The 143628-nt window shown below is 44.9% G+C and overlaps 3 protein-coding genes and 1 pseudogene across 14 annotated transcripts; all 4 read left to right on the top strand.

The window, feature by feature from the left end:
- The first annotated feature begins 45859 nt into the window (after positions 1 to 45859).
- IFNAR2 (interferon alpha and beta receptor subunit 2) lies at positions 45860 to 88798 on the top strand. Of its 12 annotated transcripts, XM_066259492.1 has the most exons (12): positions 45860 to 46108; positions 52221 to 52497; positions 52714 to 52806; positions 54373 to 54463; positions 56518 to 56559; positions 58773 to 58887; positions 61623 to 61795; positions 72790 to 72950; positions 79632 to 79800; positions 82062 to 82145; positions 84229 to 84359; positions 86515 to 88798. In XM_066259492.1, exons 4-12 carry the CDS (start codon positions 54409 to 54411, stop codon positions 87250 to 87252), a joined length of 1668 nt encoding a protein of 555 aa, XP_066115589.1. In that variant the 5' UTR covers positions 45860 to 46108; positions 52221 to 52497; positions 52714 to 52806; positions 54373 to 54408; the 3' UTR covers positions 87253 to 88798. The 12 variants fall into 12 exon arrangements, with proteins under 12 accessions (XP_066115589.1, XP_066115591.1, XP_066115594.1 ...); XM_066259494.1 differs by lacking the exon at positions 52221 to 52497; XM_066259497.1 differs by lacking the exons at positions 52221 to 52497; positions 52714 to 52806 and adding an exon at positions 50839 to 50918 and having other exon boundaries at positions 45860 to 46109; positions 61626 to 61795.
- On the top strand, positions 73494 to 75282 carry LOC136323773 (eukaryotic peptide chain release factor GTP-binding subunit ERF3A pseudogene; annotated as a pseudogene).
- Positions 88799 to 89538: 740 nt separating the features above from the next.
- On the top strand, positions 89539 to 113555 carry IL10RB (interleukin 10 receptor subunit beta). Its single transcript, XM_066259504.1, has 7 exons — positions 89539 to 89692; positions 91591 to 91714; positions 94927 to 95084; positions 98881 to 99047; positions 105367 to 105514; positions 111210 to 111367; positions 112894 to 113555. The coding sequence occupies exons 1-7, from the start codon at positions 89644 to 89646 to the stop codon at positions 113062 to 113064; spliced, it is 975 nt and encodes a 324-aa protein (XP_066115601.1). The 5' UTR covers positions 89539 to 89643; the 3' UTR covers positions 113065 to 113555.
- A 6157-nt stretch (positions 113556 to 119712) lies between these two features.
- LOC136325313 (regulator of nonsense transcripts 2-like) lies at positions 119713 to 124839 on the top strand. Its single transcript, XM_066259489.1, is given in 6 exon segments — positions 119713 to 120699; positions 120702 to 122131; positions 122556 to 124390; positions 124393 to 124624; positions 124626 to 124684; positions 124687 to 124839. Coding segments are annotated over 6 exon segments (3789 nt in total). The 5' UTR covers positions 119713 to 120504; the 3' UTR covers positions 124725 to 124839.
- Positions 124840 to 143628: the final 18789 nt, after the last annotated feature.

Here is a 143628-nt window from a genome sequence, read left to right as displayed (position 1 = left end):
GGTGGTCTTGTTCTCAGCTGGCTGTGTAGTCTCACTGAGCTTCAGAGGCCATGTATGTAAAATCAGGGTGACAGTTCTCCTACCTGGCAGGGTTGAGGGGTGATGATATATGGTTCTGTGAGCAGCACACCTAACCCAGCCCCTGGCACATACAAAGTGTTCAGTGAAGTGAAGTTATTGTGTGTTGAACTGTGTCCCCCCCAGAAAAAGATATGTTGAAATCCTAACCCTGGCCTGATTTGGAAATAGGGTCATCACAGATGTCATGAAATTGTGACTAGGTCCTAAATCTGATCACAGGTGTCCTCATGAGGTAAAAGGAACTTTGGAGACACACAGACGAAAGAAGATGGCCACGTGATGGAGACAAAAATTAGAATGATGAGCTTGACCGGTGGCGGCACAGTAGATAGAGCAACAGCCTGGGATGCTGAGGTCCCAGGTTCAAGCCTTGAGGTTGCCAGTTTGGGTGCAGACTCATCAGCTTGAGTGTAGGGTCACTGGCTTGAGTGTGAGATCATAGACATGACCCCATGGTTGCTGGCTTGATTGAGCCCAAAGGTTGCTTACTTGAGCAAGGGGTCACTGGTACAGCAGGAGCCTCCCCCCTCCAGTCCAGGCACATTTGAGAAAGCAATGAACAACTAAGGCACAAATATGAGTTGATGCTTCTCACCTCTCTCCCTGTCTTTCTCTCCCTGTATCTCTCTGTCTTTTTAAATCTCTGTCTCTTTCTCTCTCTAGCTAAAAAAAAAAAAAAAAGAAGACATTAGAATGATGAAACTGCACACCAGGGAACACTAGGATTACTGGCAACTGTCAGAAGCTATGAAGGAACACCTGACCTGTGGTAGCGCAGTGGATAAAGCGTCAGCCTGGAACACTGAGGTCACCGGTTGAAAACCCTGGGCTTGCTCAGTCAAGGCACATATGGGAGTTGATGCTTCCTGCCCACCTCCTCTCTAAAATGAATAAACAAAGGTTTTTTTTAAAATTAAGAAGCTAGGAAGGATCAAGCAAGGAATCCTCCCTAGAGCCTCCGGACGCTGGCCCTCCTGACACCCGATTTCGGACTTCTAGTCTTCTGGATAAGACAATAAATTTCTTTGTTTTAAACCACCACTTTGTGGTCCTCTGCTGTGGGTACCACAGGCAACCTCTGGAGACTGATACAAACTTTGGTACTGGGAAACAGGATGTATGTTTTTTAAGAGAAAGAAGGGGGCCAGCTAGACAAGGGCCCAGGTGACAAGGGCCCTTGTCTAGCTTCTCCTGTGGAGAGAGGCCCAGAGGATGAGAAGCCATTGGGGATGGTTCCCACGCTCCCCAAATAAATGTGCTTCACCCCACTTCTCTGTGAACTCATCCTCATACCAGCCGCTACTCAGACAGACTTGTGCCTCTCTTCAAAGGCCAGTCCTTTTGTTCACTTGACATTTTCCAAAGCACTTTCTCATTATCTTATCTTGCAAGATAGCAACTACCTGGTCATCTCCACTTGTCGGAGAAAATGGGCTCAAGGTCATAGAGCATATGTGGAAGCCAGCTGGGCCTGCAAAAATCAACTCACTGCATGATCTGGGGCTGAGTGACCAACAACTTGCTGAATGACCATGCAGTTATTTGCTGAATTTATGGTGATGGACGGAAGCCCTGTTTCCCTGTGGACTTACTGCAGTTTCACTCTGCCTTTCCAATGCAGGTGATCTGCTCCACATTTGTGGGAGCAAAATGTTGGCCCTCCAGGGACTCACATTTCTGGGGTCAAGCCCTGCCCATCACACCATGTTTTATAGATGACTGCATAAGCTGGGCCCTGCCTGAATTACTTCCCTCTCTTTCTGAGAACTGATGTCCAGTTTCTGCTTCCACTTCTGGCTTCAGCATCAAAACCAAAGTCTGCTCCGACCCAGACTGAGGACTCTATTTCATGGTTTCAGATAATGGGTGGTCCTGGGAATTAATTTTCTGCCAAGTGACCTTGAGCCTCAGTAACTGGCAGAACCAGGAGGACCTGAACGCAAAATGGTTCTCCCACACCAAGTTGTCTTCATGGAGTCTTACACGAGGCCCCGTACTGTGTGTTCTGCGCTCGTTCACACTTCTGGTTGGGGCCTGCACAGCCCCTGTGTGAGTTTAGTTCCTTTCGACCCAGCCCCTGGCATCTCTGGGCTGTGCCTTCCTCAACTTGTCCTTCCACATGCAGGTAGGTGCCTGATATAGGCTCCATGCTGCTCCTGAGGGTAATGAGAGCAACGGCTGTCTCCTGATGCTAAAAGGTACAGAATTGTTGCTCCTCCCCAGGGTGTTGGAGGAACTCCTCTCTGGAGACAGCACATCTCTCTCCATCAATATCAGGGCATTCATGGCCTGCAACACAAAGCAAAGGAAAGGGTTTCCAAAGAGTGTTTCCAGACCCAGGGGTGCACGAAAAGGGTGGCTCTATGCCTTCATCACCCCTTTCATTTATCTGCTTCTAATGTTGATCCATCGGATATCCATAGAAATGAGTATCATGGTGTAATGTGTTCACAATGGTCATCCACTCTCCCTGCTCCTCAGCCTCTGACTAGCCCACCCACCTGCCTGTCCTTGGTTGTCTGAACAGAAAGTCGCTAGCTATGTGGACCTTGATCAGTGAGGCTCTAGAGCTTTAGCTTCACGTGTAACTTATTTTTTTAAACTCTTGGTCTGGAATCAAGGGACCTATCTATACAAATCAGAATCCAACCATTCCTCCCTACAGTTCCCTACAGGCGGTAACTTACAGATACTCCCAAAACAGCTGAGTGAGCTAAAAACTGACAGACAGGATGAGGGGTTGTCTGACTGAAAGTCTTCGCCCACCTTCTCCATTTCTCATGTGCCTTTTGTCAAAGAGAGAGTTCCATCAATCCAAAAAGGCAACAGGAATATGGAAACAACCTGTGTCCATGGTGAAAGGATAAAGAAAATATGGCGTGTATACCCAATGGAATATTATTCATCCATTAAAAGGAATGAAGTCTTTCCATTTCCAACAACATGGATAGGCCTTGAGGGCATTATGCTAAGTGAAGACAGTCAGTCAGAGCAAGATAAACACCCTATGATCTCACTTATATGTGGAATCGGAAAAACAAAAATCCCACTCACAGACACAAAGAACAGATTAGTGGTTGCCAGAGGAGGGGGGTGGTGGGTGGATGAAATGGGCAAAAGAAGTCAAAAGGCATAAACTTCTGGTTGTAAGATAACTCCCGGAGATGTAACATGCAGCACGGTGACTATAGTTAATGATACTCTAGTGTATATTGGAAAGTTGCTGAGAGTAGATCCTAAAAGTTCTTGTCACAAGAAAAAGAGAGTCCTGTAACCACGTGTGGCGACAGATGTTGACTGGATGTGCCATGGTCATTTCCCAATGTACATGAATATCAAATCATTATATTGTACACCTGAAACTAATATAATGCTATGTGTCAATTATAGCTCAATTTTTTAAAAAAGCCACAGGAAGCATGCACATTGTCACTTTTCAGTCCAAAAAAATGCCATTGGTTTTGGGGCTTCCGCAACAGGAAAGTAGCCATATGATTTTGCCCTATTGCAGCCAAGACTGGAACACCTGAGCTGCACGGTGGCACCACATCTGTGACACTGGCCAGTTAACATTTGTCACTGCATTGCCAACACTCATCTGGCCCTTCCTCCTGACCTGTAATACAGGAGTGTCCATTAAGAAGAAAGCAATGTTCCCCTGACAGGTCACAGAAAAACAAACACTGCCCCACACTGGCTATCCAACCGTAACACAGTGTACTAGACTCTCAGGTAAATATTTGTGGAGTGGATGAATGAGTATCAACGCAGGCAGTTGTTGAGAGATATTTCTATATAATTATTTGAATGATCAGAAGTTAAATGTGGGCCCCTGACTTTATCAAATAATCCTATTTTCTTAAGTACCTCTGTTGTCCAGCACTGTGGTTGTCCTTAAGTGTCCAGGCTACTGAAGGGTCTACATGACCTGCCCTGAACTCACATCTTCAGCTTCATATCCCTGTTATCAACATCCTCCACCAGAAGCAGATTTAACAGTGGGCACATCTGGCACACGCCCTGGGTTCTAACTTCTGAAGGGCCCCACAAAACCCCAACTTTACATTTTTTTCTAATGTAATGGGCCCAATATTTTCTTCTGCGCCTGGGGCCTCAACCGACCTTAATCTACCTCTGTCCTCCACCCAAATACAATTCCCTTCACTTTTATAAAGGGCCAGGCCTCTGCTTGCCCTTGGACCTTTGCACATCCTGCTCTCTCTACTGGAGAATTCTTCCACAACCAGTGCCACCCCTAACCTATTCCATTCATACTCACTCTTCAAATCCCAATTTGGGGTCATTGCCCTAGGACGCCTTCCACAACCCCCTAATTCCTCTGGGTCAGACACACTTCCTGCCTCCCTACAATTTCCCTGTTTCAGCGCTCATCACACTGTGTTGTAACAGCTCACCACCTGTTGTACCTCTTTTCGGGCTGTACACGTAGTGCAGGGAAGTGTGTTTCCTGTTGTATCTTCAGGGCCTAACAAATGGGAGGTGCCCACGTCACGTGTGATTTTGGTTGGTTGGCTGAATGAATCAATAAATTGGCCATCAGGGCTCTGTTCTTGTGTGTTCCAGGAGGTTGACAATGCAGGGTTCAGAGAACAGATTTTGCAATCAGACAGTCTTGGGCATGCAGGCCTGACCTATCCATACCCGTTATCTAAATAAGATAATAGAAACCACTTCAGATAGTTTAAACCTAAAAGGAATATATTTTTAAATATTAGCTCATAGAGAATGGAAAGGTAGGGAACTGGGCATAAAGCTATGCTGTTTTTTAAAACCTGTCTGCCCAGTCAGGGCTCCACAGTGTCTTTTTATAAACAGAATATTCTGATTTTAAGTAGTCCTATTTATCAGTCTTTTCCTCAGTGAGTAGTGCTTTTTATTTCCTGTTTAAAACATATTTGTCTATCTGAGGTCATGATGATATCATCCTGTTATTGTCTAGAAGCTGTATTATTTTACCTTTCACATTTAGATCTACAGATGACCTGGACTGATTTTTTTTTTGAGCACGGTGTAGGAGGATTCATGATTCAGCGTTTTTCCATATGAATATTTATTTGACCTGTACCATTTATCAAGATGTCCTTTTTACAGCACTCTATAGTACCACCTTTGTCTTAAATCAAATATCCATACTATTTGTGTGGGTCTATTTCTCAGCTCATTCTGTTTCATTGTGCTAATATCACACCATCTTAATTATTGTACCATTATAACAAGTCTTAATATCTGGCAGCTAGCAGAGGCATTTCATATCAGTGATGACTCTGATCCTTTCAATGTACATTCTTCAGCATCAAAATTCAGTGACAGTTTGAAAGAAGATGCCAGGAAGGACTTAAAGTTTGTCAGTGACATTGAGAAGGAAATGGAAGCCCTTGTGGAAGCCGTGAATAAGGTTGAAGGCAAAGCATCCAATTGGACATGTCTCTAAGGCCAGCTTGATAAAAAATCAAGTCCCAGAAACACTGTTGATATAGAATAGTTGATATAGAAAGTAATTAAAAAATTCACAACTTCCTTTTGAGGATCCTTATCTTTCCCAAAAGCCCAGCCAAAATACTATCCACAGAACCCCTATCCTGGTTCAGAAAAGATATCTGCAAATTACATGTAAATAAAAATCCTAGGTCAGAGCCTCAGAATGGGTGGAGAAACCTAGGCAAAGGGTTTCAATAGTGATGGCTGAATAACTGAAATGCTTAGGGAGACATGCTGGGCCCTCAGATCTCTGAAGGGCTATTGTAAAATAGGACATCCTCATTCTTGTTACCCCAGAGGTAGGAAAGAAAGCCTTGGGTAAAGAGAAAAAGGTGAATGACTAGAGCTGAAGAGTAATGGCATAGACTCCCTCAAGAGTCTCAAGAGAGTGAGGCCTCCCTCTTCACTGAGCAGGACTCTGAGGATGAGATGCTGCTTTAACTTCATGTCTAATAAAGGGTTTCCTTTCCGCCATCTGTCTTACCCCTTCCCCTCCTCCCTCTTCCCACCTCCCAGCAGGATACTAACACAGAGGAGGGAATGGAATCATTCTTCCTCTCCAAATTAGGAAACCTCTGCCTGTGTGTATCTGCACACTCATGGTTTGAGTGCAGAATGTACTGAAGTGAGAGTTTCTTGTTTTATAAGTTTTACATTTATTTAGTCATTTTTTGGATCTATAGCTCACGTCCCACTTATGGTTCCCCTGGGCCCGTGATGGCGAACCTTTTTATAAGGACGCCCGCTTTTGCAGTGCTGGTCGGCCTGGTCCCTCCCGCCTACTGGTGGGAGGTCCAGCTTTCATGGTGGGTGGTAGCAGAGCAACCAAACGGTGCCGCGATTGGCCCACCATGGGGGCTGGAGCGCCCACTGGTGGTGGTGAGGGGAGACCAGGTTGACCAGCACTGCAAAAGTGGACGGTTTTTATGGGGAGGTTGGCTATCACGGCCCTAGGAGAAACTGTTCACTATCTGTAAGTCTTATTCACTTACCCTTTGTCCCTAACCCTGGCCCGCTGCTACCATGTGGCTCACAAGTAGATTAAGTGCATCAGCTCTAGTCCCTCCCAAAGCACTCGGCTTGCTTGGCAGTCGCTTAAATGCTATACACTATAGCCTCTAAAACTCAGACACCTCGTTATTGACCCAGGCTGTTCTGGTGTGCAGGGAAGGACCTTTAGACCAACGCCGGATCATCCACGAGCTAGCCCAAGTGTACGGCCTGGAGAGCATGAGCTATGACAGTGAACCAAAGCGCAATGTCGTGGTCACTGCCATTAGAGGGAAGTCCATTTGTCCTCCTATCACGCTGACAGGTATACTAGAAAAGGAAATGCAGTCACGGCCTCCACCACCAATTCCACATCACAGACATCAGCCAGACAAGAATCCTGGGAGCAATAATTTACAGAAAATAGCCAAGGAGCCGGTAATTGACTACTTTGATGTCCAGGACTGAGAAGCTCAAGATGTATTTTAATGATTAGGTGGGGTGGAGATTCATTTGCCATAAGATAGATCATGCTTGTTCCCAACTTCCTGGTGGACTCACAGCCTCACATACTTTGTTGTATTGCTGCATCCAAAACATGAGTGTGTCAGAAAAAAAAAATTTAAAAAAAACCTGTCTGTAAATTCTTAGACACTTGTCCTAGTAAAGGTGGGCCAGCTTTAGCAGCAGGACTCTGAAGGTAGGTGACACAGCTTCTGCCTGGCTCTGTCTCTCTTACTCTCTCTCTCTCTCTCTCTCTCTCTCTCTCTCTCTCTCTGTTCCCTCTTGAAACCATGTCACCTTATTGTGAGGAAGCCAAGTGCCACATGGGAAGACAACATGTAGTATTCTGGCCACAGATCCAGCCAGGGGCACAGCCTTGTCCATGGTGATGGTCCCAGCCCACCCACCCACTGATCACTCTAACCAAAGCTGAGTGGGATAGAGGTGATTGCCCTGCCAAGTGCAGCCCCAATTGCTGGTTCACAAGCAAAATGATGAATATTGCTACGGTTTGACGCTGCCTGCCTCGGCTCTGGAGCAGTAATAGAAGACCTGAACAGCAGCTCTGAGGCCAAGAGCATTGTCCCAAGGATGCTGTAGGAGTGCTGTAAAGTGGGTTTCTAATTCTGAATTTTAAACAGGAATACACCCCATTTTCAGAGTATGGAGACTCCACCCCCAACGTTATTCTTCCCTGGGACAGACCAGTGCATGTCCAAGAACACCCAGGGGTGCCGTGTATCCAAAGGGAGATTCCAGTTCCCTTCTCATCAAAAGAAACTGCCTGTTCAAAAGGGGCACCCAGTGGGAACCACAAGCACATGCATTTTCTCCTGTGTCTGAGGGAACACACCAAACCCATGAGTCCCAGAATGGACTCACACAGTCAGTTTAGAAGGTAGTACCAGCTGCCTTGGCCACAAGCTGGTGTCTGGTGGTTACAAGGGGAGAAAGGAGGTATCTTCCATCAGTGTGTTTAGTACCCAATAAGCAGTGAAAGTTAAAATAATTACCTGCGAACAACTATGTAAACTTCTGTCACCTAATTAGGTAATCTGCCCAGGTGTTTAGTACCAAGGGGATGAAAAGCCCAATTTGGGACCAGATTGAAGACAAAAGCAGCCCAGACTCCAAAGATTAGGAAACCCAAGGACACACCAATCAGAATACGTTGTCATGAACGCCATTCTTCTGTCCCCGCTTCTCTCCCTTGGTGACCTGGATTTTGTTAGGTTCTCCAGCCAAGTTAGTGCTGAAGAACTTCAACTTGGGCCCCACAAGGAAAAGTAACTTGAACCATCATTATGAGGCCCACTTCTTTGATTTCTCCCAAAACAGACAAAAACTTAAGAAAGAAAGGGAAAAAAAACCTTTCTAGGGATTTGCATTAATTCAGTATCTGCTGTTTGGAAAATTTTTTTAAAAAATACAGAAAATGGGCTTTTACCACCTTTCCCTCTAGAATGTAAACTGACTCTGAAAACACCCCTGTGTCCCAAGCACTGGTCCTCTAGAGGTTGTGGCTTAGAAACTGGGATGTAAATAAAACCTGTGTGTACACGGTGATGTGCCCTCCCGGCACCTGCTTTGGGAGGTGCTTCTGGTGTGTTTATTTATTTATTGTTTCCCTTCTCCCTTTGTTTGACACATGCTAGGTTTTCTGAGCTTGCAACCAAACACAGCTCACACGGAAGGTTAAAATAATGGGGCCATTATTGGGCTATTCCTGAGAAACGGGCAGGAGGAACCCACGACTGTAGTGGTGCAGCTGTTAGGCAGTGCAATTCCATCCACAGGGGAATGGGCTTATTTCTACATCACAATCTCCCACCTTGATAAAAAAAAAAAAGAAGAAGAAGAAGAAAAAGAAAAAAACCACACCCATTTTATTTGGACTGTGTGCTAAGAATAATTGCCAACAATATTGATTGGCCCTTGGGGACCCAGCTGAATTTAAAAATTACAGACTGTGAAATCCCAGTTGATGTAGCCTCGCAGAGACCACTGCTTATTTGTGACATGGTTCCTATGTTTAAACTTATCTACAAAAACCGTGAAATTAATAGCCCCATGTTGAGTGCAATATGGAGGGACGCCAGTCTGAAATGCAGGGCTATTTTTGTTCTTATTATTTTAACACCGGATTCTGTCTGCACGCTGTTGCAAATCTTTCTAATGATGATGAAGACATTTGCTTCCTTGATTGACCATTGTCTAACTGTTTATTTTCAGGGATGGGGTGAGTGTGAGATTTCTTTTCTTTCTTTCTTTCTTTCTTTCTTTCTTTCTTTCTTTCTTTCTTTCTCTCTCTCTCTCTCTCTCTCTCTCTCTCTCTCTCTTTCTTTCTTTTTTTTTTTTTGCCTGTACAGTTTCTTGCGCTAGGTTTTTAAACAAGCAGCCCCTCTTGAGGCCTCTGGCTTGCATGTAAATTTACCACAGGTGTGTTCTCAGTTTCTCCTTCATCCTGCATGGCCCAAGCACAGGAAGGCAAAAACTGGACAGTTCCTGACAAGTGCCCTCGTCTGTAGAAAGCAGCGAGGAAAATGCGCTAAGGATCTTAACCACTCAATCCACGTCCTTAAGCTGCAAGGTTCAGCTATGTCAAGGCTGGGCATGTCCAATGTTTCCAAAACGAATCAGCTAAAAAGGAAGAGTTCATCCTACTTGCTCATTCTTAAATCATACAGAGACATGTGCTTTTTGCCTGCACAAATGTATATATAATTCGGACACTGGGAGTGGTAAGGCATCGTGCACCGTGGCCAGCAGGTGAAACACAGGCAGCAAAGAATTGGCCATCACTTTCCATTTATCCAGCCATTCTATGTTCCACTCACGATTATCAGAGAGTCCTTGCAGAATTGTGTCCCTCCTCTTCTCCATTCCAATATCCTCCCTTCTCCATATTATCATATATACAAACAAAGTGACAGTTTTAAAAGAACCTAGGCAATACCACTTTTAAAAACTAAATGCATGCAGAAAGAAGGATTGGAAAGATGAACATTAGAATCACAGACATTCTCTCTGCCCGGTACGGTTCCCTGTGACTTTTATTTTCTTTTTGTGCTTATCACTATCCCCCAAATCTCCTATAATGTAGATGTAGCACTAGTGTAATAAGAAAACAACTGCATTTAAAATACACAATGGCTACAAGTACCGTGACTTCTATCGTTCATGTGCAAATCAAATATAACTTCACTGCTGTGTTAACGGGAAAAACTATAAACAAAAAAAGTTAATATTGCCACCAATTTTCCTGCTTAAATTTTAAGTATAGAGAATTCACTTTTGTAAAGTTAATTTTTTTTTCAAATTTATTCCGACATACCCCAGTGAGTAATTAAAATGCAGCTGTTCTTTCTTTTGTATTTTTTTGTGTAGTTTTTGTTTGTTTGTTTGGTTGGTTTTTGTTTGTTTGTTTGGGGGGTTGGTGATTAGTTGGTTGGTGATTAGTTGGTTGGTTGGTTGATTGGTTGGTTGGTTTTGTTTGAACTTTGGTGGTAGGTTTGTTTGTTTTTCACTTTTATTGAGCCTTTTGCCTTATTGTCATCCTGAGGTTTCTAACAAATTTTGCAAATCCAAGTCATAACTTATGAATAGGAAAGCCCATAGAATGTGAAGGGTACGAATGCAACACACACACACACACACACACACACACAACTGACTTCACTACCCCAAATTTTGAGAATAGTTTTTTTTTTTTATAATTTTATTTTTTTAATGGGGTGACATCAATAAATCAGGATACATATATTCAAAGATAACAAGTCCAGGTTATCTTGTCGTTCAATTATGTTGCATACCCAACACCCAAAGTCAGATTGTCCTTTGTCACCTTCTATCTTGTTTTCTTTGTGCCCCTCCCCACCCCCTGTCCCTCTCCCATTCCCCCCTCCCCCCCGTAACCACCACACTCTTATCAATGTCTCTTAGTTTCACTATTATGTCCCACCTACGTATGGAATAATACAGTTCCTGTTTTTTTCTGATTTACTTATTTTGCTTCGTATCATGTTATCAAGATCCCACCATTTTGCTGTAAATGTTCCGATGTCATCATTTCTTATGGCTGAGTAGTATTCCATAATGTATATGTGCCACATCTTCTTTATCCAGTCATCTATTGATGGGCTTTTTGGTTGTTTTCATGTCCTGGCCACTGTGAACAATGCTGCAATAAACATGGGGCTGCATGTGTCTTTACGTATCAATGTTTCTGAGTTTTGGGGATATATACCCAGTAGAGGGATTGCTGGGTCATAAGGTAGTTCTATTTGCAGTTTTTTGAGGAACCACCATACTTTCTTCCATAATGGTTGTACTACTTTACATTCCCACCAACAGTGTATGAGGGTTCCTTTTTCTCCACAGCCTCTCCAACATTTGCTATTACCTGACTTGCTAATAACAGCTAATCAAACAGGTGTGAGGTGGTATCTCATTGCCGTTTTGATTTGCATTTCTCTAATAGCTAAAGAAGATGAGCATCTTTTCATATATCTGTTGGCCATTTGTATTTCTTCCTGGGAGAAGTGTCTATTCATATCTTCTTCCCATTTTTTTTTATTGGATTGTTTGTTTGTTTGTTGTTGAGTTTTATGAGTTCTTTGTATATTTTGGATATTAGGTCCTTATCTGAGCTGTTGTTTGAAAATATCATTTCCCATTTAGTTGGCTTTCTGTTTATTTTGTTATCAGTTTCTCTTGCTGAGCAAAAACTTCTTAGTCTGATGTAGTCCCATTCATTAATTTTTGCCTTCACTTCTCTTGCCATTGGAGTCAAATTCATAAAATGCTCTTTAAAACCCAGGTCCATGAGTTGAGTACCTATGTCTTCTTCTATGTACTTAATTGTTTCAGGTCTTATGTTTAGATCTTTGATCCATTTTGAGTTAATTTTAGTACAGGGGGAGAGACTGTAGTCCAGTTTCATTCTTTTGCATGTGGCTTTCCAGTTTTCCCAGCACCATTTATTGAAGAGGCTTTCTTTTCTCCATTGTGTGTTGTTGGCCCCTTTATCAAAAATTATTTGACTATATATATGTGGTTTTATTTCTGGACTTTCTATTCTGTTCCATTGGTCTGAGTGTCTATTTTTCTGCCAATACCATGCTGTTTTGATTGTCGTGGCCCTATAATAGAGTTTGAAGTCAGGTATTGTTATGCCTCCAGCTTCATTCTTTTTCTTTAGGATTGCTTTGGCTATTTGGGGTTTTTTATAGTTCCATATAAATCTGATGATTTTTCGCTCTATTTCTTTAAAAAATGTCATTGGAAGTTTGATGGGAATTGCATTAAATTTGTATATTGCTTTGGGTAATATAGCCATCTTGATTATATTTATTCTTCCTAGCCAAGAACAAGGTATATTCTTCCATCTCATTATATCTTTTTCGATTTCCCTTAACAATGGTTTATAGTTTGCATTATATAAGTCCTTTACATTCTTTGTTATGTTTATTCCTAAGTATTTTATTTTTTTTGTTGCAATCGTGAAGGGGATTACTCTTTTGAGTTCCTTCTCAGTTGTTTCATTGTTGGCATATAGAAAGGCTATTGACTTCTGTATGTTAATTTTGTATCCTGCGACCTTACTGTATTGGCTTATTGTTTCTAGTAGTCTTTTTGTGGATTCTTTGGGGTTTTCGATGTATAGGATCATATCATCTGCAAAAAGTGATACCTTTACTTCTTCTTTTCCGATATGGATGCCTTTTATTTCTTTGTCTTGTCTGATTGCTCTGGCTAGAACCTTTAGTACCACATTAAATAAGAGTGGAGAGAGTGGACAACCCTGTCTTGTTCCTGATTTAAGGGGGAAAGCCTTCAGTTTAGTGCCATTTAATATGATGTTAGCTGATGGTTTATCATATATGGCCTTTATCATGTTGAGATATTTTCCTTCTATACCCATTTTGTTGAGAGTCTTAAACATAAAATTGTGTTGTATTTTATCGAAAGCCTTTTCTGCATCTATTGATAAGATCATGTGGTTTTTGTTCTTTGTTTTGTTGATATGGTGTATTACATTAACCGTTTTACGTATGTTGAACCATCCTTGAGATTCTGGGATGAATCCCACTTGATCATGATGTATTATTTTTTTAATATGTTGTTGTATTCGATTTGCTAGTATTTTGTTTAGTATTTTAGCATCTGTATTCATTAGAGATATTGGTCTGTAGTTTTCTTTTTTTGTGCCATCCTTGCCTGGTTTTGGTATGAGGGTTATGTTGGCCTCATAAAATGTGTTCGGAAGTATTGCTTCTTCTTCAATTTTTTGGAAGACTTTGAGTAGAATAGGAACCAAGTCTTCTTTGAATGTTTGATAAAATTCGCTGGTATAGCCGTCAGGGCCTGGACTTTTATTTTTGGGGAGGTTTTTAATGGTTTTTTCTATTTCTTCTCTACCGATTGGTCTGTTTAGGCTTTCTCCTTCTTCTTGACTCAGTCTAGGAAGGTTGTATTGTTCTAGGAATTTATCCATTTCTTCTAGGTTGTTGAATTTAGTGGCATAAAGTTTTTCATAGTATTCTACAATAATTCTTTGTATATCTACGGTGTCCGTGGTGATTTCTCCTCTTTCATTTTGGATTTTGTTTATATGAGTTCTTTCTCTTTTTTCCTTGGTAAGTCTTGCCAAGGGTTTGTCAATTTTGTTGATCTTTTCAAAGAACCAGCTCCTTGTTCTATTAATTTTTTCTATAGTTTTTCTGTTCTCTAATTCATTTATTTCTGCTCTGATTTTTATTATCTCCTTTCTTCGGCTGGTTTTGGGTTGTCTTTGTTCTTCTTTTTCTAGTTCCTTAAGGTGGGAAGTTAAGTGGTTCACTTGGGCTCTCTCTTGTTTGTTCATATATGCCTGAAGCGATATGAATTTCCCTCTTATCACTGCTTTTGCTGCATCCCATAGATTCTGCTATGTTGTATTGTCATTTTCATTAGTCTGTATATATCTTTTGATCTCTGCACTTATTTCTTCTTTGACCCATTCATTTTTTAAAAGTATGTTGTTTAGTTTCCACATTTTTGTGGGATTTTTTTCCTCTTTTTTGCAGTTGAATTCTAGTTTCAAGGCTTTATGATCAGAAAATATGCTTGGTACAACTTCAGTTTTTCTGAATTTGCTGATGTTGTTTTTGTGGCCCAACACATGGTCAATTCTTGAGAATGATCCATGTACACTGGAGAAAAATGTATACTCAGTCACTTTGGGATGAAATGTCCTGTAGATGTCTATCATATCCAGGTGCTCTAGTGTTTTGTTTAAGGCCACTATGTCTTTGTTGATTCTCTGTTTGGATGACCGATCTAGAGCCGTCAGCGGTGTATTGAGGTCTCCAAGTATGATTGTATTTTTGTCAGTTTTTGTTTTAAGATCAATAAGTAGCTGTCTTATATATTTTGGTGCTCCTTGGTTTGGTGCATATATATTAAGAATTGTTATGTCTTCTTGATTCAGTGTCCCCTTAGCCATTATGAAATGGCCATTTTTGTCTCTGAGTACTTTTCCTGTCTTGTAGTCAGCATTATCCTATATGAGTATTGCTACACCTGCTTTTTTTTGGATGTTATTTGCTTGGAGTATTGTTTTCCAGCCTTTCACTTTGAATTTGTTTTTATCCTTGTTACTTAGATGAGTTTCCTGTAGGCAGCATACAGTTGGATTTTCTTTTTTAATCCATTCTGCTACTCTGTGCCTTTTTATTGGTGAGTTTAATCCATTTACATTTAGTGTAATTATTGATACTTGTGAGTTCCCTATTGCCATTTTATATCTTGCTTTCTGTTAGTTTTGTGTCTTGTTTGATCCTTCTCTTTCGTTTTTCTATCTTTTGTTTTTATTTGGTTGTATTCCATACATCTTTCCTCTGTTGCTATCTTTTTTATCTCATGTGCTTCTGTGGTGGTTTTTTCAATGGTGGTTACCTTTGAGTAATGAAAAGGGTCCCTACCCTGTTCATTGTAGCGAACTATTTTGTGAGTACTTTTGCACTCCATCGTCCTTTGCTACTGTTAATCTCCATCTTCTCCCCCTCTTTCTTTTTGTTGTTGTCACAGTTTAAATTTGGTTTTATTGTGTTCTTCTTGGAGCTTTTACTTGTGGCTCTGTTTTTTTTTGTTCTTTGTATCTGATTGGAAAACCCCCTTTAGTAATTCCTGGAGTGGGGGTTTTCTGATGATAAATTCCCTCATCTTTTCTGTATCTGTGAATGTTTTTATTTCTCCTTTGTATTTGAAGGATAGCTTTGATGGGTATAGTATTCGTGGCTGAAAGTTCCTCTCTTTCAGGACTTTAAATATTGGAGTCCACTCTCTTCTAGCTTGCAGAGTTTCTGCTGAGAAATCTGATGATAATCTAATGGGCCTTCCTTTATAGGTTGTATTCTTCTTTTCCCTGGCTGCCTTGAGAATTTTTTCTTTGCTGTTGGTTTGTGTCAATTTCATTATGATATGCCTTGGAGTAGGTTTGTTGGGGTTAAGAAAACTTGGAGTTCTGTTTGCTTCTTGAACTTGAGGCTTTAGTTCTTTCCACAGGCTTGGGAAGTTCTCATCTATTATTTGTTTGAGTATGTTCTCCATTCCATTTTCTCTCTCTTCTCCCTCTGATATACCTATTATTCTTATGTTATTCTTTTTGATGGAGTCAGATAATTCTTGTAGGGCTATCTCATTTTTTTAATTTTTGAGTCTCTTTCTTCTTCTCTCTGTTGTGCCTCAAGTTGCTTGTCTTCTATTTCACTAATCCTCTCTTCTATCTGACCTGTTCTATTAGCTAAGCTTGTTACTTCGTTTTTCAGCTCGTGAATTGAGTTTTTCATCTCTGTTTGATTTGTTTTTATAGTTTCAATTTCCTTGGACATATATTCTTTGTGTTCATTGAGTTGTTTTCTGAGCTCCCTAAATTGCCTTTCTGTGTTTTCTTGTATATCTCGGAGGATTTTTAGGATTTCTATCTTGAATTCTCTGTCATTTAGCTCCAAGGTTTCCAATATATTAAATTTTTTCTCCATAGATTTTTCCTCATCTAGCTGTGTTACCTCTCTTTCTTTTGTATCCATGATATTCGATTTTCTCTTCCTTAATGGCATCTGAGGGTGGTTTTGTTGATAGTATTAATGAGATTTAATAAAGAATAAAAAGTTAAAAAAAAATAAAAAATCAAAAAGAGTTGTTTTTTTTAAAAAAAAATTAATAATGAAATAAAGAAAAATAAAATAAAATAAAAATTAGAAAAAAGGGAATTATTCCCCCCCTCCTTTTTTCCTCTCCTGTCCTCTCCCCTCTTTCTTGAGAAAATCTTGTGGTGGACTGTGAATTATAACAAACAATGCCTGTGATGAAGGGCCTGAATTGGGGAAAAGTAATAAAAGGGCAAAAAAAAAAAAAGAAAAAAAAAGGAAGAAAAAAGAAAAAAAAAGAGCGTATGGACCCACAAAAAGCAAATAAGGAAAAAATTTGGGTCAAGAATAAAATGATTTGCTTTTAGGTGTTGGTTGTCTAAGAGTTATGATGAGAGGAATAAGAGGAAAACGGAAAAATGGGGGGACAAATTAAAAAATTACTATTGTATTTAGTGGAACAAGAACTAGATAATATGGAGAGCCAGGGATGGGAGCACTGCTAGTGAGTTAAAAAGGTGAAATAAAAACCCCCCAAAATGCCACAAACATAGGTTTGAGTCCCAGATAAGATAATTTGTTTGTTATTGAGGTTTGAATGAGAGGAGATGTAAAGGAGAAAAGAAGAAACTAATATAGAGGGAGAAAAGAAAGAGAGAGAGAGAAAAAAAGAAGGAACCACTAAAAGAAGAAAAAAGAAAGGAGAGAGAGAGAGAGAGAGTTAAGGGTTTTGGAGTGCAACCCTCATAGAGAGAAAGGAAGAGAAGAGAAAAGATAATGGGAGATGTAACACTTATGGGTAGTGTAGTTCAAGGAGAGGAGAGAGTAAGACCGGTAGAGAGTTAATCGGCCAAATTGGAGGAGGAAAAAAAAGTATCAAGAATGAAGATAAGAGAAACAAACGAACAAATATAATAAAATGAGATAGGTTATAAAGTCTGCAGATTATTCTTGATTTTGAGAGGTTATCTTCTTGCTTTTTCTTTTCTCTCCCTCTTCCTGGTCGGTGACTCTGTACCCCGGGTTCTGCCCCTTTGGCACGCTCAGGTAGAGGTTTGCAGTTGATAAGTCTCTATGGCAATGTCATGTATTGTGCTTTAGTCTCGTTGGCAGTCGAAGCTCACTAGCATTTATAGGCTCCGACAGTGAGAGAGTCCGTGTTCCTGGAGCCTTTCTCCTAGTCTTTCCTTCCTCAATTAGTAGCCTGATAATCCAGCTATGGGGTTGCTGCTGCCTCTGCCTGGATAGTAAGAGGCTCAAAGAGCTGGCAACTCCCCACTCTATTTCCACTCAGCACAGGGCTCTGGGTAGGGCTCAGTCAGTCAGAGCTGCTAGCATAATCAGGCGGGCTTTCCACCCACTCAAAGACCTCTGGCTCTGCCACTCTGTCCGGTAACACAAGCGGGCGCCCACTTCCGGGGCGCTTGGAGGAAACTCTCACTCACTGTCTGCAACCAGGATATCTGGCCAGCAGTCTCACGCTCTGAGTGAAACCCCCAACCGCAGGGAAAAGTTGCAGCGTTGGAATTGAGTCTCGCTCCGTCCCCGTGCACGGCTTTTGCAAGGCGCTGGGGTGGCTCAAGATTCCGCTTTGGCCCACACAAAGGCCCCTGACTCTGCCCCTCTGTGCGATAACACAGGCGCGCACTGCCGAGGCACTCGGAGGAATTGCTCACTCCTTATCTGCTCTCGCAAACCAGGATATGAGGCCGGCCGCGTTTCCCTCTGAGTGAAACACCCTCCAGCACGGAAAATCTCCACCGTTGGAATTAGTTCTCACTCCCTCCCGTGCGTGGCTTTCCCAGGGCGCTGGGGCTACCCAGAGACTCTGCCCTCGGCCCACAGAAAGGCCTCTGACCCTGCCTCTCCGTGGGGTAACATGGGCACCCACTCTCGGGGCCTAGGAAGAAATTCTCGCCCACTAACTGCGCACCGACCAGGAGACCGGGTAAAATGGCCACTCCGCTTGTCTTTCTTTGTTTGGGTTTGGCGCGAGTGTTAGCTTGTATTGCCCGGGTTGCCACAGGATCAGATTTTCCTCGGCTTGGATCTCCGTGCCACAGCCTGGTTCGGCCATTTGTGCCGCGGCGGCCTGGATCTATTCACCCCCTTTGCCCGCCTCAGTTTCTATATTCACAGTTACCAAAGAAAGACGCCCTGTTTAGGTTAGTGAGGAAGGCGGAGCAGTTCTTACTCCCTATTTCCTTCGGGGTTTGGTTATATATTTAGCCAATTTTTCACTCAATCATACCTTTGGGTGTATTGCGATGCATGTGGAAGCTCCAAGTATAGGTTTTTCTGTTTCTGGTTGAAGATCTTGTTGAGTTTTGGGGGAGATTTATCGGTATCGCTTCCTACCCCGCCATTACTCTGACGTCATCCCCCGAGAATAGTTTTTTAAATTGCAAATCAGCTATTTCAACAAATATGCTTGTGTGCACTGGAGAAGAGCAGAAAACAATTCTAAATTCACTTACCCCCACCCCCAACAGAGGCACCGAGTAATTTAAACAGCAACTTGATTTATTTCCATATAGACCTTCTCCCTTTCCACTAGCAATAGAGCAAGAAAAACAAAGTATACTCCTAATCACTTGGAGAACATTGTTAGCTTCAGGTTGTTTTAAACCAACATATTGAAAATTGGTCAGAAGCAACAGGCCAGTAGGGTCCCCACTGCCACCCACTGCCACCAGGGGAGGCCCCAAGTCAGGAGGCGAAGGGGAAGTTCTCTTCCAAAATTCAACTGTCATCTCCCACTGGAGGGGTTTGTTATTATGACAGGCAACTACAGTTGGGTTTGTTGGGTGTCCTGAGTATTTTAACTTGTGATGACAGGTGTTCAAAAGTATCAGAGAGAAGACCTCAGAGTGGCCCCTCAGGCTATCATAGCTAAGTTTGGTGACTTGTACACAGTCATCATTCCCCTAATTAAAAATAAAAAAGCTTCTAGTTCTAGAACCTTCCCTCTGGTCTTGGGCTCTATAAGAAGTGATTACCAAAAAGTAACATAATGCTGTTGTTATTTTAGCAGCCACATTTTGGAGAGCATTTGGTGTGAAATTTTACAAAAGAATAAAAAATAAAATAAAGGAGAGGAGGAAGAAGGGGGGAGAGTTTCCCCTCATTTGAATGTGGAGGGTGGGCCGAGAACAAACCCAGAGGTGTTGCAGCATAGCGTCTTCTGGGAAAAGACAGGAGAGGCCATGCATCCCATCAAAATTCGAACTTGGGAAACTTCAAATGCCGTATGGTGCAGAGGTCCTCAGAAAATAAATCAGAAGTTTCTCCCAAACACACTGCATAAACGAACAGACGGTTAGCGCTTTCTCTCCACCGGGTGATGTACGAAGAACTCACAGGATAATGTGTGAGTACAACAGGTGTTCTAACATGTGGGGTTTTTTACTAGAAAAGACACTTTAGGGGTATTTCATGCAGAAAATTTTATCTCCTTACTGAAGTCTAAGGAACCACATTCAGGGGTCACCTGTGGGGATGATGCAACGAGGTCCCAGACAGCCACTGCCTCCCAGTGCCCCTGGCCAGGGCCCGGAGAGCCAGGTGCAGGCTGACAGAGGAAGCAAGTGGCTATTCTGCGGTGAAGGCCACCTCCTCTATCCACTGCAGCCCCTATACCATTGGTCATACAGGAACTCACCAGGTAAAATACAGGACACCCAGTTAAATCTGAATTCCAGCAAAATCATGACATTCTTTTAGTATAAATATGTCTCAAATACTGCATGGGACATACTAAAAAAATTGTACTATAATTTAGTATGAGTAGTAGTTTATGTACTACATTATATGTACATATGATATTAAAAGTTTGTATATTATACTAAAAATTTATTTATTTTGATCTTAAATTCTATTTCAAATTAAAAAATACAGGGTACCCTGTGTTTTTATTTGCCAACTCTGGTAACCCTGGCACACATGACCTGAGTGGTGACTTCAGGAGAGGGTGTCACATGACTTCCCCAAGCCCCCCACCTGAACCCTCCTCCTCTTCCTTCCATATCTGCACAGAGATCCCCCTGACCATCCATCCACATTGCACTCTCCCCACATTCCCGTCCCCCTAGCCTGCCTTATTTTCCTCCAGACCTCTCACTACATGGCATACTATCTATTTTAAATAAGTGAAATTTATTTTCCATCTCTCCCCATAAGCTCCATGAGGTCAAGATTCTCAGCTTTATTCTCAGCCCTTGCAATGGGCCCGCTGTGTAGCGGCCCTCAACAAACATTTGGAATTGCATGAACCAGAATGACTTGGTGGGGAAACCTGAGGACCCCACCTGAGTGCGGAAGTAGAGACTGCACTGGGGCCAGTGCGTGTGGTGATTCAGCTCTCCTGGTGGATCTGTGTGTTCTAGCAAACATGACTCACCTGGGGAAACCTGACACTCAGGTGCAAGTTCCTTAGGTCCAGGTGGGCTGGAGACTCTGTGTCCCTAACCAACTCCTCTGTGAGGCTGAGGTAGCCCAGCTGGGTCATTTCCGAGGGCATGGATAAATGGAAAACAAGGAGCAGGTCACAGCCTGGAGATTCCACAATCCTGTGATATCATAGGATGGTGCAAGTGGGGGGAAAAACCTAGGTGACAGAAGAGACTATATTTTTCAGAAAATATAAATCATCTTCCCAGATCCAGTAGATGCTTATTTCAGAAACCTTCTAAATTAGTCTCCCTTAGTGCTTAAGGAAAAGACAAATACAAGAATGATGAAAGCCACCCCTTCAAGATGAATGGGGGAATGGTGCTCCTCTCAAGGAGAGACCACCTCTCTGCTTTAATTATTATTGTTGTTGTTATTAGGTGAGAGGTAAGGAGGCAGAGAGACAGACTCCTGCATGTGCCCGACTAGAATCCACCCAGCATGCTCACCAGAGGGCGATGCTCTACCCATCTGGGGCCACTGCTTCGTTGCTCAGCAACCAAGCTATTTTAGTGCCTGAGGCAAGGCCATGGAGCCATCCTCAGTGTCTAGGGCCATCTTGCTCGAATGAGCCATGGCTGCGGGCAGGAGAGTGAAAGAAATAGAGATAGAAGGGGGGGTTGGAGAAGCAGATGGTCACTTCTCTGGTGTGTCCTGACTGGGGATCAAACCCGGGATTTCCACACACCGAGCCAACACTCTACCACTGAGCCAACTAACTAGTCAGGGCCAGAAGACCTCTCCGCTTGTTCAGGGTCTCAAGAAAAGTTGTACCTGGCTCCAAGAGCAGAGTACAGGCCCTGTCTTTTTTTTTTTTTTTTTTTTTTTTTTAGCAACTTTTAATTCTGTACCACAGGCTTCCAGCACCCAGACGGCCCTCACTGACCACACCTTGACACTCCCCTGCCCATGAGAACACGGCACAGACTCTCTGACTCTCCTCAGTTCTCACTCTCCCCAGAAAGTAAACAAACAAACAAAATACATATATATATATTAGTTAGTTTCAAAGCAGAAAATTTTTAGAAGATTGAATTCAGCCTTTGAACGTGACTGTGGCGTGTCCCTGCCATGTGCACTCCCTGATATGCTCTACCTTCTATGAATCATGAAGAACTAAAAATAACTCCCTTGGGATTATTTTTACTATCAGGCCACTCGCTACCAGTGCACACCCTTTAAAGACCCACATGTCCCCATGGTGATCATTTAAACAGAACCAAAACAGCTTGAACCTGACCTGTGGACTAATAGACATTTAAAATTCAATGTCAATTGAGTTATTCGGAAACATCACCAGTTTAGATATCAGCGGCTCATTCATTTTTGTGTTAAGCATTGCTAATTGCTTGACACTGGTTAAGATCGGGAAACCCTTGGGGTAGTGAAAATTGTAAAAGTTTGTGATCCAGCAGACCCGCAGTCTAGGCTTGCCTGAATGGTGTGAGCTCAGACAAGAGTTTTATGTTGCTGAGTCTCGATGTTCTTGCCTGGAAAGTGAGGGAACCACATCAAATTACATTGCAGATTCTGTTCAACACTGTCAGTGCTTAAAATGATGTCCTCTCTGTCACATGCCCTTGGAAACAAGGTATGAGCACCCCATGCCTTTCTTCCTGGAGAAACGGCGCCACCTTCAGGCCACAATGACTACAACAGCGTTCCATTTCTAGCAGGTAGTTGCCAGATCCCTGGGTGTCCTCTGGGACACCGTCACACATTTGTGAGTCAGCCAGCTGGGTTAAAATCAGTGTGTATGGACATGGAGCCAAGCTGAGCTAACGGTCCCGCAGGGAACAGATGCGTGACCTTGGTCTAATTATCACAGCCCCCAGCTAAGGAAGCTCACCCACAGAGCAATTCCTGGTGGGAGCAGAGGAAGTCCAGAGCACCCTGGATTAACCAAAACCCATGAAACCATGGCAATGGACACACTTCTTCTTCAAGCCATTCCACCTGTTCTTACATTAGCATGATATCTACTTGAAGATACCGCTTGTACACATTCATTAAGAAAAATTACAGGTCCTGGCTGAGTAGCTCAATTGATTAGTGCATCATTCAGACACGGGTTCCACCCCCAGTCAGGACACATACAAGAATCAACCAATGAGTACATAAGTAAGTGGAACAACAAATCAATCTCTTTCTCTCTCTCTCAAAATCAATAAATTTTTAAGAAGAAAAATTACAGAGTAGACTCTTAAGCAAATATTTATTCCACCCAACAAATATTTATCCAGCACCCACTTAAAGCCAGCACAGTGCTGAGGGATCTCACCCAAAAAAAATTTTTTTTGCTTTGTTTTGGGTTTGTTTGTTTTTTTGTTTTGTTTTTTTGGGTTTTTTTTTTTTTTTTTTTTTTTTTTTTTTGCATTTCCACAATAGCCCTTGCAAGGTAGGAATTAAGATCTCCATGTTTCAATACAAGGACATTGAGAATCAGAGAGGCCCAGAAGTGACCATCTGGCCTCCAAGCTTGATGGTGCAAACACACAGTCACACAGTCCTGAGTAAGAAAAGACCACAGTCCACCGAGGTCGGGACAGCCACTGCCCATTTCAGGGGCTTCTCTCTCAGCATAGTGCTGCTCTGCTAATTACAACCAGCAGTTAAGGCAGTTCAAGAATTCAGTTTATGTCTTTGAAATGTGAACCATATGCAAAAAAAAATTACCCTATCTTTACCAGCCATCCTTGGCTACAGCTCCTTAAGCTGCATGGATGGGGTTCAGTCTGCGGTGAGATACACTGGCACCATTTCTGAATGATGACATTTCTGAGACATAGAGCAGAGACTATTTCAGATTGTCCTTTTGATACTATCCCATCACTCCCTAAATTCTATAGGTTTTCTTGGTCAGGAAAGGGGAGGAGCCATGGCTAGCCCCTGGGAGTGCCTCATTTCTGGGTATATATTTCCTGCACATCACTGGGGGGGAGCATGGCTCAGTGCCAGGTGGGCTGGGCTGTGTCTCTCACACATTCCTATATTCATATTTGCCTCGTGATTCTGGCTGATGAGATGAGGCTTTGCAGTCTTTGTATCCCCATTGCACTTCACAGAATACTGGACAATTAAATATGACATCAATAAATAGTTACACGAAAAATATGGTCCACATGCAGAAAGTAGGAATTATACAAGCTAGGGTAAGTGGACACTTTTGTGACAACAGCTGAGTTACTTTAGGACAGAGCCTACAGAAGAAACCAGGCTGAGACAGGGATAAGAGCAGTGCCTGTGAACTTGGGGTCACCGGTGGCTGTAGAACAAGGCCTAGGGAGAACAGGACACCAACATTGGGTTGACCCTGTGGGTAGGAGAAATTAAGAGATGACATCTAACCCACGAGGCAGATGCCAGAGAAAGAAAAAGAGAGAGTAATATGCTGTGTAAGCGAGGAATTGCTCAATTTTAAACATCTTACATACAGAGGAAATTATGTTATTCAAGGTTGAGGGGTCCCCAAGTTGCAACTAATTAGAAGCTGAGAAGAAATACTTACTTGATGGTTGGTGTCTGGTTTTTGCAAGTAATCAGAATGGCGCATCGGTTCCATGTGTGAGTGTCTCAGAAGCTAAGGCTGAGAAGGAGGAAACGAACGGAGCCAGCTCAGCTCAGGGCTGACAGCACAGAGCCAACCACCAAAGGTGACCTGCAGCAGAAAAGCAGAACTGTCCACACAGCATGTGTCCCTGCAAGCTTGCTGGACAGCGGGCCGCCACACCAGCAGCACTGGCTACACTGATCCTGATTGGAACCTGGTAAAACCCTTCTCAAGCCCCAGTAATAATGATGGTAGATTAGCGATTTGTTGTTGTTTGTCAGTGTTGTCCATGTTGCTACACTGCTAGCCCCTCTTTTCCTTCTTCCCACCCTACCCTCAATGACCCATGCCTCCTTTCTATGATACCTCATCTCCAGGTGAGGACAGCAGAGGTCAGGTATAGTTATCCCTGCACACAGACAGGCACACTGTTCTCTGAGGCTCCTTCCTTTTGTGCTTGGTGGTGTCTGGAGGGCTGCCAAAGCTCCAGGGAGTGAATGCCAGAGATTTAAGAGTAGTCATCAGTTTTGATAGTAGCAGATAGTGTGCCTCCAAATGAGTGCTAAGTGGGTGCGGAGAGAGGACCAGATTCAGGTGTTTACTCCCATGGTGGTGGTGGGAAGTCCCATGTTTTTGAAAACAGATTCATTCAACTACACATTTTTTTAAATGCTTCATTTTTTTAAAATTCTTATTTATTTATTCATTTTTTTTAGACAGGAGAGAGAGAGAGAGAGAGAGAGAGAGAAAGGGGGGAGGAGCAGGAAGCATCAACTCCCATATATGCCTTGACCGGGCAAGTGCAGGGTTTTAAACCAGTGACCTCAGTGTTCCAGGTCAACGCTTTATCTACTGCACCACCACAGATCAGGCCAAGTACACATTTAATTGCATACCTACTATGTGCCATGCACTGAGCATAGAGCATCGACTGCAGCAAACTAATGTCTGGGCAATTTGAATGGAATGTAAGCAAGTGGGGCATTTGGTTAGATCCAGAGGAAGCAGGAGTTCCTGCAGGGGGATGAGCGGGGTCCCCCTGAGAGGCAGAGTGGAACAATGCAGAGTGGCTTTACCTGAATGGAAGGAACAGAACGTGTGTAGACCAACAGATAAAGACAAGTTACCTAACAGGAGCACCTTGCATGGAGGTTTCATTCAGCTCCTGGTGACCTGGCAAACTTTCAGTCCCTTGAATGAGCCAGGTCTCAGACCCACCACCCCACAGCACTGCTCTGGGCAAGTTTGGGACAGGCATCACCTCTGGGCTGGTGCAGCCCAGGGGTGGGCTTGGCAAGCAGAGGACACCTGCATGAAAACCAGGTAAAACCCACAGCCCCCCAGCTAAACGTGAGCCCCCATGCGCCACCCCCAGCCCTGGTCTGACAGTGCACTCTGCCATGGGTTGTTCTGTTTTCCTGAACTGCTTCCCTACAACAACCTCTGCTCTTCACCATTCAGGTCTCACCGTGGGGCTGTCTCAGGTGCCTTCCCAGCCCCTCCCTGGCACCCTGTAACTCTCCCAATTAGCTTCATGACAATGACAAGCACTTGTGTCTTCCTCCCCATGAGTGCTTAAGCTCCCAGAAAGGAAAGCCTGTCCCTTCGTTCACTGCCATATTCCCTGCACATGCCGGACACACGGACCACACACAGGAACTGCTTCCTGAACACGCGAATGATGGGGTAATGAGAGGGTGAAGCAAGGAGTCACTGGAGCTACCACCCTCTGGAGTCGCTTGGTTTGACCACTCTCTCCCCTCTGTGCAGCCTGGACATGCCAGGACAGTCCCAGTTTCAAATGCCAGATCCTCTTAGCAGATGGGGTCATGGACCTGAGGCTGGATAGGCTAGACTCTTTTGCACATTCACCTTGACATTTCTCTTTGGTGTCCAGCAGAAGTGTGCTTTGTGTGTGTTACAAAAATGTGCCGTGGTCATCCCCAGACCACACAACAGAAGAAAAGTCCTCTCTGCACTGGGCAGGTTTGGAACACAGGCTGCCGGTGTTTTCATTTCATGGTGTCCAATCACCACTCATTTATTCTAAAATGATTTATTGGGCACCTACTCTGCCAAGCACTAACTCTCCTAGGGGCTGACTTTTCCACTCATGATAGCTTTCTTGGAGTACACATCACCTGGCTTGCCCTCTGTATTGTAGGAATAGCACAGGCTGAAAGCTTCACATTCTAACCATGATGCACCAGGCTTGGTCTCTGGGCTTGCTGTCTTGTAAGGAGCCTTGGCGATACTACTTCACCACCAGGAGGAGAGTACGGCTAATAGCGTTGAGCCAACATACTGCAGCAGAACACTGATTTCCTGCTCAGAAAAGAGTACTTGCTTACACGCTGTCTCTAGGAGGGCCAGACTGTTAAAGATTTGCATTTCATCAGGTGTTGTTAGGAGGCCATGTTGATATGATTATGAACTGATCCTCAACCAGAGGCCCAGCACAGCTGCATCTTCCATACAGGCCTTCCCCCGGTCCTCCCACACTGCCCTAGCACTCAGCCTCACCTCACAACCCTTCCCGCCATCCCTCATAGTTCCACCTCCTGCTTGGCACGGTAGGGAGCCACATCAGTGGCTAAATATTTTAGTATTAACCTTTATTCTATAAATAATTCTATAGATTCTATGTTCTTTAGTCTACAAAGAGTCTACATTCTTTGTTCTATGTAGATCCTATAAAAGGATTCTTATAAAGAAGCATCTAAGCATTTGTCTGTTTGCTTATTTATCCATTTATTTATTGGCTTATAGACAACATTTATTTCTCACTCTTCTGCAGACAGGGAAGTCCAAAATCAAGGTGCCAGCAGCTTCTGTGTCTGGTTCATAGGTGGCCCTCTTCCCTGTGTTTTCACATGGCGGGAGGGTAAGCACTTTGTTCCTAATCCTGTGCTGTCCCATCAGGAAACTGGGTATTTTCAGGGCATCGTTGGGCTTTTAACACAAAGGCCCAGCAGAGGGAGCCATCCCACAGCGTTAAAGTTGGCTACAGACACTAACAAGCCGCCATTGTGCTATTAGTCCACTAGGACAGTGGCAAAAAAGCACTGCAGACCTGGCCACTTACACAACAGAAATGCATTCCTCCCTGGTCTGGATGCTGGACGTCTGAGGTCAAGATGTGAGCAGGGTTGATTCCTTCTGGGGCTGGCAAACTCTCTCCTTGGCTGGCAAACAGGTGTGTGCTATCTGTATCCAGCATGGCCTTCCCTCTGAGTCTGTGTCCCAGTCCGTCTTGATGACGACCCCAGCATGTTGGGTTAGGGCCCACCCTGATGATGCTATGTCACCTTCATCACCTCTTTGAGGCCCTCCTCCAAATACACTCACATTCTGAGCACTGGAGGTTAGGCCTTCAACCTGGGGATTTGGGGGACACAATTCAGTCCATAACAGCCACCGTGTTTTCAATTTTGTTAACTTTTTAAAACTTCATATGTATATTTTAAATGTCTCTCCATTGTTCTCTAAAAATTAGATCACCTATGTGATGATAAGCCAATGGTCCCAAGGTATTTGTCCCAGCGCCGTATTGGCACGCATTAGTGGTGTGCTCAAAATGCCAGGAAGCCCAGACCCAGCCACCTCTTGGGAGAGTCATGTAAGTTCACAATCTAAAGATGCAGAAGAAAGTTGGTGAGGTGAAGACACAAGCAGGTGGTTGGCAGCCGTCTGCAGAGGCAAAGTCGGGTTCCTGAAGCACCATGGCGGATGATGAAGCCAGGAGAGTGAGGGCCACCTCAACCAGCCTCCAGCCCCTTCTCATGGACTTATCCCTCCATCCCTCCCCCGCCCCTCCCCCAGATTCATGCATGCAAGGCCTGGCTGTTGTGCTGATTGCTTAGCCTGGAGTGGCTCAGGGAAATCTCACTGGACCTGCGTTAGACAGAAGCAATCTGACTGCGATGGAGCAAGCCCAGACAAACAGAACCTCATGCAGTCAATATTCTCCTGACTTAGAGCCTCAGAGTGGGGACAAGGGCAGTAATGGTGTCTTGGGAGGTCGGACTACCTGCATATCTCACTGCACATTAAAATGGGGCCCACCAATCTAAAGAGTTGTCTTCAGGATGAGCAAATGCATCTGAATAGTAACCATTCAGCCATAAAGTTACTTCATTGCAGATAAACAGGATCAGAAAAAGATGCTATTTTTTTCTTTGTGTATTTACATGTCACAGATTTTCTGTAAAATACACCATTATCACCTCTAGTACAACCAATGTGACCAGGAAGAACAATTCTTTGCTTAAAGAGCACCTGCTTCACCATAAGATTGTTTGTATTCACCCGGTATGTCAGAACACTTGAGTATATAGTTCAAGTGTTGGAAAGCCAGAGTCTGGGTCCAGAGGCAGGCAAGGCTGTGGGACAGAAGCAGCTCTAAGGAGTTAAGGGGGTAGTTCTGAATCAACCCTGAACTCTCTCTGCCATTCATTCCAGTTCCCAGATCTCAGCTGGGACCCCTTTTGCTTTGGATATCAAACTGTGATAGGCCATCAGTGCCATGACCCAAGATGTCTGCTTACTGGACCTGCATTCTTAGAACTTCCTTCTCTTTACTGCAGCATGGTTTCAGAACATCTTTGAGGCAAAAGAACCCACTTACACACAAAAAAAGCATTGTGAACAGTCAGAAAAATGTTGTATTCAGGTCAGGATGAGGACTTGTAGTGCACAATGGTTACATCACATAAACCACAGCAAACAACATCACAATATGTACTTTGATGCTTTGGTTCTTCCTGTGCCCTGCCTGCAAGGGATGGGACAGGGGATAGGGCTGTCACAGCTCTTCCATGCCCATGCCCATGCCCATGCCCATGCCTGTGCCCATGCCTGAGCACTCTTTCCCCTTCTCACACACTATGCCCCCTCACCAGAGTCCCCACCTCAGTCCTGGACCTTCCCCACCCACTGTGACCTGTTGCCAGCTGCTGCTCTCAAAGCAGAGTGGGCTGCAGGGTGCAGTCTAAGCACAGATGCCTGCCTTGCAGCCTGCGGGGCCCTGGGTAAGAAAGGCCCTTTTGTTGCAGTTGTGTGGCTGATTTGAACCCCAGAAGCAACCTCACCAGTTTTGTTTTTCATCACCCCTTCACTTACAGTGGCCTGTGGCTTTCCTCCACCTTCTTCTACATCGTTGTTTTTCCAAACTACAGCTCGGGACTTGCCGGCAGGGCATGAAATTGCTTTAGTGAGTCTCAGACATCATGAAGAAGAAGGCACGGAATGGAGTAGAGTACAGTAGGGTGGGATAGGAGAGAGTAGGGGAGGGTAGAGGAGGGGAGGGTAGAGTAGACCACAGTAACTGACACATTCTAAGGCTAAGTCCTAGCGCGCACGCGTGAGTACTATGTTGTAACTGTTCTTCACACCAGCTATTGAATCCAGGACAGAGAGCGTCTGTCATGCCCAGTGACTCAGACACAGAAGTACGGAATGGAGCAACTCAAGAAACTATGGACTGAAGCAGGGGTCCCCAAACTACGGCCCGCGGGCCGCATGCGGCCCCCTGAGGCCATTTATCCGGCCCCCGCCGCACTTCCAGAAGGGGCACCTCTTTCATTGGTGGTCAGTGAGAGGAGCATAGTTCCCATTGAAATACTGGTCAGTTTGTTGATTTAAACTTACTTGTTCTTTATTTTAAATATTGTATTTGTTCCCATTTTGTTTTTTTACTTTAAAATAAGATATGTGCAGTGTGCGTAGGGCTTTGTTCATAGTTGTTTTTTTTTATAGTCTGGCCCTCCAACGGTCTGAAGGACAGTGGACTGGCCCCCTGTGTAAAAAGTTTGGGGACCTCTGGACTGAAGAGTCCAGGAAATCCCCGTGCCTGTAGCCGGAGGCCACGTGATGACTCAGAGACAGCTGAACCGTTTATTCTCTTGGCCAGTTTTTTCTTCCTGGTTAATGTTCAATCTAGCTAATTACTTCTCGTTTTGAACAAGCCTGAGTAAGACAGGCCGACAGCCAGGACTGACTCACTCCGCTAAGAGCCACTGTAGACCTCAGACCAACATCATGTTTTGCTTCTTCGGGGGGGGGGGTGAGGCGGGCATTACATGCTGAGAACATGTGGAATCTCCACTCCTGGGGTTTCCCTCAAAGCTGTGATTCAGTTCTTAGAGCACCGCTTCTCTGAGTAACGGCAGCATATTCAAGGTTACTTGGGTTTCTTTCTCAAAAACAAGAGATTAAAAAAATATTTTTTTGCAACTAAGGACTATGATAGGGAGTTTTGATTTGATCATTTATCTAATTTAACAAAATTATACAGTTAAATTGATTTTTAATGAATTGTCTTTGTGGAAAAGAATTACATTTTTTGATGGTACTGTCCTAGAAAATCCAAGACGAGCAGCCTCCATGTGTGAATATGTCTGCACGCGCAGACAGGTGTACAAAAAACCCTTGGCCATCTTCATCCTCCATTCCTCACCCCGGCGGACACCCGCACTCTGCTGACCCAGTATTGCTGACCTTCATAAGTCTACAGGCTCAATAAAGCAAAGGACACATTTTGGTTCTCTGCTTGACTTCTCAGCACCATTCAACACAACCAACCTCCCTCTTGTAAACACTGTTGTTTCTTTCGGCTTCCGTCTGTCTGACAACACGTCCCCCATATCTCTCCTGCCTCTCTGGCCATTGCTTCTACTCCCGATGACACCTCAATGTCCGAATCCTGTCCTCGGCACTTGCCACACCATGTTCTCTCTCCAAGCTTCAAGCTCTCAAGGGGAGTTGGCATTGGAAATGGTGAGGACAGTTTGGGGTTGTCACGGCAACGATGGGGTGGAGGCTGCACTTCCAGCATTTAGTGCCTGGGGACAGAGAGGCAAACAGAGGGCAGTATCACCAAAGAACTGCCTACCTAAGTCCAGTACTCGTCCCCACTGAGAAACATGGTGGCCCCTTCCGCTCCGTGGATGCAGTTACCCTCTGAAGGCCTCTCTTCCCGGCTCTGACATTCCACAGGCACGTCAGAGTCTGGAGCGCCAAGTCTACCTCCTACCTTCCTTCAAACCTCCTTCTCCTCCAGGATGGCCTCCCTCTGTGCTCAGCACCACCATGTGGCCTTCTGTCCAATCACCAAAGCCTGCCAAGCCCAGCTCCTAAACATCTGCAAAACCCACCCGCTTTTCCCCATACCTGCTGCCAGCATCAGTCTCAGCCACCATCCCCACCTGGACCCCTGCAGCAGCCTCCTCCCTGCCTCCAGTCCCTGTCCTCACTGCTGCTAGCCTCATCTTCTACCTGGCAATGCTGACGCTGTCCCTGTCCTGCTTGAAGGCACTGATGCCCTCACACTGCCTGCATATCAGCCCAGCTCCTTATCGCTGCTTGTGCAGAAGACCTTGCCTGCCCCTCCAGCATTACTCACCCTTTGTTCAGACACCAGAGCCATGGTGGCCTCCTGCCAGCTCCTCAGTGGCACACACATTCCAGCCACTATTATCATTGCTTTTACTACCCAAAAGGGCAATTCAGGTCACCTCACAAGAAACTTCTTTGAGACTGATCAGCAAAAATATATTTGTACTGTTTCTGATCATTTAACTAATAATATATAAACTAACTAGTCACTATTTGTTAAATAGTAAGAACATTGTATTATGTTAACCAAAACTCTACTCTGTAATTAACTCTAATTACACAAGCAATTCTTTATAAACCACAGCACCTAGCAAATGCCCCTCTTTCTTGTCCCCCCACCCAGACCCTCCCAGTGGCTAATGCTGACCTTTCTCCAGTATTACTTCAAATGCTACCTCTTGGCCCTCGCTGGGTAGCTCAGTCAGTTAGAGCATTGTCTCCATACACCAAGGTTGCTGGTTTCATCCCAGGTCAAGGCACACACAGGAAGCAACAAATGAATGCATAAATAAGTGAAACAAATCTTATCTCTCTCTTTCTCTCTCCCCCACTTTCCTTTCTTTATCTAAAAATCAATTAGAAATTTAAAAATAAAAAATAAATGCCACCTCTTCTAGGAAGACTTCCCTAACCCCCCTAGTATAAGTCTCACAACACATAAGGCTCCTAGTCTGTCTCCTTTCTGGAACTGATCACAATTGCACGAATTACCTGGTTGTGTGGCTGTTTATGTGATGTCTTTTTTTTTCACTGTTCTGCAAGTAGCCCTGTGGGATGAGGAGAGTGGAACCCAGCATAGGGCCCAGCAGCATAGACAATGAGTAGATATCTAACAAATGAATTCCAGTTTTAGTTTCCACTAAGATGCTGATCAGCAAAAATTCTGATTCACCCAGGATAAACCCAGGAGGAACTACAGGGAGCAAGCTGATTAAACTATGAGAAACTCCTGGGGAATGTGGGCATGAGGCTGTTGTGAAGGGATGGGGGCTTTGGTCAGAAGCAGGACTTGGTCAGCTGTGGAAGGGAGGGTGGGCTCTGCACTTGGTCCTCCCCACCAGTGCCAGGGGCAAACAGTGCCTGCCCACCACCCATGCTTACTCAGACAGGTCCCCGGGAGAAAAACCCAGGCTTTTCTGAAGTCTTGTGCTTGTGAAGAGCTGAGAAAAACAAGTGGTAAAAAAAATGAACTCCAAGCAGTCGGTTCCCCTCTCTGATACCCCCTTTTCCAAGTCTCCAGGTCACAGACCAACGAGCACCTCTTCCTAAGTTCTTTCTCCTTCAAGCAAAGGATGGAGAGCAGACCTGGGGAGTTTGTTTTGCTGAGTGTGGAGTGACTGAAGGTGGCACAGGTGTCAGGCTGATCTGTCCCTGCTCACCTCCCCAGGGCCAGCCCTCTTCCATAGCAGTTGCCTGACAGAGGTGCCAACCCCACCAGCCCCACCATGGAAAACGAGCTCACAGGTCAAACTAGCAAAAGACTTTGAGAAGCACAACTGCTTCCAAAACAAACAAAAAACAAATAAACAAAAACAAATATTGAACTGCAGATTCCATCTGCAGAAGAAATGTCGTTGAAGTTTAAAAAGTTAAAAATTAGCCTAATAAAGTATTAAGCAATAAGGGGAAATGAAACAATAATAAACATTAAAAAGGAACCAAGCATAATGAAAAATAATAATAAGTAGTCGACTGAGGAACACACTGACAGGAACCAGTAGCAGAACTCAAAAACAAAAGGGTGAGCTGGAAATCCAGGCTCGAAATTATTTAAAAGAAGGACAAAAATTAGAAAGTATTAAAGAATAACAAAGGAAGGTGGGTGGTTTATGTACACATGCTAACATCCAGATAATGAGACTCAGAGGAATTAAAAAAAAAAAAAAGGAAATCACAACAGAAATAATGGAGCTAAATTTCCTAGAACTAAAAAAAGAAAGGAAGGGCCCTGGCCAGTTGGCTCAGTGATAGAGCATCACCTCAGTATGCAGAAGTCCTGGGTTCCATTCCTGGTCAGGACACACAGGAGAAACAACCATCTGCTTTTCCACCCCTCCTCCTCTCCCTTTCTCTCTCTCTCTCTCTCTCTCTCTCTCTCTTTCTCTCTCTCTCCCTCCTGCAGCCATGGCTCAATTGGAGCGAGTAGACCCTGGATGCTGAGGATGGATGGCTCCATGGCCTAAGAAGAGCTAAGAAGAGCTCCATCTCAGGCGCTAAGAAGAGCTCAGTTGCTGAGGCGATGGAGTAACGCCCCAGATGGGCAGGGCATCGTCCCCTAGTGGGCTTGTTGGGGAGATCCCGGTAGGGGCACATACAGGAGTCTATCTCTCTGCCTTCCCTTGTCTCTCTGAATAAAAAGGAAGGAAGGAAGGAAGAGAGAGAGAGAGAGAGAGAGAGAAAGAGAGAAAGAGAAAGAGAAAGAGAAAGAAAGAGGGAGGGAGGGAGGGAAGAAGGAAGGGAAGGAGGGAAGGAGGGAGGGAAGGAAGGAAAAGAAAAAAAGAAAGAAAGAAAGAAAGAAAGAAAGAAAGAAAGAAAGAAAGAAAGAAAGAAAGAAAGAAAGACCTCAAAATGAAAGGACCCATAGAATGAGAAAGAGGAAGAATAAAGCGGTAGGGAATCACACCTGGAGTATAATATGGGACTGTCAAAGAAAAAGAAAATTCTGAAAGCTTTCAGAGCAGTGTTTTTCAACCTGTGCACCATGGCAGGTATGCTGGGGTATCACAAAAAAATTTTAAAACATGCAATACCTGATGTTTTAGTCAGGGGCATTGACCTCTTTTCCCTTAGATTGTCAAATAAAAAAATGACATCAGCCAACACCATATCCCTCTACTGTGAATGAATCAAAAATATACATTTGTTTGTTTGTCTGTTTGTTTGTTTGGCTGATTGACATAATCTATACTATCTCTTGGTGTGCTGCAGATTTTAGGAATTAGTTTATGTGTGCCCTGAGACGGAAAAGTTGAGCATTGCTACTCAGGATGAGAGGAGAATTTCATGCGGAGGGACGCAGCCTGACACCCGATTCCCCAGCAGCGCTGGGGACGCAGGATAGAGCACACTTTCCGTGTGCTTGAAGGTGTTGAGGAAATTACCTTAGAACCTAGACATAAAGCTATACATCTGGCCAAACTGCTGTTGAAATATTGAGGCGTAAAACAAATAACCTCAGTTACATAAGAGAAGCAAATCAGAGTTACTTGCAAAAAACAGAAAGGGGGACATTTCAAAGGTGTTTCTGTTAACCTAGTTGCATAGAAACAATAGATGGGACAGGGCTGGCGTAAGGCTAAGAGAAGTCTTTGCACTAAAGTAGTTACAGGCTTGGGGTGTGACTGCCCACCATGTCCTACCCAGTTAGGAATTTATGATCAGATCATCCTGTGAGGCTACTTTCCATAGAACTCCTTTTTCTTCCATGGGGCCATCAATAGGTTCTAGGAGGGAATGCTGGTTCGAATCCCTCCCCTTCTTTTTTCTTTCCCTTAATTTCCTGGTTGCACCCATCTCTCAAGTAAGCTTGGGGTATGGTCTGGGTTCTGCAGGACTGCGGTTAGCCCTGGGCCCCAACACCTGCCCCATAAGAAGTCTAGTAGTGTGAAGGTATGCGTGATGCTTGCTTAAAGAGCAGCTGAAAGAGGAAGGAAATGAGTGTTTTTGAGAATCAGGTGAGGAAAGAGGATCACATGCACGTGACCCTGAGTTGAGGCTGGGTGTGAAGGAGGCAGCAAGGCTGCTGTGCCCTGAACTGTTAGCACAGAACATTGCAGCTGACCTGGAAGAAGCAGCTCCTCCCTGCCCACTTCCTCTTTCTGCAGCTGCTAAGTGCGGTCAGACTATGGTGTAGGGTTTCTCAGTCAGAGATTCAGAAAGGGAACTGGCCCCCACTGTCTTCACATGCACAAGTTGGTGGAAGAGGTCATGGCTTATCATGAGCATAGCCATCTAGAACCTCAGCCAGGACCCATCGAGAGGAAGCTAGAGCTGAGCATTGGGACTCAGAAATAAACTTGATTAAGGAGCTATGCATGCCAGAGTTGAGACCAGATCCAGTTCTCCAAACTCCTAAAAGCGTCCTCTCTCCTGACCCTTCAGAAGAGTGGTGTGTGGGGGTGTGGGTGTTAGGAGGTCATTGGAGTCCCTCTAGGCCAGAGAAGGCCAGCACTGGGTCATCTCCCTGACGAAGTCTGAGACACAAGAGTATTCCCTAGGTGGCTCCCACGTCTGCGTCCGAGCTGGACCCTGTGGCCGGGCATCTGCTCTGCAGCCACCTTCTCCTGAGGTGCACACAGGCACTTTGACAAAGCCAACCTTGGCATTTGCTCCTGCCCAAATCTGTTCCTCTCTTCTTCCCTTCTCCTACCAGTGTTATCACCATGGTCTCAGGGAATGAAAAAAGGAAGACTGCTGCTGGTTTGGGGTGAAATGCTCTGAAGATACCAATTAAATACATCCGATTCAGTGTGTCATTTATGGCTACTGTTTCCTTGTTGATTTTCTGTCTCGAAAGATCAATCCATTGATGTCTGTGGGGTCTTCAAGTCACCTAATGTGACTGTACTAATGTTAATCTCTCTTTTTATGTCCATCAAGATTTGCTCTATATATTTAGGTGCTACCGTGTTGGGTGCATAAGTGTTTACAAGGGTTGTATCCTATTGTTGGATTGCTCCTTTTATCGTTATGTAGTGTCCTTCTTTTTCCCTTACTATATATAGCCTTTTTAAAAGTCTGTTTTGTCAGATGTAAGTATGGCTACCCTAACCTTTTTTTTTTTCCATTTCCATTTGCATGAAATACCTTTCTCCCTCCCTTCACTTTTAGCCTACGTGTATCTTTTGTTCTGAGGTGTGTCTCTGGTAGACAGCAAATATACAGTTTATCAAGTCTTGTTTTCTTATTCACTAAGCTACCCTATGTTTTTCGAATGGAGCATTTAAGAACACATTTCAAATGTTGTATTCTTCATTTCTGACTGGTTCTTTTTCATAGTTTCTATGTCCTTTCTCATGCTGTTGTATTTCTCACTAAGTTCCTTGAGCAGGCTTATAACCGTTTTTGAACTCTGTATCTGATAAATTGCTTGCCTCCATTTCACTTAGCTCTTTTTCTGGGGAGTTCCCCTGTTCTTCTATTTGGGGTGTTTTCTTTGTCTCTCCATTTGCGCTGCCTCTTTGTGTTTGTTTTCTATGTATTAGGTAGATCTGCTACGACTCCCAGTCTAGGAGGGGTGGCCTTATGTAATAAGTGTCTTGTGGGACCCAGTGGCATAGTCTCCTTGCTCACCTGTACTGGGTGTTCCCAGAACGTTCCTTGTGTATGTCATGTTGGCTCTCTTGTTATAATTGAGTTTTGATTGCTATAAGCCCATTCATGCATGGGGTGGACCCTCAGGCTGGCTGACCATGAGGATCGACCCTGACCACAGTGTACAAGCGACTGTGCAGGTGCTCACACATGTAGTGAAATTCGCCTCAGAAGTGTCTGGTGCCCATATCTCCCTCTGGATCTGCTTTTTGTAAAGCTTAATTGATCTGCTCTGATGTTGTCTGAAACTGGCCACTGGGTATGTTGGTTCTAAAGCCTCTTGAGATGGACTCCGTTGCAGGCCAGTGTCAGATGTTGCCTGTGACTGGCCCTGGCAACCTGTTTAGAGCTACAAAGGGATCCACAGACTGTGGCTTCCTCTGCTGGGCCTGGGTGTGCATGGAAAGGACAAAGCTGTATACCAAGACTGTTTTTTTACTAGCACCAGGTGTGGGAGCAGGTCAGCAAAAGGCCAGGGTCACCCAGAGGTCAGCCTCAACCTCCCTCCACCTGCCTCAGTTATTAAAAGAGCCTCTGGTGGTACTTGAGTTGCATGACATAGGTTTTCAGTGAGTCACGAGGTAGGGGCAAGTGGTGTTCACCAGACTGACATAGATTCTGAGGCCACTCAGCAAATGTCCCAGGGTATACCAAATCTAGATGGCACCCGCCAAATGCCCACAGACTTTTATGAAGGGGCGAAGTCTCAGGGAGCCCTCAGGGTGAAGCAGCAGTTTATCAGGCCCAAACAAACCAAAATTTGGCTGCGTGAAGGGAGGGCTCTCTGCACCTGTTGAGCATGTGAGGAAAAAAAGGAAAAAATGGCCCTTGTCGTATAGCCACACAACTAGCCTGTCCCAGATCCTGCCCGGGGCCCAGTTGGAGCAGAGTGGGGCTGCCGGGAGTCGGGAGGATGGGGCTTGTGGATCTCCCATGATATGGAGGTGCCAGTCAGGCTTGGGAGAACACAGAGAGAGTGACTTCTGCCCCAGAACCACAAAGCTGAGTCTGCCCCAGATCCTGCCCAACCTCAGCAGGGCAGAGCCATGAGGAGTCAGAAGGGTGAGGTGCCTGGGAGCCTGGAGGGTGGGGCTAGAGCAGTAGTCAGCAAACTCATTAGTCAGTAGAGCCAAATATCAACAGTACAACGATTGAAATTTCTTTTGAGAGACAAATTTTTAAAATTTAAACTCTATAGGTAGGTACATTCCTTATCAAGGTAGTATCTGCACATGGTATTTTGTGAAAGAGCCACACTCAAGGGGCCAAAGAGCCGCATGTGGCTTATGAGCCACAGTTTGCTGACCACTGGGCTAGAGAATCTCCCATTAAGGGGGAGGTGCCACTCAGGTTTGTGATAAAATCGAGGGAATGGCCCTTGCCCCAAAGCCTCACAACTCAGTCACTGACACCCCCTGAGTCTGCCTTGACCTCTATACCCTGGCCGAGACAGCTCATTCCTCAGCTTCATGCAACCTCGGCAGGGTGGGGGGAGAAGGAGTCCAGAGGGTGGGGCTATTGCATCCCCCCAGGCTGATGCCATATGGAGAGGAGTGCTCCATGCCAAGAAAGATGGCATCTCTGGTGTGGGAGAGGGACTCAGCACAGGGGGACTGGCAGCTGTTCCTTCAGTTCTCTCCCTAGAGCCACAAACTCTAGTCTCTCACACAACTCTAGTCCACTCCACCCTCCATTCACCAGAGCCCAGTGTGATTGACTGTGAACAAAATTTTGTATGTTGGCCATTTAAGAGGGTGCTGTGTCCCTAGCAGACTCCCATCTCTCCCTGGTGGACAGAATTCCCATCGATTTTCACCAGATGTTATGTGTATGCCTCTTCCCATCTCTGGTGCTCTGGGCTGGGGAGCCTGGCTAAGGGTTGAGACCTTCCACACTTCTCAGGAGAAACCTTTTCATCTGAGATATCCTACCAGGATCTCAGCTGCACTCGTGGGAGCAGGGGCATCCCTTTTCACACCTCCACCCTTCCTACCAGTCTCGATGTGGCTTCTTCTGTAAATCTTTGGTTATAAGACTTCTCTTCAGCTAGTCTTCAGTTGGTTGTTCAGATGACTGATCTATGTTTTAGTTGTAATTCCAGTTTGGTCCTGGGAGGAGGTGAGTGTAGCTTCTACCTACTCTGCCGCTATCTTGGGTCTCCATCAAAACTAAAATGCTTTCAACAATATGACCCAAAATTGCACTCCTTGATATTTATCCAGATGATTTGCAAACACATTCATGCAAAACCCTGCACACAAATGTCTATATCACCTTTATTCAGACGTATTTCTATTGGTGCAAATAACATAGTGGTTCAATTCTAAACAATGTTTTTAATTTTCAGTCTGGTAGTTATCAGTCCAGTAGTCATAATAACTGCTCTCTTATTATCTCTGCAAATAGTTCTCTGGGACATAAGTTTGCTTAGTCCCAGTGCGAAGGTGTTTGTGCCTCGTTTTAACATAAGACACTCACAGCACTTCCTCTGGGACAGCAACTCCCTTCCGGTTCCATTTTACTTTTTTTCCGGTTCCACTTACTTTTTTTGTTAGTTGGTTTTTTGTCTTTTACATTTTCAATATACATTTGCAACTAATCTAAATCTACTTTCAAAGAATACCATGCCACTTCGTGAATAGGGTAGGGACCTTGCGACAGAGTATTTCAATTCCTGGCTCCCAGAGGCGGATTAAGGTTGGTTGAGGCCTCAAGCACAGAAGAAAATATTGGACCCCTTAAGAAAGAAGAGAGAGACAGGGAAAATAAAATACATGTTAACTATACTTTTAAACAGACAAAAAATATTATGTACCATTAAACTTAAAATTGCACATAAGAAAAGCTAACTTGGTATCATTAGAAAAAGTGTAAAGTTGGGGTTTTGCAGGAAGGGGTTTGCAGAAGTCGGAGCCCAGGGCGCGCACCTGGTGCACCCGCCATTAAATCTGCCTCTGCTTGCTCTCATCTCTTATAACATTACTATTATACATTTCACGTATTTATAAGCTATAGTTACTTGAAACCATGCTGCTATTATTTTTTGAACAGTAACCTATTAGATCAATTTAGAATAAGAAAATTAAAAGCTTTTATTTTACCTTCATTTTTCTTTTCCTTCTCTGACACCTTTTCTTTAGATAGATGAACATTTCTGATCTATATTGTTATTTTCTCTCTGAAGAACCTCTTTTTAATGTTCCCTGCATGACAAGTCTACTGGTGACAAATTCCTTCAGTTTTTGTTTGCTTGAAAAAGTTTTTATTTCTACTTTACTTTTAAAAGATAATTTTGCTGGATACTAATTCTAGAGTTATGATTTTTATATTTCACTTTATTCCTTCTTGCCTGCATAGTTTCTGAAGAGAAGTCAGATTAATTCTTACCCTTGTTCCTCCACAAGTAAACTGTTTCTTTCTTCTGGATTCATTTTTTCATTCTTGTTTTAATTTTTCAATTACAGTTGACCTTTAATATTGTATTAGTTTCAGGTGTACAGCACAGCGTTAGACATTTATGTAACACTGGGGAACAAAATTTTTGTTGCATCCACAAAAACACTTGTTCTTACCTAATTCGAGTTGCTGATCTCAAATCTGACATTAGTTTTTCTCTGTAAGCTACAGGATTTTTTGCAGTTCAAGGTTTTAGGTTTTCATCTTATTGTAAAATTGTCAACATTTAGTTTAACGTAATGAAGTAGAATGTCTTCTTGGGCATCATCTTTGTGAAAATATAATAATTTATATAATGCAGTAAATACACTAATACACTAAAAATATGATTGCATCAGAATTTGTCTGCAATTTCGAAATAGAACATATTAAAACACTTATTTTCATCATAAAATTTGCGCAAAACTTATTTAAATTCTATTCAGGCAAAAATTTGAGTTTGTAGCTCTTGCATTTGTGTACTTGTTGAGGACAATCTCGTTTGATGCTCCAGCAGTAGTCTGCTCATCACTAACAGCTCCAAGATTTTCAGGAAATTTATCAAGGTGAGTGTTCAGGAAGTGAATCTTAATGCTTATGTTACATCCAATGTCACAGAAAGCCAACAGCATCCTTTGAACCAAAAGATCATAGTTTTTTGCTGCTGCTGTGTGTGTGTGTGTGTGTGTGTGTGTGTGTGTGTGTGTGTGTGTATTTTTCCAAAGCCAGAAATGGGGAGGCAGTCAGACAGACTCCCGCATGCACCTGACCGGGATCCACCCTGCATGCCCACCAGGGGGCGATGCTCTGCCCATCTGGGGCGTTGCTCTGTTGCAACCAGAGCCACTCTAGCGCCTGAGGCAGAGGCCACAGAGCCATCCTCAGCGCCTGGGCCAACTTTGCTCCAATGGAGCCTTGTCTGCGGGAGGGGAAGAGAGAGACAGAGAGGAAGGAGAGGGGGAGGGGCGGAGAAGCAGATGGGCGCTTCTCCTGTGTGCCCTGGCCGGGAATCGAACCCAGAACTCCTGCACACCAGGCCGACACTCTACCACTGAGCCAACAGACCAGGGCAGTTTTTTGCTTCTTTGTTGCCAAGGAAGTTCTTGGCATGCTGCTTTCTCCTCCTTATTCATCTTCCTGGCAAATTCTTCATCACATATGAGGGTTTGAATTTGAGGTCCATCGAATAAATCTGCTTTTATCTTCTCAAAAGACAGGAAAAGAAGAAGGCAGGAAAAGCAGAAATAATATGTTGAAAGCATTCACTTTCCCTATTCAAAGCCTGAACAGTTTCATTAAGCCAAGTTTGATGTGAAGTGGGGGAAAAATGATCCTGTCTTGATTAACTACAGGCTCATTCACAATATTTTGCATCCCTACTTTCAGAGCTTCATGTTTCAGCCACTCCTTCTGTGTCCAGTGTTTCTCCCAAGCTCGGCTGTCCCACAAACACAGAAAGCAAGGATACTTTGTGAAACCTCTCTGTTGTCCTAGCAGGAAATTTACCATTTTAAGATCCACACAAATGATCCAGTTATGCTCCTCATACTTCCGAAAGTCGAGGACAATTTTTATGTCATTCTTAACTAAGTCATTCAATTCGGGTTGGCTAAACTGCTGAGGGGATAATGACTGCTTGGCATCAGAAGAAGATCCTTCAGATTCTACAACCATTTCCTCATGCATCTTATCAAAATACATTTGATCACCATGTTCACTTTCTTCATCCTTAGAAGAAATAAAACCATTGAAAACTGGAACCGGGAGTGTCTCAGAGTGTGGGATAGGTCGTATTGCTGAAGGAATATTAGGATATGCGATCACATGCCTTTTTTTCTTGCCGATGCCCTTTGTATGGATCAGACAGAAATAACAGTCACTGCTGTGGTCCTTAGGTTCACACCAAACCATGAGAATACCAAAAGGCATTCCTTTGCGTTTTTCTTTTGTCCAATCACAAAGTATTTCCTCACAATTATGACACACAATATGAGGAGCCCAATTCTTGTCTTGATCACCAAGGGGAACTTGAAAATAGGCAATATATGCACGTGCCACAAATGATGAAATATTGCACCTTTGACATTGAAGTGTGTAACAGCCACATATATAACAGAAGGTGTCAGAACTATTCTTATATTTATGCCTACTCGAAGAAGCCATGCTTCAATCTTAAAACAAAATAAGAGGGTGTTTTTTTAGATAATAATTTTTTACTAAAAACAACTACAATTATGTAAAAGTAATGTTTGTAAAACATTAGTTGCCTTGTGATTGTTCAATCCAAGAGTGGTTGCCCTTTAACTCTAATTTAAAAACCAATGCATACCATTAACTGTAACAAAAAAATTAAAATTGCATAAAAAATAGAGCATGCACCAAAAAATGGATTTCAGATTTGGAATCAGCGATGCAGAAATATATAGAAACAGTTCTAAAACCTCATGCAACAAAAAATGAAAAAAAATTGTTCCCCAGTGTAATTTATGAGGTGAACCCCCTGATAATTCTAGCACCAACCAGGCACCATACATAATTATTACAATATTATTGACTATATTCTCTATGCTGTTCTTTACATCCTCATGACTGTTTTATAACTACTAATTTGTACTTCTTAATCCCTTCACCATATTTACCCAGAGCCTCAACCCCTCTCATCTGGCAACCATCACAGTGTTCTCTGGTATCGATGAGTTTGTTTCTGTTTTGTTTGTTCCCTTATTTTGTTCTTTAGATCCCACATATAAGTGAAATAATATGGTACTTGTCTTTCTCTGTCTGACTTTTTTCACTCAGCATAATGCTCTCCAGGTCCATCTATGTGGTCACAAATGGCAAGATTTCACTCTTTTTCATGACTGAGTAATACTACATTGCATATACATACATATCTTTTTAATCTGTTTGATATGGGCGCTAAGGTCACTTCCATAGCTTGGCTAATGTTAATAATGTTGTGTCTGATGGTGGAGCAAAGGTGTAATAGCCTCAGTAATAAGAAGGTATTTCCAGCCCCCCTCCCCAAAATGAAGCAGAGAACTCCATAGAATATAATAGAATTTATTATAGGGCAATTTACTTACAGAAAACTGGGTCAGAGTGGAAGAGACAATGCAGCCATCTGAGCAAAATGTTCTCCCCTGACAGACCCCCTGTGACAGTGTCTTTCTATAGTATAATTCAGGTATTAATGATTGACAAGATACAGGGACAAAGAATCCATTTGCACCGGGACCAGACCTCCCGGTGATCTTGTAATAGATGATTGCTTATAATCAATACTATCATATTTTTGCTATGTTGTCATGCCATTCCAGCTGCAACTAACAAAAATATTTATGGCTACACTTTAAGGAACATCAACTAAGCTTTGACATGCTTGCTAATGACAGTGAGGTTGGTCAAAGGTCACAGCACAAAACTTAAAAATGAGGATGAAATCCAGGGCACAGAGGTGGAGATGTTTTTCTTCCATATCGACATCTGTATATGCTGCAATGACCATAGAGTTGTGTATATTCTTTCAAATTAGTATTTTGGATTTCTTCATATAAATACCCAGAAGTGGAATCTCTGGGTCATAAGGCAGTCCCATCTTACGTTTTTTGGAAGAACCTCTATATTGTTTTCCACAGTGGCTGCAGTGATGTGCATTCCCACCAGCAGTGCACGGGGATTCCCTTTTCTCCACATCCTTGCCAGCACTTGTTGTTTGTTGACTTACTGGTGACAGCCATTTTGACAGGTGTGAGTTAATATTGTGGTTTTAAATTGAATTTCTCTGATGATTAGTGACATTGAGCATTTTTTCCATATGTCTATTGCAACCTATATGTCCTCTTTGGAGAAGTGTCTATTCAGATTCTCTGTTCATTTTTTAATTGGCTTGTGTGGATTATTTTTTCTTTTTGGTGTTAAGTTGTGTGAGTGCTTTATGTATATATTTTGGATATTAACTCCTTATCTGATGTATCTTGATGAATATCTTGATGAATATCTTCTTCTGTTCAGTAGGTTGTTTTATTATTTTGTTGATGGTTTCTTTTGCTGTGAAAAAAACTTTTTCGTTTGATGTAGTCCCATTTGTTTATTTTTTCTTTTGTTTCCTTTGCCCTAGAAGACCTATCCAAAAAGAAATATTACAATATTACTAAGAGTGATGTCAAAGAGTTTACTGCCTACGTTTTTTGTTTGTTTGTTTGTTTTTTCATGAATTTTATGGTTTCAGATCTTACATTTAAGTCTTTAATTCATTTTGAGTTTGTTCTTGCATATGGTGCAAGAACGTAGTCTAGTTTCTTACTTTCTTTCTTTTTTTTTTGTATATATCTGTTCAATTTTCCCAACACCATTTACTGAAGGGACTGTCTCCTTTTTCATAGATTAATTGACCATATAGGCATCGGTTTATTTCTGGGCTCTCTGTTCTGTTCTGATTATCTACGTGTTGTTTTTATGCCAGTACCATGCTGTTGTGTTTTTTTAATGTTTTATCTTTTTAATTTTTTTTAATTTTTACAGAGACAGAGTGAGTCAGAGAGAGGGATAGACAGGGACAGAGAGATGAGAATCATTAGTTTTTCATTGCTCGTTGCAACACCTTAGCTGTTCATTGATTGCTTTCTCACATGTGCCCTGACCGTGGGCCTCCAGCAGACCCAGCAACCCCCTGCTGGAGCCAGGGGCATTGGGTTCAAGCTGGTGGGCTCTTGCTCAAACCAGATGTGCCAGTGCCCAAGCTGGCGACCTCAGGTCTTGAACATCCCAGCCTGATGCTCCATCCACTGCGCCACCGCTTGGTCAGGCAGTACCATGCTGTTTTGATTGCTATAGCCTTGAGGTATAGTTGGATATCAGGTGGCATGATACTTCCAAGTTTGTTCTTTTTTTTTTTTTTTTAATACTTTATTTATTGATTTTACAGAGACAGGAGAGAGAGGGGAGCGCGGAATGGGAAGTATCAACTCATAGTTGCTTCATGTTAAATTGATCATTGCTTGCTCGTTGTATGTGCCTTGACCATGGAAGCCCAGGGTTTCAAACCAGCAACCTTGGCATTCCAGGCTGAAGGTTTATCCGCTGCACCAGCACAGGCCAGGCCAGGCCAAGTTTGTTCTTTCTGAAGATTACTGTGGCTATTTGGAGTCTCTTGTAGTTCCATATAAATTTTAGAATTATTTGTCCTAGTTCTGTGGAAAATGTCACTGATATTTTGATAGGGATTGCATCAAATGCACAGATTGCTTTAGGTAGTATGGCCATTTTAACGATGTTAATTCCTCCTATCCATTCATTGGATACATTTTTATTGAATGAATAAAATGTACCAGACAGACATTGTCCTCAGAGCCAGGTAAGGTTCTGGCCCCGGAGGATACTGCAGAAAACAAAACAGCCAGAGTCCCTTTACCCATCGCAAGATGTGGGGCGTAGCGGCGCGGAGAGGTGGCTAGGGGCCGGTTCAGGAAATGTCAGTAAACACCGTGTTCCGTGTCCCGCCCCCGGCCCGCCCCTCTCGGCGCGCGCACCCGCGCTGGGGACTTTCCCTGGGCTCCGGGAGGACAGTCTGAGGGTCCATCCCGGACGCCCACGGCTTGTTCTCCCCACTTCTGCCCGCCCGCGCGGGAAGGTCGCCGCCGCAGCGCCACACAGGCCACACGGGTGCGCACCCGACCGGGAGCGCGGGGCGAAGGGAAGGAGGGCGGCGTGGGGCCGCAACCAGACCCCCGAACAGGAGCGGACATGCCAAATTGTGAAGGTAACACGGGAACCGGTGGACTGCGGGGCCGAGGGAAAGGACGCCATTGCAGCGATCGCGCGGCAGACGCGCGTCCCTGCAGCCGTTTCCCGGAATCCTCCCGGGGAAGCCTGGGCTTCCCGCAGTCCCCGCCCCCACGGCCCTGCGGGGTATGTTTGGGCGTCTGTGTGTCCCTCGCGCTGCGCGGCGCTGCGTTCAGCCTTGCCCGCGGTTCCTGTCCCAGTGGGACCTGCGCCCCTCGCCCTGTCTCTTTCCCTTTCCCTTTCCCTCTCCCTTTCCTCTCCCTCTCCCCCACCCTTCCCCCTCCCCCAGCCAAGACGCTGGCCTCTGGGGGAGGTGAGCGGTGCGGGACCGGAGCACAGAGGAGCAACCGCGACTCGAGTGTCCCACGTCCTGCCGAGTACGCCGCTTGGAAGCTGGGGATGGGGGCTGCGGGCAGAGTAGTGGACCCCACTCCATGGTGGGGAGGAGATGAGGGACTGGGTGCAAGCCGTCGTCTGCGTTTCAGCCCCGGGAAAATCAACCAGTTAAACCCAGTTATAAGTTCTGTCCGTCAAACAACTCATGTGTCTAGCGATGGCTTTACTGGAAAAAGCTAGATACCTCACCATCTTGCTTTTTATATATTATTTCTTTGTTTTTGTTTTTTGCAAGAGGTCTTAGAAATTAATATGATGATTCACACTTAGGTGGGATATAAAACAGACTCATGGACATAGGTAAAAGCGTAGTGGGGGTGTGGGGGAGGGGCGGGGGGCAAGGGAGTCAAGAGGGATGAATAGAGGGTGTCGAAAAATTATTTGACTTCGTGTGATGTGTTCACAACATAATCAACAGTTCGAATGCTATAGAAATGTTTATCTGAAACCTATGTACTCGTACTAATCAATGTCACTGTTAAATTTAATTTTCTAAATCAAATTTTTTTAAAAAAATGTGATGACATGACCTACCATCAGCTCTGAGTGAGGAAGTGGGAGGGGCAGAGACAGGCGCCAGGAGTCTTGGGGTCGCCACCCCCCCCTTCCTCCACCCCCTCCCCTCCATCCCGGATTTCACGGATTTCACGCTACACAGCTACACTTAACTGCTTCACACCGTGGCAAGGTTTCTAAGTACCCTCCCCAACACACACTCACCTGCTGTTCAGATGTAGGGAGGAAAGGGACAGGAAGAAAGCCTGACCAAAATCTAAAAGAAACATCAGATAGACTTCTCTAACAATATGGGTATGCTTGGTAAGGTTTGACAAATTTGTCCCAGGAAATGACTTGAAGTTTTAAGTGCTGTAGTTCACAAGTTGTTTTTTGATTTTAAATCATCAAATCTGCATGGCTCTTTTATTCCTAACTGTATTTATTTGAACGTTAAAAAAAATCTGCCCAAAAATTTGGTTCCTATGATTTGATAAATGGTAATTTGTATTTAAAATTTTTTTAGAAGAACCATGCCTGACCAGTGGTGTGCAGGGAATAGTGTCAACCTAGGATACTGAGGTCCCAAGTTCAAAACCCCAAGGTCTTGAGCTTGAGTGGGAGCTCATCCAGCTTGAGCACAGGCTAGCCAGCTTGAGCACAGGATCATCAACATGATCCCAAGGTCACTGGCTTGAGCAAGAGGTCACTGGTTCAGATTGAGCACTGTCCCCTCCCCATCAAGGCACGGATGAGAAGCAGTCAATGAACAACTCAAGTGCTGCAACTAAGAGTTGATACTTTTCACCTCTCTCCCTTCCTTTCTTTCAAGAAAAAAAAAAATACAAGAATCATGGACCCAGATATACTGTCTTAGAAGTGAAACTTTTGTTAAAATATATATTGCATTCCATCCACTTGCACATACACAGCTTTATTAGACTCATTTTATCATTACATTTATAAGCCTTCAAACTGTTGAAGAGTCAATGGTACATATATTCTTTGATCTTCAGTCATTATATTTTACCAAATCTAAAATGCTGTTGAGTGTAAGATATACTTAACATCTTACACTTTTATTTGATGTAACCCAATAAGAAGAAAACCTTGTCAGTCATGCTACAGCACTGAGGAAGTGGTCTAATTTCTCAGACAGTCAGATATCAGGAGGAAATGTCCATTTACAATTCAGGAAACAATCTGAGCCTGAGTAGAGCTTGACCATACTTTTTCCCCAGGGTCTTTCCGTTGCTCTGAAGAATGAAACGGGTTGTGTGCAATTCGGGAAGAATAAAACAGTTATATGGGAGAGTAGCTTGGCTGAAGTAAGGTTACTGAGCACTGGAGAGAAGAGACAAAGAGAAACAGAGAGAGAGAGAGAGAGAGAGAGATGGATGGATGCAGAGTGGGGAGTAGTTCAGAGCCACTAAAAATTGTCTCCAGAGCCAGAAAGAAAATATATACACTTAGTCCTCCCACGAGCCAGGGTTTTACAAAGTGATACAGGGGGAAAGATTTTTATTTTGTTTTGTTTAAGATTTTATTTATTGACTTTAGAGAGAGGAGAGAGAGAGAGGTGGGGGCGGGGAGAGGAGGAAACACTGTAATAGTTAGTTCTCATATGTGCCTTGAACAGACAAGCCTGGGGATTTAAACCAGCGACCTCAGTATTCCAGGTTGGTGCTCTATCCACTGTACCACCACAGGTCAGATAGGAAAGGTATTCTTAAGCATTGCCATTGTTGTTTTAATTCTGAGGTTTACTAAAAATAAATAAAATTTGCATGTGCCTAACAACCCGAAACTATACTGGTGAGTCAACAAAAATCTTGAAAACTCTCCATGAATAAGTAGGAAAGAAGAAAATGAGCCTTAACACATTTAGCCTTTTTCCTTTTCTGACAAAGGAGCAGTGGGCTCTTCATGCTGGTTAGAGGCCAGGGAGATGGGGAGCAGGCTGACTGAGTGGGAGAAGCCAGCAGCAGAATCAGGAGGACCACCCACAGACAAGGGGTGGACCCTACTTCATCCTTCCTTCCACCAGGGCCTGAGCAGCCCACAGAGCACCCACCTACAGGAAACCTTTAGGAGGGAGCAGGGCCTAGGTGTCCTCGCAGATGAGCACCCCCATGTTCCCCCATCCCAGCACTAATTCTTTGAGCTAAAGTCTTTACAGAACAAACTGAAATCAGGCATAGTTATAAGAAGAGGTCACAATTTCACTCCACTGTGTCACAGTAACTGGTGGTGACAAAGCCGTCCAGGTACGAGCACGGTGAACAGAAATGGTGTGAGCAGAAAGAGGAAATGGGAGAACGACGTGCTTGCAAGGAGTCTCACTAGAAAGAAAAGATTACTCTTGGAACAGAAGGAAATTTCTTACCAATAGCCTTAGGTCCTACACCAACTTGATAAAAATAATAATTCAATAAAAGGAGCTCAAAGATGAGAAAATTTGAAAATGGAGATGGAAAGGAAAATTGCAGACTCAAAGGAATGAATTAAAGACCATGGAAACATAATAACAAGAAATAAGAGGAGCCTGACCTGTGGTGGCGCAGTGGATAAAGCATCGACCTGGAAATGCTGAGGTCGCCGGTTCAAAACCCTGGGCTTGCCTGGTCAAGGCACATATGGGAGTTGATGCTTCCAGCTCCTCCCCCCTTCTCTCTCTCTGTCTCTCTCTCTCTCTCTCTCTGTCTCTCCCTCTCCTCTGTAAAATAAATAAATAATTTTAAAAAAAGAAATAAGAGGAAAGAGCAGAATAGGTACTGCTGATGGCAAATATATTTTAATGGAGGGAAGGCTGGATTTAAACTGAATGAGCGCAGATGAAAAAAGACAAAGGTTAAGTGCATGAGAAGGGATCTGATGTGGAAGACAAACAGCACAATGAAGCATTAGGATAATGGGGGTCCCTGGTGGAGAGGAACCAACAAATGGGACAGAAAATTCCAGTAAAATAGGATAAAAGAAATTTTATTCAAAGAAACAAAAATGGTCTTGGTCAAAAGAAAGTGCCATTTCCCAGGAAAAGTGCCATTGAGGTACAAAAATAGCAAGCTTTTTCTTTTGTTTCAGTTTCTGTGTGTCAACTTGCTATTTTAAAATTTTGTTATTTAATGTCATTCCAAGTTAAAAAAAATATATAGTGTTTAATTATTAGCATGGTTTTTTACCAATTGACTTTATACTGTGCAAAACCAGATCTAACTGCAAATATAAGAGCATTTAATTTGTAAGGGGAATCACCAAATTCCATAGTGACATTTTGTAGCACAACTCACCAGAAGCAAACTAAAGCCAGACTCAGGAAGAAAGGGTTCCCTGGACACACTGAGAGGGGAGAAACCAGAAAAATGCAGGAAAAGAGGCCTACAATGTCTGATCCTGCACTCAAGCCAGTGACCTCAGGGTTTCAAACTGAGGGAGGAAGGGCTCAAAGGACTGACTGAGAAAGTTTGAAAAGTATTAAACCACAGCTGTAGCCCCTTTATCAGCTCCCTGAAATAAACTTGCATCACCAGCAAGGATAATAGGATATATGAATAGTCAAGGACAGGCAGTCCAAACCTCCCCTCTTACCCTCTCCCCTCCCAGAGACTCAAAAGTCATATATAGGTCTGCAGACAAAGAAATCAGGCACTTGTCATGTGCCCCTTGCATGGACACTATAAAAGATATATAATATGTAAAAAACCTAACTTTGGGAAGCTCGTGCTCTGGTGCTACTAGCATCACATGCTCCACCGGCTACTAATAAATTCTTCCTCCATCAAGTTGTCTAAACTTCTATTATTCTTCGTTTGCGGGCCATTTCCTGTTACAACACAGCCTGCCCCAGGAGCACTCACTAGTCCACGGGTCACCCAGGCGCAGTGCAGCCCCCACAGGTACGCGGGGTTCTTGCCCTGGCTACTGAGTGCCCATGCACTTAGGCATGAAGCATGCCAGATAGATCCCCCTCCTGTGAGCCTCCCCACACCCCAACCTGGGGTGAGCTCTGGAGAAGTCCAGTCTCCCCTCCCCAAAAACCTGCCATCACAGGCCACAGCATGCTGACAATGTCCTCTGCTCCTGGGCATGCTGGGGTCAAGGCTGACCTAGCTGCTCACCCCCACCAAACCAAACACCCCTGGAGGAAGCAAGACAGGGACAGCTTCCATCCACCCTGCACACACACCAGGAAGGCATCATGGGACTCTCCAACAGCAGCCAAGCCGCCGTAGTCATGGCTATAGAGAAAGGCCAGGCAGGTCCTGGGACCCTCACCCTGCAGGGGACGGGGGAGCGAGACCAAGTGAGCTGAAGCTCCAAAAGACCAGTTCAAAGATAAAAGTTACTCAGAATTTTGACCACAGGACAGCAGCGAACCAAGAATGGGACCCTTCTGCGTGTAAGGGCCCTGGGGGCTAGAGCCGGCCCTGGCTACAGGGTGATAGTAACGAGAGCCGAGCCAGGCCTGTAGGAGGCAGATCTACTGTATCTTTAGTCGGGGGTCAGAGGTGGGATGAGTTCTGAGGAGCTTCACTAACAATTTCAGGCAGGAAGCAAGGACAAGAAATTAGATTTTTCCAAGCCAGCAAGCATCTAGTTATCAGACATCTGGTTGAAAGTAAAGTGTGAGTCACCAGGAACAAAGAGGAGAAGGCACATCCCCTGGGTCTCCTTACCCAGAGCTGGAGAGCAGACCTCTGTGTGTAGGTGTGTGTGTGGGTGTGTGGTGTATGTGTGGGTGTGTGTTCTCGGCTGCTGAAGGCGCCAAGTTCTGCAGATACAGAATGAAGGCAGAGATGTATTGCTGTCAGAAAAACAATAAAACAGAGGTAGAAAGGAGTCACTCTTAATGTGGCATTCAAAATCAAGGTGCGCCCAGCATCCAAGAAATGTCCATAACCATGCAAGCCATCTGCTGAGGAGTAATATGGACGGTGACTTGATATGTAACAAAGACATCTCTATAGACGTTCTAAGCAGGTGCATATTACAGGATGAGCTGTGGACAGAGATGCCGGGATATCTCCTGGAGGGTGGAGTCTGCAGCATGGATAGCAGTTTTGACCTGGGACCTCGGATTTCTCTAGGAGAGTCCCTGGGTGGTGTTCCATCACTGTTACCGTGATAGTCAAGAGAACTTATACATTTGCTGAACTCAAGCCTGCTATTTTGCAATCATTTTTTATTTTGATTTGCAGCTTGATGCTGCCCCAGTGTTAGGGACAGAAGAGCACTCAGTGTCTGTAGAGCTGCGTCATTGTCATTGTTTGGATGGAGACAGAAGCTCTGAGGAAGAGAATTTCATTCCCACCTTGGAGTGAGGAAGGCTTTCAGATTCAAAATGCAGACGCTAAGAGAGAATGAAAATCCTTTAAATATGAAAACAGAACTCAGACACTTCTGCATGGTTTGAAAAAACAAAAGAAATAAGCACAAGAAAATCAAAGGGCAGATGACAAGGAAAGAGGAAAACAGGTGAATCATCACAAAGGGCCAGGTTCCCTCTGGCAAACCAGTAAATAAACTTAAAAAAAAAAAGCTCCTGCAAACCAATAAGAACAAAACCAGCAACTCACTAGAAAAATGCATTAAGAAACAAACAGTTCACAAGAAAGAAAGTACAAATAGTTCTTATAGATATGAAAACACTCAAGCCCACAGAGACTAAGAGAACAATTTTTTTTCATTTAGGAATTTAATTCTTAGAAACTCCAGAGTTTGATGACCAGCTCTGTGAGGAGGCCCTGGGGAAGCACAGGATTCTCACACATTGCAGGCCGTTGTGTAAGTCAATACAGCCACCACGGTGACATGGTGGCCTTTTCCATCAGAATTACAAATGCATAGCTGGTCTGTGCCTGATCTCTTCTGTCTGCCCTTCCAGACCCTCCTCCACCTTCCCACCCTTGACTTTGCTCTAGGATCCTGTCCACTGTGGGTACAGCCACCAGCATCCTTGTTCTCTGACTTCTGGTTGGAGTCAACCAAGATGAAGCCCCAAGAGAAGGGAAGACAGCAGTGGATTACTCATTCATCCCTCAGCCCCATCCCTGCACAGTCACCTTCGGTTAGCTGAGTCTAGCTGAGGTCACAGCTTATCACATAGGACTCTCTTCTCCCAAAGTCTTGTGTTGGCACCTTTCCTTTGTCCCTCAAGCCCAGGGTGGGGACAGCCCACACGATTAGTAACATCAGGTGCATGCTACACTCTTATAGTTTGCCTATATCCTGTTCACACATTTGATTAAAGAACTATCTCAAAATTTCCTAACGTAATGGTGCTGTTTGCTGCTGGTTCACTCACTGGCTAATACTCCCTTTAGCCTAGCAATCCTACTTTCGGAAGGTGTCCCTTCACTTTGACATGCCTATGTGCAGAGTGACATTTGTCCAAGATAAATCATTGCAGAAAAGATTAGAAGCAATTCAAAAAGTCATCACAAAGACTGACGATATAAATGGTGCATGCCTATATATAAATGGTGCAGGGCAACTACTTCAAAACAACAACAACAAGAAAATTCTCTGGTGCTAATGCAAAAAGATCTCCCAGGTATGTTTTTAACTGGAAAAAAGCAGGGGCAGGACAGGAAATGTATATGCTACCTCTTGTGTAAAAACATGGGAGAAGTAATAAGTTTGTTTTTGCTTATGCATGAAGATATTCTGAAGGACTCATCAGATAACAATAATAATAAAAGTAGTTTTCTGAAGGAAACAAGTCTCTTCACCATTTCCTTTTTTTGGATGTTTAAAAGTTTGGAACCAGATGACTGTTACCTGTTGAAGAGTTAATGTTTTTTAAGTTAAAGGAGGGGAGATAGTGAGACAGATTCCTGCATGCATCTCAACCAAAATCCACCTGGCAACCCCTGTCTAGGGCCGATGCTCAAATCAACTGAGCTATTTTTAGCACCTGAAGCTGACTCGGACTAACCAAGCTATCCTCAGCGTCCAGGGCTGATGCTCAAACCAATTGAGCCACTGGCTGTAGCAGGGGAAGAGAGAGAGAAGGGGGAAGAAAGGGGGGAAAGCAGATGGTTGCTTCTCCTCTGTGCTCAGACTGGGAATCGAACCCAGGATGTCCATACGCCAAGGTGATATTCTATCTACTGAGCCAACCGTCCAGGGCCTCAAAAGTTAAATTTAAAATATCTTCCAGATTAGGTGAGGAATTGGTCCCGGAAGCTGAACCCACTTTGCTCATATACACAGGAGTAAATGGTTCAGCTCCCAGGAGGGGTTAGGAAGCCTGGAACCAGGAATCACCCACTGGTCTCCCCTTGTCTTGTCTTCACTCATTTTAGACACTTCAGAATTTTGATCACCCAATATTGGTTTCCTTTTCAGGTGTGAAAGTAAGGAAGGACTTATGAGCTAACAAAGATGTTCTTGGACCACAGTGCCTGTGTGATTAGTCTACTTAATTTGTATCTCATGGGTAAGTGTTACTATTTATCATAGTTCTTGCAGGAGCAAGCCTGTGAAGTCACCATCACCAGGAGCCCTTTGGGGAGCAGCAAGCTTGAGCCCAAGGCCAAGAGCCAGGCCTGCGTTTGGTTTCTGCCCTATTGTTAATTTTAGGGAAACAAACAAATAAACAAAAATGATTTAAAGTTCAGTTATGTTGAGGAATATCCTCCTATGTGATTTGAAGAGTAATTTCTTTTAATACCCTCATTCTAATCCAGGATGGAGTTGACTATCACTCATATCTGGAAAGAGACCAAACCTCTGATCTCCTACCAGTGTCACCAGACTGAAAAGTCATCTCTGAAATTTGGTTTAATGCTTCATTTATTACTGATTTTTCCCATGGTGGTATCTCTGCCCTTTCTCTACCTTTCTCTTGATTCTGTTTTGGTATCACTATGTCATATGTTCCATAACCCTAACCCCTGAATAAGCCATCTCCCACCACAGGACTGCCCATGCCCTGCATTGTGTAAATAACATCCATGGCCTCCACCGAGGAAGAAGGCTAGTAACCCTTCCCCTCAACTCACTGTGACATCCAGAAAGTAGATGAGAAGCCCCATGCCCATCACCAACACCTTTCTTTCTCTGCTAACCTTGGTGACTAGCTTAACTTTAAAGCTTATACATGAGCCACATTTGTTATTCATATTCAGAGACTTTTTCCAGACAGGTAATTGCTTCTCGGGACACCCCTCAACCAGCCAACCCTTGTTATTAGTATCAGCTCCCAAATGGATCTCATCTGGGGGCCTCACAGGATAAAATCCTTGGATCAGATGCTGCTGATACCAGTGTCAACTCCCTAAAAACCATTGTGCTCTGGCTGGTTGGCTCAGTGATAGAGCATCTGCCCCACATGTGGATGTCTCAGGTTCAATTCCCAGTCAGGGAACACAGGAGAAGTGACCATCTGCTTCTCCACCCCCTCTCTCCCTCTATCTTTCTCTTTCTTCCCCTCCTGCAGCCATGGCTCAATTGATTCAAGCAAGTTGGCTCATATGCCAGGATGGCTCTGTAGGCCTCCACCTCAGGTGCTAAAAATAGCTCGGTTGCCAAGCAAGAGAGCAATGGCCCCAGATGGGCAGCGCATTGCCCTTTAGGGAGCTTGCCTGGTAGATTCCAGTTAGGGCGCATGTGGGAGTCTGTCTCTCTGCCTTTCTTCCTCTCAATAAATAAATAAAAATAAATAAATGTACAGTGTGTCCATAAAGTCATGGTGCACTTTTGACCAGTCACAGGAAAGCAACAAAAGACGATAGAAATGTGAAATCTGCACCAAATAAAAGGAAAACTCTCCCAGTTTCATACCTATTCAGTGCAGTTTGATGTGGGCTCACGCACAGATTTTTTAGGGCTCCTTAGGTAGCTATCCCGTATAGCCTCTACCAACTCATCACTGACTGATGATGGCCTACCAGAACAGGGTTTCTCCACCAAACTGCCAGTTTCCTTCAACTGCTTATCCCACCAAGTAATGTTATTCCTATGTGGTGGTGCTTCGTTATAAACGCACTGATATTCACGTTGCACTTTGGTCACGGATTCGAATTTAGCAAGCCACAGAACACACTGAACTCTCCTCTGTACTATCCACATCTCGACTGGCATGGCCATGGGCTGCTCCGCTGTATACACGGTGTTATGTCATCATCTGCGCATGCGCACATGCTGCCACATCATCCTACAGAAACTGGGAGGGTTTTCCTTTAATTTGGTACAGATTTCACATTTCTATCGTCTTTTGTTGCTTTCCTGTGACCGGTCAAAAGTGCACCATGACTTTACGGACACACTGTATATATAAATAAAAATTTAAAGAATAAATAAAAACCACTGCCTTGAGCATTGGTATTTTGGGGGTTTTTGTTTGTTTGGGGGGAGGATTTATTGTTTTTTACTTTTTTTGCATGAGAATGTCTTAATTCAGTATTAACATATGTGCATAACAGAATGCCAGACTGGTGAATTGAGCCCAGAGACAGCGCAGTTTGTCTAATGTCTCCTTCTTCTTCTCAGCCTACATCAGCCCCATGTTTGGCAGTTTACAAGCTTTGCCTGGTAAGAGATTTTCCTTGTGCCTTGACTGAATTTTGCATATGGGTCAGAGTCCTGGGGTGACCATGCAGAAGTCTAAAAATGTGGGTGATTGGATATCCGATCCCAGATCTGTTGCCCACTTTGTCTGAACCCTTTTTCTCAAACACTTCCTCTGTACAAGGAGCCAGTCAGCCAGTTCTGGTTTTCACACATGTCTCACAAAACTGTTGTAAGAAATTAACACCAGGCCCTGGCCGGTTGGCTCAGTGGTAGAGTGTCGGCCTGGCATGCAGAAGTCCCAGGTTCGATTCCCGGCCAGGGCACACAGGAGAAGCGCCCGTCTGCTTCTCCACCCCTCCCCCTCTCCTTCCTCTCTGTCTCTCTCTTCCCCTCCCGCAGCAGAGGCTCCATTGGAGCAAAGATGGCCCGGGCGCTGGGGATGGCTCCTTGGCCTCTGCCCCAGGCGCTAGAGTGGCTCTGGTTGCAACAGAGCAACGCCCCGGAGGGGCAGAGCATCGCCCCCTGGTGGGCGTGCCGGGTGGATCCCGGTCGGGTGCATGCGGGAGTCTGTCTGACTGTCTCTCCCCGTTTCCAGCTTCGGAAAAATACAAAAAAAAAAAAAAAAAAGAAAAAGAAATTAACACCAGAGGTCCTTTTAAAATCCCTTAAAAGAATATTCCATTTAAAATCCCTTAGTAGAAGGATAAGGAGACACAGAATAAGCCAAACAAAAAAATGACCCAGAAGTAATTTCCCTTTAATTTGGATCCTTCTATTATTCAATAGCTAGTACCAGATAAAGGAAAATAAATTTAAAAAAATTTTTTCCATTGATTTGAGGGGCAGTGGAGGGAGAGGGAGAGAGAAGCACCAACTCGTTCCACTTAGTTGTTCCATTTAGTTGTGCACTGATTGGTTGCTTCTTCTATGTGCCCTGACCAAGCATTGAAGCAGTAAGCTCAGTGCTCTGGAATGATGCTTTATCTATGGAGCCACCCAGCCAGGGCCAGGAAAATAATTTGTTTAAACTAAACTTTTTGCCTACATAGAGGAATCTGTCCACAAAACTTTACTCTGTGTGAGATACATGTCCTGTCTATGATGAGCACTGGGGATGAAGGGGTGGCAACCGAGAAGCAGAGGCCCCAGCTCTAACCACAGGAAACATAAACAGTGTTAAGAACTATAGCCATGAGGCAGATTTGACAGGCACAGTTTCAGAGGCTCATCGGCTGCTTCCACTTCCCAGATGCTTAACATTGGGGAACTCAACTTTCTAATGTCAGTCTGTAGAATGGGTCTATAACAGCTACTTCTGCATTGTTGTGGGATTAACTACCTGAACCAGGCCAATTGGGGCACACTGATCCTCTCCCGCCCCTCTGGATGGGAAATGAGTCCAGGGAGAGACACTTGTAGTGGGCAGAGCTACTTAGGGAGAGATGCCAGAGGAATTGGGGATAAGCTGAGAGAATGCAGTGGCCCAGGATGACTTGGTATTGTGATCCGGTGAGCCACTGAAAGTCAGTGTCAACCAGATAAGCCCCATGCCTGTTTACACATTGCTGAATTCCTGTTTCCTAAGCTGCCTGCCCTGACGTTGTGCTGCTCATTAATTAATTGCATTAGTTCATTTCTCATGTGCAGTAGAACCACTTCCTTCCCGTGTTGCCAGGACCCCTGGGCCCTGGGGAGGGCTTTTTGCTCACAGTGTGGGCTCCAGATCCCAAGAGACTGTCTGGAAGGTGGCTGAGATACAGTGCTGAGTTCCAGGCCCTGGCTGGTTGGCTCAGTGATAGAGTGTCGGCCTGGCATGCAGGAGTCCTGGGTTCAATTCCCGGCCAGGCCATACAGGAGAAGCGCCCATCTGCTTCTCCACCCCTCCCCCTCTCCTTCCTCTCTGTCTCTCTCTTCCCCTCCCGCAGCCAAGGCTCCATTGGAGCAAAGTTGGCCCGGCGCTGGGGATGGCTCTGTGGCTTCTGCCTCAGGCACTAGAATGGCTCTGATTGCGGCAGAGCGACGCCCCAAGATGGGCAGAGCATCGCCCTCTTGTGGGCGTGCCGGGTGGATCCTGGTCGGGCGCATGCGGGAGTCTGTCTGACTGCTTCCCCATTTCTAGCTTCGGAAAAATACAAAAAATTAAAAATGAAATAAAAGTTAAAAAAATAATAACAATGCTGAGTTCCAGATTTTAATCTTTTTTTTTTTCCTCCTGTTCCCTTTAAAATTTTTAGATGACGCTTGCATTTTCAGCATAACGTTAAGAAATTTCCGGCCAGTGTTATCATGGGAGTTTAAAAACCATTCCATTGTGCCAACTCACTACACATTGTGGCACACATACATGAGGTTAGTGTGGCATTTTGTTTTACTCTGGCTGAGTACATTATCTTTCTATGATGTGGGAGTGGGAAGGGGGTGATCTTTTTTTTTTTTTTTTTTTTTTTTTGCATTTTTCTGAAGCTGGAAACAGGGAGAGACAGTCAGACAGACTCCCGCATGCGCCCGACCGGGATCCACCCGGCACGCCCACCAGGGGCGACGCTCTGCCCACCAGGGGGTGATGCTCTGCCCATCCTGGGCGTCGCCATGTTGCGACCCTCCTGGGTGTCGCCATGTTGCGACCAGAGCCACTCTAGCGCCTGGGGCAGAGGCCACAGAGCCATCCCCAGCACCCGGGCCATCTTTGCTCCAATGGAGCCTTGGCTGCGGGAGGGGAAGAGAGAGACAGAGAGGAAGGCGCGGCGGAGGGGTGGAGAAGCAAATGGGCGCTTCTCCTATGTGCCCTGGCCGGGAATCGAACCCGGGTCCTCTGCACACTAGGCCGACGCTCTACCGCTGAGCCAACCGGCCAGGGCCGGGGGGTGATCTTTTAACAGAGCTTTTCTCTCCCTTCTTTTTCCCCCTTGCCCTGTGTGTGTGTGTTTTATTCAGAGCTTTAAAGGTCAAAGACAAAATACAAATCCTTTTTTAATTAAATTGAATACTTTAACAACTCAAGACTATTTTTGACAAACATTTTTAACCAAATCCCATTTCTACCACTCAAATCCTCAGAAGCAAAATAATACAGCCCTGGCCAGTTGGCTTAGTGGTAGAGTGTCGGCCTGGTGTGCAGGAGTCCTGGGTTCGATTTCTGGTCAGGGCACATAGGAGAAGCGCCCATCTGCTTCTCCACCCCTCCTCCTCTCCTTCCTCTCTGTCTCTCTCTTCCCCTCATGCAGCCAAGGCTCCATTAGAGCAAGGTTGGCCTGGGCACTAAGGACGGCTCTATGGCCTCTGCTTCAGGCGCTAGAATGGCTCTGGTTGCAACAGAGCGATGCCCCAGATGGGCAGAGCATCGCCCCCTGGTGGGCATGCCGGGTGGATCCTGGTCGGGCTCATGCGGGTGTCTGTCTGACTGCCTCCCCGTTTCCAACTTCAGAAAAATACAAAAATAAAAAATAAAACGCAAAAAAAATAATTATTATTATTGTATTGTATGGTTTTCACAATTATTTCTCTAATTCAGTGATCTGAATGTTTAGAAGTGCTCCATTTTCTGATGACAGGAGTCCAAAGGTCCAGTGACCGGATCGATAGTTTGTATTCACTTTTATTTGCTCAGGGAGACAGATGGCATGTGAGGTTTCTGGCCAAGACTAAGAAATGCAGGTCCAATGTCTAGCTCTGTCACAGCTGTGACCCTGGGCCCAGAGCTAAGTCTTGCTGAGCTCACCCTTCCACGTAGGGTTGATGCAGGATTCCTGGCTCATGGACAGCTCCGCCTTTGGCACTCTTCTTCCCAGGTGGGCTCACTGACCCGGAGGACCTTCTGATTTTCTCCCTGGTGCCCACTAAAGTCTTAAGTTTCTCTCTGCACCAAGTGGTCACATGTATCACCGACCTGCCTCTCTGAAGCTGAAAAGATCAGATGTCTGTGTTGTCCTATGTAGTACAGGCTGACTTAAGACTGGGTGTGGGATCCCCAGCCAGAGTGAGACAGGGTCTCAGGGTGGGGGAGGCACTCATGATTGTCCTGGAGGGGCAAGCCAGATCCCGGGCCTCCACCGTGAAAGCCCAGGGTTCGCTCACTCGTTCATCCAGTAGATATTTACTGAGCACCTACTACATTCCAGGGGACAACCCTGAGCCAAAGTTGCTGCCCCTGCTGGTGAAGACATTCTGAAAGTAGGTGCAGATATCAATAAACAAAGATAAAATGTGACAGGTGGTGGGAAATGGTACAAATAAAAATATACAGGTAAGGCCTGACCTGTGGTGGCGCAGTGGATAAAGCGTCCACCTAGAAACACTGAGGTTGCCGGTTCAAAACCCTGGCTTGCCTGGTCAAGGCACATATGGGAGTTGATGCTTCCTGCCCCTCCCCTTTCTCTCTCTCTCTCTCTCTCTTTCTATCTCTATCTCTATCTCCCCCCATCCTCTCTAAAATGAATAAATAAATAAAATTAAAAATATATATATACAGGTAAGAGGGATGGGGAGAGAGTTAGGCGAGGCAGGGTGAGGTATTTCATTTTATTTTTTTATATTTTTAAAGCTTTTGTTTATTAATATTTAGAAAGAGGAAAGAGAGAGATAAAGGGGGTAAGGAAAGAGCCAGAAGCATCAACTCATAGTAGTAGTTGCTTCTCGTATGTGCTTTGCCTGGGGAAGCCCAGGGATTTGAACCAGTGATCTCTGCGTTCCAGCTTGATGCTTTATCCACTGCACCACCACAGGTCAGATGAGGTGTTCCGTTTTATTTTTGTTTGTTTGTTGTTGTTTTTTTTAATTAATTTTTATTTTAATGGGGTGACATCAATAAATCAGGGTACATATATTCAAAGAAAACATGTCCAGGTTATCTTGTCATTTAGTTCTGTTGCATACCCATCACCCAAAGTCAGATTGTCCTCCGTCACCTTCTATCTAGCCCTCCCCGTGCCCCTCCCCCTCCCCCCCTTTTTTTTTTAAATAAATTTTTATTTTAGGTGTTCCGTTTTAAACGAGATGATTGGGCCATAGAGGAACAAGGAGGCAGGCCATGTGCACTGAATGGATTCTCTGCCCATGAATGCTAAAGTTTTCCTTTCCTATTAAAGTAGGTCAGAAGATATGAAGATTGCTGAGGACTGTGCCAACATCACGAGATCCTTTTGTGACCTCACATCCATATGGGAAACCATGTCTGATACGTACATCTTCAATGTTGTTGGCGTCCAAGGGAACACAACACAGGTCAACTGTACGGTCTCTGTCTTCCCGGACACACAAAGTGAGTTGGTCCCTGTTTATCACCTTCATAGGTCATCAAGATCACCATTATTTTTCCCGCTGTGAAAGGGGCAGGTCTGCAAAAGGTGCTTTTTAACTTGGGGCTCAGTTCACCTCCTGGCTCTGCCACATCCTAGCTCTGTAACTGTGGAATGATTGCACTGCTTCTCTGAACCTCAGTTTTCCTATCCAAAAAGTGAGGTGATCATCTGCACTTGCCAATGGCTGCCCAGGGCCTGTAGAAGGCAGACATTCAGGCAGTGGCTGCCACTTTGCTGTTTATTTACAACCTGATGGGTTGTAGGGAACAGGCTTACACAGCCTGTTATCTGAGCTGTCACAACTCTTTGGGCCAGCACTTTTCTGAATACTGCAACCCCTGCCCCAGAGCATTCCCTAGGTGCTTTCTGACCTGTGGTCACTGAGGTGTACATGCACCTGAAGCCCCAACTCAGAGAAGGCTGTAGCCCAGGAGTGGGTCCTCCCTCTTTTCTTTCTTTCCCAGTGATGGTAGCCAGCTTCCTGTGGCACTTGTGTTAACAGCTCCAGGATAGGTGTCAGTAGCCCTCAGCCACACTCTATCACTTTCTCAATGTCCTAATTTGCAACCTGTTTCCAAGAGCAAGATTCGGTTTAGCTCCCTATTAAAGGCTGTGCGGGTGTGCATAGCGAAGATAGTAACAGCTGAGTCCCACTGTGCCAAACCCGGATGCCTATGGGGGTCACTGGGGTTGTGGGCCTGTCTCTGCCCATGTGTGAATAGGCATAGCTATGTATCTCCACACAGAAGAGAAAGAGAAGTACAATGTCTAGGTCATGGTATTCAGATCATTAAAAAAAGTATATTAAAGGGTTTTTTGTTTGTTTGTTTTAGTGAAGGGGAGAGAGAGGGGGACAGATAGGGACAGACAGGAAGGGAGAGAGATAAGCATCAACTCATAGTTGTATCACTTCAGTTGTTCATTGATTGTTTTCTGATACGTGCCTTGACCAGGGGGCTCCAGCTGAGCCAGTGACCCCTTGCTCAAGCCAGCGACCTTGGGCTCAAGCCAGCCAACATGGGGTCACGTCTATGATCCCACACTCAAACTGGCAACCCCACACTAAAGCAAATGAGCCCATGCTCAAGCCAGTGATCTCAGGGTTTTAAACCTGTGTCCTCAGTCTCCCAGGCCAGCACTCTATCCACTGTACCACTGCCTAGTCAGGAGAAAGTATATTAAAATATTAGTGAAATATCATTTTTCAAGACTCAAAATGGCAAATATTAAGACTACCTAGACACCTGTGTTTAGAGGAAACATGGGGAGTATATACTCTGGCAGTTTCTCTGAAGGTATTTGCAGTCTGTATTAAAAATCTTAACACCTACCTGCCCTCATCCAGAATTCTTCTTTAGTAATTTGTCCTGAAGATATTACGGACAAAAGCAAAGATTTAGCTCCAAGAATACTTATTGATGCACAAGTTCTATTCAGAAAACTGGAGTCAATCTAAATGTTCGAAATAGTGAATCAATTCAGTCATGGTCCAGCCACTTCGTAGAATAGAATTAACCACAAAAAATTATAACAGAGGTTAGGGGCCAACTGACTTTCTGTGACGGGCCAGAGAAAAAAACCCTGTAAGATTTTGTGGGCCACATCTGGTCTCTGACATACTCTTCATGGGTTTACAACCCTCTCAAAAAAAAACCCCATTCTCAGCTTGCAGGCTATGCAGAAATTCAACCCATCAGCCATAGTTTGCCAGTCCTTGAAATAGATAAATATGCATTGGTATGTTTATGAAATAAGTGAACAGTGTGGATAAAGAATGGTTTCATTTTAGGCTGACATTGCTTGACCTGTGGTGGCGCAGTGGATAAAGTGTCGACCTAGAACACTGACATCGCTGGTTCAAAACCCTGGGCTTAGCCCTGGCCGGTTGGCTCAGCGGTAGAGCGTCAGCCTGGCGTGCGGGGGACCCGGGTTCGATTCTCAGCCAGGGCACATAGGAGAAGCGCCCATTTGCTTCTCCACCCCCCCCCCTCCTTCCTCTCTGTCTCTCTCTTCCCCTCCCGCAGCAGAGGCTCCATTGGAGCAAAGATGGCCCGGGCGCTAGAGTGGCTCTGGTCGCGGCAGAGTGATGCCCCGGAGGGGCAGAGCATCACCCCCTGGTGGGCAGAGCTTCGCCCCTTGGTGGACGTGCCGGTCGGGTGCATGCGGGAGTCTGTCTGACTGTCCCTCCCCATTTCCAGCTTCAGAAAAATACAAAAAAGAAAAAAAAACAAAAAACCCTGGGCTTGCCTGATGAGGGCACATATGGGAGTTGATGCTTCCTGCTCCTCCCCCTTTTCTCTCTCTCTCTCCTCTCTAAAATAAATAAATAAAATTCTTTTTTTTTTTAATAAATTTTTATTAATGGTAATGGGATGACATTAATAAATCAGGGTACATATATTCAAAGAAAACATGTCTAGGTTATTTTGTCATTAAATTATGTTGCATACCCATCGCCCAAAGTCAGATTGTCCTCTGCCACCCTCTATCTAGTTCTCTGTGCCCCTCCCCCTCCCCCTAACTCTCTCCCTCCCTCCCTCCCATATCCTCCCTCCCCCCACCCCTGGTAACCAACACACTCTTGTCCATGTCTCTTAGTCTCGTTTTTATGTTCCACCAATGTATGGAATCATGTAGTTCTTGTTTTTTTCTGATTTACTTATTTCACTCCGTATAATGTTATCAAGATCCCACCATTTTGCTGTAAATGATCTGATATCATCATTTCTTATGGCTGAGTAGTATTCCATAGTGTATATGTGCCACATCTTCTTTATCCAGTCTTCTATTGAAGGGCTTTTTGGTGGTTTCCATGTCTTGGCCACTGTGAACAGTGCTGCAATGAACATGGGGCTACATGTATCTTTACGTATCAATGTTTCTGAGGTTTTGGGGTATATACCCAGTAGAGGGATTGCTGGGTCATAAGGTAGTTCTATTTGCAGTTTTTTGAGGAACTACCATACTTTCCTCCATAATGGTTGTACTACTTTACAGTCCCACCAACAGTGGATGAGAGTTCCCTTTTCTCCGCAGCCTCTCCAACATTTGCTATTACCCGTCTTGTTGATAATAGCTAATCTAACAGGGGTGAGGTGGTATCTCATTGTAGTTTTGATTTGCATTTCTCTAATAACTAATGAAGCTGAGCATCTTTTCATATATCTGTTGGCCATTTGTATCTCTTCCTGGGAGAAGTGTCTGTTCATGTCCTCTTCCCATTTTTTTATTGGATTGTTTGTTTGTTTGTTGTTGAGTTTTATGAGTTCTTTGTAAATTTTGGATATTAGGCCCTTATCTGAGCTGTTGTTTGAAAATATCATTTCCCATTTAGTTGGCTGTCTGTTTATTTTGATATCAGTTTCTCTTGCTGAGCAAAAACTTTTTATTCTGATGTAGTCCCATTCATTTATCTTTGCCTTCACTTCTCTTGCCATTGGAGTCAAGTTCATAAAATGTTCTTTAAAACCTAGGTCCATGATTTTAGTACCTATGTCTTCTTCTATGTACTTTATTGTTTCAGGTCTTATATTTAGGTCTTTGATCCATTTTGAATTAATTTTACTACACGGGGACAGGCTGTAGTCGAGTTTCATTCTTTTGCATGTGGCTTTCCAGTTTTCCCAACACCATTTGTTGAAGAGGCTTTCTTTTCTCCATTGTGTGTTGTTGGCCCCTTTATCAAAGATTATTTGACCATATATATGTGGTTTTATTTCTGGGCTTTCTATTCTGTTCCATTGGTCTGAGTGTCTATGTCTATTTTTCTGCCAATACCATGCTGTTTTGATTATCATGGCCCTATAATATAGTTTAAAGTCAGGTATTGTAATGCCCCCAGCTTCATTCTTTTTCCTTAGGATTGTTTTGGCTATTCGGGGTTTTTTATAGTTCCATATAAATCTGATGATTTTTTGTTCCATTTCTTTAAAAAATCTCATAGGAATTTTGATGGGAATTGCATTAAATTTATATATTGCTTTGGGTAATATGGCCATTTTAATTATATTTATTCTTCCTATCCAAGAACAAGGAATATTTTTCCATCTCATTGTGTCTTTTTCTATTTCTCTTAATAATGCCTTGTAGTTTTCGTTATATAGGTCCTTTACATTCTTTGTTATGTTTATTCCTAGGTATTTTATTTTTTTTTGTTGCAATCGTGAAGGGGATTATTTTTTTGAGTTCGTTTTCTAATATTTCATTGTTGGCATATAGAAAGGCTATGGACTTTTGTATGTTAATTTTGTATCCTGCGACCTTAGTGTATTGGTTTATTGTTTCTAATAATCTTTTTGTGGAGTCCTTCAGGTTTTCAATGTATAGGATCATATCATCAGCAAAAAGTGATACCTTTACTTCTTCTTTTCCGATATGGATGCCTTTTATTTCTTTGTCTTGTCTGATTGCTCTGGCCAGAACTTCTAGCACCACGTTAAATAAGAGTGGAGAGAGTGGACAACCCTGTCTTGTTCCTGATTTAAGGTAGAAAGTCCTCAGTTTTATGCCGTTTAATAGGATGTTGGCTGATGGTTTATCATATATGGCCTTTATCATGTTGAGATATTTTCCTTCTATACCCATTTTGTTGAGAGTCTTAAACATAAAATTGTGTTGTATTTTATCAAAAGCCTTTTCTGCATCTATTAATAAGATCATGTGGTTTTTGTTCTTTGTTTTGTTGATATGGTGTATTACGTTAACCGTTTTACATATGTTGAACCATCCTTGAGATTCTGGGATGAATCCCACTTGATCATGATGTATTATTTTTTTAATATGTTGTTGTATTCGGTTTGCCAGTATTTTGTTTAGTAGTTTAGCATCTGTATTCATTAGAGATATTGGTCTGTAGTTTTCTTTCTTTGTGCCATCCTTGCCAGGTTTTGGTATGAGGGTTATGTTGGCCTCATAAAATGTGTTTGGAAGTATTGCTTCTTCTTCAAGTTTTTGGAAGACTTTGAGTAGAATAGGAACCAAGTCTTCTTTGAACGTTTGATAGAATTCACTAGTATAACCGTCTGGGCCTGGACTCTTATTTTTGGGGAGGTTTTTAATAGTTTTTTCTATTTCCTCCCTGCTGATTGGTCTGTTTAGGCTTTCTGCTTCTTCATGAGTCAGTCTAGGAAGGTTGTATTGTTCTAGGAATTTATCCATTTCTTCTAGATTGTTGTATTTTTTATAGTATTCTACAATAATTCTTTGTATATCTATGATGTCTGTGGTGATCTCTCCTCTTTCATTTTGGATTTTATTTATTTGAGTCCTGTGCCTTTTTTCCTTGGTGAGTCTTGCCAAGGGTTTGTCAATTTTGTTGATCTTTTCAAAGAACCAGCTCCTTGTTTTATTGATTTTTTTCTATACTTTTTCTGTTCTCTATTTCATTTATTTCTGCTCTGATTTTTATTATCTCCTTTCTTCGGCTGGTTTTGGGTTGTCTTTGTTCTTCTTTTTCTAGTTCCTTAAGGTGTGAAGTTAAGTGGTTTACTTCGGCTCTCTCTTGTTTGTTCATATAGGCCTGAAGTGATATGAACTTTCCTCTTACTACTGCTTTTGCTGCATCCCATAGATTCTGATATGTCGTATTTTCATTTTCATTTGTCTGTATATATCTTTTGATCTCTGCGCTTATTTCTTCTTTGACCCATTCATTTTTTAGAAGTATGTTGTTTAGTTTCCACATTTTTGTGGGTTTTTCCCCCTCTTTTTTGCAGTTGAATTCTAGTTTCAAGGCTTTATGATCAGAAAATATGCTTGGTACAATTTCAGTTTTTCTAAATTTGCTGATATTGTCTTTGTGGCCCAACGTATGGTCAATTCTTGAGAATGTTCCATGTACACTAGAGAAAAATGTCACTTTGGGATGAAGTGTCCTGTAGATGTCTATCATATCCAGGTGTTCTAGTATTTCGTTTAAAGCCACTATATCTTTATTGATTCTCTGTTTGGATGACCGATCTAGAGCCGTCAGCGGTGTATTGAGGTCTCTAAGTATGATTGTATTTTTGTTAGTTTTTGTTTTAAGGTCAATAAGTAGCTGTCTTATATATTTTGGTGCTCCTTGGTTTGGTGCATATATATTAAGGATTGTTATGTCTTCTTGATTCAACTTCCCCTTAATCATTATGAAATGACCATTTTTGACTCTGAGTACTTTTTCTGTCTTGTAGTCAGCATTATTAGATATGAGTATTGCTACACCTGCTTTTTTTTTGGGTGTTGTTTGCTTGGAATATTGTTTTCCAGCCTTTCACTTTGAATTTGTTTTTATCCTTGTTGCTTAGATGTGTTTCTTGTAGGCAGCATATAGTTCGATTTTCTTTTTTAATCCATTCTGCTACTCTGTGTCTTTTTATTAGTAAGTTTAATCCATTTACATTTAGTGTAATTATTGACACTTGTGGGTTCCCTCCTGCCATTTTATAAATTGCTTTCTGTTAGTTTTGTATCTTGTTTGATTCTTCTCTTTTGTTTTCTTTTGTTTTTCTATCATTTGTTTTTGTTTGTTTGTGTTCCATGCTACCTTTTTTAAGTCAAGTGTTTTTGTGGTGGTTTTTTCAAGGTTGGTTACCATTAAGTAATGAAAAGGGTACCTACCATATTCATTGTAGTACCCTATCTTATGAGTATTTCTGCACTTCATCGTCCTTTGCTACTGTTAATCTCCATCCTCTCCCCCCTTTTTTTCCTTTGTTGTCACAGTTTAAGTTTGGTTTTATTGTGTTCTTGGTGGAGCTGTTACTTGTGGTGTTGTTTTCTTTTGTTCTTTGAATCTGGTTGGAAAACCCCCTTTAGTATTTCCTGGAGTGGGGGCTTTCTGCTGATAAATTCTCTCATCTTTTCTGTATTTGTGAATGTTTTTATATCTCCTTCGTACTTGAAGGATAGCTTTGATGGGTATAGTATTCTTGGCTGAAAGTTCCTCTCTTTCAGAGCTTTAAATATTGGGGTCCACTCTCTTCTAGCTTGAAGAGTTTCTGCTGAGAAATCTGATGATAATCTAATGGGCCTTCCTTTATATGTTGTACTCTTCTTTTCCCTGGCTGCCTTGAGAATTTTTTCTTTGTCATTGGTTTGTGTTATCTTTATTATGATGTTCCTTGGAGTGGGTTTGTTGGGGTTAAGAAAACTCGGTGTTCTGTTTGCATCTTGAATTTGAGGCTTTAGTTCTTTCCACAGGCTTGGGAAGTTCTCGTCTATTATTTGTTTGAGTATATTCTCCATTCCATTTTCTTTCTCTTCTTCCTCTGATATACCTATTATTCTTATGTTATTCTTTCTGATGGAGTCAGACAATTCCTGTAGGGCTTTCTCGTTTTTTATTATTTTTGAGTCTCTTTCTTCTTCTCTCTGTTGTGCCTCAAGTTGTTTGTCTTCTATTTCACTAATCCTATCTTCTATCTGGGCTGTTCTGTTAACTAAGCTTGTTACCTCGTTTTTCAGCTCGTGAATTGAGTTTTTCATTTCTGTTTTGATTTGTTTTTATAGTTTCAATTTCCTTGGTAATATATTCTTTGTGTTCACTGAGTTGTTTTCTGATCTCCCTATATTGCCTTTCTGTGTTTTCTTGTATATCTCTGAGTATTTTTAAGATTTCTATTTTAAATTCTCTTTCATTTAGCTCCAAGGCTTCCAATATGTTAAGTCTTTTCTCCATAGATTTTTCCACATCTATTTGTGTTACCTCTCTTTCTTTTGTATCCATAATATTCGATTTCCTCTTTCTTATTGGCATCTGAGGGTGGTCTTGTTGATAGCACTAATTAGAATTAATAAATAGTAAAAAGTAAAAAAAAAAAAAAAAAGTAAAACACCCCACAAAAAAAAAAACAGTAATAATTTATTATTTCCCCCTTTTTTCTTTCTTCTCTTTCCCTCCTCTCCCCTCCTCAGGGAAATATCGTGATGACCTGTGAATTATATTATGCTAAATGGAACAAAAACTGCCTATAATGGAGGGCCTGATTTGGGGTGAAGAGTTCAAAGGGCAAAAAAAGGGAGTAGGGACCTACTAAATGAAAAAAAAAAAAAAAGGGAAGAAAATCTTAGACAAGCATAAGATGATTTGCTTGTAAGTGATGGTCGACTAAGAGATATAATGAGAGGGATAAGAGGGAACCAGAAAAAAGGAGAAAAAAAATAATAAAGAAGAAAAAAATAAAAATAATAAGTAAAAATCTGTTGTATTAAGTGGAGCGAAGACTAAATACAATGGAGACCTTGGGTTGGGAGGAATGCTAGTGAGTTAAAAAGCAACATAAAAAGTACCCAAAATGCCACAAAAATAAACAAACAAACAAAAAAAAAAACAAAAGCGAAAAAGAAAAAAACCAAAAAAAAACTTTGAGTCCCAAATTAACTAATTTGTTCGTGATTGAGGATTAAATGGGAGGAAAAGTAAAACGAGAAAAGAAAAAACGAATGGAAAGGAAAAATAAGAAAAAGAGAAAAACGAAGGAAGAAAAAAAAAAGGAAGAGAAAAAAACAAAATAAAGCAAAACAAAAAAAAACAAAAGAGGAGAGAGTGAGAGTTAAGTGTTTTGGAGTATAACCTTAAAGGAGGGTGAGGATGAAGAAAAGAAATAAAATGTAACACTCATGGGTAGTGTAGTTCAAGAAAAGGGAAGCATAAGATGGGCAGAAAATAAAAGGACCGAGGTGGAGGAAATAGAAATAATAATAATAAAGGCAATAAGATAGAAGAAACAAACAGCAACAAAAAAAAATTAGTGGAACAAGTTGTAAAGTCTGTGGATTTTTCTTGATTTTGAGAGGTTAACTTCTTCCTTTTTCTTTTCTCTCCCTCTTCCTGGTCGGTGACTCTGTACCCCAGGCTCTGCCCCTGTGTCACACTTAGGTAGGGATTTGCAGTTGATGGGATTCTATGGCAATGTCATATAATTGGCTTTAGTCTTGCTGGTAGTCAAGGCTTGTTGGCGTTTGCAGGGTCCAACGATGAGAGAGTTTGCTTTCCTGGATTCTCTCTCCTAGTCCCCCCTTCCTGAATTAGCAGCCTGGTGATCCAGCTATAAGGTTGCTACTGATTCTGCCTGGGGAGTAAGAGGCTCAAAGAGCTAGGAAATCCCCACTCTATCCCCACTCAGCGCAAGGCTTTGGGAAAGGCTCTGGCAGTCAGAGCCTCCAGTGTAATCAGGCGGGGGTGGGAGTCAATTGTTGTCAAGGTGACTGTTCAGCGCCTAGCATTCAGTTGGACCACTCAACCCAGGCTTTCCACACTTTGTAGCCTGTTTTTGCTGGGAAGAAGAGGCACTAGTCTCTGCTTGCAACTAGTGTAGTATAGATCTTATTATCTGCCATGTCCCTCTTGTTAGCGTTTATCCCTGAATATGGAGGCTCTATCAATCAGAAGTTGCCCCCGCCCCTTTAGCGAGAGGCACTAAAAAATATCACACCTCTTGTCTTGGATTGCTGAACTGAGAGAGATCTTATCAATTAGAGCCCCGTGGGTGCGCAGATTTCATGGGTTAAGCTAATTTCAGTGATTGGGTCCGCAGCTGTGCTCCCGAAGGTATTTCAGGCTGCCTGTGCGCCCCTCCCCCAACGCTTGATTGTTAGCTTGAATGGCTGGGTGAGGTGCCCCGCCCACGGAGAGAATCTCCCAAGTAGGGAAGACCGCCCTGGCGCCTCTCCCGCTCGCCCCGCCGCTGGTGGCTGGGGCGCACCGGGCGCAGGATAATGGGGCACCCTGGGTGTGCGGGCCAGTAGGGCGCTCTGGGCGCATGGGATGCCCAGGGCACGCACGCGAATGGGGTGCTCCGGGCACCGGTGGCTGGGGACTCTCACTCGCAGTGCACGGGCCGCTGGGAACGTTAGCGGTGCTCGCTCTGCAACCTGACCGGGCGCGCCAGCGGCTGCTCGCCGCTCCCGAGTGTGGGCCGACTCACCACAGGCGCACTCCCTCCACGGCTTGAATGAACGTCCCTGCGGTAGTTAGCTTCCTCCACACCCTCATCTCTCAGATTCAAGTGATAACAGTCCTTTCGCTTTCAGTTTGTGTGGAACTCCGGAATGCTCCGAGGATAAATTTTTCTGTTTCTAGTTGATAAATTTGTTGTGATTTTGGGGAGATCTGTCGGATGCGCTGCTCACGGCGCCATTTCTGTGACGTCACTAATAAATAAAATTCTTTAAAAAAAATTTTAGCCTGACCTGTGGTGGCGCAGTGGATAATGTTTCGACCTAGAAATGCTGAGGTTGCCGGTTCAAAACCCTGGGCTTGCCTAGTCAAGGCACATATGGGAGTTGATGCTTCCAGCTCCTCCCCCCCTTCTCTCTCTCAGTCTCTCCTCTGTCTCTCCCTCTCCTCTCTAAAATAAATAAATAAAAAATAAATAAAAATTTAAAAAAAAATTTTTAGGCTGACACCTCTAGGATCTCAGCCCATCTGTTTACAGATGCACAAATAAACTTCTTATAAAATTTTTTAAAAAGAAAAGAATGGTTTGATTTTAGCTTAAGGTGTGTGTGTGTGTGTATGCTAGTTCCATTTATATATGTCTATATATGTTTATGCACATAACAGCAGAGACAAGATGACTAACCACACACATTCAGAGACAATTATCTATCTTTTCTGATACTTTTACAGTGGTTATTTATTATTATTGTAATGAGAGAAGAACTCACTTTTACTTTTGTATTTCAAAGATAGCCTGAAAATTGGGAAAGTACTGACTTCCATCCCAAAATCTGTCCTCTATTCCTTGTGGTTATACTAAGCATATCAATTTTGTTGGTCTCAGTTTTCCACCAATTAAAAAAAAGAAATAAAATAATGTATCCAAAATAAATAAATGAATGAGTGAAACCCATACCTCAATGAGGACCATGGGCAGATGGAAAAGAAGACAGCTGGACAGAAGTTAGGATCACGACCATGGGGGGAGATTGCTGGCTGATGTGGGGCTTGTTTCTGACTTTGTTTCCTAAATAGTGTCCTTGGAACCACCGAAGTTTGACATTGTTGACGTTATGGACCACATCAATGTGACACTGAGATTCCCACCCACCATGCCCAAGATGCCAAATGGGGAAGAAATATGGCTTTACTTATCACTTCTCATCGAAGTGGAGTCAGAGGGGGTTGTGAAGAAGGTAAGTGGTAAGAACGGTTATGAGTTGGCAAGGAATACCTTTGACTCTCTCCTTTCTTAAAAAAAAAGAAGAAGAAGAAGAAGAAAGGTATTTGTAATGATTTGAACAGTTAGAGCTAAAGGGACTGGGTTAGTGCGGCCTGATTTTAGGAAAGAAAGTCTCTGCTGTTCATTCATCACGGAAATACGCTGATTCAGCCCAATGGTGCAGTCTCCTTCCAAAGAATAAGCTACACACAAGGGACACACAAGACAGAGAGGCGTGGGGTGTAGATGGGCGAACAGGCAGATTTTGGCATGCCAGCGTAAGATTTTCTTTGAAATGGAGGGTTTAGCAGCACACAAAAAGTATCAGTCTCCACCATGCCAGCCCTCGTGCGCTCTAAGGGAAGGGGCTGTTTCCGGCAATCCTGTTCTGTCCTGATTTTCCCGAAGGACCTAGCTGAATGTCAGTAGGCTCAGGATGATCTGGTGTTAGAAAGACCTGGATCTTGAATTATTGGATACTCAATTTGTTCACAATGAATGTGTGAAATGGGTGAAAATGGACAAACTGTGCTTGCTGGGCGGCAGCTTATACTTGCCTAGCCCTTTGTCAAGTACAAAGCCCTTGCAGGTCATATCAGCCTGCCAGATATCAGGGGCAGGGCATTTCAGGCAGAAAGCACAGGAAGTCAGAGGTCTGGAGGCCAGAGTGGTGCCAGTGGGTTTGTGGAACAGCAGGGAGCTGGAATGGAGTGACTGAGACAAGAGACAAGAAGAAGGTGAGGTCAGAGAGATAATGGGGCCAGATGTTATAGAGCTCTGTAGGTTCAAGTCTCTGGAGTGTGATGGGAGCCACTGGAGGACCCACGGCTTTAACAGAGCGTCCTGGCTGAAGTGTTAAGAAGAGACCACAGCGTTAGGGAAGAAGAAAAGGAAATACCCAGACCTAACTCTGTGGTGGCACCACCAGGTGCTTCTAAAAATAAACGTGTACTTGTTAGTATTCACTGGACGTGGAGATGCTGGAAAGTCAGCCAGTGGAGGACAAACAATGCGTTTGACTGGAACTGTTGACACTTGAGGAATATGAAAGAGAAACTAAAGAAAAGAACCCAGAAACTTGGTGCTTGCCATGGGACGTTAGACACAGATCAGGGAGAATGACAGGATTAAAACAGAGGGAAGTGGATCATGCCTCTTTTGAAACAGAAAGGGAATTATTTCACAACTCTAGTTGCCCCTGGTCACAGCAGTTATGTCCCAGATGTGAGGGGGGTTGCTTCTCAAGCTGACCGAGCTGTGCTGGTAACGCCAGCCAGGAGCGGGGTTTAAACCTGGATTTAGAAAAGGAGGGCAGATGAGAGAACATGCGATGTTGGCCCAGGCAGCTGGTGCAGAACACCTAACTGCTCCTGGACGAGGTGGACGGCCTGACAGAGAACTGGCACAACGAGAGACAGGAAGAATGGAAAAGAGACACCAGTGCTGTTTCTTGGGAAGAGTTGGCTTCCATCCCAAAAGGGACATTCAGTTGATGCCCTGCTCAAGACCAACTGGAACAGATCTTAAAAGAGTGGTCAGATTTCTGTCCTTGGTACATTGGATTCCCATTTATTCCATACTGGGATAATGGACCAGCTGGGCTGCCTGGTGTGAATAAACACAAAGATATGGGGCCCTGTGGTCCTGAGGAAGCTGGAATCAGGATCTGTTTGTCATGGTGATGCCGAATGACCACCGGTGGAGGTTCCTGGAATCCTTTCTGATGGTGTAGAAACCGATCCAGTAGCCCCCAGTGAAAACCTCAAAATCAGGCTTAAGGAACTTGGAGAAGAGGAGATTCTTCCAGGACCCATATGTTGGGATTCAAATAATCTTTGTCATTCTGGATGCACATCTGATGCTCAGACGGTGATTACAGAGCACAAACCTCTCACCTGCCCAGGTAATTACGTGGTGCTATGTACTCAAACCTGTACTGAGAAAGTTGAAATCACAGTCTTAATTTGCATCTTAGGAAAAAAAATATCAGGGGAGAGAAGAAAGACAAGAGCCCGTTTGTGAAACAAGATCAAGTCTGCGTTGCTCATTTAAGGACAGAAGGACATCTGCCTTGAGACCCTGAAAGGCGTCCCTCGGGTGGATTGAGTGACCTTCAGGAATGAGAGGAAGACACACTGCAATGGGAAAAGTTCTGACACTGGTTCCAGAGAGAGATGAAGCATTTTCTCGATGACCCTGCCCCAGACTGTGAGGAAAATTGACTGCAAAGCTGATGTCACACCCCCTTTTCTTTCTTTGTTTCTTTATTTTTATTTTTTTATTTTAGAGGAGGGGAGGCAGAAAGAAACTCCTGCATGCCCCCCCCCCGACCAGAATCCACCCAGCAAGCCCAGTAGGGGGGCAATGCTCTGCCCATCTGGAGCCCTTGCTCTGTTGCAACTGGAGCCATTTTCAGCGCCTGGATGGAGGTCATGGAGCCATCCTCAGCACCTGGGGCCAACTCACTCTAAACAAGCCTTACGCCCCCTTTTCTTTATTATCAGACCTCTGTCCATATTTTGCAAAGGCAGAATTCATGGCAGAAGCCACGTCCTGCCAGCTTTCTCCTACTGAGAGCTCTGCTCTGCCACAGTGGAGGTCCCCAAAATATTTTCTTCCCCTCTCAAACTTCCTCCTTGGATATTTTTGACAATAACTTTCTTTGTGCATGATGTGGCCTTAATTACCTACAAAAATGAAAACCTACAGAAATCTTTTCATTTTTCATTTTCCCCTTAGGCATACTTTATCCCCCCTACCCCACCCCCCAGGCAGATCACTCTGAGTATGTGTGCCCATGTTACAAAGAAAACTACCATGTTAGTAAAATAACAAATATTCCATTGTTACAAAGAAAACTACCATGTTAGTAAAATAATAAATATTCCATTCGAACTCCCCCCCCAAAAAGCCCATAGAGGCTAAAGGCAGAAGTTATGACACCAGTTAAGAGGCTATTGGGATGGTATCTACTTAATAAGATGTAACAAATTATATAATTATTGCAGTTTTCCTTTAATATCCACCTAATTATAATCAACACCCTAAGCCTTTGATCAGAGAACAGCAAGAATAATGGAGAGGGGGAAAAAGCTAATGTAGCTTAGAGACTGTATCAAGTTTCATTAAATATCATATTCCAGCCACATCTAACTTACATTCTACCCATAATCTACTAACTTTGTTTCAGATGATTTCTAAAATAAGAGACCTATTCTTATTAGGATATTGGCAAAACTACAGTATCTCCATGAACTCATGGTGCACTTTTGACTGGTCACAGGAAAGCAACAAAAGACGATAGAAATGTGAAATCTGCACCAAATAAAAGGAAAACCCTCCCAGTTTCTGTAGGATGATGTGGCAGCATGTGCGCATGCGCAAATGATGACGTAACACCGTGTATACAGCGGAGCAGCCCACGGCCATGCCAGTCGAGATGTGGACGGTACAGAGGAAAGTTCAGTGGTTCTGTGGCTCGCTAAGTTTGAATCCGTGACCAAAGTGCAACGTGAATATCGGTGCGTTTATAACAAAGCGCCACCACATAGGAATAACATTACTCGGTGGGATAAGCAGTTGAAGGAAACTGGCAGTTTGGTGGAGAAACCCCATTCTGGTAGGCCATCAGTCAGTGACGAGTCGATAGAGGCTATACGGGATAGCTACCTAAGGAGCCCTAAAAAATCTGCATGAGCCCACATTGAACTGCACTGGATAGGTATGAAACTGGGAGAGTTTTCCTTTTATTTGGTGATTTCACATTTCTATCGTCTTTTGTTGCTTTCCTGTGACTGGTCAAAAGTGCACCATGACTTCACGAACATACTGTATAAGAAGAAAGCTGTTCTGAATAAGCACCTTTTTTATTCATGAAAATTAGTCTTTAAATTAAATTAGGTCGGGGGGGGAGGAGGGCTACTGGTGTTATCCAGGTGACAGATGGTGGTGGCTTAGACCATGTGGCAGTGGTGAGAAATGCTCAAATTCTGCATGTATTTTGCAAGTGGCAACACTAGTATTTTTGGAGGGACTAGATGTACATTATGGTGAAGAAAGAGAGGCATTAGGACATCAACACTTTCAGCATGAGCACTGGGTAGATAGCAGTGCCTTTCATTAAAATGGGAGGATCATGGACAGAGAAGTGGATGGTCAGCAATCAGTAGGTCAGTTTGGCTCGTATTAAACTGAGCTACCTTGAAAGCATCCAGGAGGAGACATTGAGAAGGAATTGGATGCACTGTGTCTGGGCGCTGGCCAGTTAGCTCACCAGTAGAACATTGGCCCAGTGTGTGGATATCCCGGGTTCAATTCCTGATCAGGACACATTGGAGAAGCGACCATCTGCTTCTCCCCACCACCCTTCCTCTACCACTGCCCCTGCAGCCATGGCTCATTCGAGCAAGCTGGCCCCAGGCACTGAGGATGGCACCATGGCCTTCCCTCAGGAGCTAAAAATAGCTCAGTTGCCGAGCAACGGAGCAGCAGCCCCAGATGAACAGAGCATCACCCCCTAGTGGGCTTGCCTGGTGGATCCTGGTCAGGGCGCATGTGGGAGTCTGTCTCTCTGCCTTCCTGCCTCTCATATAAAAAAAGGGGAAAAAAGAATGTACTGTGTCTGGAGTTCAGGGTACAGCTCCCAGCTAGAGAGATGTCCCAGGGAGCTGTTGGCTTCTCGATGTCTATTGAATTTGAGACCAGATGAGGTCACCTGGGAGGGGTCATGCAGAGAGACAAAAAGAGTCCAAGGACAGAACCCTTGGAGGACTCCAAAATGCAGAGATCTAGCAAATGAGAGGGAAAGAGCAAAAGAGACAGAGAATGAGAATGACATCCTCATAGTCGAGATGAGAAAGTTCCAGAAGGAATGAGTGATCTAGTGAGTCAAAGCCTATAAATGGGAGTAGTCAGAAGAGGACTGAGGAATGAGTATTGGAAGTCAGGGTGACCTTGGTGTGAGGGTCTTGGTCGAGTCATGGGGTAAAGACCTGGTGGGAATGGGTTCAAGGATAGGAAGAGGAAGCAAGAATTAGAGGAGACAGTTGAGGAGAACTAAAGTGTCTCATGAGTTTTTCTAGAAGGGGAAGTAAAGAGATGCTGTGGTAGCTGGAGGGGAAAGTGGGGTCAAGGAATGAGTGGGGAGAAATTATGCCATGTTTGTATGTAGATGGAATGTTCCAGAGAGGGTGGGGCAACATCCCAGAGGAGGTGCGAGTGGGTGGAATTTTGTGAGCACAAGAGGAGTAGACCTTGGCTGTGATCAGGAGCCATGGGTCTTAGTCACGGGTGGAGGCAGAGAATGGGGCACAGAGGCATACGGGAGGGAGCTGGCATGGCAGACGATGGCAGTGCCAGATGTGGAGCCCACAGGTCGTGATGCTCAGCGACCGTTATCCCACAACTCCAACTGCAAGGCGCACACCCTCCCACTGTGGCACTGTTTGGCTTCTGTCCCCTTTTTCTTCTTTATTGCTTATTTGCCATGCAAGAGGTTTTAGTTTGTTGGCTGGTCTTTAAATAATTCTTCCTCTTTTCAAATAGAAACTTGCAGAAGAGCATTATTACAGAAGGCTGTATTTGAGCAGCCAGAAATCCTAACTTATACACCTAGTAAGGGTGTACTTTGAAAACTCTTAAGTCGTTATAAAGAAGAACTTTAATAACATCTTTCTAATTCCAATGGAACAGAACTACCTGGGAAAGGAGAAGCGAGGGATTTTAAGGCAGAAGACAGGGAACTGGACGTCAGTCTCAGTTCTGTCACAGACAAGCTGTGTGGACCTCATGGAAGTTACTTAACCACCCTGTGCCAGTTTCCTCATCTGGAGAATGGGAATAATGCCTGCTTTGCAGACTGTTTTGAGGGTTCCATAAGTTTGTATTAATGAAAGCACTTTCTGGCCCTGGCCAGTTGGCTCAGCTTCGGCCCAGTGTGTGGAAGTCAGGGCACACAGGAGAAGCAACCATCTGCTTCTTCACCTCTCCCACTTCTTTCTCTCTTTCTTTCTTCTCCTCCTGAAGCCATGGCTTGATTGGTTCAAGCAAGTTGGCCCTAGGCACTGAGGATGGCTCCATGGCCTCTCCTCAGGCACTGAAATAGCTTGGTTGCCGAGCAACAGAGCAGCAGCCCCAGATGGGCAGAGCATCATCCGGTAGTGGGCTTGCCAGGTGTATCCCGTCAGGGCACATGTGGGAATCTGCCTAGGCCTCCCCTCCCCTCACTTAATTAAAAAAAAAATGAAAGCACTTTCTGAAAGGTAAAATAGATACATACCACTAAAAAACAAGATGATGCCCCAGGGGATATAGCTCAGTGGAAGAGCCTTTGTTTCGCATGTAAAAAACAAGATAATCTTATTGCAAGATAAGATAAACTTGCAAAAATGACTTCATGGAGACCTTTATTCCTCACTGGGATTTTTTTCTCCTCATTTGTAAAATGAAATTTCATGGTTTAAAAATGTAAGTGTGTGTGTGCCCACATACATGTAGTTTTTTATAAATTGTTTGCCCCAAGTGACTGATAGTACTTTTCTTGCCGAGCCTATGATCTTTCTATCCCTATTTAAGATTTAAAGACAAATCCTCAGACATATTCTTAGGACTTGCCTCTAAATAAAACTCCACGTCTTACTGAGTTTTTTTTTTACAGCATACACTCAAAATAAATGAAGACACCAGTGGGAATTTTACTTATGTCATCAAAGAGTTAATTCCAAACACAAACTACTGTGTATCTGTTTATTTTGAGCCTCGGGACATGGAAACAATAAAGAGATCTCCTTGGAAATGTACCCGCCTTCCACCTATACAGGAACCAGGTATGACAGATTTTTTTAAAAACTCGTGTTTTGCTTTTACTCCAAGGGAAAACCTTTTTAAAGAAATGAATCTTAAAGTCGGGTGGGGGCAAACCAACATCCTGTGCTTAGAATCTTTATGCTGGTAACTCTTAACAAAAACATAAACCCCAAACAGATTTCCATATGTATGTCCTAACACCAGTTCTCTTACACCAACCAGGTGGATGTCCAGTGAGGGCACCGTATGGAAGATACTTTGTCTTCCACTTAAGGCACATTGTGGAGGTGTTTTCTGCTAATCAGTGTCCACTAAGAAGGAGGGAGTCACTTTTAGGTTACCACACCACAGGGACGATGAGATCTCTACCTTTCTAAGGCAGAAGTCCTCCTGTAGTAGAAATGTTTTATTTCAGGGAGTCAGGGTTAAATTCAGTCCTGTGTGCCCTTAGCTGGGGCATTATTCCAGCCAAGCGATGGAGGAGACAGGGATGGCAGAAGCAGGTGCATGCACAGGTGGGCAGGGCAAGCAGTGGATGCCTGCAGTGAAGTCGGGTGGGGTTCGTAGGTATGGCCTGGCTCTTCAGAAAGTTGGCTGCGTGCAGCTCAGAGATAAAAGGCAACCTTGCCCATGTGAACAGGTTGTCACTGAGGAGGCTAAGCACCCTCCTGTTTCCAAGGCATCAGAACAGTAAATAGTTTGATCGCTGCACCTTCCTCCAAATGGAGAACTTGACAGTGAGAACAGTCAGGCTGGGGAACATTCACTGTTGCTTATTTTCCCAGAAAGTCACTAGGTCTCCTGCTCTTTGGCCAGAAGTGAGAAGCTATGAATGTCTCCCCCAAAGAACTCTTTCTGAATTTCTGACCCCAATGAGAGTTCCTCTAGAGTTTTGTTTTACCAGAGTAAAGGGTAGAGTAAGGTGGGGTTGATAAGGAGGTGATTGTAAGAGGTGTGGCTTCTCTGTGGACTCAGTGGACTATGCCAAACAGCGCCTGGCAGAATTGTATTCTCCGGTGTCACTAGGAGTTGAGTGATTGACGCTCAGACTGATATTAAAGGACAAGGCATCTTAAACTTTTAGCTTAAATTGTTTTTAAATCGTCGATTAAATATGAGAAAACCAACATCCTGTGCTTAGAATCTTTATGCCTGTAGCTCTTAACAAAAACATAAACCCCAAACAGATTTCCATATGTATGTCCTAACACCAGTTCTCTTACACCAACCAGGTGGATGTCCAGTGAGTGATTCAAGGAGTTAGCGCGGGCCCCATAGGTCAAGGGCTCAGTCCCATAAGACTGCCACCTTGAGAGATGTCAGGTGGTAGGTCCCCAGGCTACCCTAAACTTCTGTCTAGTCTAGCTACAAATTCACAGGCTCAGATTTAATAATTCCCTGGAATGACTCGTAGAACTCAGGAAAGCACTATACTCAGGGTTACCGACTAATAAAAAGGATACAGAGGAGCAGCTAGATGAAGAGGTCCATTGTCTGGACTGTTTCCCAGAGCAGTTCTGTCCCCTCAGAGTCAGGGTGCGCCACCTGCACTTAGATAAGTGCAGTAACCCAGAAACTCCCAGGCCTGGCTGCCCAGTTTTTATTGGGTTTCATTATGTAGCTGATTAAATCATTGGCCATTGGTGAATTGGCTCAGTCTCCAGCCCCTTCCCTGTCCCTGGACATCACGAGGTGGGGCCGTAAGTTCTAACCCTCTAATCATACCTTGTTTTTTTCTGGTGAGCAGCCCACAGCCTGGAACTGTCCAGCACCCCTCCCTTCAGCCACTTCCTTTGCCTAAACTCAGATAGGGCCCCAAGGACACTCAGGAACTTTGATGGGTTTTCCAGTTCTGTGCCAAGAACTGGGGAAAAGGCCCCACATTTTATTATTATTATTATTATTATTATACCATGATCTCGTAAACAAAGTTATATAACCAATTGAATGAAAAAACTGTTTTTTCTTCCCTACTCACAGAATACTCTGTACTCCAAATGTTTGACTTTTCCCCCCAACACCAAGCAATCCTCTGAAGGCAACTCAGTATCCCACAATTTAAGTCAATTCTGACACTATCTACTTGGAGATAGTGGCAGATCCCACAGGTGAAAGGGTTGGTCCCACAGGGCCGCCCTCCCCCCACCCTTAGGCTTCAGACCAATCATCTATAAATCAGAGATTCCCACAACCTCCTCCTCAGGTTTAATAGTTTGCTAGAATGGCTCACAGAACTCAGGAAAAGAGTTTAACTTACTAGATTCCTAATTTATCACAAAAGGATACAACTCGGGAACAGCCAGATGGAAGAGACACATGGGGCAAGGTTTGGGGGAAGGCCTGGGAGCTCCCGTGCCCTCTTCAGGTGAGCCGCCCTCCCTGCACTCCCGTGTGCCCACCAGCCCGCATGTTCTCTGAACCCAGTCATGTAGGAGGCTTCATCACATAGGCATGACTGATTCGATCATTGGCCATTGGTGATTAATTCAACCTCCAAGTCCCTCCCTGGCATTAGGGCTGAAACTTCTAACCTTCTAATCATGTGATTGGTTCCCTGGCAACCAGGCCCCATCCTGTAGAGCCTTGCAAAAGTCATTCACTGACATCAACTCAAGTGTGGTTGAAAATCTGGCTTGCAATGAATTATGAAAGACATGGCTTTCACCCATGCTCTCATCACTTAGGATAGCTCACAGAGCTCTATGCCAGGAATTGGGTCAAAGCCCACACATATATTTCTTATAAACAATGCTAATAAAAACTCAAATCCATAATGCTGAAGCACAAAATTCAACCACATCGATATGAAGAACGGCTTGGCTTTAGGAAGTGATTGACAATTCAGGCAGCATCCCAGCAAGTGACTAAAAAGGCTGTGCCTATGAGTTGCACAAAATGGAATGTTTCTAAAGGCAGAAAGAGGATGGGACTAAGAAGTGAGAAGAGTGGACTATTGCAGGTGAGAGCACCTTCCCCACAGGGACAACAGGGTCTTATCAGGCAGAGTGCCTCCCTAGTGTTGATCAGGAAACTCCAGACTGATGGGTTTAAAATTCCACTCCTGGGAGAGGCTGCAATTAGGTTAGTTATTAAGTTTTGGTTTGGTGACAGTGGCATAGTAAAAGTGACTACATTTTGGCTCTTGTTTTCACTTTTTTTTTTTTTTAATCTTCACAAGCACCCTGGACAGTACGGGGTCATCCCGGTTTATGGATGAGAACTCAAAGGAAGAGAAGCCAGAGGTTACAGCTGGTGACGGGCATTGCTGGTTAAGAGCCTCTGGAATGCAGGTGGCCGGAGTGCTAGCCACTGCCCTCACTTCACTGCCCTTTTCTCATATTTACTTAAAGGTCAACCATCCTTGGCTCTTAGGAGGGTTGACCTATCCTTTTTCCTCTCCTGTATCTGTTTTGCCTGAGGCTGTGATTACAACTTTGATATTAATAAAGGTCATTGTGGAAATTTACCTGAACTCTAGTTACTGTCAAACAAAAGCCTTTGTGGCCAAAAGCTTTTCAAAAAGAATAGGTTAATTGAGTCCTAGGTTAGCTGGACAACGGACCAGCTTTTGGGACATGCAGCCTAAGCCACCAGCAACCAGCTAGAGGGAGAAGACATGCCCAGCACGGGATAGTTGACTACTTCCTGATTGGTTGTGGGCAATGATGTGCATGTATAAGCATGAATCGGTGGTTGGCTATCCCCCCACCTGCCCCCAACCCCTGGAAGTTGATTCACAGTTTCCACAGACATTCAGGAATGTGAGTAGCCCCAGGTGTCACCCACAGCTGTCTACCAATCGTTCCACTTTTCTCTTTTTCTCCGGTCATTATGTACCTACCCATTTCTTCTCAGTCCTGTCGGACTTACAGAGTCAAGTTATTTTGTATAGGAATGTGGACATTTTCCAAAAGAAATTTGGAACAGGATTCTAAGGGTTAACTTATGACAGAGAGTTGAGCAGAGCCAGATGTGGGGTCCTAGCATGACCCAACGTCCATCTTAGGATGACCCAGTTGTTGATTTCAGGCAAACTCCCATTGCCCACTTCTTCCTGCCTACAGCGCATGCTAACTTATGGCAGTTGAGCATTTGACATGCGGCCAGTGTGACTCAGAAACTGAGGGGTGTTTGCAAAATTTCAATCAGTTAAATTTAAATAGCTCCCCCATGCTTAGTGGCTACCATGTTGGACAGTGCCATCATAGAACATAATTACGGTATGTAGTAGAATTAATTTTACTTTGAAAAACTAAATTATTTTTTATCATATTTTTTAAATGTATACTTGGGTAATTTCCCAATATTTTTTGTACTTGACAATAGTTTTTCCAACTATTGATCCTTTGATGTCTTCTTCATTACTAGACCAATGTGCATTTATTTCCCACCTGCCATCATCTGTTGGGTTTATTTTGAAATAAAGCCATTTAATTTTTCATCAACAGAGCCATCAGAATCTGCCAGAATAGGAGGACTGATCATTTTGTTTTTAATAGTAGCCGTCTCCATAAGCACCATAGCAACATTGAAACGGATTGGTTACATATGCTTGCGACCTAAGTTTCCCAAAGTATTGGTATGTAGGCTTTTTCATTTCTGTCTTTATTTTTTATCTTAACTTAAGAGCTTTTATTCTACACTTGACTCTTTGCACAGAAGAAAATCCCATTTTCTAAAAACACCAAAGTGTTTTCATCCTGCTGGGTTCTTATTCACCCTAACCATAGACTTTGCATTTTGTGTTTTCTTTTTTCTACTTTGTCCACCTGTTATTTTTAGTGGGCACATCTCATTCCATTGATGTGAATGTATCGACTTTCTCTTAATCGCTTCCTAGTTGTGAGCGTTTGGCTTGATTTCATTTTCATTTCCTCTATTTTCTTTCTTTTTTTTGCCACTAAGAATAACGCAGTAACATTTTTAAACAGTTTATCCTTTTTATTTTGGATGACTTCGGTCGAGCATATACACAAAGTGGACTTACCTTTTAAAAAGAGAACCTACAACACCAGTGGTGATGTGCAGGCGTGCACGTGTCTCCAAAGCTCTGCTGACGTTGAGTGATCATTTTTACTGCTGTTGTCCATTTATCATGTGCATGACATTCTCCCATACTTGCTATCATTCACGTTACTTTCGTTGTGAGCAAAACTGGCCACATTTCTTCGTTTCTTGTCTGCACTTCCCGAGGCACCAGGTTTCTGCTCAGAGCCTTTCATCCATCAACCACAGCTGAGTGCTTTACAGATTTCTAAAACCTCCCCTGTCTTTTGACTCAAATGTGTTTGCCCATCGCTTATCATTTTCCCTGTCCCATTGCTTTCTTTCTAGGTTAGTTTTGTAACATATCACTCAGAGCTGTCTGTTCTTTCTATGTTTGAACTTACTCACCTTATACTCCAAATTTTTTCAACAGCTGCTTATTTAAATATTCCTCCACAGTTGATAAAACTACTTTTTCTTGTTGTTTCTATTGGTTCAGGTGGGTTTGGGGAGGATTGTTTATTGGGGAAGTATGTGTACTTTTGGAGATTTTAATTATCATTAGTATTTGAACTTGGCTGGCCTTTGGCTGTGCCTGGTGAGGTGCAGACCACTCTGTGTTGGGTTTCAACCTCACTGTAATGGGAAAGGCAAAAGTTGAATGTTTTAGATTAGAAAGCAATATAGGAGATCCTTTGTGACTTTGGGGGAAGGAATATTCTCAGACCCAAAATGCAAACACCATAAAGGAGAAACATTGATACATTTTTTTCCATTAAAATTAAGAATTTCCTCTTTTCAAATGTCATAAAGAGAGTAAAATGATAAAATCACAGACACGGGGGTGGGGGCGAAGTATATATAACAAATAATCAACAAATAATTAGCCCTGGAATTGTATAAAGAGCCCCTGTGAATCTATGAGAAAAAAAGATGAACAACCCGATGAAAAAAAAATGCATCTAAGGCTGGGTCTGGGTCCAGCAGGGGCAGGTTTGTCACCTGGAGCCACCCACGCAGGCTGTAGGAGGACAGAGAGGAGGAGGATGCTAATGACGGTTCTCAGCCTGTGATCGGTGTCTTGTGACCACCGTCCTCATAGTTGGCCCCACTATAGTCACCTGAAGACAGGGTGGAACTCGGCCTGCCTGTATTCTCCTTAGGTCACCCAACCTGTGTGTCCTGGGCTGTTTCTTTCCCAGGACTGGAATAGAGTGTACCCAGGCTCTGTCGTCCCAGAGGTCAGCCCAAGGGGTTTTGACCCCAATGGATTCAGGTCCCTACAAGAGTCTCCTTACCCAACCACCGTTCTTATGCCCCTCAAGAATGTCTCAGCTATCCAGAATTGAACTCTCCCCAGGCAGCAGCAAGGGGCAGATGCAGGGGGAATTGGACCAGAACATCGTCTGAGCCAAGCAAGCCCAGGCCACCTGCCTAGTTTGAAATCCAGGTTCCCCTGGGCCTGTTTCTTTACCTCTCTGTCTCACTTTCTCATCTATCAAGTGGGGATGAGAATAGTAAGCCTACTTCCCAGAGCAGTCGTGAGGGTAAAGTGAATGTGTAAAGTACTCAAGGCAGTGCCCTGCACACAGAGAACACTCTAGAACTGTTAGCTGTGATGTTGCTGTCATCATCACGGAGCTCATCACTGTGCCATTGATTTATGACATTTTATTATGTCAAAAAAAAATGAAGAACAAACACAATTGATAGATTCTCTCTCTCTCCTCTCTCTCTTTTTTTAAAAGAAGTTTAACAACTTGTCAGCCTGGGTGTTTCCCGAGCTGCCGCCCTTAGAAGCAGTGGCAGTGTTGGAGATCATTGCTATCCACAGAAAGAAGAAAGTGTGGGACTATACATATGACGAAAGTGACAGCGACAACGAAGCAGTACCCCGACCAAGCGCAGGGGGCTACACCATGCACGGGCTGTGCTTGTGTAACCCCCAGGCTTCAGCGTCCAACCTCTCGGACACCTCAGGGGACTGCAGCGACCCAGACACCCAGGAAGCCATGCTGGCCGAGACCGAGGCCGAATCCGAGCCTGAGAATGAATCCCAGTCCCTGGTGGCTCCAGGGCCTGGGCCCTGGCAGTCTGAATACACCAGTAGGGCCCACGACCAGAGAGGGACTCAGTTGGCAGCCCCCTCTTCCAGGGAGGACAGCAGCTCCACAGAGGGCTCTGGGGACAGGATTTTCTTCAATGTGAACTTGAACTCTGTGTTTGTGAGGGTCCTGGATGACGACGACGATGACGACGACAACTCAGAAGCCCCTCCAGTGTTCTCTCTTCCAGAAGAGTCCGTAGGCCTGGAGGATCTTGACGCAACGGAGACAAGCCTGCTGGTGGCCAGTGGAGGCACCCAGCCGTCTTTCTCTGGCCCCTCTGTGGAGTGCCTGTGGCCTGAAGATGCTCTTTCTGATAAAAGTGACACTTCCGAGTCCGAGTCCGATGTTGACATCAGGGACGGTTATATAATGAGATGAGTCCCAAAATACTGAATTAACTAACAGCTGCCTCTCTCATACCCTCACTGCTCCTATGGGCTGCAGGCAGTCTCCAGGGGCCGAGTGCCTCCTTTTTCCTGTGACAGCGCCTATGCAAATTCCCAGTGTGTGGGAAGGGGTGGCAGGAAAACTGGTGTCTCTGTGCGTTTTTCTCCATGTCCAAAGCAACAGTGTTTGGAGGGAAAATGCCCTGCCCTATGCTCACGTCTTTGTAATGTTTCTGCCTCTTTCCCCAAGGAGCAGGCTTCCCTGGGGTTGGCAGGGGTGGCCCAGGACCCTGGGAAGTTAAGTGGAGGGAGACCAGGAAGACAGCAGGGTTCACAGCAGGAAGAGTCGGCAGTGGCTCCCATAGGGTTCAGGAAAGAGCAGGAAACCAGCAGAAAAAGAGGCAGGAGGGCCGACCACAGGAGGGGAACTCATAAAGAGACCTGTTCCCAGTCGAGGTGAGGAAGATCCAGCCTCGACTCTGGCTGTGCACCTCCCAGAGGACATATTCTGTTGCCTACACTCTGGAATTTGGCTACTCTGCTCCTCATCCAGCCCTCCTCAATCTGAGTGAGGGAGACAGATTTACGCACATCAGTCTGTCCAATGTCACGCAGGTGGTGAAGAGAGGAAACAAACATTTGGCATGAGGGAGATGGGGTAGGACCGCGGTGCTGTATTTTAAGATTTTTTTAAAAAAGCAAGTGGAAAAAAGATTAAAAAACAAAACAATAAATAAATAAAAAATAAAAGCAACTTGAAACAACAAAGGCAAAAGTGCCTCAAGGTTTTCAGAAGAAATAAGGCCTAAACTTCCTAGAGGTCATGTTTACTGCTAGGTAAAGTGCTATGAGAAGTGCTATGTATGCTGATTCCAAATGTCCTACCTGTGACTAGAGTGCCTGTGAATGGAGGGGTGAGATTGGGGGAGAATATATCCCGAGAGAACAGCACAAGGACTGAACTCATTCCTCTGAATCCATGTCACTGTGTGACCCTAAGCACTCTGCCTAGCCTCTCTGAGGCTTGCTTTACTTATGAAATAAGGGGAGTGGACTAGGTAATCTCTGAGATTCCATGATGCTAGGAGGAATATTAGGAAATGGAAGAGGCCTAAGGACTCTGGTGGGGGTGTTACTTCCAGGGGGAGTCTCCCAGAGTGAAAGAAAGGATTAGAAACTTCCTTTCCTGGGCCCTTCCCTCCCAGGAGCAGAGTTCTCAGACCTTTCCTCTGGGAAAGACAAAAATTACATGAGTCTTATTTTAAGGACTTTGAAGAGATTATTTTTACAATTGCTCTAATGGAACTCAAAGGAGAGATCCGTGAGAAGATGGTGATCTAATGAAATTCTGTAGGAAAGGGACTGTGTCATGTTCATAGTTCATTACTCTGCCCTCCAATGCGTCTGTGATATATTGAAAGTCTTCCAGAGTGATCTCCTGGGATGACCTCTTATGACAGCCTGTGTATGCGTGTGTTTTTAAATTTTGTATAATGGTTGCAGGTTGGGAAAGGGTAATAGACACCTTTTAATACAAACACGGTGTTGAGAGTCGTTTCTCATCAGAGAGCGTGCACACGCAGCGGATTTGGTGGCCCTACTGGCATCTGTGCAGTTGCACAGAACCGCCTTTACTAAACTCTGTGGGGTGCTCGGAGTGGGGGGAGGGGGGATTCGCCCTCTGCGCTCGTGACACGTTCCATGTTCTAGCGTGGGCACGGGGCGGGGGGAAGGTCCCAGCTCTTACCCGGTTCTGGGTTTTCCAGCCTCTCCACCGCGCTAGCCTGGAAAGAGGAAATTAAATCTTTCCCGGCAGTCTCATAGAAAGATGCCATTGCCACATACGTGATGTGGGTTTGTGTCGTTTGTCCCTGGAGCGGCAGGGGTACACTGGATTTGCTAATGGAAGGCTTTAAAGTCAGAGTGCAGAGAGGGGACCTCGGGGGCTGGCTGGATCGCCGGAGGTGGGGGAGGAATGGAGAACAGGCACAGCGCTGGCTAAAGCCCGGAGACACCGCCACCGCCCCGCAGTCCGACAGTCAGATGGCCCCTCCGGGACGGCGGGGGTCTGTATTTAACTCCAGGGGTCCTTTCAAAGCGTGCATTCCGGGGCACTGCAGCTTTGCAACTCATGTTTCTCTTCCACGCAAGGAGGAGCAACGCCCTCTTCCTCCTACGCGTCCCTCTGCCCACAGAGTGGCAGCGGCCTCCCGCGCGAGGACCGGGAAGGGGGAGGTGCGGGAGAAGGTGTGGCCCGAAGTAGCCCCGCCCCGAGGATTCCCGGAAGCTGCCCTGGGGCTAGGCGGGCCGGTGCGTGGTGGCGCGGAGGGTGTGTTTGCGCCGGCTGCCCGCCGTCCAGCGCCCTCGGGCCCCCCGCACGGGCATGGCGCGCGGCCTCTGGAGCTGGCTGGGCAGCTGCCTTCTGGTGTCAGGTGAGGCTCTGCGACGAGGGGCTCCGGGCGGTCCCTGGGCGGGGGCCACCTGCACGGGGACCTGGGCCAGACCGAGGCGCGCTTAGGAGCCAGCAGGGGGGCTCGACGGCGATGTCGGGCAGCGATGACCCCAGGGGCCACCCCTTTCGCACCCTGGAAGTAACTGCCGGGACCTCCCTCCCAGAACCGCAACATCTCAGTTCTGCCCCCTCAGCTTCAAGCTCTGTGATCTCCCAGTTCTAAGTCCAGTGAAACTTTTCTGTCGCCAGACACCAGACACCAGAACGACAGGGGAGAAAATTTGGCCATTTTATCACAAATGGCACCATCCAGGGGAACTGGAAGCTAATGCTAAAAAGCCCCAACTCCCTGATGGCATTTAAATGACAGATTACATAGGGCAGAGTCACAGACCACCGGAGTTAAAGGTTAGGGTCGTTCTGGGAGGTGATTGTTAGAGGTGAGGTAAGGGTGGCCAGTCATCTCTTCAGGTCTTGAGAACAGCTGTAAGGTCTGTTTCCTGTGCCTCTGGTTTCTGGCAAGCAGAAGGGGTCAGTCCACCTTAGGGCTCAGAAGCTGAAAGGTATCTCAGGTCAAGATGTGATTTTTAGCCTGCAGAGATCAGACCCTGCGACCCTAAGCCGGTCCCTGCTACTGTCTTCTGCTGCCTGGGAGGATTGCTGGTCATGTAAGGGGGATGTCTGGGTCTCAGGGGTGTCAAAAGAGAAGGGATTTCTAGCGCTAGAATTTAAAACTAAATTTGATGAAAGTCATAAGGACCCCTGGTTTCACCCTTCTCTAAATTGCCTGCCCGGGTTCAAATAATGATGGACCCCCTCCCTTTCTGACATACTTGTTCCCAGCCTTCCAGGACTCACAGACTCCTGGTTTTTTCCTTCCCTTTAGGCTGTTAACACTTGGAATCCTCTACCTCTGCCATATCTCGGGCCCTCTTCTCCTTCCCCTACACCGTTCCTTTTGGGGATATCAGCAGAACTCTGGCATTAAATACCAGCCACAGGCCTGTGACTAGATTTCTATCTCTGTTTGCACTAGGTGGGCAATGGGCCAGTGATGGATTTTATACTCATCCCTCTGCTTTTGTGTGTGTTGGACATTTTCTATTAAGTTTTAAAATGATGGCCTGGCCAGTGGCTCAGTGGATAGAGCATTGGCTAGGCATATGGATGTCCCAGGTTCAATTCCCAGTCAGAGCACATAAGAGAAGTAACCATCTGCTTCTCCTCACCTCCCTCTCCCCCTTTTATCCCTCTGTCCCTTCCACAGCCAGTGTCTCAATTGGTTTCAGCATGGCCCAGGTGCTGAGGATAGCTTCATTGGAGCATATCAGTCTCAGGCACTAAAGATAGCGTGGTACTCACATCGGCCCTAGATGGGGTTGCTGGGTGGATCCCACTCAGGGCACATGTGGAAGTCTGCCTCACTATCTTCCCCTCCTCTCACCTAAAAAAAAAAAAAAAAAAAAAAAAAAAAAAGGTTTAAAAATGATTTCCATGCCTAGCCCAATCTGTCTCCGTCTGCATGCCCCAGATCCCAGATTCCTTCATCCTGCCATCCCTGACATTCCCTGTGTACATCTCAACATCCCAAACCAAATGCAGCTAGAATGGGATTCTGGCTTTCCCTGCCCCCAGCCCCAATCAAGGCATCAGGTGCTGAAGCCAGGAATGGGGATTAGGTTCTACTTCACAGCAAATGTGTCAGAAAGTCTAGAGTTTATACCTCCAGGAATGTGTCTAAACTCCACCTGCCCACCCCTTCACACATTTCTCTTCCTCACCCATGTGACCATTTGAAGACATGGAGCTGTAGGGGAGATCCGAGTGTTGGGTGATATGGTCATTTGCTTGGGCAACTTTTTTTCTTTATTTTTACAGCATTAGGAATGGTGCCTCCTCCTGAAAATGTCAGAATGAATTCAGTTAATTTCAAGAACATTCTAGAGTGGGAGTCACCTGCTTTTCCCAAAGGGAATCTGACTTTCAAAGCTCAGTACCTAAGGTGAGTCTGGGCTGTTCTTGGCCCGAGGATGGTGGCCAGTGGGCTTGGGCCACAGGAGAAAATCTGACTGATATCAGACCATGACAGCCCCCGGAGTCTCCTTGCTGTCCTTTTCCTATCTGTCTGAGAAATGCTTGTGAAAGCTCTGTTTTCTGAAAAGAGACAAGCAAAACTCTTTTTTACTTTGCCTTGTTGAGATGGTTCATGGTTGGGCCAGTGCAGAGACAGTGGTAGATAGAGACACTTTATCCTACAGATGTGATGTCATCGGGCACAGTGGTAGCCTAGTACAGGGCGAATGTATCAGGTTTATCACACGGATGTTTCTGAAGAGAAAACTGTCACTTATACCATCCCCAATTATTAGAGTAACATCACGAAAAATCAGCAATATGTGTGTGTGTGTGTGTGCGCGCGCGCGCGTGCGCCATGCAAGGAAATGGAGGGAAGTCAAAAATTCAGCCCTAACCATCCTAGCACCCACCCCCTCCAATAGATGACAAGGCTTGCCCCAGTGCTGTGGATATTTCCATGCAAACTACACTGGTCACAAAAATTAGGGGATATTTCAAAATGAATATGAAGCGATAAAATATCCCCTTAATTTTTGTGACCAGTGTAATTTGCATAATGTAGGTGCTCAGTTATTCCATGGCTCTGTCCTGAAATTGAACATAAGACAGCTATTGGCTAGTAAAAGCTCTGTTCTCTGAAAACATCGGAGACTTAGGAAGGAAAGAAGGAAGGGTGAGTACCAGAGACAATTATCTCCGTGGTGCTCTGACCTCCCAGGACCTGCCGTGCCTGTTGCTTGGTTTCTCTCTGTGTCAGCCCTCCCTTGGCCACCTGCCACCACACACCATAGTCTAGGCTGCAGGTGACACACCTTTATGCCAGGTGCAGACAGCAACGGGCTACCTGCTTCCAGGGTGACTCAGAGACATACAAAGATAGACAATTCCTTCAGTGGAGCAAGAAGAAACAGGGGTGCCAGAGGCCACGAGCCCCACACTCCTTCCCATCCAGCTTTCCTTCCACAAACATCTCCACGGCCAGCTACGTCAGAGAAGAAGTAGAAAAGTGAATCAGATAGTCCTTGTTTACTCTCTAGTTCAGTCATTCCAAACTAACAGCACATTTAAAATTTCAAGCTCAGCACAAAGAACCTCTTAGTTGCCTATAGCCAGATTCACCACCTTTTCTCCCTCTCACACATCATGCTCTTGGCCTCTTCATTTTCCACTGTGCATTTCATAAGACCTAGGACAGTCTTTCCCATCACCATAGTGCTAAATGGGCAGCATTCACACTGATAGGACGCTTTTGTTTAATCTACAGTCCATGTCCCAGCTTTGTTTGGTTTCCCCTTAGGCTGAAGAAGGGTCGTTCTGCAACTGAGGGTTTGCCAGCCCTGGTTGGTTTTGTCGCTTCACCTCTGTTCTCTCTACTCAGTCACCATAGCTCTCTAGAGAGTTCCCTATGGAAAGTGAACTTCCCTCTCTCTGTCTCTCTCCCCTGTGGCTTATTTTGTGGTTGTTCCTTGCCCTTGTAGTGGAACTCTTGGTTTAGAGATGAGCGTTTCCAGTAACAGAGTCAGGGTTCCAAGTTCCTCAGCCTGACAGTGCTGAGGACAACAAAATGTGCTGGGTGTGTCCCTGGGGAAGAAATTAGATCCTGCAAACTCTGAGTAGTCTTCCCTGGCTCTGTAAAAGCTTTGTTTAGAATTCCACCAAAGCAGTTACATTGCCACAGACTCTCTTATGTGTGTGTATTGGACAGGGGTGACCAGAGGAGAGACACTTCAGAGCATGTATTCATGATTTTAATATGGAAACATCCAAAAAAATTTCATGTGAATATGGGAAATGGGTCTAATGGAGAGAAAAATATTTTTAAATGTGATAAAACTAACCCAGTGAAAGAGAAGTTACTGCATTGCAACTTTGCAAATACTCTGCATTCCAGCCAATTGATGCGTTCATTAGTTTAAGTGAAGGAAGCAGCCACATGTGAGAAAAGCCCCTTAACGAAATGACCCCTGGATTTTCCAAACGGCAGGACGCGAGGCAACCATGAAGAATTGCTCAATTGGCAAAAATGTTTGGTACATTAATTGGAAAAAGCAGGTTGTAAACCACTCTGAGCCCTATCATATCTGCCTGCTTTTTGCAAGAGGTTGTTCCAGACTTCACTAAGAACATGGTCGGGTGTGGCACGAAACCTGTGGGCTCAGAAGTCCAGTAGACCCCGAGTTTGGTTGGACACATCTTTTAGGTTCCCCATGTCTGTATGTCATCGATGAAATGAGTGATTTCAAAATGTTCTGCCCCCAGAACTGGGGTGGTGAGCACTCAGTGACATGACACTGAAAAAACAGCTAGCCCCACGCCTGACACAGAGTGCTCAACAAGTGTTAGCTGTCAGTATTTTTATCATCACCCTCCTTGTCACCTCTAAGCGCAGCCACAGTGGCTATGGCACCAGGACAGGAAAGTATGCTGAGGAACCGGTCAAAGTTCTCACTGTTGGCAAGACTAGAGCCCGCCTTTCTAGGAGGCTGTGGTGAGGTTCAGTGCCAGACACCTGGTGGCTGTTCCCAGCCATCCTTTCTTCCCCTTCACATTTCTGCCACCTTCCCTTCAGTGACTGGTGTCAGGGCTAGGGATCTACATATTGTTTGATTTTTTTTCCAGTACATTTTGCAACAATTGTCACATGTAGGACACTATTTGAAATCATTGTAATACACTTATTGCAGCTAACCCATGCCTATCAATATTGCACAAAGCATGTCCCACTGTTCTCAGAAACACGTGATCAAGGATGGAAGCTGCCATCATCAAATACGTTGGATACTTGACCCCCCTATGGACAGGCGCGCTCAGGAGGATAGGGAAGTCTCTGAGAAGTTCTGTGATGCAGACACCTCTTCACGTTTAACCCAGTGTTTGCCTTGAATTGTGTGACCATGGAGCAGATTATTTTTTAAACACCTCATAATAGCTTAAGAATTATTAAGCCCCCTCCACAAGGAGCAAAGTTTGATAAATGCTAACAAATGATGATGCATAGTAATCATCAGAATTGATGAGGAGGAATTTGTTTTCTATTTTGCTCATTGTCCTCTGTGGTAGCAGGAGGAATAAAGCGCCAGTCAGCCTGTGAGAGACTGGGGTTTGAGGGCTTGCGATGTTCTTTTTCCGATTTTGTAGTTACAGGAAATTCCAGGACGTGTGCAACAGTACTGCCCTGACACAGTGTGACTTCTCAAGTCTTTCCAAGTACGGTGAATATACCTTGAGAGTCAGAGCAGAATTTGCGGGCGAGCATTCAGACTGGGTAAACATCACCTTCTATCCTATGGATGACAGTAAGTCACTTTGTTTTCCATTTTGTGGTGATGTTGTCATCAGGCCTTGAGTTCTTCCCCATGGGTTGGCCCATCAGCAAGAGTTCTTTGAGTGCCCACAGAGTGGATGGCCTTGCCCAGGGAGCATAGGGAATGTATATATAATAAAGAGGGCTGTGGCCTTAAAGAAGTTCATGGACGAGACAGGAAAGGATTAGGCATAAAATCAATCAGATAATCAGTATAAACTTAACAAGCTTTAATGCCTTCAGAGTGAGAATGAGCTGGGGCCAGTGCTGTTAATGAGAAGATCTGGAATGATTAATGTACTGTCATGCACCACTTGACAGGGATACTGTCTGAGAAATGCATCATTAGGTGATTTCATTATTGTGTGAACATCAGGGATGGCACAGCCTACTGCACGCCTAAGCCTATTGCTCCCAGGCTATTAGCCTGTACAGAACATCACTGGACTGAATACTATAGGCAATTGTAACACAGTGGTATTTGTGTATCCAAACATAAGAAAGGTACTGTATAAATACAGCACAAAAGATAAACATGGTTCACCTATGTAAGATACTTACTATAAATGGAGCTTGCAGGACTGGAAGTCACCGTGGGTGAGTCAGTGAGTGAGCTTAAATCAAGCGTAAGAGAAAGTGACACAATCAAGAGATGTTGTAGACACGTGGTTTGCAAGGCTGCTTCCAGCATAACATGGCACACTGTTGTAGAGCAAAAGGGTTTTTTTGTTTTGTTTTTTTTGTTTTTTGTTTTTCTGAAGCTGGAAACGGGGAGAGACAGTCAGACAGACTCCCACATGCGCCCGACTGGGATCCACCCAGCACGCCCACCAGGGGCGACGCTCTGCCCACCAGGGGGCGATGCTCTGCCCCTCCGCGGGATCGCTCTGTTGCGACTAGAGCCACTTTAGCGCCTGGGGCAGAGGCCAAGGAGCCATCCCCAGCGCCCGGGCCATCTTTGCTCCAATGGAGCCTCGGCTGTGGAAGGGGAAGAGAGAGACAGAGAGGAAGGAGAGGGGGAGGGGAGCAGAAGCAGATGGGCGCTTCTCCTGTGTGCCCTGGCCAGGAATCGAACCTGGGACTTCTGCACGCCAGGCCGATGCTCTACCACTGAGCCAACCGGCCAGGGCGAGCAAAAGTTTTTATTTTACACGTAGGAAGAGCACACTCTGAAATGGTGATACAAAGTATGGCATGGTAAATACATTAACAAGTAACAAAGTCATTATCCTTATCCAGTATGATGCACTGTACGTAACTATGTGCTATATCTTTACACCACTGGAAGCACAGATAAGCTTTGTTTATACCAGCATCACCACAAACCCATTAGTAGTGTTTCACTCTGTGGTATTACGATGTCTATGACTTCACTACGCAATAGGAGTTCTTCAGCTCCATTATAATCTTAGGGGACCACCATCATACATGTGGTCCATCGTGGACCAAAATGTCCTTAAACAGCACGTGACTATAGTATTTTCCAGGAGGAAGTCAGCTTGGAATCATGACTTAAAGAAATGTGACACAGGCAAAAAATAAAGGTATTCTAGGCAGATGTGGAGACAGGAAGAAGACCAGATGCAGACTGTCAGCTTGCCCAGAAGGAAGGACGGAGGAGTGGAGACAGCTAATGGCAGAAGTGTTGGATCGGGCTGGCTGGTACACATAATAAAAGTGTTCCCAGGTTAGATCTGGAGAGCCATGAGGACGCTCCAAAGGTCATGAGATGGACATACTAGATTATAAGTATCAGGAATTGAAAACTGTATAGTAATTGAGAGAGGTTGCAAGAATGTCATTTAAAAAACTCAAGCACAATCTTCCAAGGAATAGCTAGAGAGAAGTGTTAGAAGACTTTCTCTATACTACTCCCCTGCTGTGCACCCCCATGGTTCCCACAATTTTGCCCATTCGAGGAGAGAATGCACCTAGGGTGTCCTTCTGCCCCTTCCTAATTCTGTCCTAGGCTTGGGGAAAAAAAACAAAAAACAAAAAACTCTTATTTCTGGAGTTATAAAATATCAAAGTAATATTATCTTTTTAAAAGGTGTCTTTACTAAAACTAAGAAAAAAATGTGACCATTAAAAAATACAGCTTAATAACAATCAAGTCTACAGAGTATGTAGTACAGGTTTCTTTGTGTGTATGTATGTGTGAGAAAGAGAGAGAGAGAGAGGATTTTTTTTAATTTTTTAATCTCTTGGGTGACATTTTGTTAATAAAATTATATAGGTTTCAATTGTACAGTTCTATAATACATAATAGTATAGGTTTCTGCTTCTATAATTGTAACTGATTTATCAGGTCCTAACTAGTGACGAATCTATTCTAGAGAACCTTGTTTTGGAAGTCCCCGTTAGAAACGGACACAGAATAGATGAACAGCTTGCCCAAGGTCTCATAGGCAAAGAGTCACAAAACAAGGCTTCAGACCCAGGCTCTTGTACCCATTCTCTTAGCAGCAAGTACCCTATATTGAATATTTACCTCTTAAAGTTTATATGATAGAAAAACACATCAAGACATCATGTGGAACCTATTTATACTTTCTTTGGAAAGACAGCTAATAGGTTTTTTAACCTGGTTTTTAGCGATCAGCAGATTAGAAATGGGGTAGAATGCCCAAAGGGGGCCCATTAATGGCAGCCAGCAAAGAACACAGACTTTAACTCCAACAGTGTGATTGCTTTGAGCCATTCATTATTCCTTCTACAGTTATTACTGAGCACCTACTGTGTGCCAGCACGTTCTTAAATGCTGAAGCTACAACAGGGAGCAACACAAAATCCCTGCCCTTGTGGAGCCTACTTTCCAATGGGGGAAGACAGATGATAAACAAATAGATACATATTTTATGACAGATAATGACTATGGCTCTCAAGAAAATAAGCAAGGCACCTGGGCAGGAAGTGATGGGAGCTGCTTTATTTTTTCTGAAATAAGAAGCAGGGAGGCAGAGAGACAGACTCCTGCATGTGCCCAACTGGGATCCACGCATTATGCCCACTAGGGGGCGATGCTCTGCCCATCTGGGGCATTGTTCTGTTGCTTGGCAACTGAGCTCTTCTTAATGCCTGAGGTGAGGCCATGGAGCCATCCTCAGCACCCTGGGCCAACTCCGTCCAATCGAATTATGCCTGCAGGAAGGGAAGAGAGAGAGAAGCAAGAGGGGGAGGGGTGGAGAAGCAAATGGGTGCTTCTCCTGTGTTGCCCTGGCCAGGAATCAAACCCAGGACTTCCACACACCAGGCCAACACTCTACCACTGAGCTAACTGGCTAGAGCGGGAGCTTCTCTTGACTTAGGGTGGTAAGAGACAGCCTCTCAGAGGAGGTGGCATTTGAACTAAGACCTAAAGGGAGTAAAGGAGCCAGCCCACATGAATATCTAGTAAAAGAGCATTTGGAGGGGAACAGCTTCAAGCTTTATTGGAAAATGTACGTGGTTAAATATATATGTTAGGCACTAAAAAAATAGAAATACTATCTGTAGCTTGTAACCAAGCAAGGGAAATGAAGACAATGCAACTGAGTGCAAAAAAAAGAGAGAAATAAACCTTAAAAAAAAAGCAAAAAACACAAAATAATGTACTTAGAATAATTTCACATATATCAGAAATCAAAATAAATATAAATGGACCAAAATGATTAATAAAAGCAGAGGTTAATTACATCATTCAAAGAGCAGCACACCAGTGGACCAGTCTGTACAGTTATGAAAAACAAATTCAGACAATTTTAAAATGTGTCTTGTAATTGTCATTTTGCTTTTGTTTTTCTACTTAGCCATTATTGGACCTCCTGGAATAAAATTAGAAGCACTTAGTCATGCTTTATACATATATTTCTTAGCCCCCAAAATTGAGACAGAACATGAAACGTGGACTATGAAGAGTATTTATAACTCATGGGTTTATAATGTACAATATTGGAAGAACGGCTCTGATGAAAAGGTAAGCTTGGCAAATTGTGTATATTTCAGATAAAGGCTCTTTTGCTCATTGTTAGTCCAAGGCCATGACAATGGAGAGAAGAAGCTAGGAGGCCACCTAGTCAAGGTCTTGCCAAGTGACAGCACCTTGAGGTCCAGGGAATCTAAGGCCTGGTCTTCTGAGCACCAGAAGTTCCCTTCTGAGGGTTGATGACCAAGTATCCCTGGCTGATGTTTCCCAGACTCCAAGGGAAATGCACAGAGACTTCCAGGATGCTAGTGCCCAAATACAGGCCTTTCTTTCCCAGAAGGGAAGTTGCAGGAAGAGGCAGAGCTGACTCAGCTGTTGTCTGGGGGAACTTGGGGTCAGCTGAATCAGGTGTTCGGCTGAATGACTACTGTTTCATGGCATGGACGCTAAGTTCCTCATACACCACAGAGTGGTCAAGGCCATAGTCAGGCAGCCCAACCCCTGGATACTGGATAAACTGTGTTACATTTTAGTTGTTTGAACTACTTTTCCCCATTGCTCTCCTCCTTTTCACAGGAAAATTCTTTTAAAATGTGGGCTAGGAAAGGAAAGACCTGTCCTAGGCTTGACCTCAGCTTCCTCATGTCTGCAAAATGGACATAATCACTTACTTCATTAATAAAATAAGGATAATACCCTGGCCGGTTGGCTCAGTGGTAGAGCGTCGGCCTGGCGTGTGGAAGTCCCAGGTTCGATTCCCGGCCAGGGCACACAGGAGAAGCGCCCATCTGCTTCTCCACCCCTCCCCCTCTCCTTCCTCTCTGTCTCTCTCTTCCCCTCCCGCAGCGAGGCTCCATTGGAGCAAAGATGGCCCGGGCACTGGGGATGGCTCCTTGGCCTCTGCCCCAGGTGCTAGAGTGGCTCTGGTCGCAACAGAGTGACGCCCCGGAGGGGCAGAGCATTGCCCCCTGGTGGGCGTGCCGGGTGGATCCCGGTCGGGCGCATGCGGGAGTCTGTCTGACTGTCTCTCCCATTTCCAGCTTCAGAAAAAAAAAAAATACAAAAAAATACAAAAAAAAAAAAGTAGGGATAATAACCTGCTTCATAGGATTGTTGGAGAATGTAATGACATAATGAGAAGAATAAAGTTGTCCCGTTGCCTGACTAATGCCTGACGCAGACATGTTCAGGTTACTCTCATTCATTCTTGGTCAGGTTGTATTCTTATTCCTCGTGCTCCTGAGTTGAATGCTCTTTGGTGGCCCTAAACTAACCTACATATTTATGTTTTCATCTCTACATTAAATGTGGACTTTATCACTTAATTCCCAAGAGTTTGGGAGGAAAGCATCACCCTTGTGTCTCGTCTTAGAAATGATATAATTAAATTTACATGTTCAAACTGCTTAGCCCCCAAAATAGCTCAAGTTCATTTTTTTCCCCTGGAAAATTCTCTATTAAATGATGTGAGATATCTGCCTTCTTCAACAGAATAGACAATTTTGCCCATAATGGGAAGACCCCAGAAAACGTATGTCTAGAACGCAATACAGAATCATAACAGTTCATGGTCACTTATCAAAAGCAGGTATCTCTGCTAAGCTCTGGAATGCAAAAATAAGACAGGCTTGACCCACTCACTCAAGGTGTGTGCCGTGAACTTTAATTAAGGGTTGGGCTCCATGGTTGCCATTGCCCGAGTGCCTCCTGCACCAGGTGTGAAGCAAAACCTATCTATAGCTTCTGAGCTTGAATGTGCACACAGGAGGGATCTCTGGTTACAAATCTGTCCTATCACTGAGTCCTTGTGTGGAAGGAAGCCTTTGGTGGGACAGGCTGAGCACTGGCTGCCCATTCGCCACTTCCACCCTCACTGGTGCCTGCAGTGTCACCGTTACTGGTCTATATGTGCTACGGGCTGAATATTTGTGACCCCCTACCACCCTAAATTCATATGTTGAAACAATCCCTGATGTGTTGGTGTTAGGAAGTGGGCCTTTGGGAGGTGATTAGGTCATGCAGGTGGAGCCCTCAGGAGTCACATTCCTGCCGTTAAAAAAGAGACCCCAGAGGGACTCCCTCACCCCTTCCACCACATGAGGACTCGGAGAAATTGACAGCAATGAACCAGGAAGTAGGCCCTCACCAGACACGAGACATCTTGATTGGGGACTTCCAGCCTTCAGAGCTGTGAGGAACACTTGTTTATAAAGCCACCCAGTCTGTCTTACTCCTAAAAGGAGGAAGACTAGTATGGTTCTCTTTCAGAATGCAGGTGCTCCCAACAGGGTGCTGTATTAGGTCCTTACATTAATAGCTTTCTGACGGAAGGAAGTGAAAAGATAAAACCAGAAGCTGCCCAGAAGGGAAGGAAAGCTAGAGAAGCAATCAGAGGGACATCTGTGAGCCATTTCCCTGGCTGCTGCCCACGGGTCAGCCTCTGCATGTGATCTGTGAAAAGAGCATTACAAGGTTTTAGAGGTATTGGTTTTCTGGAAGTAAAAGCCAGGAATTTGGGGTTTTATCTTTGTTTTTTTTTGTTTGTTTTTAATTAGTCTGAACTCTTGGGGTTTTGGGGGGGGGTTGTATTTTTCTGAAGTTGGAAACAGGGAGGCAGTCAGACAGACTCCCGCATGCGCCCGACTGGGATCCACCCGGCACGCCCACCAGAGGCGATGCTCTGTCCATCTGGGGCGTTGCTCTGTTGTGACCAGAGCCATTCCAGCACCTGAGTCAAAGGCCATAGAGCCATCCTCAGCACCCAGGCCAACTTTGCTCCAATGGAGCCTTGGCTACAGGAGAGGAAGAGAGAGACAGAGAGGAAGGAGGGGGGAGGGGTGGAGAAGCAGATGGGCGCTTCTCCTGTGTGCCCTGGCCGGGAATCGAACCCGGGACTCCCGCACGCCAGGCCAACGCTCTACCACTGAGCCAACCAGCCAGGGCCTGTTATCTTTGTTTTTAATTATTAGAAGTCATACCAGGCTCTTCCTGTATTCCATTGGTATAATCCAGTTTTGCCCCCTGTGAATTTAGTTTCTCTTACAGTAAATGGATGTCAACAAGATGTCAACAGACCCAACCCCCAAAGCAAAAGTTACTAGAAATTAGGTAATTTTCTTACTAAAGTAAGAAAAAGTCTGTTCACTTCCTATATAACTTCGTATTCCTGTAACAGATTTTACATAGGACTCTTTCATAACTTGTATTTCATGATGGAAGTACAAGTAGTATATGCTCCTAATCCCCCCCCCTTTTTTTTTAAGTGACAAGAGGGGAGATAGATAAATTCCTGCATGCACCCCGACGGTATCCCTCTGGCAACCCACCTCCCCCTCCACTCCCCTGGCAACCCCCATCTGGGGCTGATGCTCGAATCAACCAAGCTAAGCTCAGAGCCCAGGGCCAACATTTGAACCAATCAAGCCACTGGATGCAAGAGGGGAAGAGAGAGAGAAGGGGGAAAGGGAGAAGGGAAGAGAAGCAGATGGTCGCTTCTCATGTGTGCCCTGACTGGGCATTGAACCTGGGACATCTGTACCCAGACCGACACTCGACCCACGACCCAATCAGCCAGGGCCTCCTAACTTTCTTTATTTTGCCAGAAACTAATTTGGATTCTCCAGTTCAGGAATATATCATCAGTCAGGACATCTTATATTCAGATTAAACTAAAAAGAGTCAGTGGTGCTACCCTGCCCCCCGAGGCAGGCTGTGGTGCATGTGCCTTCAAGGTGAGGTGGGCTGTGGGAGGAGGACCGCCCAGATGCACCAGAGAAGTGATCCAGAAGAGAACCCCAGGCAGCCAGGATCAGACACATGCTCTTGACTTAGAAAATCACCTTGAGTCTTATGGCAGATAACTAGTGTGTCAGTCAGCTCGTCTGCTTTAACAATAGAGCAATGCTGCCCTGGGCAGCTGAAGAACAGAATGTGTTGCCTCAAGGTCCTGGAGGCTGGAATTTGAGCTCATGGTGTCAGCAGAGCTGAGCTGAGGCTGTGAGGGAGGACCTCTTCCATCCTCTCCCAGCTTCTGGTGGTCGCCGGCCATCTTTGGTTCCTTGGCTTGTAGAAACATCAACCAATCTCTGCCTTCATCTTCACATGGCCTTCTTCCTGCGTGTGTGTCTGTGTCCAGTTTCCTCTTCATATAAGAACACCAGTCATGGTGGATCAGGACCCACCCTAATGACCTCATTTTAACATGATTATTTCTGTAAAGACCCTACATCCAGCCCTTGCCGAATGGCTCAGTTGGTTAAAGAATTGTCCCAAAGCACAGAGGTTGCCAGTTTGATCCCCAGTCAGGGCACATACAGGAACAGATTGATGTTTCATTCTCCCTCTCTAAAATCAATTAAAAAAAATTTTTTTAAGGACGCTACATCCAACTAAGTCACTCTTTAAGATACAAGGGGTTAGGACTTCAACATGTGATTTTGGGGAGGGGCACAATTAATGTATACAACTAGTTAGCCTATTTCAAGAAGGAAGTAGGGATACGGTGAGGGGTGACGAGGAAAAAAAGGAGAAAAAAATTGGAAAATTATTGCTTCTTCTGGAGAGAACTCAAGAAAAGAACCTTGCCAAGCCGTCTCTCATCCAGTGAAGGAGGTCGTCAATTTCCAGTCTGTAAGGTCTGACCAGGCGATGTCTCCGAAAACCTGAGTGAGGAAGTAAAATTTTGCAAGATAACCTTGTGTACTGTTGCCCAGAGAGATGGGGGACTACACAGAATGCTGCTGATCAGGGAACTGGAAGATAAACAAGAATTATGCAGCCCAGTGAACTAAAAGAAAAACAAAATGCTGCTTCCCAAGAAACTAGAATATAACGCAGAATGCTGCTGCCAAGCAATTGGAAATAACTCAATGCTGCTGTTCAAGGAGAGGAGGAATAACCTGAGTGCTGCTGCTCAGTGGTCTATGCTGCCCCCTAAGAAACTGAAAGATAAACAAGGATGTTGCTGCCTAGTAAACTGGAAGGTAACCCGGAATCCTGTTTCCCAGTAAACTGGCAGATAGCCAGCAATGCTGCTGCTCGGGGAAACTAGAACATGACCTGAAATGCTGCTGCTCAGAAAACTGGAAGATAACCCAGACTGCTGCAGCCCAGGGAGACAGAGGACTGCCCAGATTGCGGGTGCACACTGATCTAGAAGATAACCTGGAATGCTGCTGCCCTGCAAACTAGAAAATAACCAGGAATGCTGTGCCCAGGGAGCTGGGCGACTAACCTGAGTGTTGCTGCCCAGAAAACTGGAAGATAAACCAGAACGCTGTTGCCCAGAAAACTGAATGATAGCCATGATGTTGCTGCTGAGGCTTATGAGGGATTAACCTGGGTGATGCTGCCCAGGACACAACACAAGCAGAATGATGCTGTCCTGGAAACTGGAAGATGGCCCCGATACTGCTGCCCAGGATGCTGGAAGATCACCTGGAATACTACTACAAAGTAAACTGGAAGATAACCTGGAATGCTGCTGCTCAGTAAACTGGAAGATAACCCAGAATTTGCTACCCAAGTTGATGGGGGACTAGCCTGGGTGCTGCTGCCCAGAAAGCTGGAAGATACCTGGAACACTGTTGATCAGAAAACTGGAAGATAGCCCCAAATGCTGCTGCACAGGGTTATGGGGGACTACGCTGGGCAGTGCTGCCCAGGACACTGGAAGTTAACACAGAAGGCTGCTTCCCAGGGAGCTGGGCGACTACCCAGTATGCTGCTTGGCAAACTAGACAATTACCCAGAATGCTGTTGCCCAGGAAACTGGAAGGTTACCTGGAGTGCTGTGGCCCATGGAGATAGCATGGAAATAATATGCGGCAATACAAAGATACGCTATCAAGTAATATAATACTGTGTTAATTATAATATGCAGAGTACAGACATGATGTAGAATATGTGTAATACAGGTATATATAGTATTGATACTATCCCAGGGTTGGTTATCCACAGCCCATGGGTCAAATCCAGCTGTGTCAATTTTTGCCCATAGTCTTAAGAATGTGTATTCCCTTTTTAAGTGGTTAAAAAATACTCAAAAGAAGACTTACATAAAATTTCCTTACATGAAAATTGTATGAGATTTGATTTTCAAGGTCCATCCATTAAATTTTATTGGCCTCCAAAAAAAAAAAAAAAAAAAAAAGAAGGAAGTGGGATGGTGTGTATGTCATTTAAACTAGAGAATTCATGAATGAAAACGTTTGGGAGGATCCCAGTCCTCGGATCGGGGCCCCACAGTGCACTGGGAGACATGCGTGATTCCTTCTCCATCTTCCTATTTGTAACTGGTGAGTGTAGGGGGAGAAAAGGGTGGTGTCCCATCACTGCTGAGGCTTGTTCTCATTTTTGTCTTCATTACTAGAACCCAATTACTTGTCAGTATGAGTCTGAGATCCTCCAAAATCTTGAGCCATGGACAACATACTGCGTTCGCGTACAAGGGTTTCTTCCCGATCGGAACAAAACCGGGGAGTGGAGTGAGCCTGTCTGTGAGCACACCATCAGTGACGGTAAGTCTGGAGGCGCTGCCTCTGTCACTCTCCTCCGGGCATCTTCCATCATTTTGTAGACACCTCCACCTGAGAGGGCTGGAGGGGTCCCCAGATGTCGCCTCGTCCAGCTCAGACTCCCACCCAAGACAACCCTAACAGATGGGATCACCACCACCTCATGAGGCAGTGTGCTCACTCCTAGACAAAAGGGATGGGTGGGAACATCTCCCGTTTGGGACACTGGGTCCACCTCTATGCACCCACCTGTGCTATGGTCAGTAAGTCCTCTCAGGCTCCCTGAACTAAGTCTATCAGTATCCCCAGAACCACTCAGCAAAGGGCTAGCCCTGTCACACTCGCCAGGCTGTACAGCAGTGGTTCCTTCAGACACATGACGGGGAGGGCTTGGAAACCCTGTCACTCCAGCAAATGATGCTCGGGTTGGGACCACTGTAACACATGGTGCCAGGACCTCAACACAGTGAGCAGCAGAGGCCTCCACACTTGATGTTTCTCAAGAAAAACAGGGCATGTAGGGGAGGAGCATGGACTAGTTGGCCTGGATGCTGTGATTTACCTGCAAACACATGGCCAGGTATCTGCGCACAAACATGCCCTTTTATTATTTAAAAACGTTGTCAAGAGACTCAGCTAGTTCAGACCCTGAAAGGATGAAGATGTGTAGGTCTACCCTGGCCACTTTCATTTCCTGAGGCCCTCCTGGGAGCAGGGCACTGAGCTGGGGCCACAAAAACACAGAGGGAAGTAATGGAGAACTCCCTCCAAAGGAGGGTGTGCCATCATCCTCGTCACTGCAAATCTGAGAAAACTGTAGGGTTGCGCTCACACCCGTACATGGCAGCTGATCAGGTTCTTCTTGAGTGTTGGTTTTTGTCGTTGAACTAGTTTCTCGCCCAGTGTGCTTTGTCTCATCTCCTGATGGGCTCGGAAGAACTCAAGGACTCTTACCCCCTTGCTGTTCAAACGATTGGTGTGCTCCTGGACACACCTTCCTTCAGGCTGCTTAACCACTGGCTTGCTGGTCACCAGTCCCTCTCAATGTCGTATGCTGTTATATAAGCTACTGTGTTTTATGGTCCACAAAGTCACTGTGAAGGGCAGGGGTCCCCAAACTTTTTACACAGGGGGCCAGTTCACTGTTCCTCAGGACCGTTGGAAGGCCGGACTATAAAAAAAACTATGAACAAATTCCTATGCACACTGCACATATCTTATTTTAAAGTAAAAAAACAAAACGGGAACAAATACAATATTTAAAATAAAGAACAAGTAAATTTAAATCAACAAACTGACCAATATTTCAATGGGAACTATGCTCCTCTCACTGACCACCAATGAAAGAGGTGCCCCTTCCAGAAGTGCGGCGGGGGGCGGATAAATGGCCTCAGGGGGCCGCATGTGGCCCACGGGCCATAGTTTGGGGACCCCTGGTGAAGGGCTTTGGCAAATAAGCAGCTGAAATTGACACCCTGCTTGGACACTTCTCATACTAAGAGCCCTACAGTCACGTGTGCTTGGACAGGGTGCTGTCTCCTCAGAGCCCTGTATGTCAGCATTCTTAGCATCTTTGCTCTTTCAACACCCTTTTGGAGGCTTAGCAAAACCAGCCCTTAATATGCTGTAATTTACCAACAATTAACCCAGTCTGAAAAAGGAGAGGCAGCCACTTGGAGCTAAGTTCTTTCTGGTGCCTTAATGTTATTCTTCTTAGCTGATGTCCTTATCTTTTTGAAGGGTAAGTAATTGACCACTTGATGATCCATTCTGGACTATTTGTATCTTTTTCTGGAGATTGTCTCAAGCTCATTGCCCTGTAGTTTCCCAAATCTTCTTGGCTTTTTCTCTTTTTCTGTAAACACACAAATAACTTGCCTGCATCCAGGCTTCTTCCCCCTCTCTCCTGGGTCCATGATCTGCAGCACCGTCAGACCTACTCTGTTGTTGTGTCATCCGAGTTCTCGGGGTGGCAAAGCCACCTAGAAGGTGAAAAGTCTGCTTTCTCTTTGGAGGGGATCACTCTCCTTTCTCTTCCTGTCGCCCTACCCCCGAGTCCAGAGCCTAGGCCCAGGGTCAGTGGTTCAGTGGACCTGCCTGTGCTCCCTGCCATGGTCTGAGTTGGCTGAGCCCCTCACCAGCACCTCTGAGGAACAACAGCCCTGCCTTTTGTGTGCCACTAGCTGTTTCCACGGACCCTCTCTGCATTTTTCCCTCACTTTATCCCTCTCATAAGCCATCTGTGCTTGAACTTGCATTCCGTACCTGCTTGAATCACTACAGTCCTGACCTTGAAGTCATCGCTCTTTCCTCTAAACACCAGCTGTCTGCTTTCCCAGAGCCTTCAGTACATGCTGTTTACCCCCGTATCCCGTCCTTCCCCACTGGAAACTCCCAACATAACGTGACATGAGGCAAGTCCCAAACCGTTCTGTGCCTCAGCTACCTCATCTGTGAGGTGGGAGGAATGGGAAATGCTGCCAGACACTGGGGTGGGGAGGGGTGGGGACTCCGAGCTAAACCCTGCACAGAGTGAGTGCTGAGCGCATGTTAGATAGTATTCCTGTTGCTAATAATGGCATGATTGGCCCTGGCAGGTTGACTCAATGGTAGAGTGTTGGGCTGGCATATGGATGTCACAAGTTCGATTCCCAGTCAGGGCACACAGCAGACCATCTGCTTCTCTACCCCTACCTCTCTCCTTCTCTCTCTCTCTCTCTCTCTCTCTCTCTCTCTCTCTGTCTCTGTGTGTGTGTGTGTGTGTCCCTCTCCCGCAGCTGTGGCTCAATTGGAACAAGTTGGCCCCAGGTGCTGAGGATGGCCCCACGGCCTTATGTCAGGCACTAAAATAGCTCAGTTGCAGAGCAAGGAGCAACACCCCAGATGGGCAGAGTATCACCATATAGTGGGCTGGGTGGATGCCAGTTGGGGCACATGCAGGAATCTGTCTCTCTGCCTCCCCACCTCTCACTGAATAAAAAAATAAAAGAAAGAATGAAAGAAATAACACTTCTCACTTAAGGAAAAAAAGAAAAAATAATGGCATTAAAATCACCCTGTTAAGTATTCCTAAAGGTTTATATTATAATACATGGCATGAGGCATCTAATTTAACCAAAAAGAACAATTTTTCAAATATTTTGGGACTATAAATTGATCACCCGTTAACTGACAAAATCCAAACATTTTCTAAAAGAAAAGTATGGCCCATTGAAAACTGGCTTTTGTCAACCATCGTTTTAGGTTTGTTTTAAACCTCACAACACATTCTCAGGGAGAGCCCTGCCAGGCTCTTCTCTCCCTCTGCAGACGGAGAATGAAGGTTCAGAAAGATGAGGCGGCTTTTCCAAAGTCACTCAGCTAGGAAATGACAGAACACACGCCAGACTCAGCCCAGGTTATGGTTGCTCTGATTTACTACCTGCAGATTCATTCCATAGGGGAGCAAAGGCACGATGTCCCTGTGGATGAAGCCGAGAAAGGTGGTCTGCCGACATGGTTGGATGGGACTGACAGGTTCAAGAGCTTTGCAGAGAGGGTGTTAATGAGAGTTTCCCACCACTCACAGCCTGTGTAAGGTCGTGTCCCCTCCTCCCCACCTATCCTTCCTTCTCTCTCGGGGTCAGTCACCACAGCGTCCTATGGATTTCATCTCCATCAACCAGGTGTGCCTATGGACTGTCCTTGTCGGAGATGCTAAGATGTCCTGGCTGGAGACACGAGGAGACCCAGGCACTGTTCTCCAGGGGCTTACCACAGTGTCACAGAGCGCTCGGGTGGGCCCCGCAATCAGTGTTCAATCAGAGTGTAATGAGTGATTGCAGTGTTTTAGAGAAATATTGAAATATTAAAAGGAAGGACAGGTGAATGTGTAGGATCCTTGAACTTTCTCAAGAGCTGGGATGTCAGATCTGAGTCAATGTCCTATTATTATCCACTGCGGAATAGCCTGGGGGCCACTCCAGCCAGCTCATTCGCCACGTGACCCTGTGCCCACCAAGGAAACATGTTTGCATTGAAAGTGTGAGTCAGACAGCACCGCCCCTTGATTGTGGCAAATGAAACAAGAACTCACAGAGGAACTGGGATGAGGCATTCCTCAGAATGTGGCCAGGTCATAAGCTGCGTGGCCCCCAGAGTGAGCAAGGGGGCAGACAGAAGCTGAGGCAGCCCCTCCCAGCCTCTGTCCCTTACAAACACCACGCCCACTTATCAGATATTTAGGGAGCATCTGTGAGCTAAGCACTGGTGCACTGGCAGGTGCTGGCAGAGGCCAGCAGGTGTGGTCAGCTGAGGGGGCTCCAGGGGCATGCTGTCTCAGGGGCTTTGATCTTCTCTGTCAGCGGAAATTGACATCCCCCCACAGAAGGTCCCCTGAATGACTTGCTCTGAAAAGGGCAGGGCCCCTTCTCTTGTCCCCTCTCAGCACCAAATGCGTCAGGTTTTGATCCGGAGGGCGGTGCTGGCTGCCAGGGTTGGGCATAGGGAAGTTAAGTGGGCAACTGGGCCTGGTGCAGAACCAGGGGAGCTAGGACCCCCAATGACCAGGGTGATATCCTGGATAGATGCTGTTAAAGGTGAAGTCAGACATTAGTTAAAGCAGTAAAAACCGATTTTGTTCAGAAGGGGGAGGAGCCGCTGGGCATTTTAAAGGAAGAAGGAGGGAAGGGAAGTGACAAATTATACAAGGCAGTGACAGGGCAGCTCAATGGCAGTGCAGGCCAGCCGTCTGTGTCTCATGCTAACTGGCCTGATCAAGTTAGGCTTCTGCCCTCCCACAGAGATTGGGAAGCAGGCCTTCTGATGATTACACTGTAAAGCAGTGGTTCTCAACCTTTCTAATGCTGTAACCCCACAATACAGTTCCTCATGTTGCGGTGACCCCAAACCAAAAAATAATTTTTGTGGCTACTTCATAACTGTAATTTTGCTACAGTTATGATTCGTAATGTAAATACCTGATATGCATTATGTATTTTCCAATGGCTTTAGGCGACCCCACCGGGGTCGCGACCCACAGTTTGAGAACCGCTGCTGTAAAGGAATGGCTCTCGGGTCCTTGTGGAAGACCCTTCTGGGTTGTAGGAGGTACTGACACCTCCCAAAGGGGCACAGGAAGGATTCACAGCTTTTTATTGTAAATGCTCCAAAGAAGGAAGGTCAGATCGTGGCGAAACTAATAGGGACTTCTTTCTGCAGCCTTGACTTTGCCCAGATAGGCCCTCCACAGGGTGCTGGGTGGCCCCAGCAGGGTGACTTCAGGCTGCAAGAAGCCATGCAGGAGTTTGGGTTTCTGAGTGCAGGGGTTTGGGTGGAGCTGTCCATGCCAAGAGCATCAACAGTTTTCAGTATAAAACTAGTGCATGCGTCTGGGGCTCTGGGCCCAGGGAAGAGAAGGCTATCCAGAATAGGAGAGTCCTTGTGACCCACGAGTAGGGCAGGCAGATCGGAGTTCTTGCTTATTATCCTTTTTGTACACGTCAGCAATCATGCCAGAAACCGAACTTGGAAGAAGATAAGAAAAGGTGACAGTTGTCTGAAACAGTGACACTCCAAAGCTGCTGGGCTTCCTCCCCTCCCCACGCCTCCGTCCCGGGATGAACGGAGGGGCCCCTTCTCACTCTTGTTCTTGGCAGTGCTGAGGTCGCTGTGGCCCAGCCTGTCAGGACAGGAGTGTAACACACACGTCCTCCCGCAGAAACAGCCCCCACCTGGGTCGTCATCATCGTGGTCCTGGCCGCGGCGGTGTGTGCCTGCCTAGTGCTGCTGGGCTGCTTTTCCCTGCTATGGTGCATTTACAAGAGGACCAAGTACACCTTTGCCCATCGCACCCCACTCCCGCAGCACCTGAAGGAGGTCGGTGGTGGCCGGGAGGTGGGCGCAGCTGGGTGTAGAGGAGAAACCCTGACCACGGGCGTGTTCCTTCTAAGTCAGGGCTGCCTCGTTCGTTCAGGCCAGCGTGTTCTCCTGGCGAATGGCATGTGTCTGCATGCTGGTAGTTCCTTGGTGCCCCTGCTCATGCCATGGCCCAGAGGGGGCGGCACAGGGTTGTCCTAGCAGCTGTCCCTCTAACTGGACGCCTGCCTCCCCTGCCTAAAGCCTCAGGGCGTCAGGAAGCCAAGGTGATGCAGGCTCTGGGACAGAACTTCAGTGCTCAGAGTGGCAAAGAGTAGAAAGGGAAAGCCCTCAACTGTGTGCCAGCAAGGGGGGCGGCAGGTGTGTTTTCAGTTCAGGGTTACCTGAGAGTGACTGAAATTATGGGATGTGTATCCTAGACTTTAGGAAAGCTGTTTCCATAGGTTTAGAAAGAAGAGAGGAAGTGTCTGGATGGAGACGGTAGGACTTGGAGGCCCTGAGAAATGACATTCCAGAGGCACACTAACAATGGCCGCAGCCGGGACTAAGCCATTGTTGGTTTCATTCACCAGGACATGGACTCTGAGACAGAGATTTGCATTCAAAGACTTAGTGGGAAGCACCCTTGGGAATAATACCTCTGAGGGTGTAAAGTAGCCAGATGGTGGGAGTCAGAAAGGGTGAGCCATGATGTAGGCACAGCAGAGGCCTCTGCCAATCCCAGGGGGTCTCTGGAGCTGCAGTGGCCCTTTGGAGGTGCCCCCAGCTGAGGCCAAAGGGCCTGTGAACCCCACATGAACTGTGGGCTGTCTGTGGGTTACGGCCAGGAAGGAGTTACAAGCAAGGGGACCTCCTGGGGAGACCCTCATCTGTGCAATTCACTCACCAATGGACACTGGGCTGGAGCACTGCAGTGAAGGGAGGCATATCTCTTTGAGGCCCTGTGTTCGGGTCTTCTGGGTGCCTACCTAGAAGGAGAATGGCTGGATCACATGGTCATTCCATTCTTAAGTTTTGGGGAAACTCTCATACTGTTCTTGTTATACTTTTTGTATTTTTCTGAATTTGGAAACGGGGAGGCAGTCAGACAGACTCCCACATGCGCCCAACCAGGATCCACCCGGCACGCCCACCAGGGGGCGATGCTCTGCCCATCCAGGGCGTTGCTCTGTTGCAACCAGAGCCATTCTAGCACCTGAGGCAGAGGCCATGGAGCCATCCTCAGTGCCCAGGCCAACTTTGCTCCAATGGAGCCTTGGCTGTGGGAGGGGAAGGGAGAGACAGAGAGGAAGGAAATGGGGAGGGGTGGAGAAGCAGATGGGCACTTCTCCTGTGTGCCCTGGCCGGGAATCGAACCCGGGACTCCTGCACGCCAGGCTGATGCTCTACCACTGAGCCACCGGCCAGGGCCTTGTCATACTTTTAAAAGAGCATTTTCCAGCCGGGCGACCTGAATGACATCTTTGTAAGCACAGAATGAGACGTGGAGAGATGGGGTGAATTCACCTTCTTTTTCTCTCTGGCAGTTTCTGAGCCACCCTCAGCACAACAGGCTTCTGTTTTTCTCCTTCCCACTCTCTGATGAGAATGAAGTTTTTGACAAACTGAGTGTCATCACAGACATCTCTGAAAGCAGCAAACAGAACCCTGGGGACAACTTCAGGAGCCCACCTGGGCAGGGCTTGCCCTCCAGCTAGTCTTGACTCTGCAGAAGGGCACTCCCTGCTTCTCAAGGCTGCCTCTGAGTGTGATCAGAGCAACTAACAAAGGCTGAGTCCTCTGGAGCAAGCCCCAGTCTGGAACTCTCAGACGCTGGGACCATATCTGAACAACCCAAGAGCTAGATTTTAAAGTCTCCCGTGGCCCAAGGGCTCCGTCTTGGGAACTAGCTACTTTATAAAGGCTTTCATGATTAAACAATAGTTGCTCGCTGAAGCTGATTTTCAGTTCTTAGGCTCACTTACATACGGAACCAAACATACATAAGAAAGTAAACATACATAAAACGAGGACTGAAAACAGAGGCTGTAAAATTCGACCCGACGGCTGATAGATGATCCATCCCCAAAACAGCGCTGTACCAAGTGCAGACCGCCAAGATTCTCAGGGACGCTTCAGCTGGGTTGTATATTTCTACCTGTGCATGTTTTATACTGTGCTGGTGCTCTATTAAAGTGTTATTCTCTAATCTGAGTGTGTTCCATTTGTAGAATCCTCAGATACTGAATGAGGCGCTTGGGTGCCGCTTGGATGTCCACTCACTCAGTGGGGATTCCTTCATCCCCCCTCTCTGTCAGCCCGGAGCTGAGCCAGGTGCCAGGGCCCCACAGCACCTGGGAGCTCCCAGGGTAAGACGATCAGAGAACAGAGGGCCCTGGACTTTGAACCCCACCTCAGACAGCTACTAGCCTGTGAGCTCTGTTTCCTTACCTGGTTGTGGGGAGGAAAAGACCTAAGGGTTCGCGTGCTTGTTAAAAACGCTGACTGCAGTGCCTGCACGGAGTAGGCACTCCCTAAAGCTATTCTTACCTAAGATATAACCTCATGGGTGTGGCTAACTCAGCAACAGATGTTCCTCTCTCGGTGCCAGGTCACCCAGTAAAGCAGATTCATCAAAGATCCCCCCAAACAGGAAAACAGTTTTGAAATAACTTGACATTTTAAAAAATGAAGCGTCATGGGGGAAGATCAGAAGTCTGTGCACCTTCCTTGCATTTGTTTTACAGTTCAGTATTTTCAATGTGAGGGAGCGACCACCGTATTTCCGGTTCTCAATGCCCCTTACTCTGGTTGGGGCTGGTCTGAAGACAAGGAAGAAATTGGTTCTCTCCTTCCTTTAGGCTCCTCCCCCCGATGAGTGACAGGAGGCTTGGAGCTCAAGAGGGAAGAAGAGGAGATGCCCCATTGTTTATCTTACCCCTGCTGTGGACCCTTGGCATTCTTTTTTGCCAAATTTGCACCTGAATCCCCTTCACCTGTGTGAGGAATGTCTACTTTGCAAGTGTGAACCTCTCTCCTTCATGTCCTCATGTCCCTTGCTGCTGGGCTGTAGGCACACAGACCAGGCTCCTGCCCAGCTTTGAGTTAGAAAGTGAGTTCTGGTAGAAGCATCCAGTAGCCAGCGGTGCCAGCACCAGCAGCAGTGACATCCCTCCTAGACTGGGTCTGATTTGGACATTGTTCCTACCGGTGTCCCACTCCCCAAGGCTGTTCCTCCACCCCTCCCAGAGATTCTGCGAGTTCCCCAACAACATGTGCAGAAATTCTTGCACCTTCATCAGAAATTCTTGCACCTTCATTCTTGCACATCAACATGTGCAAGAATTTCTGCACCTTCATCAGACCATCAGTTTCTAAAGTTTGCAACTAAAACCTCAAGCAGGCCTCCGAGAGCGAAAGGGGTGATTTCTGGTAGACTCTACCCAGTCTACCCAGGAGCAAGATAGGGATGGCACATTCTCTGCATGGTTTCCTGGCAGAGGAGTGGACAGAATGCCTTCCCTCCAGAGGTGAGAGTCCTGAAGGGCCTTGGGGAACAGCTGAAGCCTGGGATTGGCTAGCTGGAGCCTGCGGGGCCTATGATGTCCAGCTAGAAATGGGGAGACTTGCAGGGGGGGGAAGATGAGGCGAGAGAAAGGCATGGGTCCTCCTGGGACTGACGACTGAGCCCCTGCCCCAGCAGAGAAGCACCCATGTTTTGTGGTGTTTGGGTGGAGCCAGCAGCATCTCAGTGACCAAGGACTCGAACCATGTGGAGAAGTTCACACTATTGCCCACACACCTCCACTCTGCAAACATATCCCCCAGTGCTGATGGGTGTTTGTTTAGTTCTGAAAACAAGTCCTCCCACAAAACTCACTGTCCTCCTACTAACCTGTTTATGTCTGACCTCTTTAACGATGAACTCTGCTCATGTGTCTGGTCCAATAAATAGCAGGGGACACGTCCATCATTTGGCTACAAGCTATGGAAGATCTTAGTGATAGGGAGGCCACAATTAGACTTCCCTTTCCTGCAACATGGTTGAAGAGGTGACCTCTCTGACCCTCAGGTGAAATCAACTAAATCAACTGAAATGCTGGATGTAATGTCTAAAAAAGAAATGTTTCCTAGCAAAGAAGGAAGGAGTGCCTGACCAGGCGGTGGCACAGTGGATAGAGCATCGGACTGGGATGCGGAGGACCCAAGTTTGAGACCCCGAGGTCGCCAGCTTGAGCACAGGCTCATCTGGTTTGAGCAAAGCTCACCAGCTTGGATTCAAGGTCGCTGGCTCGAGCAAGGAGTTACTTGGTCTGCTGTAGGCCCGCAGTCAAGGCATATATGAGAAAGCAATCAATGAATAACTAAAAAAGTGCCACAACGAAAAACTAATAATTGATGCTTCTCATCTCTTTCTGTTCCTGTCTGTCTGTCTGTTCCTATCTATCCCTCTCTCTGACTCTCTGTCTCTGTAAAAAAAAAAAAAAAGAAGAAGGAGTAGGGGTGGTGATACAATACAATATATACAGGTGATGTATTACAGAACTGTACACGTGAAACCTATATGATTTTATGAACTCACATCACCCCAATACATTCAATAAAAAAAATTTTAAATAAAATAAAAAACAAGAAACAAAAATGTCGAACTAAGAAACAAAGAACAGAAGGGTGGTCCCCCAGGTGTGGGGATGGGCAAATGGGAAGGTACTGGTCAAGGGGTACAAGCCTTCACGTTATGAATAGATTCTGGGAACTGGAGGGCAGGATGGTCACCGGATTGTGTCCAGTTGTACTGGATTGTGTACTTGAGATTTTCTTAGAAAATAAACCGTAAGTGTTCTTCCCACACACAAAGCAATGATAGCAACATGAGGCGGTAGATGCGTTAAGTAACCCGTCTGTGATAATCATCTAGCTATGCATGTGTATTCTCAAATCATCCTGTTACACACTTTACATATATCCCATTTTATTTGTCAGTTATTCCTCCAATAAAGCAGAGGGAGAAATATTTTTTAATTAAAACAATGTTTTTAAAAGAGAAATATTCAGAGGGTTAAACTTAGACAAGACGGTCTAGTGTCACCTTTTCCTGTAAAGTCATCTGACAAGCCCTGTAGATGTCAGCCACTCACATGGGCTTAAGGGGACAGAAGACAGAGCTCAGGACTCACCCCAGGACAGGGTCTAAAGGAGACCTCTCGTAAATTGGAAATCCCCAGGAGCCCCTCACTGTGTCAGGATGAACCAGGAAAATATGAATCCCATCCCACCTCATAGAAGCACCCTGGAGCAGCCTCAAAGTACCACAACCCAGGTGACTTAAAACAACAGAAATGTATTCCCTCACAGTTCTGGAGGCCAGATGTCTGAAATCAGTATCAGTCAGGCTGCACTGGAGGTGTCGAGGGAGCCTGCAGAGGGTCTAGAAGACAAGCTGTTCCTTGCCTCTTCCAAGTGCCTCCCCCTCTGCGGTGGCGGCATCACTCCCGTCTCTGCCTCTGCCGTCACACCACCATGTCACATCCCGATCTCTTCTGCGTATGCGTCTCCTCTGCCTCTCTCTGATAAGGGTGCTGTGGTTGCATTTAAGGCCCTACCAGATAATCCAGAATCATCTCCCACCTTAAGAGCCTTCATTTCATCACATCTGCAAAGATCTTTTTGTTCAAATCAAGTCACACCCACAGGTACCAGGCACTAGGACCTGGTATGGAGCATCTTATTCAGCCTACTACACACTGCCTGCCACCTGGACTACAAAGAATCATTTTTTGGTTTCAGTTATGTTTCCAAGTAAAGAGAGGCAAAATATATCTTTCTGGAGAAGTTATCATCTTGAAGTATAGGTTTGCAGCCCCCAAAATCACAATATCTGGGAGTGAGGGTCAAATAAAATGTCAGGGCTAGCTGTTAGACATTACAGAACCCAAAAGGGAGACTCGTGAGCAACCAGCAGAAACAGCAAGCAGCTACACCAGACCCGCAAAGACTTCAGATCCTGCCATAAGCAGCCAGGGACTCTGCAGCAGTGTGCTGAGTACAGTTCAATAAACGTAAGGAAAGCATTGCTGCCTGACCAGGTGGGGGCGCAGTAGATAGAGTGTTGGACTGGGACGCGGAGGACCCAGGTTCGAAACTCCGAGGTCGCCAGCTTGAGTGTGGGCTCATCAGGGTTTGAGCAAGGCTCGCCGGCTTGAGCCCCAGGTTGCTGGCTTGAGCAAGCGGTTACTTGGTCTGCTGTAGCGCCCCCCCCCCCCCCGTCATGGCACATATGAGAAAGCAATCAATGAACAACTAAGGTGCCACAACAAAGAATTGATGCTGCTCATCTCTCTCCCTTCCAGTCTGTCCCTATTTGTCCCGCTCTCTGTCTCTGTCACACACACACACACACACACACACACACACACACACGGAAAGAAAGAAAGAAAGCATTGCTAATGCCAAGGTCTACAGAGCACAGAGGCTCAATTATTCATCTTTGCAGTATTCACACGGGAACCCCAAATCTCAGTGGCTTTCAAAAACTAACACATGTTTCCTATTCATTTTATGAGTGGCAGAAGGTCAACCATGGTTTTGTCCTGCCCTCAGTGACTTCTTCGTTCTGGGATCCAGGCTGAAAGACACACAGGAAGGGGAAAGAAATACAACTCTCACAATAGTTCTTGAAGCTTCTGCTCGGACATGGAGCCACTCACTTCTGCCCATGTCCCTTTGGCCAAAGTCATGGCAAAGTTCCATGTCAACAGCATGGGAATGTGTACAGCTCCCCAGGGAGAAATACAGTAACAAAACCACAGGGGAGAGAATAATTGGGAGCAATATTTCCAATCTACCGCATGCTAAGAAATTACCAAATATCTTTGGAGGAAGAGCAGACAGACCTCTAGAAATGAAAAATGTAATCATTGAAATTTAAAAGTCAGAGAATGGGCTTAACAGCAGATTAGACACAACTAAAGAGAGAAACAAACAAAAAAAAAAAAACTAAATAGGCCCTGGCTGGTTGCTCAGTGGTAGAGGTCGGCCCGGCGTGTGGATGTCCTGGGTTTGATTCCTGGGCAGGGCACATAGGAGAGGTGCCAATCTGCTTCTCCACCCCTCCCCCTCTTGCCTCTCTCTCTCTCTCTCTCTCTCTCTCTCTCTCCTCTTTCCCTCCTGCAGCCATGGCTCGATTAAAGCAAGTTGGCCCTGGGCACTGAGAATGGCTCCATGGCTTCAGCCTCAGGTGCTAAAAAATGGCTCCAGTCTCCAGTTGCAACGGAGTAAGGGCCCCAGGGGCAGAGCATCAACCCATAGTGGGCTTGCCAGGTGGATTCCAGTTGGATCCACCTCCTCTCACTAAATTTAAAAAAAGAAAAATTTTTTAACTGACTAGAAAAAGAAGGGTATTAGGGTTCCCCGGAGAAATAGAATCAATAAGAGGAGTGTGTGTACATATAGAGAGAAAATTTTATTTTAAAGAATCAATTCATTCAATTGTAGAGGTTGGCAAGTCCAAAATATGTAGGGAATACTGACTAGTAGAAGTTGCTATTTCAGTTGAGTTCAAAGCAGTCTCGAGGCAAAAATCACCTCTTTTCTCTGGAGACCTCTCAGTCTTTTTTCTCTTAGGCCCTTCAGCTGATTAAATGAGACCCACCTACACCATGGAGGGTAATCTGCTTTGCTCAAAGTCTATTGATTTACATGTTAATCTTATCTGACACAGTACTTTCTTAAAAAATTGATTTTAGAGAGAAGGGAGAGAGAGAGGAATATCGATCTGTTCCTGTATGTCTCCTGACTGGGGATTGAACCCACAACCTCTGCGCTTCCAGATAATACTCTAACCAACTGAGCTATCCAGCCAGGGCTGACACAATATTTTTACAGAAGCATTCAGACTGGTGTTGACTGGTCAAATGTTTGGGTACTAAGGCTTTGTCAAGTGGACACATAAGCATAACCAAAAGTGAGATGGTAAGTCCGAAGTAATTGTCAAGGGCACAATACAGAGAAACATAAAATTGGAAAATATGAGAGGTTAATGTGCATGCTCTATGAAGTAGAGTGAGATGATCTATTAGGTGTCTAATCAGAATCTCAGAAGGAGAGGTGAGACAGAGTGAGATAAATGCAATACAGACATACTTCATTTTGCTGTGCTTCACAGATTGCTTTTAAAAAAAATTGATGGCCCTTCATTAGCAAAAAGATTATGACTTGCTGAAGGCTCTGATGACAGTTTGCAGTTTTTGCAATATAGTATTCTTTTCATTAAGGTATATACATTGTCTTATTAGACATAATGCTATTGCACACTTAACAGACTACAGGATAGTGTGAGCATGACTTGTATGTGCCCTGGAAAACCAAAAAAATCATATAACTCTCTCAATTACGGCATTAGCTTTATTGCAGTGTTCTGGAACTAAACACACAATATTTCCAAAAAATGCCTGCATTTGAGTATTTGAAAAGACAATGACTAATGAGAAATACCAGTTTATAAATTCAGGAATTCCTACAAATCTCAAGCTGAACAAACCAGAAGAAATCACATTAGAGTGAAACCTCAAGACCTCAAAAACAAGAAGGAACAACAGTTAAATTTATAGATAACATCTCAGCAGTAATGGATGCCAACAAGTAACAGAATGCTTTCTAAGGATATAAAAAATCTGTGTCAACATAGAATTGGAAACAAAAAATCTATCAGGAAAAGGGATAAAATAAAGACTGGAACAAACAAAAGTTGAGAGCTTTTGACATCAAAAGATCTTTATTAGAAAAGGATCTAAAAGAATGTATTTTAACAAGAAGGAAACCACTCCCAGATGAAAATTATAACACATAAGAAAAAATTTATAGGAAAGAAACTGGTAACACATGAGTAAATCCAAATAAATATCAACCGTACAGAACAACAATAATATATTCTGGGTTTACAAAAAACTAAAACTCAGAGAGGGGGAAAATGGAAGATAAAGTATTTTAAAGTCCCTGTTGTGTTTTAGAGAATTAAAAAGATTTCTTTGAGACATAGATAGTTAAATTTGTTCAAATTTCTAGAGTAGAGGGGAAGGGAGAGTCTGAGTGCTGGAGTTGGTGCTGGGAAACCCAGGGCTAATGTTGACAACAGGCTCGAGATTGTCCTGGGTAACATAATGCCAGCTGAGCGTAAAAAGCCAGCAAGTATGGAAGAAAAGGAACCCTTGCTCAACAACAAGGAAAAAGACGGTGGCGAAAGGCGGCCAGTGAGCAGCAGGGAGAAACCTAAAGAGGAGATCAAGCTCCCTGCCAAGAAGGAGGTTATTAAGATCCCTGAGGATAAAAAGAAGAAACTGGAAGAAGATAAGCGAAAAAAAAAGAAGACAAGGAACGCAAGAAAAAGGAAGAAGAAAAGGTGAAGGCAGAAGAGGAATTAAAGAAAAAAGAAGAAGGAGAAAAAAAGAAACATGAAGAGGAAGAGAGAAAGAAACAAGAAGAGGAGGCAAAATGACAGCAAGAGGAAGAAACTGCCCAGTTGAAAGAGAAGGAGGAATCTCTTCAGCTTCATCAGGAAGCTTGGGAACGACATCAGTTAAGGAAGGAACTTCGTAGCAAAAACCAAAATGCTCCAGACAACCGACCAGAGGAAAATTTCTTTAGCCGACTAGACTCAAGTTTGAAGAAAAATACTGCTTTTGTCAAGAAACTAGAAACTATTATGGAACAACAGAGAGACTCCTTGTCCCATGATTTTAATGGCCTAAATTTAAGCAAATACATTGCAGAAGCTGTAGCTTCTATTGTGGAAGCAAAACTAAAAATATCTGATGTGGATTGTGCTGTGCACTTATGTTCTCTGTTTCATCAGCGCTGTATCGACTTTGCTCCATCACTTCTGCAGGTTTGGAAAAAACATTTTGAAGCAAGGAAAGAAGAGAAAACACCTAACATTACCAAATTGAGAACTGATTTGCATTTCATTGCAGAACTGACAATAGTTGGGATTTTCACTGACAAGGAAGGTCTTTCTTTGATCTATGAACAGCTAAAAAATATTATTAATGCTGATCAGGAATCACATATTTATGTTTCTGTGGTGATTAGTTTTTGTCGACATTGTGGAGATGACATTGCTGGACTTATACCAAGGAAAGTAAAGAGTGCTGCAGAGAAGTTTCATTTGACTTTTCCTCCTAGTGAGATAATTAGTCCAGAGAAACAACAGCCTTTCCAGAATCTTTTAAAAGAATACTTTACGTCTTTGACCAAACACCTGAAAAGGGACCACAGGGAGCTACAGAATACTGAGAGACAAAACAGGCGTATTCTACATTCTAAAGGGGAGCTAAGTGAAGATAGACATAAACAGTATGAGGAATTTGCTATGTCTTATCGGAAGCTGCTGGCAAATTCTCAATCCTTAGCAGACCTTCTGGATGAAAATATGCCAGATCTTCCTCAAGACAAACCAACACCAGAAGAGCATAGGCCTGGAATTGATATATTTATACCTGGCAAACCTGGAGAATATGACTTGGAAGGTGGTATATGAGAAGATGAAGATGTTCAGAATTTTTATGAGAACCTCATTGATTTGAAAGCTTTTGTTCCAGCCATCTTGTTTAAAGATAATGAAAAAGGTTGTCAGAGTAAAGAGTCTAATTAAGATGATTCTAAAGAGGCAAAAGAATCTAAGGATAATAAGGAGGTATCAAATCCTGATGATTTGGAACTTGAGTTGGAGAACCTAGAAATTAATGATGACACCTTGGAATTAGAGGGTACAGATGAAGCTGAAGATCTTACAAAGAATCTCCTTTTTTTTTTTTTTTTTTTTTTTTTTTGTATTTTTCTGAAGCTAGAAACAGGGAGAGACAGTCAGACAGACTCCCGCATGCGCCCGACAGGGATCCACCCGGCATGCCCACCAAGGGGCGATGCTCTGCCCACCAGCGGCGATGCTCTGCCCCTCCGGGCCTCGCTCTGTTGCTACCAGAGCCACTCCAGCGCCTGGGGCAGAGGCCAAGGAGCCATCCCCAGCGCCCAGGCCATCTTTGCTCCAATGGAGCCTCGGCTGCGGGAGGGGAAGAGAGAGACAGAGAGGAAGGAGAGGGGGAGGTGGTGGAGAAGCAGATGGGCGCTTCTCCTGTGTGCCCTGGCCGGGAATCGAACCCAGGACTTCTGCACGCCAAGCCGACGCTCTACCACTGAGCCAACCGGCCAGGGCCACAAAGAAACTTCTTGATGAGCAAGAACAAGAGGATGAAGAAGCCAGCACTGGATCTCATCTCAAGCTGATAGTAGATGCTTTCCTCCAGCAATTGCCCAACTGTGTCAACCGAGATCTGATAGACAAGGCAGCAATGGATTTTTGCATGAACATGAACACAAAAGCAAATAGGAAGAAGATGGTACGGGCACTCTTTATAGTTCCCAGACAAAGGTTGGATTTGCTACCATTTTATGCAAGATTGGTTGCTACATTGTATCCCTGCATGTCTGATGTAGCAGAAGATCTTTGTTCCATGCTGAGGGGGGATTTCAGATTTCATGTACGAAAAACGAACCAGATCAATATTGAAACAAAGAACAAAACTGTTCGTTTTATTGGAGAACTAACTATGTTTAAGATGTTCACAAAAAATGATACACTACATTGTTTAAAGATGCTTCTATCAGACTTTTCTCATCACCATATTGAAATGGCATGCACCTTACTGGAAACATGTGGAAGATTTCTTTTCAGATCTCCAGAATCGCACCTGAGGACCAATGTACTTTTTGAATAAATGATGAGAAAGAAACAAGCAATGCATCTTGATGCAAGATATGTCACAATGGTGGAGAATGCATATTACTACTGCAACCCACCTCCAGCTGAAAAAACAGTGAAAAAGAAACGTCCACCTCTTCAGGAATATGTCCAGAAACTTTTGTACAAAGATCTCTCTAAGGTCACCACTGAGAAGGTTTTGAGACAGATGCGAAAGTTGCCCTGGCAGGACCAAGAAGTGAAAGACTATGTTATTTGTTGTATGATAAACATCTGGAATGTGAAATATAATAGTATTCACTGTGTGGCCAACCTTTTAGCAGGACTAGTGCTCTACCAAGAGGATGTTGGAATCCATGTTGTAGATGGAGTGTTAGAAGATATTCAATTAGGAATGGAGGTTAATCAACCTAAATTTAATCAGAGACGTATCAGCAGTGCCAAGTTCTTAGGGGAACTTTATAATTACCGAATGGTGGAATCAGCTGTTATTTTTAGAACTCTTTATTCTTTTACTTCATTTGGTGTTAATCCTGATGGCTCTCCAAGTTCACTGGATCCTCCTGAGCACCTTTTCAGAATTAGGCTAGTGTGCACTATTTTGGATACCTGTGGCCAGTACTTTGACAGAGGTTCCAGTAAATGAAAGCTTGATTGCTTCCTTGTATATTTTCAGCGTTATGTTTGGTGGAAGACAGGTTTGGAGGTTTGGACAAAAGATCATCCATTTCCTATTGACATAGATTACATGATCAGTGACACACTAGAACTGCTAAGACCAAAGCTCAAACTCTGTAATTCTCTGGAAGAATCCATCAGGCAGGTACACGACTTGGAACAAGAATTCTTAATAAAACTAGGCCTAGTAAATGACAAAGATTCAAAAGATTCTATGACAGAAGGAGAAAATCTTGAAGAAGATGAAGAAGAAGGAGGAGGAGCTGAAACAGAAGAACAATCTGGAAATGAGAGTGAAGTAAATGAACCAGAAGAAGAGGAGGGTTCTGATAATGATGAGAATGAAGAAGAGGAAGAGAATACAGATTACCTTACAGATTCAAATAAGGAGAATAAAACTGATGAAGAAAACACTGAGGTAATGATCAAAGGAGGTGGACTTAAGCGTGTACCCTGTGTAGAAGATGAGGACTTCATTCAAGCTCTAGATAAAATGATGCTAGAAAATCTTCAGCAACGAAGTGGCGAATCTGTTAAAGTGCACCAACTTGATGTTGCTATTCCCTTGCTTCTCAAAAGCCAGCTGAGGAAAAGACCCCCGCTTGGTGGTGGGAAGGAGAGGCAGAGTCTGCAGACACAATGCCATTTGTCACGTTAACAAGAAAAGGCAATAAACAGCAGTTTAAGATCCTTAATGTACCCATGTCTTCTCAACTTGCTGCAAATCATTGGAACCAGCAACAGGCAGAACAAGAAGAAAGGATGAGAATGAAAAAGCTCACACTAGATATCAATGAATGACAAGAACAAGAAGATTATCAAGAAATGCTGCAATCTCTTGCCCAGCCCAGCAAACACCAATCGGAAGTGGCAGCCGCGCTACCAGCACCCAAAGGGAGTACCTAATGCGATCTAATCTTTAAGACTGGTGGGAGAAGACGTTGATCTAGCAGCACGTGTCATTTCATTAGGTCCTGTATCTGATGTTGTGGATAGTGGAGTCCTCCAGCAATTGAATGAGAGCAGTGGACACACCTCAGCATGTCGGTCTGCAAATCTGAACCTGGGACGGGCAGGGGCCAGGAGGCGGAAACAGCAGCCTCTGCCAACACCAGAACAAGCCGCTTCCAGATAAGGCATCAACAGCCTTTTGTAATGGAAACCATGTGAGGGTTAATCTTCTCTTGAGTATGGCAGTCAAGAAATGAGATGGTTAACTTGACTACTGAGCAGTTACACCCAGAAGAGCATCAACGAGATGACTGAGCCGGAGAAGAAATGGTTGTAATGGTAATGGTATGGGGGAAATGAACTTGAGTTTTAAACTTGGTTTGAGTTACAGTGTCTCTGAATTGAACATCCCATGTTGGAAGAAGATACATTTGGGGGCTCCAGGACTACAGTAGAAAAATATAGCACAAGCAGTAAAATCTTCTAGTAAAAACTTATGTGCAGGACAACAAAATGATTAAAAGATATCCAAATACCAGATAATCCACCAGGAAGGCTTTTGTTTAGGCATTTGTTTCAAGAGGAGCAAGGGATAAGGGAGAAAAATCAGTTTTATCCACCAGAGCCAGTGGTATAAATTGCCTATTAGGGTAAAAGAAAAATGTGAAAGACTGTTAGTATAACAGCATGGATTCAGATGGCTTAGGGAAGTCACACCAACCTGAGAGGAGGGATACTGAGCCCATTGTAAGTATCACTGGAAACAAACAACGGGCCAGTCAGCATGTCACAAAGTGAATGAAGGACAACAAGCAGTGGATCAGAAGATTTTGTTGACCTTCATGGGTTTACAGCCTCTGCTTCTAAACAAAGTATGGAAACAGGAAACAGTAGAGTTTTTATTTTGCTTTTGTTTTTGTTTTGTTTTGTTTTGTTCCTCCCTCCCCATTTCCCCATCCCTACTAAATAGAAATGAGGGTTCTTAGTCTGTTTCTGGCAGTCTGTTAATTTTTTAGGATAGTTGTCTTTCGTTTGCTTTTCAATAGGCTTAGTAAATTTAGTTAAAGAGCATATCTGTATGCTACAACTTGATTACATATTTTTTCTAGCTATTTTGCATTTTTTTTCTTTTACCATGTTTCAGTTTCTGCATATAGAATTAAATAAGAAACCAAACTTGTAAAGTTGTAACATTTCACATGGAAATGCTGCCCTATCTTCACCAGCTTCAGAAATCTGACCTTTGCCAATGCTGCAATAAAGTTAAAAATAAAAAAATAAAATAAAATTTCTAGAGTAACTTTATCACTAGAGAAGTGGTTCTCAGTTGGATAGAGGGGGCAGGTGTTTAACAATGCCTGGAAACATTTTTTTTAAATGAACATGTGAAAAATTTATTCAACTCATTGATTAATGAAGATACCAGTAGAACATAGAATTGTTTCAAAAAGACACTTTGAAGAACTATTCATAGGCAGCTTTTAAAACAAAAAAAGAATATTAGAATAAGGTTGCTAGTTTGACACAAAACCAGTTTAATGTCCTACACGATAATAAACCACTGTGTATCTGTTTTAAAGAGGGAGCAAGCCTCCCTTCTGCTTTGAGAGAGGAGAAACCAAAAGAATACAAAGAAAAGGAGCCAGCAGGGATAACAGAGTCAGCCAGTTATAAATTAACTACATCCTTTAGTTCTCTAAATGGTTGCGTAGAGCCACTTGGAACACAAAGCAAGAAAAGCAGGATCTGTATGTAGCTACAACCAGTAATCTGGAAACCACTTCCTCTTTGCTGACCCCACCAAAACTCCTCCTCCCCTCTCCTTGAGTCTTGGGAAACCTTAAACAAAGGAATCATGTGCCCGTTGCTTGGATACTGCAATGGTCTATAACAGGAGTCGGGAACCTATGGTTTGTGAGCCAGATGTGGCTCTTTTATTTGTTTTATTTTTTTTTTTAATTTTTATTTTTTACAGGGACAGAAAGAGAGTCAGAAAGAGGGATAGATAGGGACAGACAGACAGGAACGGAGAGAGATGAGAAGCATCAATCCTCAGTTTTTCCTGGCAACATCCATAGTTGTTCATTGAATGCCCTCTCATATGTGCCTTGACCGTGGGGCTACAGCAGACCAAGTAACCCATTGCTTGAGCCAGTGACCTTGAGTCCAAGCTGGTGAGCTTTTTGCTCAAGCCAGAGGAGCCTGCACTCAAGCTGGCGACATTGGGGTCTCGAACCTGGGTCCTCCGCATCCCAGTTCGACGCTCTATCCACTGCGCCACCGCCTGGTCAGGCCAGATGTGTCTCTTTTGATGGCTGCATCTGGCTCGCAGAAAAATCTTTAATAAAAAAATAATAACATTAAAATATAAAACATTCTCACGTATGACAATCCATTCATTTCCTACCGCTCATGTTCATGGTTGCGGGTGGCTGGAGCCAATCACAGCTGTCCTCCGGGACAACACCAAATTTTTATTGGATAATGCGTAACATACACGGGTTGTTGTGAGGTCAGGAAGTAAACTTCCCTCCTTTTAATCAAGTAGTCAGCTAGCTAATTGCAGAAACCCTTTTGACGAAGATGGCTAAAAGAAAAAAAGATGAGGAGTATCGTACTTTTCAGCAGGAATGGACAGAGGAATTCGCCTTTGTGGAGAGAGCAGGTTCTGCAGTGTGTCTAACATGCAATGATAAAATTGCATCAATGAAATGGTCAAAAATAAAGTGGCACTTCCACACACACCAGACTACATATGCATCGAAATATCCAGTGGGAGACAGCAGGAAGAAAGCATGTCAAGAGCTACTGTGCAGAGTGCAAGCTAGTTAGCAGTTTGGACCCAACAAAGTGACTGAAATTCGGCTAGCTTTGCTGGTGCTTTAGCAACTGTGAGAAATGGAAAGCCATTCACAGATGGGGAGTATGCCAAAACATTCATGCTTGATGTTGCCAATGAACTTTTTAACGACTTTTTAGATGAAGACAAGATAATCAAACGAATAAAAGACATGCCTCTGTTGGCAAGAACTGTTCACTATTGTACCATCATGATGGCAAATCAAATTGAGGCAACACAAGTGAAGGACATAAATGCAGCACCATTCTTTTCTCTCGCTTTGGATGAGTCAACAGATGTAAGCCATTTATCCTAGTTCAGCGTGATTGCAAGGTATGCTGTCGGTGACACACTACATGAGGAAAGTCTTGCTGTTTTGCCTATAAAAGAGACAACAAGAGGGGAGGATTTATTCAAGTCTTTCACTGAGTTTGCTAAAGAAAAAAAAATGTACCAATGGATAAACTTATTTCGGTGTGTACTAATGGTGCTCCGTGCATGGTGGGGAAGAACAGAGGATTCGTAGCGCTTCTTCATTAACATGAAAAGAGACCCATCCTAAGTTTTCACTGCATCCTACATCAGGAGGCACTTTGTACTCAGGTGTGTGGTGAGCAGCTTGGTGAGGTGATGTCGCTGGTCATTCGGGTGGTCAACTTCATTGTTGCCTGAGCTTTAAATGATCGCCGGTTTAAAACACTGCTGGATGAAGTTGGGAATAATTATCCTGGTCTGCTTCTGCACAGCAATGTGCATTGGTTGTCAAGAGGGAAGGTGCTCAGCTGTTTTGTGGCTTGTTTGAGAGAAATCCGGACTTTTCTTGAAATGAAAAACATCGAGCATCCTGAGTTAGCTAACACTGAGTGGCTCCTGAAGTTGTACTATCTCGTGAACATGACTGAACATCTGAACCAGCTCAATGTAAAAATGCTAAGCATTGGAAATACAGTCTTATCCCTTCAACAAGCAGTGTTTGCATTTGAAAACAAGCTGGAACTCTTCATCGCCAACATTGAAACAGGTCGTTTACTACACTTTGAAAAACTGGGAGAGTTTAAAGATGCATGCACAGCAAGTGACCCTGCTCAACATCTTGATCTCCAGCAGCTAGCAGGCTTCACATCTAATCTCCTGAAGTCAATCAAAGCACGCTTTGGAGAATTTCGTGAGTGCACTTGTCTTTTTAGGTTCATCACCCATCCACATGAGTGTGCAGTGGACAGCGCCGACCTGAGTTACATCCCCGGCCTCAGACATGTGGGTGAATAAGTTCAAGTCACTGAATGAAGACACTGCAACGTATGAGTATTGCTGTACTGACAATGTTTGGTTCTACGTATGCATGTGAGCAGTCTTTCTCACATCTAAAGAACGTTAAGACCAACCTATGATCATGTTTAATGGATAGAAGTCTCAACGCCTGCATGAAGCTTAACCTCACCACGTATCAACCAGACTACAAAGCCATCAGCAAAACCATGCAGCACCAGAAGTCGCAGTAATGGTAAGAAGTACCTTATTCATCATTGGTTAGCAACAGCATAACAACGTTATTAAAAAGAATTCAGAGACTTATTGTACTTTAAAAGTGTTGGTCTTACATAAAATGCACACATTTACTTGTATTTATTGTTAAACATATTGTGTGGCTCTCACGGAATTACATTTTAAAATATGGGGTGTTCATGGCTCTCTCAGCCAAAAAGGTTCCTGACCCCTGGTGTAGAGAGAGGAAGCAAATGTAGGAAATTGTGGGGGGCTTTTGTTTTTTGTTTTTTTCTATTCAGTGAGAGAAGAGGAGGCAGAGACAGGCTCCCACATGCACCCCAACTGCTATCCACCAGGCAAGCCCACTAGAGGGTGATGATCTGCTCATCTTGGGTGTTGCTCCATTGCTCAGCAACCAAACTCTTCTTAGCACCTGAGGCGGAGGCCATGGAGGCCTCCTCAGTGCCCAGGGCCAACTTGTTTCAATTGAGCCATGGCTGCAGGAGGGGAAGAGAGAGAAGCAGAGTGAAAGGGGAAGGGATGGAAAAGCAGATGGTTGTTTCTCCTGTGTATCCTGACTGGGAAGCAAACCTGGGGCATCCACATGCCAGGCCACTGCTCTACAACAGAGCCAACTGGCCAAGGTGGAAATTGTTAATATTGATTTAGATGAAAGGTATGCAGGCATTCAACTTTTCTATAGATTGAAAAGTTTTTAAAATAAAAGGCTGGGGAAAACTGTAATGAATATACAAATAGTTATCATTCTAATGTGTTCTCAATTTCCATATGAGTTGAAAACACCCAGAATATTCTTAAAACCAGCCTGTAGAGGGCCACTGTATCAGGGGAAAAAAATCTGTTTGGGGATCTGTGGGGAAAACAACTGTGTTAGGCTTGCTCGCTAGTTTCTTGGCTGCAAGCACTTTGCATGATTAGTGCGTGAACACGTGGCAGAAAGCCACATGTGTGTCTCTGTGAAAAGCTATGGGTGCTTTCCCTTGAAGGTGATTGTCCCAGATTGCTCTCCTGCCACCAGGAAGTGTGGTTCCTTGATTCTCTCAGCCGCCACCATGAGGGACGGTTTTCCTAATCCCTTGCCTTCCACTGTGAAAAGCACAGTGGTTTTCCTTTGCTAATTTGCTCACCCATCTCTGCGAGCGTCCAATAAACGGGAATGGTCCAATGCTTTCTGGCTCTGCAGTTCCTCTACTAGCTGCCTGAATCCAACATGAACCTGCCTGGCCTCAGCCACCAGCATTACAGCATCTCACATTTATTTTGCTGCTTAAACTGATATGTGTTTTCTCCCAGCGTCTTTCTGTCTGACAGGTCACAGTACCACTGCAGCTTGACAAGGAGGGTGCTTATGGAGGACACCAACATGAAGGGACACCATCTGTGCTGACAGGTGGCCTCAAACAGCAGCAGAGTGTGCAGCATACCCCAGGATGCAATGTCCACACTGGCTGGTAAGGGAGTGGCTGAGCCTGCCCCTGCAGAGCCTTCAAGGGGCGTGCTTGGAGAGGTGGGGGGACTGTAAGACTGACTAATGGCAGTCCCACTGCACCAGAAGGACACTGGCCGGGACTGGAGGCCCGAGCCCTGCTTGGCCAACTGATTCCTTTTCCCCTGCTTGCTGCATGGTCAGCTCAGACCCTCAGGGGCCTTTTCTCCCCAGAATTGTTCAGATCTCTTTTTTCACATCATAGAACTATTTGAGGTGTCTTCCTCTCAAACATACATGAGTCTCATTATTTTCTCTCTTTAATCATAATGACAAAGGTAACATGTACTAAATGTTTACCATGTGCCAGGCTTTATCAGAGATACTTGACATTTATCATCTAATTGACTCTTTGTGGTTGAACCTTCTGCAAGAACATCTGAAACTATGTAACAGAAGAAAGGAGTCCATCCAGACACTGGACAGAGGTCGTGGCATGTGCCCTGCGGTACTCGGTGCATTTGGCAGCCTTGCCAAGGCTCAGGAGCCCAGCTGTGCTGAGAAGGATGTGGGCAACCAACCAGCTATGAGGCTGCAGTTTGCAGGTAGGAAGTGAAGATGGAGGGGAAAACCCAGTTGTGAGAAAATGTCTGAGACCAGAAGGGGATTCTGCAGGTCAGCTTGTGAGCTCCCACGAAGCCACTGAAACAGAAAGTTGTGTCCTGTTTGCTAGAAAGGCCTCCTGAGGGGAGCCAGGGGGTGAGCTGCCCCTTTTACTCCTGCTCCTTGCTTCCTCCTCTGCCCTGCTCCTCCCTCCTCCCCTCCCTCCTCCCCTTCCTCCTCCTCCCTCTTCCTCCTTCCTCCCCCTTCCTTTCCTTCCCCCTTCCTTATGCTACCCTCTACCCTCTCCTCCTCCCTTCCCCCTGCTCCCCCCTTCGCTTGGCCTGTTTCTGACAGCCCAGCTTATGGGCAGGGAGCTCACTATACTTCCTCATGGGGCTCCTGCCCTGCCCCCAGGCTGGATTGGCCTCCAGGCACCCTGTTCCTCCTCTCAGGACTGGTTCTCAGCCTTGGCTGCTCATTGCACCATCCGGGAGCTTTAGAAATGACCATGCCCAGACCTCACCCCAACCGCTTAACTCCCACTTGGAATGCAGGCATCTCTATCTTTAAAGCTCCCCCAGGATATTCCAGTGCGCAACCAAGGTGGACAGCGGTATGAAGGCTGTTAAGTACCAGTTCACCAGCTCTCCTGGAATTAATCCTGTTCTCTAGCCTTCCTAGGAGTCACTCTTTTTTTTTTTTTGGAAGAGAAGAAGGATTCCAAAAAAGGGCATTTTGGTGTTGATAGATGAGTTCACTGTCTCAATTATGATGATGGTTTCAAGGGCACATGAATATGTCAAAACTCATAAAATTGTAATTTAGATATAGATATGTGCAGTGTATTGGATGTCAATTACAGTTTGGAAAGATACAAAAAGTTAATCTGAAGTTCAAATAAAACACATAAGGCTTAGGCCTATAAGGCCCTCTTTCCGCTCAAATTGGCCGCACAATCAGGAGGTGAGGGGATGGACACCAGGGCTGTCCAGCCAGCGCCAGGGTCCACAATTGATCGGCACTTGGGTAACATGATCCCAGTGAAGTCTCGCAGCCTAACAAGGCGGACTGTGTCACACAGCCAGGAAAGATGAGTCTCCAGGAAGACAGGAGGTTGTCCACATCATACACACACACACACACAGAGAAGACAGTGTAGGAGCCAGAGCATGGCTTTCCCAGATGCGGTCATGCACTGGTGACACCAGGGAGCTTCATCTGTCTGATGGCTTCCAGTCCTAGGGGTCACTCTTGCTTTCAATACCCAGCCAACAGGGTCCACCCATCACCGTGTGCCTCTGCAGGAAGGTCAGTAGTTACTCGGGGTGGTGAGCATCACTGGGACATATTTTCATGACCAACACATTTTCCTCCCAGCACTAATCCAGGCTTCTGATCAGTCCACGCACCACTGCTCACCTGGGAAGCTGCTCCCCACCACATGACACGCCCCCTTCTCTGTGTTGGCACCTAATACAGCGCCTAGTACTGAAAAATATTTGTTGAATTCATGGATAATAACAACTGGTGAACTGAAACCTTCTGAATGCATAATAATTACAGGTGCAGATTAGAGAGCTATTGACATGTGCAGAGTAAATAGAGCTAATTCTATTTAAATAAGTTAACAAAACACCAGAAAACACGAGAGAGAGAGAGAGAGAGAGAGAGAGAGAAGCAAATCCAGGGAAAGGGGTGATGCTCTAATGTTATTCTGACTACAGTACTTTTAAACTGAGTTCATGTTGTTTCCCAACCTCAACTATACATCAGGAGTCACTTAGAATTTTACAACATCTCAATTCTGTTCCGTTTTTTATTATTTGTTGCTAAAATGGGTTAGAAACCACAGCCTCAGTGGCAACCTTTGTTTTGAAGTTAAAAACACTCATGGTCACTGTATAGAGTAGATGTAAACAAAGCCAGCTCCACCCCCAAGTCCCAGATGTCTTCTCATGCTGTGACTTCTGACCAACCTTAACAAGAACATCAAAGTTGATGATTACCTGTGTTCCTTAAAATGTAGCCATAGCCTGACCAGGCGGTGGCGCAGTGGATAGAGCGTTGAACTGGGATGCAGAGGACCCAGGTTTGAGACCCCGAGGTCGCCAGCTTGAGCACGGGCTCATCTGGTTTGAGCAAAGCTCACCAGCTTGGACCCAAGGTCGCTGGCTTGAGCAAGGGGTTACTTGGTCTGCTGTAGCCCCACAGTCAAGGCACATACGAGAAAGCAATCAATGAACAACTAAGGTGTCACAACGAACAACTAATGATTGATGCTTCTCATCTCTCTCCATTCCTGTCTGTCTGTCCCTATCTATCCCTCTCTCTGACTCTCTCTGTCTCTGTAAAAAAAAAAAAAAGTAACCATAAATGTGTCTGTAAACAACAGCCAGAACAGCATGATAACTGAGATAAATATCAAATTGGTAATAGTATTGATGATAAACAATCATCTATCACAGGACCACCAAGAGGGATAGCCCCTGGTGTGACTGCAGTCCTTGTCCTTTTGCCTTGTCAATCATTAATACCCAAGTTATACTATAGAGAAGGTACTGTCATGGGGGGTCTGGTGCCAGAGAGTAATGTGCATAGAATTGCTGGGCTATCTGTACCACTTTTCCTATAAGTAAATGACCCTATAATTAACTCTGTTCTATTCTATGGAGTTGTCTGCAGATACCTTCTCATTATGGTGTCCAGTACACTTCTGCCCCACCATCAGACACTCACAAAAGTGAGGAAGAAAGAAATGGAGGTCTGTGATAAGGGTGGACTAAATACTGCAGACAAGTTGTTGTTGTTTTTAATCAATATTTCCCTATTATTTTTCTAGGTTTCCAGAAGTTCTATGTTGATCTAATAACCAGAAAATGTTTTTTAAAAATGACCAATAGGGCCCTGGCCGGTTGGCTCAGTGGTAGAGCGTCGGCCTGGCGTGCGGAAGTCCCGAGTTCGATTCCCGGCCAGGGCACACAGGAGAGGAACCCATCTGCTTCTCCACCCCCCCTCCTTCCTCTCTGTTTCTCTCTTCCCCTCCCGCAGCCAAGGCTCCATTGGAGCAAAAGATGGCCCGGGCAGTGGGGATGGCTCCGTGGCCTCTGCCCCAGGCGCTAGAGTGGCTCTGGTTGCAACAGAGCAACACCCCAGATGGGCAGAGCATCGCCCCCTGGTGGGCATGCCGGGTGGGTCCCAGTCGGGCGCATGCAGAAGTCTGTCTGACTGCCTCCCCATTTCCAGCTTCAGAAAAAAAAAAATACAAAAAAAAAAAATGACCGATAGATTGCATTTGCTTATTTGACTTAAACAAAAGAACAGTCACACTCCACACAGTTCCTGTTTGAAACCCCAACTTGCTTCTGTGGCTACTGCATCCCCCGGGGCGGGCCTCCAAGAAGCAGCCCAAGGAGCAAGCTCATTGTATCAGTGTGAAGAACACAGGAAGCTTGGTCCTGGCCAGCATCCTGTGTGCACTGCAATTTCAGCTCTTTATTTGTTTGTATTTTAATTTTTAATTTATTGTGTTGACATAGTTTCAAGTGTCCTACTCAGTATAACACCCTCTACCCACTGCATACCCCATGCAAAGTCTCTTTCCACTCCTCATTTCACCCCATTTGCCCTCCCCCCACCCCCTACCAATCCCCTCTTTCTCTCTGGGTATTGCTAGTCTATTGTCTGTTATCTATGTGTTATGTATATATAATCTGCCTAATTGCAATTTCAGTAATTTAAGCAAAACAAAACAAAACCAGCTTTACTGAGATACAATTCCGATACCATACAATTCACCTATCTGAAGTGTACAATCCAAAATATTTTAGTATACTCACAAAGTTGTACAATCATCACTATCTCATTGCAGAACATTTTCATCATCCCAAAAAGAAGCCCCCTACCCCTTAGCAGTCACTCCCCCTTCCTCCCATCCCATCCCATCCCAACCCTTACACTAATCTACTTTCTGTGTCAATGGATTTGCCTATTCCAGACATCTTATACAAGTGAATGATACAGTATGTTTATGGGGGAAAAAAAACCCATTTTTTTAAAATAAATCAAGATGTGGCCATAAACTGAACCTGCAAAATCAGGGAGGTAAGATAAACACAGGATGGTGTAAATCAAACCTTTCTAAGTAAAAGCAGTTTACGGTGGGTAGTCATGTCCTAAGGAAGAACTTTCTCTAAACAAAGATCAATGCTTGCTTTTACTCAAGCATGCACCTGATATCATGCCTTTAGAATGTAAGAGTTATCTTCTTTCTCCATCAGGCCAGACATCCCACCAGAACAGAAGCCAATAAAACCCTCATTGTTACTGTTATGTAAACCATTAACTGTTAACTGTCCTGTTCCTGCCTATGTAAAACATATACATTTTACTTTTATCCAATTCCAGAAATTTCCCCCCTCTCCTTTCTCCTGCCTCCCTAATCTATCACTAATCAATTTCATGTAGCCCCATTACATCTTCCCTTTTAATTCTAATATGTAAAATAAGTGGTGAAACCGCCATTTGCCAGAGCATTTTCTCAATCCATTGTGACTTTGCTTCCCTGCAATTGTCGACAGTTTGGCTCAAATAAACTCATAAAAATTCTTACAGGTTTGAAAGGGTTTTTTTTTATGTGCACAGGTACATGATCCTTTGTGATTTGCCTCTTCATTTAGCATGTTTCCAAGGTTCATCCAAGCTGTAGCGTGCAGCAATACTTCATTTGTTTTGATTGCAACATACTATTCTATTATATGGATACATCGCATTTTGTTTATCCATCCATCAGCTGATAGACATTTGGGTTGTTTCCACTTTTGGATGAGTATGAATAATGCTGCTCCGAACATTTGTGCACAGGTTCTTGTGTGGACATGTTTTTGGTTCTCTTAGATAGTTATGCCTAGGGATAGAAATTGCTGGGTCTCACAACAATTTTGTTTAACTGTTCTATGAACTGCCAGCCCATTTTCCAAAGCAGTTCTGCACTTGCAAACTGATAGGGTTGCAGGCAGGGGCCATGACTCCCTCCTCCCTTAAGTGGATGAAGGGACATTGACAAACTGGACGTTCCAGATTACCTCCCCTCAGGCATCTGAATTGACTCACCCAGGTGTGGAAGGTCTCCTAGCTTGCTTACTGTTTGTAAGGTGGTGGGCTATGGGGGAAGGTCACATGAGAAACCAGACCCAGGAACTCTGACTGGAACCACCCACACCCATGCACGCCAAAAGAAACTTCCCAGGATTCCTTGGGAAAAGAGCGACTGTCAGCCAATGAAATTTTGCCACGTCATACTAGTTTGACCACCCTAGAGACCCTTTAAATATCCCCCACGTGGTTTCATCCATGTGACTTCCCTGGTCTCTGTCCCCGCCCGGGACCAGAGAATATCATCCAGGAAGCGCTGTACTAAATAAAGCTTTTATTATTCCACACTTTGTGGCTACGCCCTTCCTTCTTCCTCGGCGGGGAAAAATACCTTACATTTGGTGCCAAAACCCGGGAGGAGTTGAAGTCCACAAGGGACCGCTCTTCTCCCCTTCCCCTCCGAGGAAGAACCAGAATCTCTGACTTTCCACCCACTTCAGCACACGATGCAGTAAGGCCCCTGCCTCCAGCCTCTCCTCAGTTCTTTCCGCCAAGACTTCCTGTCTGCAACCGCAGCTACGTCAGGGACCTCTTTTCCGTTCTGAATGCGTGTGTGCCCAGGGAGACATCCCAGTCATTCGCAATTTACCTAACTGTCCGGTGGCCAGAGATTGAGTTGCAGGATGCCAATTCTCATCTCTGATCACTCCAAGGACTGAGGGTGGCCATAGAGGCACAGGAATCTAAACCTAATCCAAAAACACTCCTGGAGTTGCCTTATCTGAAATCGCTCCCTCTCTAAAGAAGAAGAAACTGTTCTTCTCTGCTGTGGCCAGGCCACAGAATCCACTGGATAACCAGACCAGGTGACCTCCTGAAGGGACTTTCAATTTTAACATCCTCACTAATTTAACTATCACCAAAAGAACTGGGAACTGGTTGGAGATCCCTTACATTCAGGGCTTCTAGTATTTGTGCTCCTGTCCTAATCTCTGTGCCACCTGCTACACAGCGCAGGCCCTTTTTGGCCAAAGAAACCTCAACTGAACCCTCTGCTCCTAATCTTTCCTCCTTTGCCCAGCCCCCAACTCTCTCCCCCTCCTGCCCAACCCTCAGGGGCACCCTTCTCTTGGGACCCCTCTCTGGTCCCTCTGCAGACCTCTTCCACTCGGGTCTCTTCTCTCCAAGAGCCCCCTACCCACCCTTTGCAGGATCCTGTTTCTCATTTACCTGCAAATACCAGTCCCTCTTTCTCCTCCCCTGCTGGCCAGGGGCTCCTCCCTTCTCCTCTGTGTTCTTAAGCCCCTCCCCTGTCAGGCCCTCCTCATGCCAGTTTGCAGTTCTCCTGACCCCATGGCCCAACTCCGGTTTTCTTGCAGGAAGGCCTGGCCCTGTCCTATCTCTGGCTCTGGCGTTTCCAGCCAGATCTGGGTGCCGGGCTCCCCAGGAGCCCCCTCCTCTTATTCTCAACCCCTAAACCACTATCCGAGACCTGTGAACATGGCATTTAAAGTTTTTAATGGTCACAACTAGTAGAAAAAGGCTGAGGCTACTCACTAGGCCCACATGCAGCAGAAGGTAATGCTCCAAACCCAACTCTTGTGGCAGTCCTGAGGCCGGCAGAGCAACAGGGGCAGGGCATAGGAGGTGTCCAAGCCAAGTCCGGGTCGCAAGGAGAAATCCTACCAGGAGTTTGCTTTAAATGTGGCAAACAGGGTTACTGGTTGTGGCAGGGCCCCTGCCTTTGGCTGCCCACTAAGCCCTGCCCTAACTGCAAACAGCCCGATCACTGGCAGAACAATTGCCCCTTGGGGCAACAGGCTTTTCCTCAGTGCCTCTACATGGAGGACAAGCCACCCAAATGGTAGGCCAATCCAGCCAAGCTGGCCCACCGCTCAAACTCCTAGGCCTCATGGACAACTGATGTGGCCTGGACTTGGAGACCCACATCACCCTCACCAAACCATGGGTAATGCTATAGATAACGGGTAAGTCCATCTCATTTCTTGTGGACACGGGGAGCTACCTTCTCTGTTTTGCCATCACACTCTGTACCTCTAGTTCCCTCACAGGTCTCGGTTATGGGAGTGGATGGGACCCCTTCCTTTCCCCTTTGTAAACCACTCCTGACATGCAGTTTTGCCTTAAGTTTGCCCCCATGCAGGACTGCTGGCAGTCGGAACCACTGGGCCCTACCATCTCTGGCTCACCAAAAGGGTGTACCCTGCAAAGCCTCCTATTGCTCCTCTTTTTTTTAAATCCTTACAGGACCACATCCGCAAAGTTTCTTGAGTCATGGTCAAACAGATGTTTCTCCCGACTCCCCTCAAAGCCACCACTTTCCAATCTCCCCTCCCCACGACACCCCTAACCAGCAGGAAGTAGCCAGATGAATAACGGTGCCCCAATTTAACACAAAAGGTCAGAATGTAAGTAGTGGTGGGCAATGGGGGAAGGTCACGTGAGAAACCAGACCCAGGAACTCTGGCTGGAACCACCCACACCCATGTGCGCCAAAAGAAACTTCCCAGCAGTCCTTGGGAAAAGAGCAATCGTCTGTCAGCCAATGAAATTTCACCACGTCATAGTAGCTCAACCACCCTAGAGACCCTTTAAATATCCCCCATGCAGTTTCATCCATGACTTCCCTGGTTTCTGTCCCCAGGACCAGAGAATATCGTCGGGGAAGTACTGTACTAAATAAAGCTTTTATTATCCCACACTTTGTGGCTATGCCCTTTCTTCTTCCTCTGCAGAGAAAAATACCTTACACTGTTAATCTTATATAAGGTCTACTGGAAAGTTCTGTCCGTTTTTTGAATAAAACAAAATACAATTTTTTCTTACAGTCAATAAACTTTATTAAATAATATAATTGCCATTATTATTAATGATTTCTTGCCAGCATGAGGGCAATTTGTATATCCCATTTTTTTTTCTTTTTCTGAAGCTGGAAACGGGGAGAGACAGTCAGACAGACTCCCGCATGCGCCCGACCGGGATCCACCCGGCACGCCCACCAGGGGCGAAGCTCTGCCCACCAGGGGGCGATGCTCTGCCCCTCTGGGGCGTCGTTCTGCCGCGACCAGAGCCACTCTAGCGCCTGGGGCAGAGGCCAAGGAGCCATTCCCAGCTCCCGGGCCATCTTTGCTCCAATGGAGCCTTGGCTGCGGGAGGGGAAGAGAGAGACAGAGAGGAAGGAGGGGGGAGTGGAGAAGCAAATGGGCGCTTCTCCTATGTGCCCTGGCCGGGAATCGAACCCGGGTCCCCCGCACGCCAGGCCGACGCTCTACCACTGAGCCAACTGGCCAGGGCATGTATATCCCATTTTTGAAAAATGTTTTATCTTTTGATGCAAAAAAATTGAACCAGTGCTTGTTTAATATCTTCTTCATTTTTGAATTTTATGCCCTTTAAAAAATTTTGTAAGGACAAAAACAAGTGATAGTTGGAGGGTGTTAAGTCCGGGGAATATGGTGGATGCGACAGACATGCTTCTATAGCATTTCTTCCTTGTTGAAATTCGTAAAAATTACAGTGGCGTAAATGAACTTTATCAGTAGCCATGGGTACACTATCGCTTCACACATAAGACTAACGTGAATCAATTTTGTTTTAGTTAATTTTTTTTAATTTTTTTATTTATTCATTTTTAGAGAGGAGAGAGACAGAGAGAGAGGAGAGACAGAGAGAGAGAGGGGGGAAGGAGCTAGAAGCATCAACTCCCATATGTGCCTTGACCAGGCAAGCCCAGGGTTTCGAACCGGCGACCTCATCATTTCCAGGTCGACGCTTTATCAACTGTGCCACCACAGGTCAGGCTGTCCTAGTTAATTTGCTACGTCAGTATACATTAAGTGATAAAAATAGAGAGGCACACATGCACCAAATAAACGTGCTTACGTGTCGAAATTTGTTGTGATAGAAACGGACAGAGCTTTCCGATAGACCTAAATAAATAGCTGAAAACTATGTTTTTCCTTAACGACTACGAAGCCCCACTTTCGAATCCCCTATTTAACACAACCTGTTAGGGCAGTGTTTTTCAACCAGTGTGCTGCGGCACATTAGTGTGCCTTGAGACATAGTCAGGTGTGAGTATAAATACATTTAGAAACTATATTATTAACTATATGTATAATATGTACTGTGTTAGAGTGTCATTTTGAGTCATTTTGGTAGATGGTGTGCCCCAGGATTTTGTAAATGTAAAAAAATGTGCCGTGGCTCAAAAAAGGTTGAAAATCACTGTGTTAGAGAACCAGCAGCTGACCTCCGCTTTAGGAGTCAGCCCGGCAGATGACCCCCTAATAAACTTTTCTTAACCTGAACTCAGATGTCCTCCTTTGGCTGTCCTTACACAAACAACCTTTTCACAGCATCTGTCCCACTGTTCTCTTAGAACAAGACAGTCTTCTGGTCTTGTCCTTGTCTCCCCAGCACTTGAAACAACAAAGGTGCTAATAGATATTGGTTGAGATTTCTGCCAAATTAAAGATCTCTATTCTTTGCAGCCCATCTTCCTCAGTCCACTAATGACCTGACACTCCCGGTAAGATGAAGAATCACTTCTTAGTAAAACTCACATACTCTTACTACCCCTCCCCAAGCTCATTCCTTGTTATCTCTGTTATCTCTGCCTTAATTAATCGCCTTCTTCTTCCACTTGGGGCTGCCAGCCCTTTGGTCTGACAGACCATGGATTAAATCAAGTCTTCATCTGCTTCTTTTGCATCCAAGAGGAAGAGCACTGGGGGGTAGCGGGGGTGGGGTGGGGGGTGGGGAGCCCTGGCTGGAGGATCTGTGCCAGGCTGGCTAGGAAATACAGGAGGTGGGAAGGGAAGGAGAAGACTCCCAAAAATTGAACCCAGTGTATTCTGGAGGTAGACACTCTTGATTCTCCTCGAAAAGGGCAGAGGATAAGCATTCAAAGAGAGGGGCAGCTGGTTCACTGGGTCAACACATCTATGTTGGATAAATCTCCCTATTGCTTTTTCAGCTAAACGTCTCCATCTCCAGCAAATCTCCTGAAAATCAGAATTGTTCTCTGGGTTGCAGAAGAAACTCAGAAAGGGTCTGGAGGGTTTGCTGTAAAGAGATGATAAAGACTTTTTTCAAGGGTTCTTAATGTTTTCAAACCGCATACACAACTTAACAAAAAGCAGACATCACCCAGGAATGTTCCAAGGAACAGAGAAAAGTTAGAAGAGTTCTATAGTAAAAAGTGCATTCTTGAGTCTTGTCTTGTTAGCCCTAGAATTGTCCCAGGATGGTTATCAGTCAGGTGTCAGGGGGTCTGGAGATGATGGGTGTTTGGAAACTGTCTAGATCATCATTTTTCAAACATTTTTATCTCGTGGCACACATAAACTAATTACTAAAATTTCACAGCACACCGAAAAATATATTTTTTGCCAATCTAACTAAAAATACAAAAACAAAAATACCATAGGTATAATTTTGATTCATTCACACTGGAAGGCTATTGTGTTGGCGGCTGTCATTTTTATTTTCCTAATTTTAACAATCTAAGGGAAAAGAGGTCAATGTCTCTGACTAAACAGTCAGATATTGCATGTTTTAAAAATCCTTGCGGCAGGCTGGTTGAAAATCGCTGATTCAGATAATGGATATGTGACTCCTTCAGGGGGATGTCAGAGGGTTATCTGGAGGTCTGACTGGCATTGACTGGAAATCTCAAAAGTTCAGTTCCCAGGCTAGTGAAAACAAGAATAGAATCATTCCTTAATGCCGCAGACTACTTGATTTTTGTGATCTAGCAGCTTGACTGTCATGACTCTGTTTTAGGCCTCTGCTCTACTCCTCGGGACCATGGCTAATGACATCTCTACATGGTGAGTCGGACTAGGTAATTTGCTGATCTGCAGAACCTGGTCCACTCACAGTCCCCTGGCACTTCCCTGTCAGTGCTCTGACCCTCCTCCAGCCCGTGGTTCTCAAACGTGACAGGGGCTGGCTCCACAGCCAAGCCTTCTAGCCTTGGAGGTGACAGCTCATGCCCCGTGGCTCCTTTATAATGCTCTCTGGCTTTGATGTGCACATCACCCCACCTGTCCTTTCCCATCTGACCAAGTCAGCTTGATGGCAAAGCCCGGAGCAAAAATAGCAGCAGAATAGTTTTGCTTCCTCTCGGGTCTCCATTTAACAAAACACCTTATACCCAGAAGGAAAGGACCACCCTTCTTTGAGTTTCCTGCTGCCAATGGTTTCTTACATTTCACCAACAGAAGGTTCTTGGCTGGTTCTAGGCGATGGCCTTGCTGGCATTCTCTTAGAGGATTCTCACTGCTCTGAAACAATTGCCTTTGGCTGCATGCCCACTTTGAACCTTTAGAATAAGTCCTTTTTGAGTTCTGGGCTCAAAAAGAAACACTAATGGGTAAATGTTTGTCTAGTTACACTCCTCTTTGATCTTCAGGTGGGACTCTGCAGGGGCACTTTCCATTCTCAGGGCCTCTTCCTATTTATCCTAAGACATTTGGAAATCACTTTCCTAAGGCCTGAGATATCAGCACCTCTCAACATTTCCATGATGGAGCTATTACAGAGACTAAGTTCCTCCACCTTGTCTGTGGAGCATCATGTATGAATTAAAGCAGGGGTAGTCAACCTTTTTATACCTACCGCCCACTTTTGTATCTCCGTTAGTAGTAAAATTTTCTAACCACCCACCGGTTCCACAGTAATGGTGATTTATGAAGTAGGGAGGTGACTTCACTTTATAAAATTTTTAAAGCAGAATTACAGCAAGTTAAAGCATATAATAATAATTACTTACCAAGTACTTTATGTCGGATTTTCGCTAAGTTTGGCAGAATAAATCTTTATAAAACAACTTACTATAGTTAAATCTATCTTTTTATTTATACTTTGGTTGCTCTACTACTGCCCACATGAAAGCTGGAACGCCCACTAGTGGGCGGTAGGGACCAGGTTGACTACCGCTGAATTAAATCATGGAATTAATTATAGGCAGCAGGATGGGATGGTGGGGTAGGCTGAGAAAAGGCCCCCAACAACATATCCAGGCCCTAACCCCTGGAACCTGTGAAAGCGGTCTTTGCATAATGGGCCTTGTCAAGATAGAATTAAATTCAGGATCCTGAGAGGAAGAAATTATGCTGGATTGCCAGGATGGACCCAAAATGCCCTGACAAGAGGTCCTTATGAGAGAGGGAGAGGCAGGTTACCTAACCGGAGTAGGAGGATATGATCGCAGAGGCAGGGCTGGAGCGTTGTGGCCACAAGTGAAGGAACATCTGGAAGCACGAGAATCTGGATGAGACAGGGAAGAGACTCTCCCAGAACCTCTAGAGCAGGTGCTGCCTTGCCAAACGCCTTGCTAGCCACCTGCACTTTGGCTCCATTTCTGGCTCAGTGGTCCTGATTTGAGGCTTTCTCACCTCCAG

The sequence above is a fragment of the Saccopteryx bilineata genome, chromosome 2 (assembly GCF_036850765.1).
Source record: "Saccopteryx bilineata isolate mSacBil1 chromosome 2, mSacBil1_pri_phased_curated, whole genome shotgun sequence".
In the NCBI taxonomy this organism is placed as follows: Eukaryota; Metazoa; Chordata; class Mammalia; order Chiroptera; family Emballonuridae; genus Saccopteryx; species Saccopteryx bilineata.
Note: the sequence above shows the minus strand (reverse complement) of the source record. Positions and strands in the feature narration are given on the sequence as shown.

Coding starts and splice junctions, on each gene's coding strand:
- IFNAR2 (XM_066259495.1), top strand. CDS start 54,409: ATGTTCTTGGACCACAGTGCCTGTGTGATTAGTCTACTTAATTTGTAT. Junction 54,464..56,517: donor ACTTAATTTGTATCTCATGG/GTAAGTGTTACT, acceptor TCTTCTTCTCAG/CCTACATCAGCCCCATGTTT. Junction 72,951..79,631: donor CAGAGGGGGTTGTGAAGAAG/GTAAGTGGTAAG, acceptor TTTTTTTTACAG/CATACACTCAAAATAAATGA.
- IL10RB (XM_066259504.1), top strand. CDS start 89,644: ATGGCGCGCGGCCTCTGGAGCTGGCTGGGCAGCTGCCTTCTGGTGTCA. Junction 89,693..91,590: donor CAGCTGCCTTCTGGTGTCAG/GTGAGGCTCTGC, acceptor TTATTTTTACAG/CATTAGGAATGGTGCCTCCT. Junction 99,048..105,366: donor AGAACGGCTCTGATGAAAAG/GTAAGCTTGGCA, acceptor CTTCATTACTAG/AACCCAATTACTTGTCAGTA.